General features: G+C 43.0%; 1 protein-coding gene across 4 annotated transcripts; it reads left to right on the top strand.

Moving 5' to 3' along the window:
- The first annotated feature begins 48,282 nt into the window (after nt 1-48,282).
- On the top strand, nt 48,283-130,642 carry LOC124486747 (EGF-like repeat and discoidin I-like domain-containing protein 3). 4 transcript variants are annotated; one of them, XM_047048537.1, is made up of 11 exons: nt 48,283-48,744; nt 61,940-62,014; nt 68,358-68,387; nt 75,365-75,493; nt 94,212-94,325; nt 101,230-101,411; nt 106,252-106,407; nt 107,580-107,724; nt 107,852-108,036; nt 120,910-121,065; nt 128,104-130,642. In XM_047048537.1, the coding sequence occupies exons 1-11, from the start codon at nt 48,681-48,683 to the stop codon at nt 128,251-128,253; spliced, it is 1,386 nt and encodes a 461-aa protein (XP_046904493.1). In that variant the 5' UTR covers nt 48,283-48,680; the 3' UTR covers nt 128,254-130,642. The 4 variants fall into 4 exon arrangements, with proteins under 4 accessions (XP_046904493.1, XP_046904495.1, XP_046904494.1 ...); XM_047048539.1 differs by lacking the exon at nt 61,940-62,014 and having other exon boundaries at nt 48,284-48,744; nt 68,361-68,387; XM_047048538.1 differs by lacking the exon at nt 61,940-62,014 and having other exon boundaries at nt 48,285-48,744.
- Nucleotides 130,643-144,179: the final 13,537 nt, after the last annotated feature.

Here is a 144,179-nt window from a genome sequence, read left to right as displayed (position 1 = left end):
ACTCTTTCCCCTTCCTCATTCCAATAACTTAAACATAACAAAGCAAGCGACCAGAAAACCTCTCCAAAACCTTGTACCATTCCATTCCCATAATATTCGTTGTGTCACTTGTGAATAACACATTGTGTCATTTCACTTTTGATATTGTTTATGTCGCTTTTTAAATTATTTTTAACTGCCATATGTCTGGCATGCAATAAATAAACACGGGTCTTGTTAGCATACTATATCTTAAAGCTCCCACTGGAAGCTATATCACAGGAGTTCTGCTTTAGCAAGTCTGCCAACATGTTAAATGCCAAGAAAACTATCTTGTCTAAGTGTCTTCTGGAAAGAACTCACACAGGAATGCCGGCATTATTTCCTTTTGTCTTGTGTCTAATGCAACAGTAGCACATCTTCTCCTCCTTGCTTTCAGTCAGAGCCAGGGTCTTATCAGCAGCAGCCAAGTACATTTGGATAATAATTCTCTTGTGAGAAGAAAAAAACGATGGCTTTGGATGACAGGACAAAACATCTCAAGCACATCATGCCACGCTGCCTGATGAAACCGTGTTCATTTAGATTTTCACTTCTGCTAAGCTCTCATTTGCTGCTTTCAAATGTACCAAATGTTTTACGTAAACTGCTTAATCTACGCTCAAGCGAAAACAAAAGAGCATTTGATGGGGGTGCAACGGCTGCAAGCCTGTACCGATATAGGCCAGTGAGAGGACATCCACTATAGTGAGGATCATGTTGCTATTCCCGTGTGGGTTTGGTCCAAATCCATCTGGAACTATCGTCCTGTCTTGTTTCTGTATTTTAAGCAGGTGCCCTCAAGTGTGTGGTCTTTATATCCATACAGTGTGTTTCCCTCGTGAGCCTGTGGTGGATATCCTGTCTCATTTGCACATCAGTGTCTGTTTGATCTGCTCCAGCCATGCAACTTGAAAGTGGCTGCCTTGTTTGGGTCTAAGCAAGAGGAATGTATAAGCACATTAGACCATGTATCATTATCCTGTCCCCTCCTTGGAATTAGTTAATTGGAAAGACATCTGTTGAACATGAATGTCACATTTGTGTTCCCTGGAGTTTCCGAAGCTGTGTCAAATGCTTGTAGACTCTTTTGAGCAATTAGCGTCAGTCTTAGTTTGCCATGGCCTTCTTCTTCTGTGTTTGTAGTGCACTTTCTTAGTCGCTAATGACAACCTCGTCCGGGTTATAGTATTCCTGCCAAACAAGAAGACATTGGGTATTTGTTGAAAAGAGACAGCTAGTGAATCGTGACATTGAGAATTCATAAGGCTTCGGTACATTCAGTGTGCCCAAACATCTTGGCAGGATCCAATATCAAAAATAGGCTTTTACTTTCCTCTGCCCATATTGGGACATTTCGTTCCTCCAACCCCTGCTCAGGTTTTAACACCTCAAAGTATATCATATAGATTTTGTCATGAGCTCCAATCAATACCACCGGTGTGATTTGTGGTTCCTGTTTAAACCCAGCCCAGGCTCAGCCAAAGGCCAGAACATGCGCTAAGGCAGCGAATATATCTGATGTATGAATAATCTCTATTTAACTTACATCCTGCAGCAGAGGTGGTTGGCCTGTAAGTTACCCCAGAGGAAAACAAAGATACTTCAACTGGAGGAGGGCTGACTGAACACAGAGATCACTTCAAAGTTCTTGACAAACACACAATGGGAATATTCTCTTTCCTGCGTGTGTACGTGTATACACTTCCCTTGGGTATGGCTTTTATGTCTGGAAATGACATAATTACTTACAACCATTCACAATTCCACAGACCTGGTGGACTTGGCATGCATGGCCATCCGGTGGTTTTGAAGTTCTCTCTTCTTTCAGTTTGGACCTCTGCCAGGAACATTCAGTCTCCACCGTAGAGCAGGGACAGCAACAGTGTTTAGCAGCAGGAATTTCACTCTGGGACGAAGTGACACCCTTATTACCCCCTGGCAGCATCTGGACCAGCTCCTGCGAGGTGTCCTTGGGTTGTGACACTGCCTTTTAGCTCCCCTCCAGATTTACTAGAATCAGTGTGGCTGCTGAGCAGGACACTTTATAAATACATCTCCTCTCAATTACGCCGTCCGGTGGCCCTGAGCAGCCGAGCGGAGCCGGGATGGCTTCATCCCCAGGGGGACCCGACGCCATAGATCAGCCCCCGCCCCCGCCCGCCCCCCACTCCACATGATGTCCACAGTTTGGAAGTGGACTCCCGGTGCAGTCCCGTTGGGTTGGAGGGTAGGCTGTGATTGCGGACAGATTCACGTTTGACCGCACGGACACGTCATTTCGAATCATCCCAATCAAGATTAAGGAATCCTACGATTGCATGAAATGTCTTATAAACAATGTGAGTTTTGCCTTTTCGCTCAAGGTGTATGAATCGGTTTCTGTACATAAAGACTTCCAGTGCAGGTATCTTGTATGATCGCATGTGCAGGAAACCTGCAGTACATTATCACAACATGATGTCAATGCTATGTTATGACCCAGAAGACCAACACATTACAAGGAATATTTCATAAACCTCTGAGCTTCTTTTACTTTCCACAAAACAGGTTATATATTGAGTATGGTAACCTTGGTTAGAGTCGTACAGTCGTTTGATGCTTGTAAATAGCAATGTAATGAATACTCTATCACAACCATACAAAGGACCCATAGGAATTCACCCATATTAAAGTATGATATTGAGTTGTATATAGTCCCCAGAACTTGATCCTCGTACATGGACCAGCCTGAGCACCAAAGGATTTGTCCAGATTACGAGGGGATGATTGCAAACGCAACCACCAGGCTTCTGCTGCTAGTTGGCTGATACATTATTTACATTGCCAACTCTCAATATTCACATGATTAGCCCTGGTTTAAAGCCCCAATTAGCCACAAGGTTATTTACGTTTATTCCAGGAAAAGGATCATTCTGTCAGCATGCTCTTGGCTTTAAAGTGGCACAAGAAGATTGTCTTGCATTTCCCACACTAGATCCTTTTCGGGATTAAACCATTTACCTTTAATAGTTTGGGCCTCTCTGGACTTATCATAATTGCTTTTCTTCATTTTGCTTTGCCGAGTTCACTGGTGCGACTCTTTGGTCTGTGAAGTTGGTTAGTCTTTGTGGCTTCCTGTCCTTTCACAGGGCTGTCATTTGTTTGAGTTACAACATTGTTTCCATTTCAAAAAGCTTCCAATCAAGTTAATTAACGCGTAGGAGAACTTGGGCATGTGCTGTATTTCTTCTCTGAATTACAGAAAAGGTTATGTAGCACCCATATTCGCATACTAGATTGGAGTGAAAAGCCAGTGTTTTGAACCCTGCCAAATCAACAGGAGCAATTCTCTGATTGCAAAAAAAAAGAAAAAAGGTGTCTCTTTAGAATAAACTAGATTAGCTATTTTGTGTGGGATTCTTTGTGTCAGGATTTTCTAACTGTCGAGTCCTTCATATCATCTGTTGGCAACTCACTTAATACAAGGAACACAATCCTGAGATTACACATGAACACAAATGAACTGGGGAGAGACAAAACAATTTACACAGTTTTGTGCATAGGCTACCAGAACCCCAGCAACATTGCTTGAGATTCAGAAGGGAACAGTGTCGAGGTTTGATGGTAAATCTAAATGCATAAAAAGGTTTCCATACCAACGCTTTGCATCATGTGAGAAAAAAAGAAAGAATAGGTCTCTAGTGGCTACAACAATTGTGGCATGGCAGACAGAATAGGTTGCCATGGTTTCTGGATGGTTCTGTGCAGTGTTATGAATCCAGGGCATAGTGGACAAAACGGCCTCAACAGCCATTTGCGTTGCCTGGCCAGTGATCTAGAAGGCCTTCAAATTGTGGGGTAACAATATTACCCAACATTAATAATGTGAATATGAACAACATTAATATTACCCAACCTAATGTGCTTGTTGAGTCTCACGTCCAGTTCTCCTGCCCTAGTGCGTCCCTGTGTTCTGTGGTTGTTAGGTTAACCTGTGTCTTGTTGATTGCCTGTCAGTGGTCTCAGTACTGTTGTTGCGTTCACCTATCTCGTTTGGTTTGGTATTTAAGTCCCTGTCATTTGTTCAGTCAAGGTCAGTCGTTGTTTGACGTTTCATATTTTTTGTGGCATGTTTCTTGGTTCATGTTGTTATTAATACTAATGATTATAGAATAATCATGGATTAGAATAAAACTACTAAAGGGTTACCTTGTCCCCCAAAAAGCAAGAAAGCTCCTTATCATTCAAAATGTCATCAAGGTTATACTTTGACATCGAGCACAATCCCCTTAGATTTTTGGGATAACCAGCACAATGCCTCCAAGACTAGAGTTCCATGCACCCATGTAGCTAACCTACATGAATAGAATGTCCTGGTGTGATGTCAGCGTTCCCCTCTCCGAGGCCACAGCACGTTGACACAATCACATTCACATATGGCAGGGAAGAGGATGTCTTTCTGGAAAATCCATGAGGCCATTTCGACCATCTTCGAATCTTCCTAGCCTGGCTTCCAGCCCAACTTAGCCCCGCCAACCAAAAAATGTGGTCGGGAAGTTGGCTCTGGAGGGGCTCGTATTGGGGACAAACTATGTAAAACCAGGATCTGGGCGGACCAATGAAATGGTCAGGGCGGGCTTTATACGATGATGGACAGATGATCAACATTAACGTAATCACCCACGTCACGAAAGAGCGCTTGGGTTGAAATCGTTTTCAACAAACAACATATTACCTTGCTCTGATTGGTTGTAGGTCTATCCAATTGAGCGAAGAGGCATTTGTTTTACGAGTTCGGTTGAAACACGCCCCATGGTCACAGCCCAACAGAGAGTTATCAGACTCATATTCTGACTAGAATTATGAGTATGACAACATCAGGCTAGAATCCTCCTGCTTTAAGGTACAAACACAACAAATAATGAGAGACGATTAATACAAGTTGTGTTTCCTAAATGTCTGGAATATTAAAGGAATATTACGAGCTGACAAGATGATAACCAGACATCCTCTTGATCATATCAGACTGCCTCAACACAATATTTTCTATCTGGGTAGAGAAGCAACTGCGGGAGAAAATCATGCCTCAGGGTCAAATCCAAACTATGGGAGTCCTTACTGTAGGTGACAAACTCACTTAATACTCACAAACACACACCATCCAAAACACACCGTCTCTCACATCTGTATACCTGTACTCTCGCTCGCTCGCTCTCCCTCACACACACACATGCACAATAACCACCAGCTGTGCTAGTTGAAAGTTGAACCGCGCTGAACCCTGTCGCTGTCGTTTTACCCATTCACCCGAGGGCTATTTTGATGGAACAATTATGCCGTCACCTGCTGAGTTAATAATATGTTTAAACAATGAGACACTGCTACACGATCCAGGCCATGCTGCTTGCAGAACAGTTGGACCAACTAGCAAGTCATTTTTCCTTTGTGGATCCCACAAGGTCTATTCAGCAGTTGAAAGGGGCTCCATTGACGAGGCACAGGAGATGTACACACAGTGTGCTATGTTTACGTCTGCTTCGGAGAGATCATGAGCTGAATGACGTGCCCTAGACTTGCTTTTTGGTCAAAATAATGGTTATGACTCAGTGGTTACAGTACTTGCCTACAGATCAAGAGGTTTGCACATTCTAATCAGCCCTGTATACTGTTTGTCACTTTGGATATACGAGTCTCCGAAATAAGCATGTTTTTATCATTAAATTATGTCACTATTAAAGGCTGATACATGCCTTATACTTGTTTTGGGGGTTTTCACATTCATCATCATATTTATTCCAGAGTAATCAAATGCCCACCCCTATCTAGATATACAGAAAGATGAGACAAGTAAATCAATGTTTAATTATGTTTAATTGTACTATGTAGAACACTTAATTATGGTGCACATACTAATTGCTGCACAGATGTAGGATCATCTGAAATAGTAGCCTAAACACTATAATTACATGTCACAATTTCACAATGTTTCACAATGAGGCTGACTAGCAAAACCAAGCGCACAACACATCACGGGACACAAACTAAAAATAAATGGAGTTAGGCTTGAATGGGTTAACTAAAGCTCGGGAGGAAGGGGGCACACCAAGACTCCTCCTTCTCCAATCAAACGAATACGCATCAGCCCAGTAAAGCACAGAAGAACGCATCCAAACTCCCCTTGGTCAATTAAGAGTTCTGTATAAAGTATCTTCCATTCCGGCTGACCCTCCCTCGGCCCTTCACACTATTCCGCACATTCATTCAGGATCGGCACAGCCTCCTCTGCTTCCAGCCAGGGCGTTGCCGACCACACCATCCAGCTCCTGGGTCGCTGGTCCTCCCCAGGCATACCACGCATAGGTCAGGACCAACATCCCCGACCTTTACCACAGTCAGACTTGCATCAGCCTCGCTGCAGCCTCTAGGTGAGTCTGATCCTTTTGGGGAGCTACTTGAGCTGCTGCTCGGCCGTGACCCATTAGGACTCTCCCCCACCCCCCCGAGTCCATGCCCGGACACCAGGCCCGGCTCTGCGACCAGCCCCCACCAACCGCTCCAGGCTCTGCTCTGCTACCAGCCTCCTTCACCATTGGGCTTGGCTCTGCTACGAGCTCTGCTTCAATAAAAGCTATCTATTCAATCTATGGGGTGAAAGGGGCATTAAATGAAGGATTGAAGGCAGTGGGCCAGTGGGCAAGTAAGGAGGAGTGGGTGGTCTAGTCGGGCAGGCAGGCAACCCAGCTAGGCAGGGCAGAAAGGTAGGGCAGGTAGGCCTGGCAGACCAGCAGGCAGACAGAACCTGTACCTCTTTTTCGACAAACGGAAGAGAAAATAGTTGGCGACGGTGAACCAGTCTTTGTTCCATTTGTGAACATGCACTGCAAAGCGGCCGGGAACTAGACTGATGTGGTTACACAACAATCTGCCGGTGAGTGAGTGGAGAACTTGGGAGATGTACTGTTGAGTTGATGAACCACAGGTGTGTCGACAGAACAGGTGGGGTGGAAGACATGGTCTGGAAGACTGGAGCCTGCAGCCTCGTCTACACACACACACACACACACACACACACACAGACACACACATGCACACAGACAGGCACACACACAGGCACACACACAGACAGACACACAGACAGACAGGGAAGAGAGCAAGTCACGGATTAGGGGGAAGAGGATGATATGACAAATTGGAGTGTCTAATTACAATTACACACAGAAAACGATTATAACATATTACGTAAACATAAAACCAAACTCATTTTGATGTGAGCCTCGGGTGTGAACCTACGCAAACTCAGATGTGATCTAAACCAGTGTCTTTCACATAGTCTGTCCAAACGGTCAGTACTTTGTGTCTATCTCACTTGGAACAGCCTGAGAACAAAAACATAGAAAGAGAATAACCCGAGTCATTCATTTCACCCAAAATGTTCAAACAACCTACAACAGCAATAGTAGTATTTGTGCTTTTCAGTATGTGACCCAGATGGGAGATGATGATGAGCCCTGAGCTGGCCACTGGCAAAGCTATGAGTCATTCACAATTAATCATTACCCAATGTGGCTGTTCTGGAGTTCAAATCAACGATCAACAATCGCTTTTGTGTTTTGTGAGTAAAGACACATTCCTTAAAGACTGGGGGGGAAGGGGGGGGGGGGGGTTATGGATGAAATGCCAATATGTATAGGTATGATTTAGGTATTTTTTCCTTTTTGTGACAGAATTGTTTCCTTAACGTTCCTCCTTCAGTGCATCTATCCCTTGGTGGCCTGTTGTTGGAAAATGTTTGTTTAAAGCGAGAGTATCTATCTTCTCTATCTGTAGATTGTCCCATTGCCCTGGGGATGAGCGATGAACAGGTTTTTAAAGTCCTTCAAAGGGTGTGGGAGGGGGGGGGGTTGTGTCATCATTTGTCTGTATGACACAAACATCCTCACAGTCATCCAAGAGGACAGAGAAAGCCAAAATCATACCCTCCCAATGGAATCTATTTACAGACCTACTTCTTCTGCAGTTTTGTCAACCGTCAGGTAGGAAATATGCCATTGAACTACATCTGACGCAACTCAAATACGACATATATTCAGACATAGTCCCCAAATTGACAGCACTGTTTTATAACACCTTGTTTTCCTTTCCTACGTTGTAGGAAGCAAGGCCATAGTGATGTGTCGTTCGTGAACGATTCGTTCATTTTGAACGAATCCTTATAAGGACTCGGGAGTAACGAGTCCTCTCAACGAGTGATTCGTTCATTTCCCGACTCCGTCTTTCTACGAGTCTTTGGATCATTTTTCACGTGACCTGTACAGGCTGTAGCAAGAGGAAACGAACGATTCGTTCCTTTCCCGACTCGGTCTTTCTACGAGTCTTTGGATCATTTTTCACGTGACCTGCATAGGCTCTGTAGCTAGAGGAAACGAATGATTAGTTCCTTCCCCGACTCGGTCTTTCTACGAGTCTTTGGATCCTTTTTTCACGTGACCCGCATTGTATTTTTTAGTAGAGGAAACAGTTTCCTTATTCCCTTTCGCGTGGCCGCTGTTTTAGTAAGACGTGAATGAATGATATTCGCTCAAGTCATCATACTGACTGGTTTTGTTATTTTCACTTTACATTTACACTTACAGTTTAGTGCAGTGTAATTGTTTGACGTGATAATTAAATGCTAGTGTGATAATACATGACCAAATCATACAAACTCATGATACCTACAGAAATAGTATTTGCTGGTGCACATGTCATGCACTAACCTACAGTGGACGTATAGGGGCTATACGTCCTTTGCAGTGGACGTATAGCCCCCAACCCCCCCCCCCCCCCCCCCCCCCCCCCCCCCCCTGAAATGAACAAATGACTCGAAAAAAGATTCGTTCATTTTACTGAACGAGATTCAAAGAACCGAATCAGTAAAAAGAACCGAACTTCCCATCACTACAAGGCCATAGTCTTCCACTGGCAAGGTCCATATTAAGGAAAAAGGTGGCCCTTCTGCGAAAAAGAGACATTTTCATTAATCCCATACCTCAGCTCCTTTCAAATCAAGTGTCATTGATTTTCCTCTTTCGCCGCGTTGATGTGGCCTCACGTCGTTATTCTCGTCCCAGCGCAGACACGCTGAGATTGACAAAGACTTTAAGATGGCAGCGGAGCAGCCAAAAACAGGGAACCGAATACATCTAAAGAACAACACCCTAACATCACATTATATTACACGCGAAAGAAGACGAAAGTGAGAGGCTTCAAGAGACGGTTGTAAACAACCGAGCCCCGTTAAATCTTTGACAGCTAACCTGGTAGGTGCTGGAGGCCCACAACCCATTCAATAACCTGGACAGGAACACTTCCAGTTGTTTGTCTTTTACCGGGAATCCATTAAAAGTTGCCTCTCCTCAGGTTTACAATGCATTCCGCTTGTACCCAATAAATCATTCTCTGCCCAGGCTCTATTCCTGGGGTGTTCTCCCATGTGTACTGCTTAAACACAAGGATACCTGCAACAATGGCATTGAGTGTATAGTCATTTGGTGTATTATCGCTTGTGATAAATGTTAAGTCTTTCTATGCCAACTCGTAAAATGGGACTTATGCAGTACAAAGGGAAATGAGAAACCACTGTGCATCAATGCGCATCCTTCAATCCTAGGTTGAATGATCTCCAAAGCATGTGCAGTATTTTGATCACTACTAACACATCTTTTGTTTTTGTACTCTTGGATTCTGTCATTAAAAGCATTCCTGCAAGTAACCAGAGTTAACGAGTAAACATTTGAGTCTCGATAATAAAATAATTACAACAGTGGAAATTAGGTCATTTATGGAACAAGACGTTCACGTTCAAAAATTCCTCCAAATTCTCATAGATGACATTCTTACTGAACGATTCCATCCTTTTATTCAGAACATAACTTTTATCATACTTAAACCAGAACAGCACATTGGTTAAAATAAGCTTCATAGAAGGCCATTGTATCTTGATAAATTAACGAAGTAAATGAAATAAAACTGAAATCAAAGAAGTCATGTGACCTTATCTCCTTTGTACTGGGGTATTGGCAACCTTTAACTAATTAGGAAAATACATTATCTTTACAATATCGTAAAAGATAATGGGATGGTTTCTCTCTTTTCTCCCCAAATCTTTTAAGTTTGAAAACATGTCATAAAAACTGTGAATCAAAGCAGATGAAAGATCCTGTTTCATTAAAACTTTTAAATTAACAGCTCTCTGTTTGAAATGTTCCCCCATGTGTTAACAAGTGCGTGTTCTCTAATATGTGAGTGACATCTTAGTGATGTGAGTATTGTTGTATGTAGGTGTAAATAATTGCACGTCAATCAATACAGAAATGCACTGTCCAGTTCAAGAAGACTAATGGAGGGAGCAATATAGCCTTCTCTATGAATAGTGTCCCAGTCATCCCATGCTGAAATGGCTGCGCCAAAATTGAACGACTTCTAATCCCTCTTAGCACACCTGTGAGATCTTTAACATGGTTCTTGTTTGTCGACAGACGGCAGATTTCACCTCCCCACTCCCCACACGGAATGCAGAATCAAAACTTTTGCATGAGCCCAGGTCAAACTCGATCTCTTTTAAAGTAGAGATCAAGCTCACTCATAACCTCTCCGTCTTTTTCAGGTTCCTCGACTCCAGCAGCTTGTTGGAAACATTTAGAAGCTCTTTGCCGATTGACACGAGAGCGTCAGGAATCCGGAAAGGCGATTAATTACAGCTCAAGCTGACGCTACCTCAGGGATGTTGGAATGGGCTGTGGAGGATGTGCTCGATTTGAGCTCTCGCAGCACTTTATCCATGGTGCCCGAGGGGAAGGTCAATGCACAGGAGTCCATGGAAGAGAGGAGAGAGCAAGCGAATCAAGGCGCTAACGCTAGATGATGGATGCGCCTGGCAATTCCACCACAGCCCCTCAAGGAGAGAAGACCTGGGCTCAGAGGTAAATGAAAACGTGTAAATACACATGGCTAGTCAGCAGAGCATTTATCAAGGCCTCAAATTCAAACTTATCTGCCATGTAAAAAAAGCTCTACTTTTAAAAGTAAAATAATATATATTAAACAAAAAAAATAATAATATATATATATATATACAAAGTTAATTATGTCAATAGGCCTATTGCATTATATTTCAAACAACCTACGTTATTACAAATCTTCAGGCATGTCGCATCCTCTTCAGTACCACCACAGACAACATTGAGCTCTGTTGTTTCCTGGGTGAACCGCAAGTCGGAGTTGAATTTCTAAGAGCAGGAGGACGGTTAACTCCCGAGCTTCAGAGGAGAAGCCCTGGTGGATACTCTCCCGCTGCGAGGAGACACTGTATTATGTACCTTGATAAGAAATGATTTATTTGGATGCATAAGTAACCAACACTTTTCAAATAGCCTATGAGAAGATAAGATAGCAAAGTCTGCATTGGTTAGGTGTCGCGTTGCACTGCTAATTCATCATTGTTTTGACACGAATGCTTTAAAGGCTAAACAACAAGCTTATGATACCTTGAGCAAAAGGGTTGTGTGGTTTAAATGAAAGGATATTGATGCTCTATTGGTCGCAGTTTAGGGTTGTTTAACTTTGTGGATTACAAACATTGTGGTTGGGAGGCAGTCCATACTATTGGATCCTTTAGGCACCTGTTTAACCTATGGTCTGTGCAGCACTTAGTATCATTTCATGTTTTTATGTCATTTCGATTTGGAATTGTTTTCATTTGGAAGCAGCCAAACGAAATGTCAAGCAGAAAACAGGAAAGAAAAGAGCTTTCAAATATATCACCCCTGCTTTTGTTCGTAGTGCTGTATTCTTTTTTGAGTGGGGAATTAGTCTGCTTATTACCTTGTGATTGCATCAGGAGGGAATGTTGTTCACCCCATTGAATCTTACCAGTGCTTTAATGGGAAATTCTCATTGAAAAATTGCACAGCTGGTTTGAGTGACTTTTATTAATAAATTATAGTGTTCTGCTTAGCTTCAGACCCCTGAAGTGAATGGATTTCCTCAGCATGGCATACCATGCATTCTTTGATAAAGCAGATAAAACATTTGGATCATGCCACACCAAAAAAGTAAATGGAGTGAATCAACGAACACCCAAATGTCCCCAGAGCATAAACCCTTATTTTGAAAAAAAAGCGTGCTGTAGTTTTCAGTGTAGCAGAACCACAGAAAGACATCATCATGCTGAAGCTTAGCTTTGTTTGTGTGTGGAATGAACAAGAACCAATAGCCAGTCATTATCCCGGAACAAAGGTCATTAGATGGATGATTGGTGCTTTGTGTACATATTGGGCTTAGGAAAGACAGAGAATCTTTTGTATAACAATTTCATTAAGATCTTATCTGGGATTAAGCCGCTCGTTCACTCGGTCTGTGAGTTTGCTCAGCCACCCACAGCTGTCATCACTGGCTGACGAGAGAGAGAGAGAGAGAGAGACAGAGAGAGAGAGAGAGAGAGAGAGAGAGAGACAGAGAGAGAGAGAGACAGAGAGAGAGACAGACAGAGAGAGAGAGAGAGAGAGAGAGAGAGAGAGAGAGAGAGAGAGAGAGAGAGACAGACAGACAGAGAGAGAGAGACAGAGAGAGAGAGAGAGAGAGAGAGAGAGAGAGAGAGACAGACAGACAGACAGAGAGGAGAGAGAGAGAGAGAGAGAGAGAGAGAGAGAGAGAGAGAGAGAGAGAGAGAGAGAGAGAGAGAGAGAGAGAGAGAGACCACTTTAGATGCAGACTCACAGTTGGCACCATTTATCATTCAAGAAGAGTTATTCACAGACTTTGAGGCAGACGGGCTTGGTTTGTTTACATCACAATATCCTGCCTTTGCTGCCTCTGTGCAAACACCTGGGGGAGAAGCCTATCTGCTGCTTCCCACAAAGTCAAGAGGAGTGAGAGATAAAGTCAGCCCACTAGCTTCTCCATCTGGAGTGGCTGTCCCTGGAGCCGGGCTGTGGCATGCTGGATGGCCCAGAGGCATAACGGGCAGCACGGAAAGGGCCTGAACAGCCAGGTGACCACCCCCCTGTAGAGCATCTCATCTGGGATGGAGAGGGGGGATGGGTGAGGATGATGAGGATCCCGGATTGGCCAGACTGGAAACATATGCAGTGGATTTTTTTTGTTGCTGCCTCTTCTGATTGGTTTCCATGCCGTGTGTGCACAGAGCATTTAAAACAACATTTCAAGTGTTTGGGTTTGTTGGATTCTTTTCGAGCCGCTCTGTTTGTTTATCTTTATTGCCGGTGGAGGGGCTGTGTTTCTCTACAGTGTGGGCTGCTAAATTACATTTGTAACGTACCAGAAGTGAATCTGGTGCAGTCTGAGAACACAGTGGTGTGAGATCCCTTTGAAGTCTATCTCTGTGGGTGTTCAGTGTTATTGCTTTGGTTAATACTGCCCACTGAGATGTAACATTTTATGTTAAAGCTAACAATGTCAAACAAACAAACAAACAAACAAACAAACAAACAAACAAACTCACAAATATAACCATTACAGCTTCATAGCATGCTTGGTCCCCCTCATGCAATAGCCGTTCCAAATGAATGATGTTATCAAGCAGAAATTCATTAAAAAAAAGAAAACACGGCTAAATAAAGAACTAGCACAGCTTGCTTTGTATTAATAAAGACTCACAAATGTAACTGAATTGACATTAATTAAAGTTATTCCTGGAATTTTCAATCAGCAAAAGATTGTTCACAGACACACAAATGAGTCAAAATTCCCAATGACAGTTAATCTCTGTAAAGATTTTTCGCCATTTCTTTCAAACACTGCTCTAAAGAACCTGCAAGTCTTTTCAAGTTCAGATTGAATTATTCACAATCTTAGCCAGATAGGATTTTCATAAAGGTTAAGCTTGTAGAAAACAGCTTGTACACAACCTCCTTGGGGGGAGTAGGATGTAAATGAATGTTGAAGGAACAACATTGTCTCATTTACCAGAGTTAACATTCCTACAGAGCAGAGCCATTAGATTTAGTGTCACAATACACAAGACCATTTAGATGGACTAATCTGGCAGGCTTCTTGCCCAAAACACCTCTACCGTTAACTCAATAGAAAAGCAATTAGGTGTTGGAAGGAGCTATTGTGGTACGGTTACCGCTGTCATTGAATATTGCATGGCCTTGTGGTGAAGTCATGACACTGTTAGGTCATTCCAAGTAGTACATTATGTCCAACAAATCATAGAATGTTCTAAGGATCTTCTAATATAGGAGTCAGATCTGCCTGAGGTAGGTTCAAGTTCCTAACCCCACCTCTACCCCTCTCAATTTGCAGTTTTTTCATTTCATGCTTTTACTTGGACATCTACTGTCGGTTCCAATAAAATAATAAACTTCAAAGCAGCCCACCAATTTAAAGCGGGAGCCATATGTACAAACAAGCAGCGCCAACAGGGAAAGGAGGACCGAAAATAGCAGCAGTCATCCGTCTCCTAGGAGAACAGGCACGTATCTCCGCAGCTTCTCGAAAAGTCTGTCTTCTCCTTCCCGTTCCCGAGGGGTGACCTGGGAACAATTCGTCAAGCTATTTTTCCGCGTCGCAGCCTCCAAGAGCTATAATTTGCCTCGACACACAAGCAGCGCCTTGTCGGCTCGGTATATCCGCGCGTCGGGTCGGTATACGGACGATCAGTGGTGAAATGCTTGGCCAACCCATGCACGGGGTATTAGGCCTTGAGAAATTGGCCGGTAAATTCCACCCCACGCTCCAGCGCTAGACCAAGGGGAGTAATAGGAGAAGACTTTTAAAAACTCCTCACCTACTCTGCCAATGTCAGGCTAGACCTCCTCTGTTGTATCCAACCACCCCTGGCCTAACCCAAGGCAAGGCCACAATCTTCTCTTCAATAAGTTAACAAAAACTGAAAAAAGTTATTGGCCAGTGCAATTTGAACATTATTTAAACCGTAGCATATTAGTTGCTGTACTGTTCTCAATGGAGTTTAACATTAATACAACTCCTGTTGTCAAGGTACTCAATAATCATCCGTTCACTGATGGGAACGAAGCTAGATGATAGAATTTCAGTGCATGATTTACTCCCAAGATTTTGTTTTTCCATCACCTGAACACCACGCCAAAAAGTATTCAGCCTGTCTCATTGGAATCAAAGAGAAATATGCATTCATGAAACAGAAAATTTGTTTCAGAAGTCAAAGTTTCAGAGAGGAAAAAAGACAATTCGCCAAAAGCGGATTCCTCAGCCGTAAAGGAAACTGTTAGCTCTCCGATCTCTTTTGATGGATTATGAGCTTTGCCTTATCAGTAGATTAGAACACCTGGAGCTGCAGAATTCTAATCAGTGTGTGTGTGTGTGTGTGTGTGTGTGTGTCAGTGCTTAGTATTGAGTGTATAGTGAAATACATAGATAGAAAGAGAGAGTGAGTCAGAGAGACAGTAGGAGAAAAAGAGACTAAGAAAGAGAGAGGAGGCTTTGGAAGCTGAAGGTCCCACACTTGCGGCCATATCAGTCAGGCTTAACTCTCGCAGATACACTGAATGCTCGAAGGCACCCTGAACACTTGGAGTGGCATGCTTAACCCTGGAGTTATTTTGGAGGTTATGGCTATCTAGAACTTCTCTAATCTCACTGACTGAGAGAACTTGTTTTGAAATTCTTATTTCAATGCTCGACTTTTACACAAGATAACTCGGCAGTTCTAAAAGAGAGCTTGAACAATCAAACGTGCAAGGCACACTGCGGGGGCCTCCACTCTGCATTGCACCATGTCTCAAAGATGGCGGCGTGCCATAACCGTCAGCGTATTTGACACGTACAAAGGTGAAGCCCTGACTCCGCTCTCTCTCCCCCCCCGCCCCCCATTTCTGTTTAACATTTCAAAAGGAGCGGTCCCAGGTCACCACAAGGGGGGCGTGCCTGCCAGCCGAGAGCAGGACCCCGAGCCGGGCTTGAGCAATGACTGACGCTCCGGAGCTCACCGCTGCACTGTACCAACTCAGCCTTCAGCAGATCGATGAAGCCTCTTGCTGCAATGCTGGCGTGCCAAGTTTACAAATGCATGTAAAGGGAGATGGACACCTAACACCGTGCACACTATTTCAGTGATAAATGTATCGTTCTTTCTTTTGAAACTTGTTATTTATTTAAGTTTGGCTGCCTCACCTAAAGATGAGGCCATGTTTGAAGGTAGAAGTTGAATATACAGGAAGGCTGCTCCAAGATAGGCAGTGCCGGTCCGAGCACATTTGGCGCCCTAGGCAAGGTTTGTCTCTACCCTCTCTCTCTCTCTCTCTCTCTCTCTCTCTCTCTCTCTCTCTCTCTCTCTCTCTCTCTCTCTCTCTCTCTCTCTCTCTCTCTCTCTCTACCCCCCCAGCCCTCCCCGGGGCGCCAATCGAGGCCCCCCCCCCCTCCCCCCGCTAGCTTGCACGCCCTCTCGCACGCTAAAAAAGGGTTGTCTCAAAGCTGGGCTACTTTGATAGAAAGCACAACACTTTGTTGGTTATAGAAAGACTTCTGGAACACAGGCTAACTGCTCCACACAAGAGGGACCACAGAAGAATTTAACCGGTGAGGAATCAAATACTGAAATGAGTCATAAAGAAAATGCACTGCAGATGAAAATAATGTTTCTACTAAAACCACAATGGACCATGTCAAGAAGAAAGTGTTTGTTCTTTCAATTCTAAAACGGTTTCCTTCACAATACACTAGATCTTCAAACCATGTTGTGATCCCAGAGCTGTACTGTAGACTTTGAAAGATCAGAAGATCAGAAGTCGATAACTACGGTAAAAGCTCTAAAATTGCAAAGGGAGAGAAAAAACTGTGTTACATAAACCGAACAAACTGGATATTGTTTTCATGATGTTATCTTCAACAACTCAAATGATGATCCCATTTCAAAAGGTGCAGGTGTTCTGCATTCATAGACATAGATGCAGCGTTCACCTGGATGAACTTCCGACAAATATGGATTCCAGCCCATCAGTCCACTGTCTTCTCCTCGAAGACCCCGACGACAGTTGACAGACTGTGAAAAATATATGGACTCCAAAGAGGACTCGGGCCTATCAATCACGGAAACGATATCTCACACTGGGTCTCCCGGACTCTCCTTCAGAGGGTGTCCTTTAAATCCCGATGACATCATTGTGAAGTCCGAGCACATCCCGACAGCGTCCCAGGCCTAGTCCGCAAAATCGGACACTTGAGACGCCACACGGGCAGCCACGAACGAGGTGATGTTGGCCGTGCCGTCTGTTACTTCCAGTCACATCAAAAATGACGATGTGCTAAAAGTCGAATGAGATGTATATAAAACATGAACGTCGTTCCTGGCCATTTCAAACCTCAGCGGGAAGGACTCAAAAGGCCCATGGTGTTGAAAGGGAGCTGTAATGTAGGGGCGGGAAATACAGCAGGAGGCTAATACAGCGTGACCCCTGATGATGTCCTTCTTCAGTGGGGGCATTCAACCACCTGGCCAAACCATCCTCATCCTCCCTTTGATTTAGCGGTGGAGCACCACGACGCACGCTAAGGAAGATACAGCAGACTTCCTTGCACACCTGCAGCTTACAAGGTCAAAGTGTCAGAAGCATTCAACAGTGTCCGATCGATATTATCTTTCCCAGGGACGGGAGTGGGGGAGCCTTGCAGCCCCACACACACCGGAGATGAGTAATTATGATCTTATTGTGTTTCAATGGAGATGGAATAAAATCGAAAACCTGGGTTTGTAAGTTGTAACCAGAGATAATAGTACATTACTGTTTTTATCGATCCAAATAGGAATGATGCCGAGAAGCCCTAAGATCAAACTTTCAAAAAATGACTGAACCTAAGAAAAGAATGCCTAAAGCCTACTGCACAGAATAAACAGACAATGTTAAAATAACTTTGTTTGGAAAAATTTGTTGAGACTGTTGGGCTTTTTGAAAAGCTTTTTTATTATTTCCATGGCAAGCAGAAATATTAAATTGATGATGATTTCATACAACTGACAAACTCTGCCTTTAAACATATATAAGCATCCACCAGAGTAAAACAAAACAAAACATGTAAACCCTTGGGCTGCCAGTCATGCATAAACAAGCCTGTAATAAATGATTTACTATTCATGAATAATTAAACCAAAACTTAATTGAAGGTGAGGGCAAAGCGAGTGTTCTAAAAATAAGAGGCAATAAAATATTCAGTCTTGGCCAAGTTGGCAATGCCAAAGCTAACCTGAATTAACCTTTATGAGCTCACAGATCATTCCTTGCTTTGCCAAAGCCAGTGTTTTGCATGGTTCAAGCAAGGTACAAAATCATCTCAATATTTGCCCTCTTGAGAAACAAACAATATGTGTAAGTGTGCCTTCCACACATGGAAAACAAATCACTTTACAGCCCAAGGCTGAAAATCTTTGAGAATGCAACACTTAATTGGGAGGATGAATCCAATTAGCTGGTGCCTAGAATTAAGAAACACCACTCACACAACAAACAAAAAGGATCTACAGTGCTGATGAAAAATATATTTTTTGCCTTTCAATCTTTTGCTTTTGGAAAGTTTGAAAAAAGTACCTACCATGAAACTATATAACATTGCAGTGCCAACAGCAACAATATTTGAGATACAAAGGAAGTACTGTGAGGCTACACAACATAATATCATAGTGGCTTATTATAGTAATTATAGTAAGTTATTACACAAGTGCTAACACTAACTTTAACTTTTCCTTTACAACATTCACTTACCACTTACACCCCTTCCACTTACTGTGCCTTATACTTTTGCATTTACCTAAACTATAACTTAACACTATTACATAACATGTACCTGGTATGTTATGTATAGTAATACAGCAATCATTTATAATAATACAGAATTTGCTGCGTAGTACATATAATTTCATGTTACTTTTGTGTAAGTCCTTTCCTTGCACCAGCACCGTAGAACAAACTCAAACTCATCTCCTCAAATTTCAAACTGATCAGAGAACCACATACTGTATGCAAATGCAATCACTGGTCATTCAAGGGGTTGACAGTGCTAACGGAAAGGGAACACGAAAGTGCACTGGGCCAGAGCTATGATAAGATATACTCTTAAAACTCTTAAAACCTGCATTAAAACATCGTACTTGGCCTGCAGCCTTCATTTGAGGTGTTTGGTAAATATGATAAGATGAGGGAAACATTTAGTTTAGAGCAGAGAATATTCTAGTGTTGGGACGACAGCCAATGAGAAGAGAAGAAAAGCTGAGTGGTAAAATGACTCTAGAATAGTCTGTGTGATGGATAGAGAGTCAGTTGCACTTTGCTCACCTACTTTCTAATGGTTCCATTTAGAGAGCGAGGGCTCATTGTGATGATACACATCTGTACGGTGAGAGTGAATTTTTTCAGAGGGAAAAAAAACAAAATAATTACAGGTTGTCACTCTTCTCCCGATCCATCCCAGTGAAGGGTGTAATTTCTTGGGAGAGGATCCAGGATGTAAAGGACTGGTAGTGAGCTTGGTACCTTATGGTTTTCTGCTGGAGGGAAGAGCCTTTAGACAGATTAGGGTAAATGTATGCACTTGATGCAAAACCTATTTATACATTTGATAGAGAGCCAACTACACATTGCACATGAGTGGTGTCTTTACTCACATGCATGGCATCTTTAACCAGGGCTACTTTATAACACTTTTTCCCAAACCTAAAATCCAAACCTTATTATTCACCTTTCTTGTAGGCTTCACATTTCACTTGTTCCTCATGGCACACAATTGTACCTATTATAAATGATATATTCATACAATTGTCACACCTTTAAATCATCAATTAACAACCACACTGACAGACCTCCATGCACTTTAAGCTAATACATGTGAAGTTAACAGAAGGCAAAAAATAGCCTGACATTAACAATACACTTTAAGATAACAATCTCATTAATTTATGATTAAGTTATTCATTGAATGATTATTATATAGAATAGTGATGAAGTGATAGTAGCTCAGGAAGGTAGTTACATTTACTGGTAGGGAGGAGGTGGCAGCTCGTGTCAAACAATCACAAACCACATGGAAAGGTATGTTTTATCTAAACCTGTTATGACAAAACCTCTGAGAGGTCCATTACATACTGAATCAGTGGAACTATAGATAGGATGTCTCACCAAAGTTGTTGATCTTCTGTTGAAGCAGGCCACAGTGATAGTTGTTGACTGGGTTTAACTTAACATTAAATTATAGATTCACAATGCAATGGAAAATACATTATCTCCTTAAGATCATTTTATTACCTTTATTTTTTTACCTCGTCATTTCATGCATCTCCACATGAGCAGAGATAAGCAAAATATGGAGGGGAAATGAAATGATAAAATGAAACATTTTATGCAAATAAGGTAAGATGAACTATGACTTTCTTCTTTGTGATATAGATTAAATATAATTAAGCTATGTGAATCAAAGAGAGACCGAAAAATATTGCAAATGTGTGTGGGTGTGTTTATACATACGTGTGTGTGTGTGCATTCATGTGTGCATGCACATATCTGTGTTTCTGACCTTCAAAGAGAGACCATTGAGCCTAGTATTAGGCAAGCTATCACCAGAACTTAACCAAAAATGTAGTGGCCAAATAGCCATAAGCAAAAGAAGGAATTAATTTCTGTTGAATGCATCGACAACGACAACTCACCGACGATAACCACTCTCGTGAGCCGTCCAGCTCTCTAAATGACCTTGCTTTGATGGGATTTTGCCACGGCAATGTTTACCCCTTGTGAGAGGCACACTTGAGTCATGATACCTGATCCCTCACTCTGCTTTCCTCTCTCTCTCTCTCTCTCTCTCTCTCTCTCTCTCTCTCTCTCTCTCTCTCTCTCTCTCTCTCTCTCTCTCTCTCTCTCTCTCTCTCCCTCTCTCTCTCTCTTCCCCTCTCGCTCTCCTCTTAAGCAAGAGTGCCAATCAGGGTGTCTGAAAGCTTTTCAGCAGATGCTGGACGTGGAGGGCGTGTGTGAAGACGGATAACCCTGCAGGACAGTGGCACGCAGATGGCGCCCCTGTGGCCTCTGGTGATGGACTAGCCAATCTCCCCCTCTGGTTATCCCTCTGGTTATCCCTGTGTGCGTGATAAGCTGCAATGGTCCATGTCAGGAGACTTGGAAATGTCACTCTGGGCAGTGATGGATGCAGAGGGCTAGAGAAGCCTGTTAGCATATTGGGAAGTGAGAGAGGAGAGGCAAATATGGGAGGAGTTTGTAACCTCACGGTGCACCTAATCATGTGTTGTGACCAGCGAGAAGGAGAGAACGTGAGTTGTTGTAACGCGCTGTTGAGGCGCGCACATTTAACCTAATCATCTGATAAATGTAGACTGACGTTGTAATCTCGGGTTTCAATAATTGTTCTGTTGGAATGCATCGCTTGCAAGACCAGATTGGACGAGAAGATTTGCCTGCTGTCCTGTAGAACAAGAAAACATTATGTTAATACTATATATATATATATTGTTTCATAAGCTTGCTTCTGAAACAGTTAGACATTCACAATAACAGTCTTGGTAATAGAAAACTTCATATCATATTGAATGTATGGCTTAGGATTTTCGATAGGGACCTATTGATTGTAGACTGACACATTTATCATTGGTATTCATGCTTAAGCTATTGATGAAGCTTCCTCTCTACTCCCCAGGTGATTTGCATTTAAAATCCCATTTTTACGAAGGTCAGGAACATTTATTTCCAGCAGGATACTCAGTCTTTTATGTATATGCTTAATGGAATATGAATCACTTTCCAACTGAGAAATGAATAGAATTGCCAGTGACATTTCCAAGATCTGTTTTAGTCGAAATTATGTGATTTGGCTTTGATAAATAGCCCTGGGTTTAAATAGACTAAAAATAAGGTCAGGAACAGCGAACGCATCATTAACTGTTCTCACTGTTTAATTGCCACATATGGTTTGCACTTGATAAATGATTGAATGTCATATAGTGGTTAGAGACTGTTCACTAAGGGAAAAGATTGAGACCATTCAGATTGTACACCTTTTGCTTGCTATGATATAATGTCCAAATATATATATTGTTTTACTATTGTTTACAACCAAAAAATATCATTTTTATTTTGGGGAAGTGTATACTTTGTAGTTGTAATGGCCGGGTTTCCCAGATTCGTTAAGAAGCTCTTAAAGATAAGAGCGTCTTAACAACGTTCCAAGGACGCTCTCGAACGCTCTTAGAACGTTCTTAAGAAGATCTTAGCGTTAAGAGCTTCGTAACGAATCTGGGAAACCCGGCCAATAACGTTAGGGATATCAAACCATAAAGTGCATCAAATAATTGGTGAATGACCCCCTTCTTTACAACCCATTGTATACACACATATACACACAGTTTCGAACTAGAAGGTAAATACGGTTGTTCAGTACAGTAGTGAGCATGACTGAAGTTTGTAAAAAGGTTTAGAAGTTTCAAAGGGATAATTTTTCTAATGCACATTAAGGATTTTAATCATTGTGGCTATAGCTTCGATTTGTTTTCTAATTTCCATTCCATGTACAGCTTGGGTTATTTCACTGCCTCAGACAATACTGTGATAGAATGTACCATTCTGAGACAATGCGCAGATGAGGCGTGGAGAAATTAGCCAAAGGTGATTGGTAGAACACTGATTGGTGATTGGTAGAAAAAAACCTCCAGTGTTATCAGGGAAGGACCTGGATCCCTTCATAAAGACAGTTGAGATGTAAGTAACTGTCATAAAGTTATTTGAATATAAGTAACACATCTAATACATCTGCTTTAATGGTTTTGTCTGAAAGACCCATCCGAAAGGTAAAAAGATGGTAAAGAAAGGTAAATATTGATTTAATTGCTAACAAACAGTTTATGATTTAAACATATATCTCCTAATTCAGAACATCATCTCTGCAATTGCCAAACAACTGTACAAACATGGATACTGGCCTGTACATGTTTACTATATCTAGAAAAAAAGCTCCAGAGATGGACAGTACAATTTCCTTATAGTGCCCAAAGGTTTTTGATAACATTTAAAGATCTAAAGTACCATCACATTTAACATGCAATGTGGTGCAAATTAAACCTGAACCCATGTGATCAACTTTACTGTCTTTAGGGAAGACAATTACATTGGAAATTGAATAATCCATGAGCCAATGGATTTAAATTGGATTGCTGGGGATTATATTGGGGAAAAGAAGGGAATAAAATGCATCATGGGCAGATTACAGTAAACCCCATAATCTTTCCTAAATGAGCTTTTTTTTAAGAGGAAACCTCCATCCGTCTGTCCCTACAGGAGCACTGCTTTAATGTTTCGATCGTGTCTACATCTGTTTTCCTGTGTTTGGAGACTGAGTAACTTCCTTAAGCATCGTCTAATACTGTAGTTTCCTGGTATTATACAGTAGATTTAGTCTACTACTCATTATTTTATCCTGGACTGAAAAAAATGAGAAAAAAAGAAAACAGCATGGTGTAGGAATCAGACAGGCTCCATATTCACCCGTGTCAGCATCAAAATGCAGTGGAATGAACAATGAAAACATGCCAACTGGATAAATGTCCAAGCCACAATCAATACATTCCTGGACGAAGTGTACCCTGTTTGGAGGCTAACCAAATGAGCTCAGCTATGAACAACATCAACAAACCAAGCAGAGTGATTGGTTGTCACCTGCAGCCCTGTGCAGCTGTGGTTCAATGGCATGAAGGATGTAATCACCCGACTTTGGTAATCAGTCTAAAAATCCATTTACAAGCTCATAAAGAGTCATTCACGAGAACCCGAAATAACCATGGGCCCAAATCAGACCCATAATCCTTCACTGCCCATTCCCATCCATGCACATTTGAATTATGTATTACAACGAAAGGTTTCTCGCTCTCTGCAGCGTCAGACAATCCCGAGTATGTTCACAGTGGGTTGTAACAGTGTTACAGATAGCTTTTGAACTTTGACATTCTATCGTGTGTTTTTGAACCTCTCCCGCGCTGATACAGTCGACGTTTGAGACAGTATCAACGTGTGCTTGTAGATAGATATGTCCGGGGAAACTACATCAAGTATTTGCAGCTCTTCAGCAGGGTTGCGGGTTCGAGGCACTGGGAAGGAGCCCCAACAAGACGATGGGTAATCTAACATAACAATGATATCGAGAATAGTACGCTTGGCACTTTCCCCCCACCAACTCTGCTCCCCTCAGCCAATGCTAGATACACTACAAGACAAAGATTGTCCTTTTTGTGTATTTCCATTCAAGCAAGCATCAATGTAACTCCACCTAGATAGAGAAGGAGCAGTCGAAATACAGAGAGAGAATTACAGTAGGAGGAGGAATAGGAAATCCTTTTGACTCGGTGAAGCTACAAGCTTTCAGTCAGCACTTAACGCATTACTTTACTTAAATGCACTTACAATAACATGTTATTTGTTACTTTCCTATTGCTGCTGTTATAAGTTGTATGAAATGTGCTTCAAGAATCGTGATAAGAAAGGAATGAATACGGATAGAAGATTTAAACGACTCCTGTCAATCAATCTTGTGCGTCAGAATACAAGCCAAAGATATTCTATCAAAGCAACTGATGAGACTGTTTTTACTGAACTCCCTCGTCCTGTATAGATCTGCGTTACATGCAAGAACAATCAAGATAAGAGACAAGAGTCATTCTGCCACCATTGCTATTTTGAAAGAGATTGTTGGATTGTTTTTCAAATACAACTAGAAATTGCATATTCACGCAAGACAGGCCATCTTTGTTGGAGTCAGTTTTGGTATGCTGTGGACATACACTTGTACGCAAAGCAGGATCTCAAACCAGAGTAGACAAAATGATGAGGAAGAGTGAAACTCCCTTGTCTTGTTTTAAGATTAATGCAGTGATATAAGGAGAGGAAGATCACTCATTTAAATAACCTTGCTTAAAATAGTGGAGTGCTTCATTTATCTTCATGTCACTTTCAAGGATAAATCGGAGAAGTAATTAGAGCTAATGGGAATTCCATTTTTTTTTCTCCCACTTATTCTTCACAGTGTGTTGATGATAATAAAGGATTGCAAAGAAATACTCTAATACTGTTACCTGGGAGATAATGGATATATTGCTGCTCATGAACAGGTTCCTGTGGAGTCATTTGGTTCCTGTTGTGTTTCAAAGTGTAAACTGACGACAAATTAGATCCTTGTTCGGGACTGTATCTTGTAACTGAGAAACGTGCGGGACAAGAACAGATAAGAATCAAACATTTTAAAAGGTTTCCAATTGCTACATTGGTTAATTAGGGTTTTCAATAAGATGGCATGACCCCAAATAGTAACAGAAAAAGGAGATACATTTAAGAAGACATGCAAAAAACTATTAAGGGCCCCTATCTCAAATGTTGGACATCCTGTTGAAGGAGGTCAGCATTGACAAGATGACGTAGCTCATTTAGAAAATATAAAAACATTTATTTGTGTACAGAGTGTGATTAGTTTGAGGTGCCTGACAAACATGTTGATGTTGAAAATGAATCAGCAGCATTTTTCTTCTGTGTTCTCTTCTGGACATTACTACTGACAACAATAATGTGAGCACATCTGCGATTGATATTAGGCAAAATTTCACTTTTATATTGCTTCTATAATTCTTTTTCTGCAATGCCTGTTTATTTGAAGGGATTTGTTGGCTTCAATTCAACAATATTACCCTGCCTTTACAATGCACACTGACTAAACATGTTTAGAATATATACTTACAGACAGGCTCATCACACGTTTCTGTTTTAGTGAGAAAGCAAGACCATGTTGCACTTATCAACTAATCAATCTTGGCATTGATGCAACTATATAGCAACTGTAATTGGGTTATGTAACATGGGGGATCTTACTGTAACAGTACATGTTTCACACATTTGTTCACAAAGAAATGTGTTAACATGTGTTTTAAACAGGGCTTGTCAGGCGTGATGTATCAAGGGGACTTAACACAACATGTTGAAGAGGGATGAGTAAAATGGGACCGGAGAAAATATGCACTGATGAAGTATCCCTGAGAAATTAGACTTCAAAAAGAGTGATGACATTTAGGCCAAATGGTTGACTTGAGCGAACACAATCAAAAACAGAAGCACCAGTATGGACTCGGGAAATAGTGTTAGCGAAACTCAACATGAACACGTTGCATACAGTGTAAAACTGCATGAACACGTTGTGAATTACAACAACAAACTCTGGGTCATTTTTCATGCTTGTTGGCTAGAATTGTGATTCCTAAGACATGATAACTCCCTTTGCGCTCTAGCTTAACTGTGGGGGGCCCCAAAGCCTATCCATCACTTGGATAGAAATGATGATTTACAAGGTCTCCATAAGGCCTCTAGAGCCTTAGCAGTGATACATTAAGTGGAAAAAGCGTCACTCCATTGCCTCACATGGGATACGGATTCCACTGTTAATGCACTTATTCCAGGGATCTAGTGATTTGTCAATTGTTTTATTGCAACGTTAAAAGAACAAAATGTATTTTCATTAGTATAATACTAGCAGGCTTTCCATCACAGGAATCACCTATTTTATAGACTAAAGAGACAGTCATACTGAAATGCTGAAAATCCTTCACTGAGTTCAAAGTTTTTTATATCATGGGATTACGAACAATATGGGCCTGGTGGTTTGGAATAAATGTCTTGCCTGAGAGGATTGACAAATGGGACTGCTGTTAGACTTTTATGGTGTGGTTTGAGGCATGTTTAATGGTGCACTACCATTGACACAAACTTTTGTGACAATGGTACCAGATTATTTTTTGTAAAAATTGCGTAAAACTTTGTCCACAGCCACATTCCTGCCACTTTCCATGTAATCATGCTGCATTCTATATTTTCAATGCTAGGTACTGCAACCTTAACAGTATCCTCTTGGTTTCGTTCTATCTATATGGTTTTCAGTCCAGAGCATACAATTAAAAAGGGTTTTGCGGAACTATCGCGGAGCCGTAATAGTCAAATAAAAACCTGACTTTTGGGGTTGATAGACTGCAATATTGTAGAACGGAGGAACGCTTAGCTTAGAGTTAACTGCCACTGAGGTATTTGTGCTAATCCTTTCTCCCTGCTGACACCACCGTATCCCTCCTCATATTATCTCGACGTATTTCGCACACTGTACCTCAAACGTGCATGAGCTGCTTTGAAGTGTTCCTGGGAGCTGCAGCTGCCGCAGCAGAAACATCTGAGCAGTTAGAGGGGAGCAAAAAAATGAGCGAGAGAGAAGAGGGGTGGGGGAGAGTTTGGGAGGATGAACCCTCTGAGACAATGACAGACCCTCATCCAAAGATTTGTGGTTAAGTGGAAAGTACATTCAGACACAGAAATCCATCCAAGGAAACCAGAGGAAAAACTTGATGCGAATGTCAAAATGGTATTCCCCCTTCTTTAAAAGCATCCTGTTGGCAAAAAGTAAACAGAATATTGCATCAAATAGCATGATTCGGTATTGGCGTGTACAAAATGGAAATATTTATGCAGAGCACCTTTCCTTTTGTAGCAGTAAGATGTCCTGCCATGCAGTGAATGCATTTGACACCACTTAGGCTACTACCTGATCTCAGATTGTCATGGTAACCATTTTATAATCCCTGCGGTGCTCCAATTAGGTTAAGGTTTGGCTTCTTTTTTTTTTTGCATTAAAAGCAGATTTTTCACAAATGAAAACCAGAAATTACAGTTCAATGTCTGTTTTAGGGTTAAAGCAACGAATAGAAAAGGAAAAATTAAACACAATCCTGTGATAACCACATAAATCAAGGAGGGGTTTATAGTCTAGAAAGTACAACGTGTTCCGTCTGTCTAGATGTACATTTAAGCTTGATATGGTCATTTTCAGAAGCACGGTCTCTTTATGGTTTTGGAGAAAAAAAGCAAGCACATCTAACTGCATAGACAATTATGTGCTTTTGTAAGTGCAAATTCCCCTTTGACAGTTTGTGTGGGAAAGATGCTTTGTGTCTATTGTGTGTTTGCCGCCTAGGTGATGTGAGTAGCTAGACAGTTTCATAGTTGATGAGGTTCTCTTTTGCACAGTAAGCAGTATGGTGATGCTGCCTTTCCACCCTGCCCCCATACAAGCACTGCACATGGAGATTACCCTCTGCCGCTGACTCGGAAGTTCTGGGTGAACATGATTTTAAAGGGGTCAGCCTTGTTTTACTGGGAAATGTACGCAAAGCGAGGGGAAACCGGTTAGGGAAATTCAAGTCATGATAATAACTGCACTGATGACTTGCTGTTTTACTTTTGAGTTAGACTAGCATGTGCAGTGTATCAGGGAGAGGATTTTTCTGTATGTTGTTGTTGAATGCTTTCATGCAAGTGAGACATCAAGGTGTTTCAATTAATCAACCATACTCCATATACTTAATTCAAAAAAATATATATACTTACGCTTGTTAATTTCTTTTCCACATACACCAGTTGAGACAGTGGGCCTACAAGTATAACATACCATGATTAAAATCACGGACATTACTGTAAAGCGTGAGAACATCATTGAAACCCCTCTGTGGTTTATCTCCCCTCATGAACACAAATTCAAAGTTTGATTATCAGCATAATCACAGGGGGTCATGGCACTTTGATGACACCTTTTTTGCTCAATAATATCCATGTTGATACAAGTAAATTACAATAAAAATCCTGAGATATAGCACCGCAGATTATCACTCTCATGGTAGGTGCTGTCATTTGCTGTGCATATATTTACATGCCACGTGGAGGAAACCAGGATCAATGTTGTAACTTCCTGTTCAGTACTGTGCTGTAGGAGTTCTTTTGAAATTGAATGTTTTTTTTCTTTTTTTCTTTACAGTGTAGTGGGATTTTATGCAAATATGGTCTGTGTGTTACAGTTAACGACTTAATTTAAATAAAAAATTAAGATTTAAAACTTGTTGTCTGGCAGGTGTTTCAGAGGTTGATGCTACACAAAACAACACATTATGTGAAATGCATTGTGGGTTCACGTTGTTTCTTTATCTGTACACATTAAGGGAGAAGGACCACTTATTTGTAAAAATGTAAAAAAAAAAAAAGAACTGTAACCATATCTAAAATAAACACGGATCCAAAACATTACTTTTTGAGAATTATGATGACTACCACCCACAAAATCATCACAGCGATTGGTTGTGGATTTGTTTTATTTATACAACACTGACACTGCCCTGACTAATTAAATCCACCCTCTGGCAGTTGACTTTGGACACCTGTGTGTATTTTTCCTCCGACACTGTAATGTTTGACAGAGTTAACCACAGCATACTATATACAGTACTATACTGCTGGTCCCAGGGGACTCAAGGTGACACCAACGCAGCAGTTTGGATAATATCTATGGTCTGGAACACTCCCACCACTGCTGCTGTTCTATATGGTGTTCCCCAGGGCCCAGTGTATGGTTCTCACTTGTACTTGTTCTGTAGCTCCCTCTAAGCCAGGCTATTTAGTGTAATGGGCCAATTAACCACTTCTTTGGACATTGCACAAAAATCGATATAATCAGTCTGTTTTATTGATACCCAAAATAAAACGTTTTTGCTTAAACCATATGGAAGACGCTGAACACTCTAATGTGGAAAAACCCTGAAAACAGCATGAATTACTGTATATGAAAATTTCTCCTTACAGCATGACCTAATTCTTTGTACCTGAGGGATAGAACTGCATTTGAAACCCTCCATTTTGCATTCCTTAATGCATGCAGAGGAGAAGTTTATGAATGCAGAGAACATTCATAAACCGGGTGGGTGGCTGAGCGGTTAGGGAGTCGGGCTATTAATCAGAAGGTTGTTGGTTCGATTTCCGGCTGTGCAAAAGAACGTTGTGTCCTTGGGCAAGGCACTTCACCCTATTTGCCTCGGGGAGAATGTTCCTGTACTTACTGTGAGTCGCTCTGGATAAGAGTGTCTGCTAAATGACTAAATGTAAACATAAAATATACCTTTTAGATGCGTGATCCTAGCCAGGTTAGAAAAAGGACAGCTCCATACTTTTACATTTTAAGACAGGGGTTTATTTTACACTTTCTGACCTCAACTGAACCCATTCTCGCACCATTTCCCTTATTGTGCACATTTCACCAAACAAGGTCACACTTTAAACTTCTGTGACCTTCATTTTAATGTCTTTGTAATGATTATCCTTGGACGTTTTTGGTCTTTTTTATTTAATTGAGTGTAATTTGCCTTTCATCATCATTAGCCTGGTCATTAACCATCGAAATGGGTGGGGCTTGTTGTCGCCAGTCCCTTTGTACTGGCGGATTGCTGTCTCGTTTCTGTCTCCAGTAAATGAAGATGCATGGGATGCTCCTTTCACGGTATCGCAGGACGCAGCGGAAGGCTCCGCTTCCTCTGCTTTTAAGACGCATTAGGACTAGCAAGGCTCCGTCTCAATTTCCCTATAAGGCATTACTGTAGGGTTGGATTTCACGTGCATTATTTTCAGTCATGGATATTCCTTGTCTGCACTGTGTAATACCGTAGAGACCTTATTATGTTTTTAAAATATAGTAATGAAGAGACTTTTGATATTAGAGTAGATATTTTACATAATTTTTTTTATCTTTGTTTATCCCAGCTGTGTCTGTATTTTAAAAGTGTATGTACATGCTTTCGGGCCTTTATATTGCTATTAGGCCAGTGAAGCGTGAATGTTTATGAGGAAGAGTTTATTTATTGTAATGTTGTGCTTCGTGTTTAAACTAAAAACTCTTTTCCTCAGAACGATTCCAAAACTTCAAACCAAGCTGCAGGGTGTATGGACCCGGAGTTTGATATGCAAACAAGCATAGCGAGGCAACAGTAAGCAATAAACATGCTAATTTGGAGAGTGTAACAGGCACTTATCGAAAGCCAAAAGAAAAGAAATATTCTCACATCAAAAAGAGCTTTGCATTCTGTAAAGCTCAGGAGAAGATTCAGGAGTTAGCAGGCATGGTGTACGGTGGAGAATGAAACTGGCTGATGGGATTGTTTTTCTGATTTCTCTACATGTGTTATAAATTATTGCAAGTGTGTTTTGATTGGAATAAAGGGCACATCCCTGCTGGCATATAAAGTGTATGCTTTTAATAGAATAAGAACCATTTCATGAAAGGGTAGCACTCTCTACCTTCATTTTATGTGTGTGTGTGTGTGTTTATGTACCTTTAAGACCATCTGTAAGAAACCATGAACACTGTTTAAACATGATCGGTACAAACCTTTTAAATGCTATCCAATACAAACCTTTGCTGTTGGGGTGTACTGTTGTACTAAACATTAAAACAACTATATCTTTGAGCCTCGATACTGGCCCCTTTCCGTACATTAAAACATCAACACAGACCAGAAAGAAAATCTATTCACAGCAGGGAATGAAACAACAGTCTGCCACACCATTTGACTTGCACACACTGTAGCTCGCGCGCTTTCACAGAAACTAACTGATCACATTGCAATGAATCAATGCCCAAGACTGAAGCTTTGGCACTAAAGGTGCATTAATATTGCATGTTCCACCTTTACAACTGCCCATTTGTCATGTGTCAGAGAACTGCACACATGAACTCACATTTACAATGTGTCTAATGCTGCCGTGGTAGGCAGACAGGCAGGGAGTCAGACCCCCTTGCCTGTGGTGGTTCCACATTTCAGTCTCCAATATCATGACAGGATCACAGCCCATTGCCTCGTTCCAATGCATCTTCCCAAGTCTGACATGATCAGGGGGACGTAAGGTCGTCTGGTATCTGTTATTCTGTTCAGGTGTCTACAGCATGGAAAAATCAACCTTGTTCCGTTGTAGTGGTTTGAACACTGTGTTATCCATCTTTCTACCTCAGGGGGCTACTGTAGACACGTCTCTGGTGGCCTTCCTCTCACTTTGACCACAGGGGCTCGAATGAAAATCATTGGATTCTATTTGAGGGTCATAAACCTATGAGACAATCATAATAAAACAGTTGCAGAGATACCCAACATTAGATTAGAACCCATTCCTATTTATTGCAGAACGTCCAAAAACTTGAAATAGATATTGAATTCAACATTCAACATTCAACCCCCCCCCCCCCACCTCAAATCAAATAGGTTCTTGCTGGCAGCCGCCACGGAAATTAAGTTAGAAATTACCTCACATATTCCCTCTGAAAGGAAGATGGGGATCAAGTAAAGTAGAGGGGGGAAGACAGAAGAAGTGGATGAGAAGGAAAGCGAGAGAGAGAGAGAGAGAGAGAGAGAGAGAGAGAGAGAGAGAGGGGGACAGAGAGAGAGTGAGAGAGAGAGAGAGAGAGAGACGGAGCAAACAACTGGATGAGGTCATGGTGAGGTGATGGTGGATACTCCAGCGATTCTAGGTTGGCGGTAAGAACGTAAGAGGCTGAAATGAACCCTCTCACATCCTTTCGCTGCGAGCTCAACGACCAGCTGTATCCTCCTGAGTGTGATGGGGTTTCAAACATATTCCCTTTCATATGTATACTACTGGGACCAATTCCTCTTCACTCCCAGCTCTGAAACTTCCTCTGAGCCACTGAGCGAAATGGTGTGAAAATGTTAAATAATCACGAGAGATAGAGAGCCATTTTATGTTTGTAATTTTTCTTTGCTGTAAGGAACATGCACTATCTACCTTCCAAACAAATCTGATTTGATCATCTGTGGGGTGTCTCTTATATAAAATAAAGGATCCATTCAAATGCCTAGCACATGGAAGAGGCAAAAAAGGTGGATGAGAGTGAACCCATGTATTGGCAATTATCCCTCAATTTGTCAACTTTATGCTTTTAGTAGTGCATTGATTACAGGTGAAGACTACTCAGAGGCTTTCTAAACATCCCATTCACTCCATTAACCAGCAAGTGGTGGTATTCAACCACTGGGGGTCATTTTCCAAAGCCAGCTAGATGGCAGCGCATTAAGTGCATTTTCACTGCATCCACATGTTGCTTCTGCATTTAGAACCCATTGATAAATGAACGTGTTTACAAACTGTAAATTACTAATCCTTTAGAACCTGCAGAACACACGGAATTAGGATGTAATCAAATATTATGATGTGATAATTGTGTTCACGTTAAGGTTTCCTTTGAGCTTTGTTCAAAAATCAAAAGCATGTTTACAAGAGAATGTTTGCAAAGCAATTGATGGCCCACATGTTTTTCTTTCAGCCTTCTATCATCAGCCTTGACTAATTCATCATCTAAATGTCTTTAATATCATGGGATTTGTGTCAAAACAATGAACATGGTAGTTCAGCCTTTAATAGAGATTATCCAACACTAAAGACGACATACACATGTTGTTTTTGCGTGGGATGGTTGGGTTTTTATGAAAAACAAATGAATGGTAATGTAATATTGTGGTAGCACAGCAATCAAAATGACCACGCGTATCATTCTCTTCGCGGCTCTTTCGATCGTCTATACTCAGGCCAGACACACGGAATCCCACTTCTTGAGAGGGTGTGTGTGCATTTCCAGGAACACGTGAAAATATGCGAGGCGAGACACCGATTATTCTTAAAAGCTAAATGGAGCAAGATCACACGTGTTTTGACTCAGCTGTTTGTCTGTGAAAAGGAAGACTACCGTACAGATAGCACCCATCCTAAACTCTGACCGGGCTTTCTGAGAGCAAGGGAAGCCACAAAATTAATGACGATCCATCTTCTTTGAAGCTAATTGACATCACTTTTAGTTCACGTGGAGGTTTTTCCTTTCAGAGGTGAATGCCTTGGATGAGCACAAACACAGGGATTTTGAGCCACTCAGTGGGCCGTCTATACTAATGTACGCACACATGAGCACCAGTTGAGATATGAAACTTTCCCAAAGGAAAAGTTGGATAGTTCAGGTGCATCTCCATTCGGTGGGGAAGTTGGGAGTTTGGGGTTTATCCCCCTATCTCACTGACTGAGACATTGCCTCAGCACCTGCCTGGAGTTCCAGCCAAAGCAAAACGCCCTTGGCATGTCAAGCCCAGGAATGTGTATGAATAAGTCATGTACGAACAAACAGACACGCATCATCGAAGGCTTCCACTTCCGCAGGGCTGAAGCTTGTATGGCTGCTCTCTCCTTCATCCTCCACTGGTACGTCTTCGAACCCCCTGCTCCGGTGGAGTCTATTTGGGCTCTGTTTTGTCGTCTCTCTGCTCCAGGAAGAGAAAAAAGTTTCCTCTGTATTTCCAAGCAGCACTGCAGATGCTCTCCGGTATAGGATTCTCCAGGCGGGCAGAGAGCAGACATCAACATGATCAATCTGTTATCATCTGGATGGGAGGGAGTCAAGCAATCTGCTCTGTCTGGGGATTACCCAGAAGGAAAAGTCCGGGTCGAACAAACCATTTCACAGCCTTCTACACTGTAAAGCCTTGTTTGATGCTCACAATGGGGAAATGAGAGAAAACCTTCTCCCACGTGCTCTTGTGAGACGTCACCGGGGAAGAAGACGACTCCTGAGAGCAAAGCTGAGATATGATAATCCAAATTGAAATGCGATACTTTATTTATTAGTATAGAGTATTGGCGTGGACAACAAAAATACATACATTTCCAGAATGGGTCTTGTTTAAGATATCCAATCCCCTTCCAAATACCCAGGTCCTAGACCTGGATGTTCAATAAAATACGTTAAATTACCCTTCACCATAACCTTATTCATTTGTATGGCCTCCTCCCCATATCCCCATAAAGTAAATCAACGACTTGGTTTCGCTGGTCCGACATAGACCCATAAATTCAACCCTTCTACCCATGCCTCCTCCTGGTTAACTGGGGTGGACAATAAATATCAAGAAACACACGTTAAGGAATCGACAGCTCCATGGCTTTCCTTCTGCTCATGTGAGGGTTTTGAGATCTCGTATGTTTGGGGGGAGGGAGGCGATGCTGTTGGGGTCAATGCCTCCCAGGCGTCAGGTCGACCTGGAAACATGCCTAGCCTCCTTTGTTGGTTGATGGGCCAGTGTTCCCAGGATTACTCGGGGCCGGTTATCGATATCCAATATGTTCTTGACAGTGATTACAGCCAAACAGAACTGCCGATAATGGACCGTGGATGTGAATCTGGTCTGTTTTATAGACCACAAGGTAAAGGTCCGCTTTTTATAGAGGTGTTTATCCGCACCATGTTGTTTGGTTTATTCAGCTTGATACAGAACATCAACATGTGAGAATGTGGTTTTGTCCAAACAGGATGGCCTTGTAAGTCTTCGCCATAATGATCACACGCAGTGCAGGCTTTGTGGAGATGTTACAGATGCTTGTTTCACACGTTGATTCAGTTACAGTATGCAATATTCCAAATATGGATTATATTGGAATTAGCCAGGGAAATCAGGCACACTGTCTGCTGATCAACATGTCTGTACTGGAATACTAATTATGTATACTATCCTTGTATCATAAGAAAATATACAGTCTGAAGAAATAGCTCATCTACTTTGTTATGGCCGTCTCTCCAGTTGTTCAAGTGCCCTTTTTTGACCCTTTTACCAAACTGCTGCAAAGACTTGCCCCTCTCCAAAACAGTCCTGAATCGAGAGGAAAAGGGACATCGTTGTCAGACGAAGGCAAATGACTCCCATTTAGGACAGCGTGACGCCTCACCGCCTCCTACATATGTTCTAAAAGCACCGAGTTCGCTTTGCATCTCGCTTTGATAGAACCACCAGCTGTAGTGATTGGAGGTGTAATTCCCATGCTTGCACGGCCTGAAAACTCACCAGGGTCTCCTTCACATCGTTCCCCACCCCCTTTTCATCTGTAATAGAGATTCTCCACTTCGGGGACCGTCACACCGTGGAACCTACACATTTACATATCCCCAACGTCGTCGTTACGTCGCCCCCATTCATCATTGAAGACAACTCAATGCATCGGCTTTCTCTTTAAGGTTTGGTTGTATTAATCAAAAGCAAATCAGATATGAAAGGGGAACATGAAACACATGTAAATATCTTGGGGGAATGAGCTTCTTGTCTGAGCAGAGAGAGCCCATGTCCTGAGTACATATTGCGTTCTGATAAAGTGTAGAAGTAAGCAGAAAGGAGAGGAGAGTGTGCCCAGTTTGCGTCGAGGAGGTTTCCCCCGCTCAGCACTTTGGATTCGGTGTGATATGCTAGATCATACAGAACACTAGTGTTTTGGGGTTGACACAGAGAAATGTAACAGGCTAGGTTTCTGGTACATGAGCGATTATTCAGACACTATTTATTTATCCGACAGTATGCTAAGTTATTATTTGTAGCATTACTCTAGTATCTATCCCACCCGAAAAATAAACAACCACTTCGATTTCATTTCCACAACGGCACAGCTTCTATGTAGTGTCAGGGAGAAAGCTGTTGCTGTTGCATTGCTGCACTAAGGGATCGTTGAAAACAATACCCCTTTGGGCCATTAACTGGACTGAGATGAAATACCCCGGAGCTAGACCAACTGCTGTGGAGATGACTCTTCTGAACTAATGTCCTCAGGGCTGAAGTGAGGATTTCATAAGGACCCCAGGCACATGTAGAGTCCTTGGAGACTGTTTTTAAGAACTACAGCTCCCAAATCACTGCAGCAAATCACATTTCCTTGTTTATTTTCCTGTTGCCTCCAGATGTTTTGAAAATATTTAAACTGTTATTATTAAAAGCTGTGACAAGGACACACATTCAAACAAACACACACAAAGACACACACCCATACACGCATATCCATAACGGTAACTCACACAGGTACACACACACACAGAAACACAACACAAAGTTGGAAAGATAAGTCTCCATACAAAACACTTAAAGTATACAACGTTAACTTGGCCGATGTGGAATCTGTGAGCATACCCAACTCCAAAATGAACGACTTGTTAATACATTCTTAATCATACCTAATGGATTGTTGTTGTTTTTTAACTTGCTTTTTACAATTCTTTACTATTGCTAATGGAAGAAATGTTTCTTTCTACTGCAGCAAATTGTACCATCGGAACATTTGGGAATTATACTCGCACACACAACACACACACTCACACAACACAGACACAACACACACACACTCAGCAGAGCCCTCTTGGCACTCACCGCTGGCGTTCACGTGTTTTCCCAGAAGCGGGAGAGGAGAGGGAGTGGAGAACAAAGACAAAATACAGCAATCCGAGCGGGAAGGGTTACTCTATGCTGTAGAATTGGATTTGTTACGTGGATTGTGCATGCGTCGTGAAGGGCTGTGTTCTGGTTTACAGTACCAGGGGGTTTTGATTCCGACAGTTTGATGGTGTCTACTCACTGAGTTCAACTCTGACATCAAGGCGTAACCGTGATGAGATGTTTGCATTGTGGCCCATGCAGTGTACTTGATTTGAAAACATGGGCAACTTCTGTCTTTTTAATATTGATATAACCCAGGCGTTATACACAGGGTGAATCACAGAGCACTGGCCCTGGTGACGGAATCCATCAGTTAGTTCAAAGGCCTGTATTGCTGAAGGGTTCAGTTAGTTTAGTTGTGATTGTCAATACAGGGATGGCTGGGGGGTCTTTCACATCCATACATTCTCCTCTGGAAGGAAAGGTCATGAATATACACTGCTTGGCCAGTCTGGAAAGGCACCTGACTGACATTGAGTTCACTTGTAGTGGGGCATATGAGACGCAATGATGGTATAGGAAACAAAGAAATAAGCATGGTGGATCTGCAGAAAAGGAGAGGGAATTTAATGCACATGCCTCTTCGGCTCATATAAAATAACAGTAAATACATGACATATCCTATTCTGTCTCTGTCTCTCTCTCTCTGTCTCTCTCTCTCTCTCTCTCTCTCTCTCTCTCTCTCTGTCTTTATGTACAAATAATTGTAGTTCGTTTAGTACTCCACGAATAAGCAGATAGAGTTAAGCATTTTTCAGCATTTGTTTCATTTGTTGCATTTGTATCCACCATGATAATATGTCTGTCCCATCAGAGTTGATCTTTGTACAATAATGAATTCCCCGCTGGAGAAATACCCATTAAATGTACTGTATTCTCTATTTCCTTGAATGAAATGAAGTACAGTATACCCTTGATGAGTGGAGGTCATATATAAAATTGCAATTATCCACAAGTCAAAGTAATTGTGTTGAAATGCCACTGTGAAAAAGGCAAAGCAATTGAACCACATCAACTGATTTAGGATAGTACGTTCGCAAACTGCTTATTATCAAAATAGGCTATGACAGTTCTATGACAAAACACAAAAGTCACCCAGTGGCAGGTCTCCCATTGGGAGAACCCATTTAATATGCGTATAAACCCAAAGACACAAGAACCAGGGACTAGCTTTTCGTCTACCCATTAATCACGCCTTCATGTTAACCTCTCTTCCAAACAAGAAGGTTGTTTGGAATTTCAAAGTCCGCACATTGACAGCAGAACGGTGCGTGACACAAATCGTCCTTCAAGCCGCTGTCAGTCTGGGATGTTTACGTTCACTCAGTCTCACGTCAGAGACAAGGACAGTTCTCCTGGGTGGCAACACTTAGGAACAATGAGGAACGCTCCGGAAGCAAAACTCACTCAGCGGAAAGCGTCAAGAAAACCCCCTGTCCCTTCGGTGTCCGGGGGCACGATAGATGTCTGCGGGGAGATAAAGAAAGGAGGTTGGGGAGGGAGGGAGGGAGATAAGGGAGGGAGGGAGGGAGCAGGAAAGAAAGAGAGAGAAAGAGAGGGAGAGAGACAGAAAGGGAAGGAGAAAGTGTGAGTGGGGGAAGTGAAGAGGGAGAGATAGAATGAGAGAGAGACAATGATGGAAAAGAGGAAGAACAAAAGGAGAGAGAAAGTGATGAGGTAACGGTTTAGGGGCAGTCACAAACAATATAAGCACGCCACAGTAAAGCAGGTCGGAACACAGGGGCAATCACAAGTCACAGGTCAAGGGGGCAGTACATTGGACGAGCAGTAGGACTCAATGTATTTTCATTCAGAATGAAACAATAATAGTCATGATATACATAAGGCATAACAGTAAAACTTCTTTGATGGAACCAATCAAGTTTGACCTCTGACCCACTGGATTGTTACTGTTTGCTCCAAATGGTTATCAAAGTAAATATCATATGATGTCATTACTTTGTGTACTGAGTTTGTCGGACCTTATGAACTTGACAAACACCTCATTCAAGCAAGCCCTTTGAAGTCTATTTGTGGCCATGAATACATTGAATCAACAAAAATAACAGTAAAAATCCATTAGAGTTTTACTTCTACAATTGGTACCACAGGGTATGTATGTTTTTTGTGTTATCTCTCTCTCTCTCTTTCTCTTTCTCTTTCTCTCTTTCTCTCTGTCTTTCTCTCTCCCTTTTCTAGCTATGCTCAACTGTGGTTAAATTGAAAACGTATGGCACTTTAGGTAAAGACAGTAATAACGCCCAAGGCAAGCTTCCATAGAATACCTCAATATTCTCATTTTTCAAACATGAGACATTTTTCACAGACATGTTACCATATATAGTTATTGTACATACAGACAAAAATCAATTTTGAGTTGAAGCATCCGTTTACCATTCGCGTGAAGGTCGGGAGAAGCTGTCGAACAAGTGGCTGATATTATTTGATGACTGACTACTTCTTCAGTAGTTTCACTGAGAAACCTAAACCCAATTCGTGTTTGGCAGACTATTACTGTAAGATAAGATCCATATCAATTCATTCTACAGATACCCCTGCATGCCTAATCAATGAAGCATTTTGTTTCTAAAGTACCAACATCATTTAAACACAAAAGCATTTGTGGGGTATTAGCATGTGCCTGTGTACCTGATTGTGTCTTTCATAAATGACTTCACTGCATCTCATTTAGCATGTAAATATATGAAGCATAAATAGAAACCATATGGAGGATTAAGAAGCACAAATGTGCAATTAACTGGCAAAGATGCAGAGCAATCTGCGTTTGTTTGTCTGTTTACTTCATTCCCTTCCCCGCCACCCTCCACACCCCCACACACACCTCATCCCCAAGGTTGCTGGTTGCTATGGGGATGATGTGGGTGGTGCGTGGTGAGAGATAACTCTTACCTGCTCAGGTTTGCGGGGACGTGCAGTTAGGCCGGCAGACTGTAGCCTCAGTGAACGATGACTTGTACAAAAGTGTGAATATTGACTTGCGCGCGTTTCATGGATATTGACAACGACCGAGCAGATTGTGACCGGAGAGGTCTTTCTTTCTTTCTGCCTGCCACTTGGGGCATCCTGGTGTACTGTAACCTCATCTCAAACACTAAACACAGCATCTGCATGGTGTGGGAGGTAGAAGCGTCGCCACTTCATTCCACTTGGATGGGACATGTGCTGCTTTTCCACCAAATTGAATTTAATTAAGTGTGCTGTGACTTTTGTAATTGATTTGTGCATTAAGCATTCTTTTTTTGTACTGTTTCAGGGATTTGTAATTATTGTTTGTCATGACAATAATTAATACGACGCTTCCATCGGCAATAAGTGGAGATTTGGGGACAGAAGGGATAGAGAGGGTGATATTGTCATTTGTGCACCCCAGGTTCAAAATAATTAAATGCAAAAGGTCCTCAGACAGGGATTGGATTTGTGCATTTGATGATAAGTCACTGTGATTTGTAAACCTTCTAATGAGACAGGTTTTTTCAGGTTGCATGGTATTTGCAGGCTCAATCTGCATCCCATTGTTTTTGTAATACAGCCTAGATACCAATTTGACATTAGACAATTTTTCCTTGAATCAGAATCCAAAATTGGCCTCTCTCTGTTCAACAACACTCCATGAGTTGTTGTCATAACTTTGTTGGACAATTTGTTATTGAAAAAATATATAAAAAGTCCAGTAGTAGACGAAAAGGGAAAATAAGTTACACTTTTAGGGACCTATTTGAGAATACTCTTGGCATCATATAACTAAGAACAGTTCATCCCCTTGTCTCATTGAGGAGGGCTGAACCCAACTGAACTGCAAACGAATCTATTCTAAGTAAGTGGTCCTTACATAGAATAGTGGAGTTTTGCATTCTGGAAAGCTTCAAAACGGCCTTAAATCTTCTTATCGATAAAGGGAACGGATTTCTACAGCTCCATCTTCTGTTCCACAAGCAAAGGCACTAATTACTCTGCAGTCTCTATCATGCTGCTGCTGTTTCTCGAATCAATGAGGGGAAGAAAATAAAATGAAGGGAAAAAAAAGGGAGATTTTCTGAGGCTTACACTGCTCAAACACGTCCTTTAAATTGGAATGGAAAAATGTCAAGTGTAGTGCTTTGCAAAGAAGCAATGGGAAATTGAAAATCCTCTCGTTGCCCATTGCTGACAGACTTTCTCATTGCCAGAGATGTCCTCAACCAAAACAATCGCCTGCAAAACCGCTGAATTATTTACATATTACACTTGGGTGCATAAACATCAATGTTTTATGCCTGGATGGGCAAGAATGGGCGCAAACATTCCATGACAGCTATCATATTACACTGCGGTATGGCTATGGATCCCTGCAAGGGAGTGCAGGGAACGATGGCAAGTTAGTACTAGAACCTGGACAGCACCCACAAGGGAGGTCAATAAATTGATCCACACCCAGAGGCCAATGAGTCTGCCACGTCAGCATTCATTTGAACTCAGCTTCATTTATTGATGATATAATAGTTTTGCCAAGTAAAGTCAATGTTGATGCAATGATATATCTCCAGCATTCACTTTCTTTTGTACTTATTTTACCCTGGGGGTGAAGGAGAAGAGAGCAAAGTAATCCAAGTAGAGAGATTGGCAGTATTGTTGTGTGCCAACGTTAAAGCATCAATACTCTTAATGTCGTGAGTTTGTATAAAACACTGTTTTCTGGTGAATGCAGGTTCAAGCAATATATCTGCAGTTAACTGAGACATGGTGGTATTGAGTTGTCTAACACAACAAGATGCTTGAAAAAGTCCTCTGGTCTGTCACAATGGGAATCACAAGGCCTTTTTTTCCACGGAAACTTTAAAAAACAGAGAGATTTCAGAGGTATTTTTCACATCAGTAAATTGTTGAGCTCATCAGACACAATCAAACTATTTCAATTGTTTGACATATCTATCTTCTGACTGTAAAACCTCATTTAACTTCATCCATTTCTTACCTCTATCCTTCTGCTTCCACTCATCTCTTTTCCAGTAACCTGTTTGTCATTTATGTCTGGTTGGGCATCACATGCTTCATTATGGGCTGCCTCTGGAAATTGTGCTGTGCGGGCACTTGCCGACACAAAGACGTTTACTCACACAAGCCGGCACAAGTCTGGGAGATCATTGTAGATTAATGTCTCCTTTTAGTTCCACATGAACCAAGCTCAGGTAATCCCTTCATTTGCTTCAAAATAGAGCTTTAGGGGCATTACCTCTAAAGCTACACTTTGGGAAAATATATATATGTTTTTGAATAAGAAAGGTTCAAACACTCTGTGACTAACAGTGAAAGCAGTCGAGATATGAAGATTGCAGATTGATATGTAAACATGGGCCCCCCGAATGAAAACCACAGCTTTACATGATTTAATCTGACGTGTAAACACACACACACACATACTCTTGCACGCATAGTGACCCACGCACACCCACAAACAAACTCAACAACAACACGCACAGTTTTTTTCTTCAAAGATAGTTCTACCTCAATGCCAATCACTTTGCCTTATAGATCAATAGCCTTCACAAACTTCAGAGTCAAATGATACTGTATCTATTTTTTGGGGGGGCTGCGTTGTGATGCACGCAATTGTAAACATTAGAATTTGGAGTTTCATACACAACACAACATAATGGCTGTCACTTTACCATCACAAGAAGAATGCTTGAGCTTGCTTGGGCAGGGATGGCCTGGATTCATTGTCAGCACTCCACATAATGAGAAAACAGTGAGTTACATGAACGCAACCTGTGCCTCAAACAGATGTTGAAACAATGAGGAAATACCAAATCAGTGGCTAATGTCTGACTCCAGTACTTCTCAGTGTGCTTTTGGCACCGCTTTTATTTTGAAAGGCTTGTCTAGAAGAAGGTGGTTCTAAAAGTGCTAATTTGAATCTTCTGTTTGGTGGTACTATGGTGGGTAGGGTTCTAACCAAACTCTATGTCATATCACATTAATAACTAAGTGTCTAAATGTCATTATTCCGGAACCTGGCTTTGACTGTACTTTCAGGCTTTCTATAAACATTTCCATTAAAAGCTGTCTAGATTCAGATTGTTGCAATAGATATGACGAATAGACGCCTAATTAGAGCATATTTGAGGATAGTAAGTACTGTAATGAAGAATTGAATGGCCACATAATAGTCAGAGACATTAAGGAAAGGGAACTTGCATTAGTTAGTTTGACTCTTCATCCTATTTGACAGTTTTGAGTCGCGGCTCCTCACCAGTCGTTTTCCTCGTCCCTGATCGCAGTCGATACCTTCCACTTTGATGTTTGTTGATTTACTTATTCATGTGAAATATATGAAGAGTGGGATTGGAGCACCCGGTTTGTGATGTCAGGCGGATCAATCAGACTCTCTACTGAAAGAAACAGGCCCACTCCCCGCATTGTTTCGAATCCCAATCATTCGGGCCCACACTGTACATGACAATGGTGGCATTTTGCTTGCAGTGAGGCTGAATTGATGACCTTGTCTGAAGATGGCGGATCTTGTTCCCCCTCACGTCATTGATGATCATCAGAGTGGTAGAGGAGGGGGAGGAGGGGGGATGTGTTTATAACTCACCGAGTTGTGCTGTAAATCTTGCTGTCTCATGCGGGTGCACGGCATATTGATCTTTGTGCTAAGAAAAATATAGTCCTCCTCACCCATTCCCCGCTGTTGATATATGGTCTTGTGATGTAGACAATAAGTTGCAGAGGCCTTCAAAAAGATGCAGGGCTAGGACCAGGTTACGTCAAGGCCTGAGCCTTTGGCTTTCTGAACCACACGCCATTGTGACCACAGAAAAAAAACAGTTAAATAGAGAAATCAAAACAAGGAAAACCCAAATGGATCCTCTGGATGTAAAACATGAACAAAACATCAATAAATGAGCAACAACAGACCAAATTGTAAACAAAGCTGTCGGAGGTTTGGCGGGCCACTCCAACAGCAGATCTTCACAGAGAGACCTCTGGGTTTGAGAGAACTGGAGGCATGCCGAGCCTCAGACCTAAATAATAAAAACAACTTTTGTTGATATTCTTGGTTGATGCCCGTCTCTTACATTTACATTTAGTCATTTAGCAGACGCTCTTATCCAGAGCGACTTACAGCAAGTACAGGGACATTCCCCCCAAGGCAAGTAGGGTGAAGTGCCTTGCCCAAGGACGCAATATCTTTGCGCATGCTGGAAATCGAACCGGCAACCTTCTTATTACTAGCCCTATTCCCTAACCGCTCAGCCACCTGACTCTTATTAGTTTGTAACGCTTGGGGAAAATGCTTTAGCTTAAAGTATTGACACAATTGCATGGGGTTTATGCCTAGCTGCTGTAAGAAAAATGCCATATTCTAAAGACAACCTAAAACTAGCAGAAAGGGGAATTGTTTTCGAATCAGCAACCATTGTGAGGAGAAGGTTTTTGTGTACATAATGATAATGTAGAACAAACTCTTCTCATAGAAGAGATTTCTTCTCATGAGTACATTATGCTCTCAAGCCAAATTCCACATTAGGACACTTTCACTACTGGTGGAAACCACATTGGATGTAATGTCAATGTTTCTCTTCTTTTTTGTGGATGGAATACCACAAGATTGCTTCAGTATCATTTTCCAGAAGTTAGAGTTTTCAGGCAATCCATTATTTAATATTTGGGGTATTGTAAATATTATTGCACAATGAATACAAAAATACAATCACAACTTGATTCACTGTACAGTATAGTCCAGGACTAGGGAAATTACATTTGTCAAGAAAGTATTTATATTGCTGTAAACTAATAATGTGATAATTATGTGATAATATGTATCTTATGGTGCAAATTAAATGCACAGACGAGTCCCCCTCGGTTATGCAATCATCCAAACCGACGAAAACCTTCAATGCTGCCCTCAACCAAACTTAACCACAGTTGAGTCAGCCAATTCAGACAGAAACCCTTTCAAACCACATTTTCCGTTTGAGGATCAATGAAGGACCTTATATTACTAAGTACTGTACCTATGACTATTTGAAATTGTAAATAGGGGTTTTAGGGTTCTGGTCAGGCAGGCTGTGGGTTAACAGAGGCCGCCAGCTCTCTCTCTGTCTCTCTCTCTCTTTCTCTCTCTCTTTCTCTCTCTCTCTCTCTCTCTCTCTCTCTCTCTCTCTGTCTCTCTCTCTCTCTTGGCTGTGGGCACAGTGGAAACAGATGGGCAATGGTGCTCCGTGGCAGACTGCCCCCATTCCCCGTCACACAGTGGTAAGGTACGGAAAATGTTCCTCACAGCAACACGTATAGCAGGAGTCCCCGCAGTTCACACAGGGATCGCTCCTCAGGCTATTCATTCATCCGATATAAAGGCCTCTTTCAGTGTCCATATCCTGAACTACGGGGACCTGCTGCACAGTTGACTGAAGATAACTTGCCTGCACCTTGTCTCTTTCATTTCAGCTGTAAAGTACATTCAGCTGCATTTACTTTCACCAGATATACCATACACTCCCAGCGCTATCTTTGGGATCTCTCTTAGCTAGCGTTCATAGTCAGTTAGAGTTTGTGCAATAATGCGCAAGCAAAATAAAAATACATTCTGGACTTGATTTGAAGCCAGGAGAGTCTGGGACTACTGGCAGAGAGAATGGAGCGACAGGGACACTAGACTTAGGAAAAGAAACCTGCTCTGTTCGTCCTAGCATGGGGGGAGGAGAGAAATGAAGACACAATGCAATAATCTCTTTCGAATTAATTCACTGTCTGAGCTCTGAGAGTCCTTAATTTGGTCCTGCACATGTCACCTCCTCCCTCAATCTCTCACTTGCTCCAACCCTCTCTCTATCTCTCTTCATCCCACTCCTTCTCTCTCTCTCTGCTCTTCCTTCATGGCCTGTTCTCTTACTTTAACACCTATTCTGTTTCTTTCCCTCTTCTTTCACTCTGCCTAAGGTCTTTGTTAGGCAGTCTTTTGTGGTGAATGTGGGGAAGGGAGAATGGGGCGCTGGGAAGAAGTGGAGGCCTGATTGGTAAGGAGAGCGTAGGACCCGGAGCCACGGGAGATGAAATGAGTGTATTTTACAACCATTTTCGCAATCGAGCGAGAGAGAGAGAGAGAGAGAGAGAGAGAGAGAGAGAGAGAGAGAGAGAGAGAGAGAGAGAGAGAGAGAGAGAGAGAGAGAGAGAGAGAGAGAGAGAGAGAGAGAGAGAGAGAGAGAGAGAGAGAGAGGTGGAAGAGGACCATGGATACTCGACCCCATCCTTAATTCATATGGAGAAGTTAACCTTTCTGCATTTGGGTATTCTGAGAGAAAGCTGGGGGCATTTCAAAGAATCCTTCTGTAACCTACATCTGCAGTCCAAATTCATATCCTTGACCTCATTTAACTTCCAACGGAGTCAGAATACTCCGTTCCGCAAGTATTCCTGTCACAACTGGCACTAAATTGACATGGTAAAAACGTGTGTAGATTCCTCCCCCCCCAATTTTTTTTTATTGTGAGTGCGATACAATCACCGATGCTCTGGACAACCCAAGGAAGGTCACTCTGTTTTCCAGCTGGTTGCTCATCCTAAATTGGTCTTGGTTGTCCTAATGAGAATAGATGGTGAGCTGAGGGAGGACTCAGTGGTCAGAGCTGAACCTCTCTTCTGCTCCAGAGAACAGAAAGGTCACAGGAGAGAGAACGAGCCATGCTCACTCTTCCTTCATCCGTCTCATACAACCAGGTCCAATCCACAACAAAGTCATGTCCGGCACATCAAGGAACGACTCAGATGAAAACAAGATATAATCGCGTAAACTTTTTTGCGCATCCTCCTGTAACCATCCAAGTTTGCAGGGCAATGAGTTGAGTTGAGAGAGAGAGAAAACAAAGGTAGAATGGACTGGTAAGAGCTGAAAGCCCTGAACAATAGACAGAAGTGTGGTCTTTAATAATACAGAGGTATGGCTCTCTGGATGGGGCGAGCAGGTAGAAAGGGTCTGGGTGATTTATTGTTTGTCTTGAACAAGTGCATTCAGTAGGTCTGTATCAGCTCTGGGCCTTAAGATACCGGCTCACTTCCAAAACCGATCAAGGTCACCAGAGACCTACGGTATCTCTCCTCAACGATGACATCAGCTTATATTTTTTGCCGTGCATTCTGTCATTTTGTGGTTGTCTTTTTGTTGTTTTTACATACTAGAGGGTGTGCTTCTGGATGAAAAGATCTGCAAAGAGAATGATCAGTGTACCGTACATGGCCGCTTGTTAAGTAGCCTAACTGTATGTGTTTTTCCGTATTTTGTATAGCCCATTTCACAAGCAATGTCACAAAGGACTTCACCTATGCCCATTGAACTACATCTAAACCAACATTAACCCTCAAAGAAAACAAGGTACAACTCAGTGGAAAACTGAAAAATGGAAGAAACTTTGGGAGGAGCAATTCAATGAGTGACCCTTTCCTCCAGAGACGGTTGGTGATACAGAGAGGTTATGACCATGGGCTGAATACAATCATGCAAGAAGAATAGAGATGAAGATACAAAAATGTGCAAGTTAATGATGGCTGAAACGTACCATTTATTCAGAGTTATTAGTACACTGGGCAGTGGTCAGCTACATGTGAGATGAATATACAGTGCAGAAAATCCACATGTCTCCTAGGACACAAGACAATGTACAAACAAGCTTCACAATTATATTCAGATGCATGTGGGCTTCTAACAATTTTTTTTTTTTTTTACCAACTTCAAGGTCATGTGCACCTGATAGGAAACAACTACACTTACAGGTCTAGCAAGTACGGTCACAGGAGCAAAACCTGTCATATCCATCATTGAAGTAGAGGTCAGCTGAAATGCCATAGGGATCAACTTTTGGTGATGAGATTTAGGAACTGTCAATGGATGATGCATTTGATTAGTGGTGCCAAATCACCCTGCCCAGGACTCAAGGAGGCCAGAAGAAGGAAATCACAGCCAAGGTGGAGAAAAGACTCTGATAATATTCCCTCTGGATTTCGTGATACTTGTGTTGGCAGTAGCAACACGTGCAGGGAGGAGCATGGTTTTATCTATCGGTGAAGCAGCGCCCCATTCTTTTCACTCGCCACTGTTTGTACACATACACTCACACTCCCTCTCTCTCCCGCCCCCTCTATCGTTCTCTCTATCTCCCTCTCTCTCTCTGACACACGCGCACACTCGGTGAGACCGTCTGCCTGGGACCAGCACGCACGCACATTCTCTCTCCGCTCTTGCCTCGCGCACCACTGCGGTAAGAGGGCGAAACAGCGGCGGGGACTGACACTGGCACTTGTTTCAACACAAGGCATCACAGGTATAGCCGGACCGTTTAATACTTTCTCACTGGAAAATAAGAGGACTTCACTGACGCCATTCAAGGAGGAGATAACAGCATCTCCGAGATACTTGCCTGCAGCTCAGTGAGAGAAGAAGGGGAAAACTAGAATTTTTTTGCTTCGTGATATCACACATTTAATAACCTTGGAAGTGAGACCTGGTATTTGAGAGAGGATGGGACCTTTACTCTGTTCCATCGTCCTCTGTCTGGGTGCCGCTGTCCCGCAGTTTGTGAAAGGTGAGTGGAAAAGCAGTTAACTGTAGGGATATTAAGAGCCTATGCTTTATCTATACAATTCTTGTTTTCCTTCACGACACAATTTCCCCAAGTAGATAATAATGTAACATGCCGACTTCCAAGTCACGTAATCTGGTAATAGCCTTCTTTATGGTGTCTGCAGCTAGTCCAGCATTTAATTCATTGAAAGTCTGAAGTGAATGTTATTATAAAGAAGCAGTCACAATCGAATCAATAATGTATACAGCAGCCTGCGAGTTTATTCATGGCTCATTTTGCGTTTCTGAAATAAAGACCTAAAATCAAAGGCGCCCTATGCTTGCCGGACTTCAAGCTGTTACTATCTACAGTAGCCTACACTAGTCGACTGTTTCTATAGAAATCATGTTATAGGCGCGCGTAATGTCTCTCATGTAGGCTACTGTAGATTTTGTGAGGCGCGCATCTGAGCAACATGCGAGCGCCATAAAGAATTCCACTATTGTTTAGACAATAATTGCTAAACATAGTTGTCAAATGAAAGCTGTATCTTAAATAAATAAATAAATGCGGTCTAGCTTGTCTAGTTGTTGTCTCAGATTAATCTAGACAAATCGTTTGTTGTTACAACCTGTCCATCATTTATAATCTCTATCCCATGTCGTAGACGGCACTTCAGAATGTCGCTGTCTGGGTCACACAGGCTATAGCACTTTGTTACAGTATGATAAAGAAAATATATGTAGGCCTGCACCGGACGCTGTGTGAACAAGACAAATGAGATTTAAACATTTTATCCTCCTTGGAAATGTCCTCCAGTCGTGTTTTTTGGGATATTTATATATATTTTTATAAATCAGGATCCATGATTTATTATATCACAAATCCTGGACTCTAAAACAGATAGGTTTCCTCTGATATATCTGAAACCTTTCATAGACTGTTAATTGGTCACTGAGATTATACAATGCAACCTACTCCAAATTAAATCCCAGGTTACAGTTGTTTTGTCCCATTCGTTTTAGCTGCTTGGTTGTGCTGTTTTCTTTTTTTCGGCACTCGACTCCATTAAGCCTATGTAAATATGATCGTTGGATTGGAAGAACGCATACAGGTCATGTGATTCTTCCTGTCTTTACTCATTTGGCCCCACGGTAGCCCTTGGTGTCAGCGTTGCCAGCCAGACAGGTTCACTCCCTCCCGAGTGACTGTGCCTGAAGCAGAGATTGTAAGGCTGCCGGGCTCCTGAGCTCGCCCGTGTCAGCTCTCAGCGTCTGCGCTTACAAGACATAATACTCCCTACTTGGCCAGAATAATGAACGCAGAACTGGGGTGCGCTTGTTTTAATGCTCAGCGGGCTACGGGAAAAATAAAATACACCCACTATGACTTGTTTAATTAATAGGCTATCCCATTTAGATTTCTGCGTAGAATACATTGGGATTTTACCCATCTGTTTAATGGCTTGGCTCATCCATTGAGGTACATACTTGCTGAATGTTGTGGTGTTAGAGAAACGTTAATATGGTCTATGAATTATATCTTTCTTCACTTGCTCTCACCAGAGATACAACTCTATCTTTCTTTTGTTGTTTCATGTGATATAATATGGTCAGTTAGATGGGATTATAAACAATGAATCAAGTCTATTGGTGCCTCCAAACGGTATATATATATATATATATATATATATATATATATATATATATATATACAGAGAGAGAGAAGCAGTTGGCTAAATCCATATTTTTGCCAGCAACAAAAGAAAAGCACTCAAGGGCTTAGTAGAGAAACTGTGTCACAGCACAACCCACAAATCAATGTATCCCATGGTGTGTATATTCTCAGCTTCAAGTTTGCAAGTTAGATCCTGTAGTAACCTTGATCGGCACACATTGGAACTGGAAAACATTTTGGGTTTGTGTGGAAAAAAAAGGAAAACGCTATATCAAATCCTTTTTTACAATTCCATTTCTCAGTTAACCCTCTGCATTGTCCAAGACAGCAGGTGTCTTTGGAAACAGCCACAAACAAACACCATTCAGAGCTTCTCAGGGTAGCAGCTCTGTCCACTGAAACATAATCAATGGTCCTGAAACATCTACCTCCAGGTAAAGCTGGCTGCACTGTTCCGTGTCACTGTGCAATACATCACTTCCTCTGTTTGGTTCCTGAGGTGGATTGTCACCCATTGTTTGTGTTCCAGCCTGCCGGACACAGGGCAAACGACTTCAGAGTTCCGCAACCGCCTTCTTCTGTAGACGTAAACATTGTAATCATTAGGATGTGAACGACCTATTTGGGTATTTGTGCTACTCTACACGTCTCACAGTGAGCTTGTTAAAATCTTGATCATCTGGGTTGCAACGTTGTCGATGTCACAATTGCAAAGTACGCGTGACTCTGCCATGTAGACTAGGAATAATGAACCCCCATAAAAGTGAATCATAGTGGACTTTGTTTACAACTGGATTGTATTATTTATGTAATGTATTTTGCTAAATGGCTTGCCTGAGGGCAGACATATTCTCTGGATAGAAATAGTGCTAAGTGAGATGTACAGAATTGTGTTCTTCTGAAGGTTCTAGTTAAGATCTGATCGGCCGAGCAATCTACATGTACATCATCAGAGGCTTATCGCACTTGGGAACTATTCATGATCATGGTAAAGATCAAGGAGACTGGAATGTTGAGCACTGAATCTCCTTATTCATTTCTAATGGCACCATTGCCCTTATCTACAGCATCTTTATGATACTTATCATGGAACCCATCATGAACGCGAAAAGAAATTCAGAATTACAAGATGGGAAAGTCTGTGAGACAGATTCTAGGAATATTAACTTGTGGATTTTTGTCCCTGTCTCTTTTAATAATGAATCCAAGCTGAATTGACCTTGGATGACATTGAAGATGATTATTTGAAGTAAAATTATGCTTATTCTCATAAAGGAAATATTAATCTTCCCCACACTAAGGAAATGAGGGCTTGCATAATCATCAAATAAAACATATTAGCACAACCTGTGGCATAATACATGCTGATGATCCATCCATCTGGAAAGCCCATTAGATTTACCAATCTCTCTGTGAAGGTTGTGTTTGGGTCACTTTTAATAACCTAGTCTTGCAATTTACCTCAATGCCCTTCACCCTTCCTTTCAAATGGCATGGTCTTCAATCAATGGGCAGAGGTCAAACTCCTCAGTGATCATCAGCCAAGATAACAACCAAATCCTGCACAGGCTGGGCTCTGATTGGACAAACTCCCACGTGTATGCAAATAACACTTTGAAACAGGAACAAAAATTAATTAATATTTGCACACTGCCCTCTCTCCTTGATGAAGTGACATTGGCTGTGCCCCTTGTTCTTTCCTAACTCACGTTGGCTGGGTTTGATTGCATAAGTCATTGTCATTACAGATGCTGTTCAGGGCATTTGTCTCATGCTCTGACAGTCTAATGGCTGTGTGTACATGCTGCTGGTGTCCACCCTAACTTTCAGGTCTGACTTATTGCTCCGCATCACGGATGACTCTAATAATACTTGCCTGTTTAAGTCATGTTTGTGATGTCCAAACAGATTAGTCTGTTGACGTACAATTAGGAGTGTATGCATTGAGGACAATGAAGCCTCTGGAAAATGCTCTCTGATAGTCTGAAACAGTCCAGGATTGATTCCCACTGGCAGCGTTGTGTGGTGCTCAGGTGGAATGTTTCTGGTGTCTGTATGTGCAGAGTTTGCACGTTCTCTCCAGGCATACAAGGGTATCCTCCAGATAAATCCTCCAGATAAAAACTTGCACACCAGATCTCTTTTCTGTCCCTGGCCGTGGACAAGGTGAACAGTTGGACTTTGTCCCCCCTGTCACCTTGATATGACAGATCACTGCTCCTAGCTGACCTCAGAAGAAGAGCCACACAATGGGAAATGGCAGGGGAAAATTTTCCTGGGATTGGGTGTGTTGGTATAGCTGTTCCCTGCACATGTGTGTGTGCGTTACGAAGCATGATGAATGAAGATGTATTGATTTACTTCAGTATCATCAGCTTTTAGGCATCTATGATTCAGTAACCTGTGTGTTACGAAACCCACACCAAAGCAGTCTTTTTTGTTGTAGTACTCTCTCTGTATCTCCCAAGGTGGGAATCCCAGCCATTCCTATTTCATAGAACACTTCTTATTTAAAATTAATTTCTTCTGCTTGAATGAGTGCCTTTTTTGACTCATCTCCCTTTTTTGACTCATCTCACGTGACTCAAAACGTCTAATGTTTGATTGGTACTGCCGATGCTGACTGTAAGTGCTCGGGATTTCTCAGTAGGTCCATCACTGAGAAAAATATATCAGTTATTGATTTGTTTACTGGAATGAATCCTATTTCCACTCAGTCAATAGCTTAATTCGGACTATGACTCCACAAAACAGAAATTGGTAACACTTTAGATCCAGGTGCTTGTAATAACATTAATAAACAGGTAACAAGGCCATAGCTAGCACAGTATCAATATCATCATTACAATCATTAACACATATTAATGTTAATCAGCATTTTATGAGGGCCTTATTACTAGTGGGCGAGATTCTGCCCTCAGTCTTGTCTAACGCAGCTGTCAAGTGGGTAATGCTCCGTGCTTTTGATATTTTTCATGTCGCCTGAGGTGCACTTGCGTAAATTCCGCAAAGTTTGCCACGGAGTAGGTGTCGCTACGTTACATGACTGCCTGGAGGTATTGGGAGGAGTAGCGAAGCATTAGAGCAGTGGTGCTTCTCCCAAATAGCCTCATTTCTTACAGCAATTATTTCAAAAATCACATCTGAATAAAGACCATAAATCAGTCAATCAAGCAAATGTATTTATGGAGCAATGTCACATGTACATTTTAAGGGTTTCCATTGTCTAGATGTTTAAGTTGTTTGAGACGTGATATCAGACATCCCAACCTGCAGAGACTCATGTCCGGTGGTTGGTTCCCCCCCCCCCCCCGGGGCGCAGTCCGCACGCATGATGTACCCCCTCAACCAGCACGTACCACCCCCCCCCCCCCCCCCCCCCCCCCCGGGACACAATCAGGACGCGTGATATGCACCTGTTTCGACCATGAATGGCCATTGCACACACGTCTCGCGCTCCCTCTAAATACAAAATCCCTGTGGTAATTTGGTAACAAACCAGATCAGTGATTATCCACACTATGCTGTACACGGTCCCCTTCAAGACTGCACATTCAATCAATGCTGTGAATGTTGTTGATATGGAAGCACTACTACAAAACAGTCATCAAAAATATAGTGGAATGTTGTGTTTTGCACAATGTTGCCCATGTGTATTAAATGCCACTTGGACATTAGAAAGGAGACACTGCAGGGCTGTTTGCAATGTGAAGGACAGCTGAATCAGCCAGTGGTAACTGCCAGGGCATTGTACCCACAGCACGGGCAAACAGAGACCATTTGGCTGTACTTTCTTACTTGGTAATGCCTGTCATACCATACTGTCATCGTAGTCATAGCCGGAAAAGCACAAAGACAACATTTATTAACATAATAAAAAGATATAATGCAAAGTAAAGTCGTTATCCGTCATGAGGAATCTGAGATTGCGGTGACACAGGAAAAAATGCTTGCCAGTACAAATTTGTCCTGGGCAACTGAACCTAGAGATTTGGACTGTTGCACCTACGGGACACGACAATAATAAATGTTTCATTTGATTTGAAGTGTATTAATTGTTTTGGCAGATGAATTACATAAATTAAATCAGATGAAGACTTTGGATTACACCAGTGCATTAGCTGGAACCAGGAGCTTTTGCGGTTCCAATTTATTGGCTAGTATGTGTGAAGTAGTCCAAAATTTTCAGCAGAACGAATGCAAACGACATAGTCCACCATAAGAATAATTTAGAACTCGACCACTGAAAGAACTCGTGTGGTTTTCTGAGCTTGTCTTCCTATTGTGTCCTGCATTCTACTCCCTCCATTGAGGTGATGGGTCGGATATCAATCAATCACATTTATTTACATAGCACGTGTCAACCAAAGTGCTAGATATTAATAAATATAGAAATATAGATATTTCCTACAGTAAATTAAAAACCATAAACAACTGACCACGATATGAACAGATGTGCAGTCATGTTCAAAGCCAGTTGAGGTTTTTAGCAAAAAGCGCATTTTGGGTACACTACAAACAAGGCCTCGGAAATGTTTGTGATCTTAAAGTAATTTTAAGGAGATTATGGAGCAAAGACAGTGGAATGACGTTCAAGGTTGTGATATTTTATCTATTCACGAGTAACCATTGCCATATTCATTTGTGTGTTTTTTATCGGCAGTTCCAGAGACAATACAGTGAGTTTTCATTTCTTTTATGTCACAATACTAACAGGTTAAAATATAGTCAAAGTTAACTTTTCCACTACTGGCTATTTCATATAACTGATCCGAAAGTAAGGCTGGACCATTTCTTGAGTTCCATTGTTCATAACAATTCAAGAGGATCTATATAAAAACACTCCTCATGTTAATTGAACAGTTTGACATTTCCTGTGTAAGAAGGCACAACATAGGTGTAGGGTTTTAATTTCACGAACGATAAATTTGTTCTAAGCTCTTAAGCTCATGGCATAATTGATGTACAGCACACATATTTGTCAGGATCTACACCATACTTATGCTTGCCTTAGTCAAGGCATTATTGCAATTGCAAAAATAGCTTTTTGTCCTTTCATGAAATCTCCCCACGAGGGCATAGAACACTTTATTTTCAATAAGCTGAATCATTTTATCACCAATCAGATGCGCAAAGGTGGCTTAAGATCGTTCCGTGGACACGCACAGAGGGATCAACAAGTACATTTAAGATCTAGTAGAGATGCATGTACGAGGAACGCTTTCTCCAGGATGCATGCGTGCTAGATCCAGTAGTGAGGTTACGTCCCTCAGCACTCTGTTCCTCTTCTTTGCCTCATTCCACGCCCCTGTTCCCTACCCCCCCACCCCCACTCCCTGTTACCATCTCCCCTCTCTTCTTTAGCTGACTCTCACAGCATGATGCTGTTAGGCCCGTTAGCTACATTAGGCACAGGCAATATCACAGATTTTGTCTGTGCATTTCATCTCATTCCCGGCCTCATCAGCTCTCCTGGAGTTCACAGCATATTCCATGCTCTGTTAACTTTTATTTAATTTGATTTGCCAGGGCTTGTGACTGTACAGTATGACAGTATGTGATTGTGTGTGTGCGTGTACACGCATGAGTGTGTGCGTGGCTGTATTTGTCTCTATGGGTGCCATGCGGAAGTTTTGCCATATCAAAAGCTTTGAGAGGTAACCCAGAAATGTCACACGTACAAAGTTATTCTGGATCTAGGCTAAGACGTTGCTTTAGATTTGAAGCTTCACTCATTTTCCTGATAAACAGCATATGAGCTCTCAAATGACTTACCAAAACCTCCTAATTTATTCATGTTTTTCCATTTTTAAGAATATCCATAATTACTTAAGCTGTGCTGAACGTGAATGACGCCTTATAGTGGTATGTGAATGTATGTGTGAATGTGTGAATGTGCATGGTGTACGTGCATGGTGTACGTGCATGGTGTATGTACGGTATCAGTATCTCAGAGGGGTTATTTGGTTTATAAAACTTGAGAAGAAATAAAACGAAAGCTATCTCTACTGAAGATTGAGGTGTGATTCGCTAAGCCAAATATCTCCAGTCCAGCTGTGCTCAATTACCCAAGGGAGCAGAGCCAAGAGAACAACTTAGATAGAGACTATGTGGAATGCCTCCACTGAGCATGTGTTTGGGGCAATATTTGGATACAGAATATTTTAGCTTCAAAGTAACCATTAAATAACATTCGAGGTTCAAATTGTTGAAGACATGGGAAAGATTACAGAATGTGTGGACGCAGTACTGAAGAAGGCATTGCACACTTTTAGATAATGGTTGGGGTTTGAGTCAGAGGTACCAGCATAGTTCCCAGCCAGAAGGAAGTTCAGCTGCCCTGACTTGGTCCATGAGCATGGTGTTTCTTTGGAGTAGTGGGACAATCGGTTGCAATCTCTTGCACCAGAATGGTGATGAAGAAAAGTGTTACAATCCTAAAAGGAGTTTGGGCTTGGGGATTGAAAGGGTTAGGGTTAAAAAAGAAATCCTACATTTTTCCTTTGAAGCGTCATTTTCAAGGCACCTGCTCGTCCTCTTGGGCATCGTCTCTCTCTCTCTCTCTCTCTCTCTCTCTCTCTCTCTCTCTCTCTCTCTCTCTCTCTCTCTCTCTATCTCTCTCTCTCTCTCTCTCCCTCTCCCTCTCCCTCTCCCTCTCCCTCTCCCTCTCCCTCTCCCTCTCCCTCTCCCTCTCCCTCTCCCTCTCCCTCACCCTCTCCCTCTCCCTCTCTCTCTTTCATTCTCTCACTCCCCCTCTTCCCCTCTCCCATGAGTTGGAAGGTTTAGAAGACGCCTGCTTCAAAGGTCATATTATTCTTTTGCTCTCCAACTCCATACATTTAGTTTTATGTCTGCTTGTCAGTTGCTATGTGATTTTGATATATCACGAGGCAGCGGTGTGTTCTGTCCAGACATTAGTTTAGCGCTACACCACTTCATAAAATAGATCTCAAATGGTAAAGGCATGAGGTAGTGTAACTTTTTCAGTTCTCTGCTGCTTCTTCTCCATTGCAAGTAATAATAATAGTAATAATACAACATTTGGGTGTGGGTGTGATGTGGTCATCAGGATCCTTGCTGCACTGTTTTGAACATACTGCAATCTCTGCAGGCTCTTGTTAGGGATCCCAATGAGAAGTGCGTTACAGTAACCCAGTCTGGAGGAGACAAAGTCATAATAGGTCTTGTTCATCACAACGGGTGGTGTGGAGGTTCCATCAGTTTCCTCTGAGAAAGGAAGAATTGTTAGTAGTCAGAGATATCTAGATAGAGATATCCAGAGGTTCTCTTCTACCTCAGCTGTGTAAACACAATGAATAGAAGATCCTTGTTTAATTTTGCTGCGTAATGCCACTGTGATAAGCTATCAAGCACATAATCATCCCAAAAAGAATAAAATGAAGAATTGTGTCTGAATGTAGCATTCCTGTATAGATCATTTTGCTCCTTTCATTTTTCTAAAAGGATTACATTTGCCAAGCCAGGTGGCCCCAGAGCCTAACCTGCCCTCTGTATTATTTAGTGTTTGCCGAGGATGAAATATTCACTAGCATGTTCTTTAATCTCGCCCAGATGCAGTAGGTAGGCCTGACACACCTAAGTATTCTTTTCACACAGTCTTAGGCCTTGGAGGCTAAGACTGATCACACGTGTTCACAGAGAGCTCTAATTATATCACATCACCTCCTAATGTATTCCTTGGCAAGCTGCTGCTGTTTGCCTCCTGATCTAGTTTGATGTCAGGAACAAACACTGTGATAGGTTAGTCACTACACTGCATGATTTGCGTACACAAGTTTGTGTCGTGCATATGCTAAGGTTTTGGCCGTCCTGCATTTTCGAAGGCTTTGTTTAACCTGAGTGGTTTGATTCCCCGATACCTTCAGCAACACTTCTTAAACACACTTGAACACACACACACGTAAACACACAAAACTGCAGAAGAAACTTCACTAAGAGTCTTGCCAAGTGGAGGGTGTTGGATGGCGTGTTAGACTTTGGCAGGCATACCACAATCGTGACAATGATGACACTTCATCTTTCATATCACGATGACGTGTTACAATTGTTTGGTGGATCTTTGGGAGGAGATATAAGACAGTGTTTCACAAACAGTCCCATGAGGATAATGGGTACAAAATAGTTTCTTAGTTACGATGGCTGCGGTCTGTCATCGGAGTCGTGCAACAAAAGTGAGACATCTGCCTTTAGTTCCTAAATCTGTCATTCATAGTTTATGTCTTTGGGCAGAAACTAGTTAGAAAATTGGACAACTTTTGAAGCATTGGGTTGTTGTGATTTATTTCGTTCTGTGACACAGCAGACTTTGAGATGTTGCAAGACTCCATTACTTGATCAAATTATTCTTGAAAATGTTTTGGTCGGGAGGAGTCATTTCGTATTCATTCAAAAAGCATTGAGTAACTACACCACAAAAACAAGAAAGTTTAATGAGTCAACCGTTTATGAAACAGGTCACGATAATGCCTAACATACCAATAAATATTCATCCGTCTCTCATCTCTCTAATATTCTGCTACATCATGCGGTGCTCTGTTACGCCTTTAACTACCCATGCTACCCCAAATCCCTTCTCACCATCACCGAGTACTCAAATCAGAGTCTCATCTCACCACATGTTTTATGGATAATATCATCACTACAACTAAGGCACGAGGGGGAATCTGGTAGTTCTTGTTCTGGAAAGATAGAAGTACAAAAGATTGGCTCAAGCCTGAAGCAGGGCATCTGTTAATGTGAGAGTGGAGGAGGAAGGTGACAGAATGTTTTGTTTAAATTGGTCAGCTTCAGAAATTCAAAAGCAAAGTGACCTAAATGACTATGACACGTATCGGTAACTGAGAGGACTTTGCCATTTCAAAGCTAATATTTAAAGCTAAGGCATTTAGTGTGGTACATCATCATCAATTCCAATCACTGGACTGATCCAACGTTTACTCATGAGGACAGTTCGAATGGATCCTAGTTAAATGGGAACAATCACCTGCCTAACAATACCTGACAAACTGAATCAGAAGCAGAGAAGGAGAATGACAGCAACTTGCACTTACACTTCATAAAACGTTTGGACGTTGGCCGTTTGGCAGTGCTCGAACAGGACCTTGGGAATCTAGAGTGACCAAACATGTTTTTAAGAGCTTAAACAGTACGTTTAGAAGCCAGGGTTTACCTTCATGATATTTGACTGAACGCTACCTGTCAGCTGAAGTGTGAAAGAAGACCTGTCAGTAACTGTATGCAATATACATTTTCTAGAATTTAGCAAGGTTAAGTGGACTGTGGAAAAAATAAAACGTTATATAGCTGTGAAGAGTTCGTTTTGGATTTCAGCTTTTACAACCTATTACACAACGTTTTAAATTCTTGACACTGGCAGATGTCCCAAATTATAGTCACTCAGTAATACATTCTTCCACTCTTGCTTTACGTGCTGAGAAAGTGTCTGAAATCTTTATTAACAGTTTTTTTTAACCTCCATATTCACATTTAAAGAGTTTCTCTTGAAATTCCTGGAACTTTATGATTTACTGAGCTATAGAGTAGGTTCACCATCCAGGAGCCTAGTTGTCCATGTTCTAGACGACTTACTAAGCCCTGGAACCTGGCAAGGCCCTGAGCAGAGTGCATAATCGCTGGCCCCAGACCATGATGAGGTGAAGTATTGATCTCTTCCACAGACGAAAGCCCTCTGTGTACCTCTGAAGGGCTTAGAGCAGGCTGAGGAGAAGACCAGGCATTGCGCCCGTAATGAGGGCTACTGAGGTTAGAACAGGGACCAGCTTAGTCTTAACAAGGAAAGAGACCTTTACCCTCACAGGGGAAAGAAGCTAGCTGGACAAATTTCATTCCGGCCACCTCCTCCACTCCCCCGTTCTGATTGTCATTGTTTGAACTAACCCTAACCCTAACCACACGGATCGGGGCCAAGATGGCTTTTGAGAAATGCAGGGCTCCTCAATGGTTTCCCCCACACCGCAAATAGTTGGGGAAGCAATTTTGATTAAAATCTTGGTTTTATGGAAGGAAAGTAGTGGAGGTGGTCTCAAGTGTATGGGAGCACTTATCAGACAAAGTGGTCCATGTGGATAAGCTGACTCGGAATGGTCCATCCATGGTTTGGATGGAGACATCGAGATGTCTGGGACCACTGATTTGGTCTTCAGACATGGAACCCAAGCAACAGGAAGAGTATGTGTGTGTCTGTGTTTGTAGTTCAAGTGATAATTATATTCAGGGAAGCCACCTACCTCACAGTGACCGAAGGACAACCACACCACGGTGATTATAGGGTTTGGGTTCAGTCCCAAACCACACTGTACTACATCCATGACCACAGCGGTTTGAGTTTCAAAATGCTAAGCGCTGACATCATGGTGACTGGTGAGGACCCGAGTAGGAAACAGTAGCAGAGAGGAGACATCGTTTTGTCGTAGTTCCAATGTCAGATCAACCATTCAAAGAGGAATATGAATATCGTGTGTCATTGTGATCTCTGGGCTATTGCCACATATGAGTCACGTCAGCCTTTGAGATTTGTTTTCCTGTTTGAAATGAAGAAATTAAGACCTCTTCGCCTGAACTCCCGTGTGGTCTCGGACGTCACGGACACTTGCCAGATGCATTTAACCCAGACGAGGGGGCAAGTTTAAAGGAGGGCCGTCAGCGATTCCGTCTTCACAGCACCTTCACAGGAACCTCTCATCTTCAAACCCCTCGCAGCGAGGCACAGCAGATTTATCTCTCTGGACTGTGGCCCTCCCAAAAGCAGCAGAGCCTGCTCCCTGTCATTGAAACATGCTATGGCTGTCATAGCTTGAAATGCATCACTCACTCTCTCTCTCTCTCTCTCTCTCTCTCTCTCTCTCTCTCTCTCTCTCTCTCTCTCTCTCTCTCTCTCTTTCTCCATGCATTGTTTTGCGGCTTCCTTTGAGAACAGACTCTCGCCGTGATGTCTTGGTAGGACCACGGCGTCTGTCTTCCTGTTTGCTTGCGGTGCCAAAGGCCTTTCGTTATTTTCTCAATATCTTCCTCTCCTCGTTCTGTTGCCTGTGGCCTACACCAAACGTGTTCCTTCCAGCCATTATACCCAATTAGCAGGATAGAAGTGCCCCCGCCCCCCCACACCCGCTACCACAGTATGTGGAATACAGAAGTGAGATGAATCAGGCGCTTTTATTCTTTTGATGAGAACAATGTCCTATTCACAAAGCCTTTTGTGTTCTATCATGGTTGGTCGTAACTGGGTCTCTGTATGTGAACCATAGAATGAGAAGAATGTATAGAATAGGCACCATAATAGGTCTGTTTTGGAGATATTCCGTCAGCCATTTAGCCCAGAAAGCAAGCTTCTGTTAGGGTTGTCCTAATGTCGAAAAGGCTTATTAATGGTTGACTGGAAAGCCAAGGGATCCTAGGCTTCCACAGCCTTTTAGGGTGAGTGTGTGTGAACGAAACAGTCCGACATAAGTGTCCTAACCCCAAGGCTCTCTCCCTGTGTTTGTCTCCCCGTCTTCTGTAGGGGAAGTGTGTGAACCCAGTCCTGGTGCGAACGGGGCTACCTGTCTGAATTCTCAGACATACGAGTTCTTCTCATGTGAGTCGCAAGGGGGTTTCTCGGTGCGCCGGTATAGTGCAGAGTTCAGTAAGAGAGAACCACAGAATCTCCCCCCCGTGAAATAACACATGTTTCATCTTTCGTCGCGTCTGCAAGGACACAGTTAGTCAAAGCCATAGATGGCTGGGGCTGGTGGTAAAGCGAGGCAGGGCGTGAGCATCTGTCAGTGCGGTATCGGTGGTGTCATATGTAACCGCTCACAGGTGGCGAGGTGTGTTCCCCTTTTTTGCATTGTTAAAATGGCAGCCCATCTGCTGTGTGACAGCTTGGCTTCCCCCTGCTCATGCCACGCTCCCCTGCCTCCCTTCCTTTCCTCCAAGGCAACGCTCTGTCGAAACGCAGTCGAATCCTTGATCCCCCGTAAACAATCCACGTACAGTGTGACGTTCGAACCGATATTCATATCCGCACACTTCTTTTTTTTCAATCCACCTCCTCCCTCTCTCTCTTTTTGCCCCAATTCCCCTATAATCCATCGTTCTTTATTTCTGGCCATTCCGTCCGACGATCCCCTATCCTTAATCATTCATTCACTCACACACGCAAACAAACACGAGAGCTTGTCCCTGTCTCACTTTTCACCTCTGTGTGCTGGCTGTCATGTTTTATTTACACGTACGGCCGGAAAGTCATGAAAAAGTAAAACGAGCGAAGGCAAGGATTTTGACCCAGCCCACAGCTTCACCAGAAAGTAGCAAATGGGACTTTTCGAAAGAGAAGCGGGCGGCAAATAAGTAGCATTCTAATATCGTAACCGTTCTCTTTGGCAATGTGTTTTTACTGCAATGAAGCACTACGCGCCAGGCGTGGGTTCTCTTTTCAGTGTGTATTTTACTTTCCACCAAGTGCATGTGGAAAATACAACATGATTAAATGCAGAAAGGCGTTTTAAAAAAAGTACTTGCGAATAAAACAATAGCTACTGTGTAACAGTCAGCGGCTTTGTCCTAGGCTCAGGGGATGTTCTTGGCTTTCTGACAGATCACAGCTCTGCCAGGGAAACAAATGTAGGCTTTTAAACCTTGACATGACATCTACATACAATGGATAGGGGGGTTAAGACCGAAACACATTCAATGTAAGAGAAAAAGAGTTCAAGAAATCTGACAGTGATCTTCCTATACAAGATTGAAGATATCAAACCTTGAATCTGTCACTGACTGAATGTTTACTGCTTCCCTTGCCAGTCTTGCAATCTGACACAGATTTGGGAAACAAATTGATGAACAGTGCACAACAATGATCGCCCCGTTCTAGGGAAAGGTTGTGTGTCAAAACGTTGCCTTAGTCTTTCAGAGAGTTGATGTAGATGAAGTGTGTTTGTTCAACTTTATCTCGGGCGTGAAATATCAATTTAATTGCAATTCCATGTTTTTATTTCTTTTTTTCCTACTCAAAAACAAGTACTCAAAACAATGGCTGTAAATGTGCTGTGTTATTATAACTTGATCACAAAACACTTGTTAATACGAAACCAAGCCAGAAAGAATAACATTACATACTGTGTACTATTCTTACATTCAATGGATTATTGTCTAGTTTCAAAGAGTTTAAATACATGTCTAATGGAAGCCAGATGAGTAGCAAGGGAGACTCCCTGTTCATTTCTTCTTTGTACGGATTCTCTCTCTCTCCCCCCCCCCTTTTATCTCTCTCTCCCCCCCTTGATCTCTCTCTCTCTCTTTCTCTCTCTCTCTCTCTCGTCTGTCTACCAAAAGCCACATGTCAACATCGCAGCCAGTGGTTTGTGGAGGACTTTACCCATTACTTCTGTAGGGGCTGACAAGCCTGGAAACATGGGGATGGATGGTTTTTTACATTTTCCTCGCGAGGAAGCCATTTGTTTCTAGTTAAGGGGCTGTGCACAAATGTTGGAATCCCTTAGAAGGCACTCTGGGATAATGAGTGGCACCAAGACATGATCGCCAGTTCTCTAAAGTGCGTTAGCTAAATGGTGACACACTGTAACAAAGGACGACTCACCCAGCAGATTTTCTGAACGGGTGTCATTTCACAGTCTCAGCGAGGACTGAGATGTGCTCTCACCTCTTCACTTCTTTCATCTGTTTTCAGCAGCTGATCTGCATGACTCATTTTACAGCATTTCCATTACACTCAGTCAAAGCCACCTTGATTGCATTATTAAAGTCTTGTTGTGGAACAAATAACCTAATGTGGATGAGATAAAGGTGAAATTCAGTGTTGCACCACATATTTAAATGGAAACAGGAAAAATAAAGAACAAAAGAAGGCATTCACAGCTAGAAGACTTTACTACCATCTTCTTTAATCGTCGTTATTTCTGCCAAATCAATGGTTCAATCTTCAAAGAGTCTTTCATGGGAGTAATCCCTTTGGCTGCATGTAAAGTGCAAAGAACCAAGGAAATCTTGAGGTGTTGAAGTAAAGTAATCTAGAAGTTTGCAGCAGTTGAGTTCATGTTTCACTCTGTTTGAATCCTCCAAAAGCGTCCTTTAATAACGTTTCACTCCACCAGTCTATTCTTCATCCTCGATGAATGCACTCACGTGTAAACCCACAACTTCTGAGTCTTGATCGCACATTTTGAATCGTTTTGATCTGGTCAGATGTCGAAAGACATTTCCTGCTATTGGTGGATTCATATGAATCCATTTTACCCACAGCAGCAAGCAAACCTTTCAAAAAAAGTACTCAAAGCTGCTTTCTATTCAACATGCACAAGCAAGATTGCACTTGTAAGTTCCAGTGCTTCAGATTTATCACCAGACCACTTGACAGACACAAACAGGATTTGTCAACCACAGAGGGGTGTCTCAGCTGCCAGCATTAGCAGTGACAGTGCTGTCATTCCTGATACCACACTGCTAAATGGAGATAAGATCCATTACCCAGATTGGTTTTGACCTTGTCGTGGACTGGGGGCCGAGGGCCATAGAGCACGAGTGATATGCATTTCTCTGCCGTCGCATTAGGTCCTTTTCGTCAGCACCATTCAGCATTATCCAGGCGTCACTGTCGCGGTTTCACAGCTCAAGGATTTGATAAGTCATTAGATAGCACATTATATATTCATTGAGGTCATTGCTGCCATCGATTTCTTTTGACTATCAGTCCATTGTTGAATATAGAACTGAAATGGACACTGAAAAGACTGAACCATATTTGAGCCAAAGCAGGCCAGTTTTTACGATGTGAATTTTGAGAAATATTTTGGGACAAAACGTTTTTGGAGGCTGTGACTCATTTTCTGGAGTCACTATGTTGCTGGTGCAAAGCAATGAAAAAGTAACCAGACAGTACTACTGTAAAGCAGAGGGTACATCACTTCACGAAAACTCTGAAAACTGATACGACCAAATGGTGGACATTTACATAAAGCGAGTATTAATTTGCGAATCAAGAACATAATCTCTTAGACGAATAGTAAAATGACTCAAATGTAATTATTCTGGCTAGATCAAACCCTGGATATATCCTGTAGCATAGAGAAATAAGAATATATATATATATATATATATATATATATATACTGCCCATTGCTTTGGACAATACTCAAACTCGCTTATATTTATATTGTTGTCAAGTATATTCAATAACTCAGCAGAATATCAATGCAAACAGATTACAGTTCATACTAAAACATTTTTGAATGTTACCGATCTGTTCGTACCAGATATGTATTTTGTTAACTGCGTACTGTATTTTTGGTATGATACCTTTCGTCTCGTTTACCGCTCTGGCTCCACCGTTGGGCAAACGGATCCAGCGATTACTCTGACGCAAGCGACCAAAGACGACTATAAGCTTTCGTTAATGTGTAATGCATGGTTTCCTCTATCTCCTCTCAACACCTTGAGGTCATAACAGCTCCCTGGTCGGACGGCCCGTCTGGTTACTGTTTAGATTATGGAGGGTTATTACTTCCTGGTGGTTGTCACCGATATGATAGAACCCATATGTCCTAGGGCATGCTCTTATCACGCTATTCACGAGACCTTCACAGAGCAAGAGGATGGGTCCATTAGACAGTCATCACTAGTGTATTCAGCCCTCACTTGTTTGAACAACACCTGGGCCATACTAAGGATAATGTAATAACAAGTTATGAAATTGGTTTTGTTGTTGTGGTACAGCAGTTTGTCTAGGTGTGTGTCATTTTCCTTCTGAAGAGGATCAAATACAGTATGCGTTTGTTTTTTAAAAGCTGTATGTTCTATCAGTGTTGTTCAGTACATCCGGACAGTGGGCCTAGAGATGTTGTAATTACAAGGCTCCTGAAAAATACATGGCTAAATTAGCCCTTGCCCAAACAGGTAGGGAGGGTGGAAGTGTGCAAAACACCATCATCCACATTCACTCTCCAATGAAAGTATTTCACTAACTGTATTTGACCTCGCCGGCCGTAGGCTAATCCCTGCAGACTGTTTCCCTGTGCAATCACTTTGACTGAGAGTTAACTTCATTACGATTGTTTCGCTCTGACTGATATGTTGGCCTTGAACAATTCTACATTATTGGCAAGAGAAGTCTTTGGGTTACAATTTTGTGATGGAAGCACTTTTTACACATCGCTGGGGCAGGCCTCCACTCAAATTACATCTCGATATGGCCACAACTAATTGCAGACATGGGAACATCAGAAACATATGTTGATGTCCAGCACCTTTGTTGAGCACCAGTCAGCAATATTTTACTATTTTACTAGACTAACAAAATATATATCACAAGGTTTACACCTTGTTTTTTCAAGGTTAAAAACTCTAAACCCATAAACTTATTTTATACGTAGGCAAGTCTGTTTTATATGGATGTAGATTTATGGAACTGAACATTGTGCACCAAATGTTCTTAAAGACGCCCCCCTCAGTGTTGTGCATGAGTTTGTCCTTCATCAAAGGAAGTGACATAAAGAGTCCCACAAGTGAGTTCTAGAATGTGTCTGGTCTTGGCATTAGAATGGTCTTCTGCTTTAGGTTTCGTGGAAGTGGTTTTGTTTACTGTCAGATAGGAAATAGCTTTGGACTGTTCAAGGCCATGTTCTTGCTTGCAGTTCAAAGTTGTCTCTGAACATGTAGCCATTTTTCATATGTGCATGTGTACTGCTTTCATAACACATTCAAAGAGTGAAGTAACAATGTAATTGTTAAACCCTGTCTGAATGATGGGGAGTCCTGGTTTCGATGTAATTTCAAGTCAATATTATAGTCATATTTAAAGTCATATTTGGTTAGATCAAATGTAATCCAAACTGTACAGTGATCCGATAAAACATAGCACTTACTCTGAATTAGCTTGGCATTAAAAAAGATATCCAGACATTTGGAGAACATTTTTTCAGTCAAGCTTATTTTTAGGTCTCGTCATTTCAGGGAACATTGGCCGAGACTGTGTTGATGTTTGGTTTTGGAAGCAGTGCTGAGTGTATTCCATGCATGTTTCCTTCCCTTGTGTTGTGATTGGAAAAGCGGGACTTGGCTCTGGCGTGTGCACAAGAGGATTTAAAGACCAGGCTGCAGCCAGAACAGTTAGCATCTCCTCGCTGCCCTACTCTTGCTGGATCCGAGTGTTATTCACCCTTTCCATATGCTAATCTCAAATGAGTATGCGGCAGTATTTTGAAAGTACGAATCAATTGTACTGTAATTACAAAGCCCTCATTAGAAGCACACATCATTGAAGGATGATCGTTTCAGTTGTGTTTCGTCCCATGATATGGGTTGTAAAATCTATTGCTAGCAGTGCAACTATGGAAAAAAACATCCCAAAGTTACTGGTATTGTTCCTAGTAAGTGAGAATGAGCTCCTAGCTCTGTTTCACTCTATATTCATTCATGCTCTAATGAGAGCATATGTGATGGGGATGGGTAGAGATCATAAAGACAACCTATAGCTCACCAGCCAGCCAGCCAGCCAGCCAGCCTGTAAGCCTGTAAGCCTGCCATCGTAGACCTTAACTTTGCCACTCAGCCATGGCATTACACTAGGATCAGGAAGCGGGATACAGGCATATATGCCTCATGGAGTAATCCCACACTGGTCCAGAATGATGAACTCGCATTAGTTAGAGGCCACTGACCCAGGGTTTAGGGGCTACTGGGCCATTAGGGGATGGGGTTTGGCCAAGGGCTGGCTAAAAGGGCTAAACTAGCTTACTTCTGAGGCGGTCTGTCGTATTGTTTCAAGTGATTTTCACCTATATATCCTTGGACACCCTGTATGTAAGCTGTTGTGGAGTAAATATATATCGTTGTTATAGAATTTTGTTCTAACATTGTTTTACCTCACAAAAATTTACACTGAGCCCGCTGTAATTACATGATCTTTCTCTTTCTATCAACAGCAGCAGAAGGTGAGGACCCAACTTCAGCAGGTGGGTTTTCTACATTTGATAAATTTGTGTGCATGTGTGTGTGTGTTTCTGTGAATGTGTGTGTGTGTAACTGTAAGTGTACCCCCCATCATTGTGTTTATCTGGTCCTCCAGTTCACAAATTCTCCTCACTGGCACGAAGAGACAGAGAGGAATAAAAAGAGAAAACCAGGCCCTCCTATTCCCCCATTGACTCTGCTGTAGTTCTTTTATTGATTGATTGATCATGCCTGGTCAGCACTCGCTTTGTTTGACTGATCTCCAAGTGTCTCTGCAGACTCCCGATTCTTTGAAATTGTCTTTTTTTAACTTTTTACCACTCTCCTCCCTTCATGTGCTTACACCATCACTAAAGTCTTCTCTCTCTCCCTCTTCAACCTTGCATGACCCCTGTGCTGAATGACTCATCTAAGCCATTCAACCAAATCAGAGCTTTTGTTGTTTAACGTTATTCTTTGTATTCTGCATGACAAATTATGCTTAATTGTCAACAACAACAACCACAACCTTTATTTATAAAGCACATTTAACACAATATATATTATTCCAAAGTGCTGTACATAATGCACAGCAGAAATACGCTATAAAACAACAATTACAAGTTTCCAAAAGGTAAAGAATAAAAATGTGTTTTTAGAGTAGATTTAAAATATCCAATGAAGGAGCGGACCTCACATGATAAGGGAGAGCATTCCAGAGCTTTGGAATGAAAAGCCTGATCATCCTTTAAATTGTAGCGACATCGTGACACATTTAAAAGCAAGTCATTTGAAGATCTGAGTGCCCTAGCAGGACATTATGGCACAATGAGATCACAAATATACCTTGGTGTACCTAATTGTGCTTAGTTGTCACATATGGCTCTTGAAGTCTTTAATTAGGGACAGTGCTGTAAAGCAATTTAACCACCATAACTAAATATGTATCAAACATTCTGATCAGCAGCCATTTACCATCATTGTACATGAAATAGTCATCAGGCCATAATCTCCAAATGTGTATTAGTTATGTAAAAGCATTTATTTTTCCATGTTGGCATATTGCATAGTGCAATACAATTCATCGTAAATAGAGACATACAGTAAGTACTTGTTTATTATTATTATAATATAATATTTTCCCAGTCTTCCCTTATGAGTGGGTTATTTTAATGCTCCATCTTTCCATTTCCAGTACAGTATTGTTATGCTGCCTGGTACAAATTAATGCTATTACCATAAAAACTGTACCACAAACATGTATTTGTAAAATGGCTGTATGCATTTGATACAAATTGAGTTCCAGGTTATTTTTGTTGTTGTTAGAAAATAGTTGTTAAGTTAAAAATGTGTTTCCCCTAATGATATGTCTGTTTTGGAGCTCTCTCAAATACACTTTAGCTTGTTTAAAGTGTTGCCATTATAAATGTGACCTGTGTGGAAAAATAGCACAAACTTTTGTCAATAGCCTGCAGACTGCATGCGACTCCTGAGACCTTCCCAAGTTATTTCCATCTTATTTTTCTTCTCTTTCTCTTATTTGAGGCCAAAAGAGTTGAAACAAATCACGTTTTGTTTGAATCAGCACCACACTATATGAAAAAATGTTTTTTTTTCTCCAGTAAACCACAACGCTTAGCATAATCTGTAACTTTTGGTTTATTTGTCATTTTATATTTTTAGGAACAAAGCCTTGTCCATCATAACATCATTATATAACATAACATAAGTATTGAACAAATCAGATGCCATTTAAGCATAAGTAAACAAATTTCACAGCAATTACTTTAACAATAATACATGTTGATACCCAGTACCGGTCCCAGCATTTGGCGCCCTAGGCAAGTGTGGGAGGGTTAATTAATGGATGCACTTTGGAAAATGCCGCCCCTCCTGCCCTAGGCGGCTGCCTATATCGCCTATAGGAAGGACCGGACCTGTTGATACCAATTGGAAAGAGGCCACTTGCAAACTTGATTTTTGATTGATTTCTTACCCCAAAATACCAGGGGCAGAAAAACAGTTCTTAACCAAACTTTTCCAGTTACATTTAATTGTAATAAGAAAATATGATTAAGATGATGAAGGGAGACATGAATGCCACCCCATAAAATAACAATATAACTATAATATACATAAGAATTTAATTTGCTGTTTTGTAATGAAGTTTTATAGTTTTTTTGTTGGATCACTACCCCTTGCTCATTTCAAACTTTAATTAATGAAATTCTGTGAATTTTGATTATGAGGTAAGGTACCATTCTTGAGATTCTTTAACACAATTTTTGATTTGTTTTTTATGTAGGTTGGTTTTTGAATATTTGACTGTGCCTTTAACAAAAGGCTGGTTTCTGATTAAAGTAGCACTTAGATATTGGGGATGCAGAATATCTTTGTTCAGCATTAACTCTCAGCCCCTACTCCACTCAGACTGTGACATGCTAAAAGCTCTCCAGCACTTTTTAGTACAGGGTTTTCCACTGACTGAACTGTCTGGATAATGGTGCTGCTAAAGTAGCCAATTATTTTCTCATTTATTGTGCACTGAATGTTTGAGAAGCATGCAGCCATCTTTCCTAAAAGGGTTCTATGAAAGAAAAAAGTATTCCCCAACCATTTTAAGTATCTGATCCTCTTATTTTAAGTAAAATCACTGTCTCCTCTTGCTAGTACTTTTTTGTCCACATTTCCAACTGTCATGATCAGTGTTCAAATGTAATTCAAGTGTTATTTGTCTTTGAACAAATATATAGACGTAGTTCTACTGTCATACAATGTGTGAAACGTGGTTAAATGTGAATCTCTTGTCTTTATTTCAAATCAACCATGCAAAAGAAATAGCGGGGTTCATTTCATATGGATTGTGTCAAATTGAGTTGAAACTCTTCATGGTTGACTTTGTATGAGGCTGAAAGTGGTTGACTCAGACTCTTAGACTTTAAATTGAATGAAATGGACACATCTTGACCTTTTTAAATGTTACTAAGCGTCTCTCTGTTGTGGCTGCTCCCCGCATTTTTGAAAGGGGGATGAAAATGTGTTTGACAGACTCCCATGGAGTCATGTGAGTTTGGGCGGTTTCCAGAAACTCCTTGCATAACCGTTAATCGTTTCCCTTCAGGATCTGGGATACAAACACAATTCCAGCAACCGACTGTTGACGAGGAGAGCAGATCATTGAATGCCGAACTTGTCTTTTGGAGATGCCCACCAAGATACCGGTGTCCCTGGTAGTCCGTCTGGAGCCAGACCGCGTCTGATTGGCTATTAGGTTAGCTACGTTAGCCCGGCCTTTCTCATGCCACGCTCCTGACATTTCCTTGGCATTTCACTTCGGATTCACCCTTCCAGAACTCCTCCATACTGTCAACGTCTTTTCAAAGTGTACATGAACTCAAGTTTCACCCCCACCAAGGGGATGCATTTGGCTCGCCCCAGTCACAGATGGCTCTGCGTTTTACCGGCCTTGATTATCCTTTTGTGCTTTTTCGACGCCTAAGTGCATTCAACTGGCATTGTCGAATGGCAATACATTTAAATCAATTTCAGTCATGGCAGGGTGCACGGCCATGCTAACAGCATCAAGGGAATAGATCTTGCCGAGATGATTGCGTCGTTTGCTGGTGCCATGCCAGTTGCTGTCATAGTGTGCTGGGGAAAGGTATGTTCACTGACCATGAATATGGGAGCCCAAAAAACCCCACCACAAGCTGAGGCACTGTAGGAAGGCTTCTGTAAGTAAAGGGAAGTGACATAATCAGGCCGAGTTTCAGCCCCTGACCCTCTTACTGAAGAGACGTTCACGACTGAGAGCCTCACTTGGGCATTCTTAGTTAACCACCCATGAACGGATGCGACTAAACTGCGCAATGCGTTCGACTCGGTTTCCATTGTATGAATGATTATAGAAATGTGCTGTTGGAATTGTCACAGTACTATGATGGCTTTTTCAGGCCTGGGCAGAGGGGGCTTGGAATTGAATGGAGGGTTGAACTGTCTCATTAGCTATGCTTCGGTGATGAGCTTCCATGGACGACTGTGGTCGATGTATATCCCTTTGAGTTAATCCGATTGGCGGTGTTGTCTGATGAGCAGTTTAGTTTGCATATCAACTGGCCTGCTTGTTTCTGGCTAAACTGGGTGATGACCGCTTGATTCTATGGGGGTTGTGGCTACAGTAACTGGGCATGGGGGAGGGGGGTCATCGGTATGGGATGTTATCTCCCAGCCCCACATTCTTGACCTATTTCTTGGGATCACTCCAAATCTCCATCAAGGATTATGCCATTTAGATGGGTACCAACATATAAAGGGACGTTTGACACTGGAATGAACCCAAAGAGAGGTTAAAAGAAAATTGTTCTCTTGATATCTGGTCCACAACAATGACACAAATATGTTCTTTTGTCGAGTGAGATAAACAAAAAGGAGTAGCATTCAGCTGAAAACCATGCAGAATCCCTTGTGACACATTTATTTTCCGTTGGGCTGAAACAGTGTTCAGGTAAATTTTGTAAACAGCATGGACTGAAGATATAGAAGGCAATCACATCATGCAATGCATTATTCCCCTTCCTAATGAAGTTCATGCTGGTAACCATTCACCCTTCACCGGGATGAGGCAATGTCCGTGAAGGCTGCCAAGTAGGATTTAGGTGCTGGTGTGTAGCTGACACATTGAAAACGTCAGGCTTTGGTGATGGATCTGAAGGGAAACAGGACGCTTTTCCCTGTTTAACCACTGGTCAGGTTTCCAGTTCTGATTGATTGGGCTCTCTTCGCACCCCGAAAAGAAAAAAAAGGAGGACTCGCCGAGACTGTTCCAGCCCACATCAATCACAACCCAAGGGCTAGCTCATACAAAAGTACAGCAGCTGACATTCCCACAGCAAAGCCCCCGGCCCGTCCTCATTGAACATTCACACATACACACAGTGACACACACGTACACACGCACACAAACACGACAACACACCCAGGGAGAACAACTGCACAGGACAAAGCCTGTTTCAGCAGGGTGAAGCCTCAGAGGACACTGTGGTGATATAGACCACTGCTTCTCTCTCTCTCTCTCTCTCTCTCTCTCTCTCTCTCTCTCTCTCTCTCTCTCTCTCTCTCTCTCTCTCTCTCTCTCTCTCTCTCTCTCTCTGTCTGTCCCTCTCCACTGTGACTGTGCTTTGTGCTAGGATGCGTTCTCCATTAGAGAGGCTGTCAGTAAGCCTTTGTGCCATTATAGATTGTCACGTCAAAACAGCCCTGACGCCTGTCACCCCTCTTTCCCCTCAGAGAACGAGGCCTCTGTGAAGGCCATTATGCTTTCCTCTGTTCAACTAATTAGCCACCAGTCTTATTATTACTGAGACGGGACCGGGCAGAAATGGCTTGACTTTGATAGGGTTACCTCGTTTGCATTTCATATCCAAAGGGCCAAGGCTGACTACATCCGGTAATAGGATAGCTGGTTGTGTGTGTGTGTTTTTGTGTGTTGAAAGCTCATTTTAGAAGCTTTGTAGCGCCCTCCTAGTTTGATACTGTAGGGAGGCTTGGTGGACCCAAACTCTTTCATTACTGCTGACTCATGTCTGAAGGATCATGGCAGAGTGTCTACTGTGTTTGTTGACTGAACACAATCAATAGTGCTGATATTGCTTTTCATTTGTCCACCACGCAGGTAATACCTCTGTTTCTTACCCACCACACTCTCAGTGTTGTTATTATACAGCATACTATTTATTTGTATCATTTCTTCTATCTTTAGACATAAAAATATTGCTTGAATTCTTCCAACATTCGGGTAGGATCGATTTTGGAGCCGAGTAACCAAAGTTGTATTCACGTATTATGGTCATAGTATATTCAGTAAACTGTTAATGCTTTGGAACAAACCTATTCGCTACAGTCTCTAAGGTTATTTAATAAATCAATATAAAACAATGTGTTGTTGTCATAGCAATACGATACACGTGAAAACAGTCATCGACCACAATCATACTGCACATCCACACACTGCAATCACAGGGTCAGCAATCTGTCATAGTAAACTCTGGCTTCCTCCAGGGGTATTTGCATTAATGTCTTTGGTGTGAGAGATTACAAAAGTTTTGCAATCAGAATCCATCTGTGAAGTTTTGACAGCAACAACCCGATGTATAAAACATGAGAGAATTAATGGCAGGACTGTGAGTTATGAAGCCAATAAGCCTTCATCGAGGCCTTGTCATTTACATTTGGTCCACGCCGTAGGTGCTCTGAGTTAGTCGGGAGCCCTGTTAGATGGCAGTGTCGAGGGAGAATGTTGTAGGTCCTGTCACTGAGGTAAAATATTGCTGTGTCATTAGCGTTTGGTTGAAATAACTTTGACTCAAAGCTTTTCGCTGTCATCATTGTTCCCGTGGAGATAACATAACAGCGAAAGTTAAATGGAAAAACGCGAGCGACTCTGGGAAGAAGCAAGTGTGTTAACTAACTTATTAATCATCAGTCATGACAGAACAGGCTTTGCTGTGATTTTTTAAGAGCATTTCATTTATTTTTTCACACAGAGATTTCTGTCGCCTATTCCGTTTGTTAGTGTTAGTGTGTGGGTGTAGCTGGCAGTGTACACTCATTGCAGCAAAGCTGGCTTACTGTAGCTACAACCTGTGTTCACGCTGTGCAAAAATACTGCCTTCCTGAAGGGAACATGTTCAGGTGTCATTAGAGACTTTGTGCTTCAGGGCAGCCTGGATGACAGATACTCGTCCAGCATATCCCTCTCTTTCACTCTTCATCCATTTTCACCCAATTTCCTTTGTCAGTCAGACTCATATCATCTCTTTTGGCCCAGTCCACTCCAACTTATTTATTGTGTTTTTTTTTTGGTCTTTGAATCTTAGAGAAGGGAAAGACTGAAGCACAGTGGTATCGATATATTGTCTCTCTCCCAAGTCCTAACAGTGACATAATGGGGTTGCTTCACCGATGTTGACCCCAATCTGTGTTTTATTCTGTTCCCCCACAGGACCTTGCCACCCAAACCCATGCCACAACAGAGGAATATGTGAAGTCAGTGAAACCTACAGGGGTGACACATTCATCGGTTACGTCTGCAAGTGTCAACCAGGCTTCAATGGTATCCACTGCCAGCACAGTAAGTTGGATTATTGGTTTGACCTTCTTTGCCATGGGTAACTGGGATTCTCCCAACAATATCCTGCACATTGCCATTTCCTGCACACACTTGACTAAATATATCATAGGCTATTTTTGATTATGCAAGAGTCATTTTCACCTATGGTAACAATACACTTCGTGATTTTTTTTTTTAAACCTTTCATTGTAAAATGAATAAATGTACAAATTAAATTACCTTGTAATTATAGGGCAAACTTTCCCAATATTTAATTCCCCCTTTAATAATTAGTGCCAGCCCAACCATAAACGCAACACTATGAGTCTAGCAATGCTGTTTCTCCACATATGCCTTGGTAAAGAGATGCCAACCTTGTGAGGAAATGCTGTTTAACTTGGAGAAACAACAAACAACAGCAAAAAACCCACAAAGGTCAGCAAGGAGATAAGGTTAAGCGAGTTACAGGCAAGATGAAGTGCTAAACACGCTCCCCTTTGTTGAGTGTGCACTTGAAAAGGTTAGTGTCGAGGAATATGTGTCGCTACACCGAATGAAACAATAACCTTTGTGAAATTAGGCAGTACCTTGCTGTTTATTGCCTTTTTGTGTGTGCATGTCGACGTGTGTCTGTGAGTTTATCTAATCATCGCCAGGAGTAGTGAGGGAATAAAGTCCTGAGATTCCTAGGTAGTGTAAATCATACTATCGACCAGTGTTGTACAACACAACGCTGTATTGATAAATGCTGGTATCTTTCTTGTTGAGAAAGTGGGCAATGTACAGGGAACAATGAAACAAATGATAAACCGCTGTCTGTTCCTTGGTGCAGACGTTCAAGGTCGCAGTTTACAGCAACTAAATCCAACATCGTCATCGCTTCACATTTTTTCACGAGAAGCAGACACACCGCAAAAAACAACAAAACATTTCTCTCACGAGATCTACAGATAACTGCGCAATCCACCCGCGATGATCAGGCGTCGTCTTCGTACGGACGCGTCACCTGTCCAAACCCGCCGGTTGGATTTGTGGGCAGTGTTTAGGCCTTGTTTGTGAGCGCTAAATGTCCCTAAGACCTGCAGGATGATATGTAGGCCAACTCCCGCGGCTCCTTTCCCCTCCCGCATCTACTTGGCTGAACGCTGCATTAGCCCGCTCCAACACAGCCCGCTCTCTGTTCACAGGTGTGTCTGTAAATAATGGAGAAAAGGCTTGAATGTATTCCGGTGACGTCTGGGCGGGATGGATAATAGCTTTGAGGAATGGATGGAGAGAGAGAGAGAGATCGAGTGAAGGGGTAGGATTTTTGGGGGTGTGGATGCTATGAGGACAGCGAATGCTTAACCAGATGCATCTGGCTCGCAGCTCCGTCTCAGTATTTTCCCACTCACATCAAGGTTAAACAAGACCCAGAAGATAAACAGAGAAGTTCTGGAGAAGAGCGATTTGCTCTTTTTCACTGCAGTGATAAGATAATGAGAAGAAAAAAAGGGCCAGGGGCAAATTACTTGGAGTCACGCCTGTATGAAGTGAGATGAGGCAAAGTGTCTCATCCATGTATTCATTTATTTTTTTATTGTAGCTTTCACTTCACAGAATTACACTTCATGAGCTGCCATGAAGAAACATTTGTCTTTCCAAAAACTTTAAGCACCATCATTTCTTGTCTTTACCACATTTCAGCACTTATACACATGGATACACACCTTCTAAATCATTGGAATCTGTTTCACAGACATCAGGTGTTGGAAATGAACACAAAAAGCGGTAGTTTAGCATGATTAACTGAATGTGAGTAAAGTGGATTGAGTAAGTGACATGTTTTTTTTCGTCACTGCTATGCCACTGGGGCACTGTAGGGTGACCCAGGGTGGGATTCCACTTTCCATTTAGCATGCCCGTTGTAATTTAGCTTCCCATAAGCCCTGCGGGGAAGAAACCGATTTGATATGGCCTGAATATGTGCATAACACCTGCCAATTCTCTTTCCAATCATTAGAGCCAAATGCCAAACAAGAGCTGGAGGATTGGGCTTTTCAGGGAGGGGAAAGGAGGGGTGGCAAATCTGTATCTGAAGACATTAATAAACAAAATCTAGCGTCTGGATAATTTCTGCAATTAAATGATAAAGGCGAGTCGATGATTGTTCCCTCAGAATGACAGCTTAGCAGGCTTTGAGGTTGTGCGGGTAGGCCTTCAATGGCTGATGAGCCTAATGGAAAAGATAAAATTGAGTCAGTCGGATTGTATCACGAGGAACAAACCCCTGTTGAATGACTGCCCGTGCCTTCATTACAAATGGGGGCGGAAAAATACTTGGCTTGAAAAACTTGTGGGGTTTTGACAGAATGGATAATGGGTTTACTTCTTCAGGTCTTGCTGAGACTAAAATGTTGAGTTGTGACAGCTTTTTGTTTTCAAAAATCTCAAAGAAAGGATGTCTTTGGGATGCCCCTACACTGTTTTCAACATTCACTGAAGTTTACATACAGTGCCCTCCAAAAGTATTGGAACAGTGAGGCCAATTCCTTTATTTTTGCTGTAGACTGAAAACATTTGGGCTTGACATCAAACGATGAATGTGAAACCAGAGATCAACGTTTCAGCTTTCATTTCCAGGTATTTACATCAGGATCTGATGCACAAATTAGAAAATATCACCTTTTTGTTCGAACCCACCCATTTGTCACGTGAGCAAAAGTATTGGAACATGTGACTGACAGGTGTGTTTTGTTGCCCAGGTGTGTCCTATTACATACATTATTCAATCAATAAATACCACTGAATGTCCACACTCAGGTTCAGATTGGGTAAGATAGGTTTTGTCTATGCAGACTGTATTCAGAGGTGAAAACAACATGAAAACCAGAGCGCTGTCTTTGGGTGAAAAACAAGCAATTGTGAGTCTTAGAGAAGATGGAAAATCAATCAGAGCCATTGCAGAAACATTGGCCATAGCCAGTACAACCATTTGGAATGTCCTGAAGAAGAAGAAAACTACTGGTGTACTAAGTAACAGACGTCGAACAGGTAGACCAAGGAAAACATCAGCAGTTGATGACAGAAACATTGTGAGAGCTGTAAAGAAAGACCCTAAAACAACTGTTAGTGAGATCAGCAACAACCTCCAGATGGCAGGAGTGAAGGTATCACTATCTACTGTTCGCAGAAGACTTCATGAACAAAAGTACAAGGGCTACACCAGAAGATGCAAACCACTCATTAGCAAGAAGAATAGGAAGGCCAGGCTGGAATTTGCCAAACAGTACAGAGATGAACCTCAAAAATTCTGGGACAAAGTTTTATGGACTGATGAGACAAAGATTAACTTTTACCAAAGTGATGGAAAGGTTAAAGTTTGGAGAAAGAAAGGAACTGCTCATGATCCCAAACACACAAGCTCATCTGTGAAACACGGTGGAGGTAATGTCATGGCTTGGGCTTGCATGGCTTCTTCTGGGACGGGCTCATTAATCTTCATTGAGGATGTAACACATGATGGCAGCAGCAAAATGAACTCGGAAGTCTACAGAAACATTTTGTCTGCCAATTTAAGGAAAGATGCAACCAAACTGATTGGCAGAGCCTTCATCATGCAGCAAGATAACGACCCAAAACACACTGCCAAAACAACAAAGGAGTTCATCAGGGGCAAGAAATGGAAGGTATTAGACTGGCCAAGTCAATCTCCAGACTTAAACCCTATAGATCATGCATTTTACCTGCTTAAGAGGAGACTGAAGGGAGGAACCCCACAAAACAAACAACAACTGAAAGAGGCTGCAGTGAAAGCCTGGGAAAGCATCAAAAAGGAAGAATGCAAAAGTTTGGTGACGTCAATGGGTCACAGACTTGCTGCAGTTATTGAAAGCAAAGGATTTGCAACTAAATATTAAGTCTTATTCACTTAAATATGTTTTAAGTATATCTGTTCCAATACTTTTGATCACATGACAAATGGGTGGATTCAAACAAAATGTGATATTTTCTTAGTTGTGCATCAGATCCTGATGTAAATACCTGGAAATAAAAGCTGAAACGTTGATCTCTGGTCTCACGTTCATTATTTGATGTCAAGCCCAAATGTTTTCAGTCTACAGCAAAAATAAAGGAATTCGCCTCACTGTTCCAATACTTTTGGAGGGCACTGTATATTGTGACAGATCCTTTACACCTCTCCTCTGGCATGAATGTGTTCTGCCTCAACCCATGCTCTTACCTGCTTACTCTGTCAGACCCAAATCCAATTTCACACTCTGTAGCGTAATCCTAATCACAGACAGTTTAACCTACCATGCCTTTTTCGCAGGCCCAAGTTTGAAACACAGCTGTTACAAAAAATAAATACATGAAAACTTTTTTATGAAACAGCTTTGGATATGCAGACTGCCTTGTTAGACGGCTGCGATGGACAGGGCTGTAGCTTAACCTTCTCTCTGCACTCCATCGTTGAGGAGACGTATCGAGGCGTTGAGAATTCAGATGCAGTGGCAGTACACCTCTGTCATCCCCTGTTAGAATCACCAGCAGTTTTCCTGTCTTCCCCAGGTCTTCTGCGCATATTTCCAGGGCTATCTCGGAGGATTACCATGCCAGAGTGGCTGACGTTTGCACCTCACGTTTGAATCCTTCGGATCACCATCAATTCCCCCAGAGACAGACCTTGTCTAGTTGGATGTAGAGTTGCATGACGTGATTTCTATTTGAATACAAATGTTTTATTTGAACATTCTCCTGACGGACTGTTGTTCGGTTGTTTAGTGTGCGAAAGATATAAGACGGAACATCTTTGAAAGAAAGTCACGCAAGAAGCTGCAGTGTTACGTAAAGAACGGTGCTTGGATGGGAGTTTGTCAGTTGAAAACCATTGCACCCTTTTGCCATGCAGCCTACCGTTCCTAGCTTTGTTGTGGCCTCTTTTATCCAAACGGTTTTGTTTTTTCTGTCTGCGACCTTCTAACGCTCTGTGAAAGGCACAACAGTTGGCTCTCCGGTGGCTGTGGCCATTACCATCGCAGTTATTATCACAGTCTTTATTTGGAGAAAGTGCCGCTGCCTTGTCATTACTCAGCTGATGCGCTGTCATGTTCCCGTAGAGACAGGAGGCAGACTGGCAGGCCAGAGTAGTGGGAAAATGGCCAATTATTGTAATGAAGTGTCTTATAGACGATTGGGTAGCAATCGCCCCATGTGGGCGTCAGGTTTCAGACTTTTTGGTTTATGGTGGGCGTGTGCTCCATTTTCAAGGGCAGATATGGAAATATCTGTCTGTTTTTTGTGATTTCCAGATTTTTCAAGCATGGTCTTCGGGGGCTCCTGGTGTTCGCCTCATGTCGATGGAGGGTTAATGTTGCATGGCAAAACCAGTTGTCATTATCCTGAATCCTCAACCCAAAATGTGGTACTCGACATCTGCCATTCTTCTCTTTGTTTAATGTGTATGTATGGGAGAGAGAGGAGGGGGGTAGATGATGCAACTCCCTCATTAGAACATGGACAGCCATGCGCTTTGCTCTCATTTGTGTCTCTCGCAAGTCCATCTACGTTCTGTTTCTGAGAAGCCCAGGATAAAAGCTTGGATATTGAGCGCTAGCAAACTGCAAAGCTGCTTGAAGTACAGCCTAATGATGTCTTCAGCCCTCTTCCTGAAAATAGGACAACGTGGGCAGAGGGCAGAAGATACATGTCAGGGTAGGCATAGCGGGGATCCACTCAACGTTGGAAGCCTACATCACAAACAGAATTATAAACAAAAACGAGGTTAAATGTTAGATCTTTCTTTTTTTTTTGTACTGCGAGTGGGTTGCAGGGCTGTGCTTGAACTCCATCTCTTTATCCCTGGGCCCGAAGTCTTTGAACAGATTCCATCTCCCACTTTGATCAATAAGCAGTCGCGGGACTCCCTTTTCAAACAAGCCGGTGGGGCAGGATTGATCGGGGCTAAACGCAGGATGCGTGGGGTTTTTAAGGAGCGCCAGCATATATTTGATCACGTATTGACAGGTTATGACGCGGCCTGTTAGCTCCCGCCGCCTCTTCAGCTCCTAGCCGGAGGATAATCAGGGAAGGTTTCTGTCTGGGTGTTAATGCCAGCCGTAAGGGGCCATTACGCTAAGTCAATACACCTGGGCGTCATTGGAGCGTTCTTTTATCTACTCAGAGGAGGAGCACATCTGGGCATCTCCTCTGGGGGCCACAGTTAGGGCTGTGGAAGAGGGTGTCTTTCCTCAAGTCCCCTAGCCTTCCGGTTTCCTTTCGTGTCTGTGAGTGTAGGTAGCATGAACTCACAGTTCCTGTGTGTGTGTGTGTGTTTGTGTGTTTCAACGTGAGGGCAGCGGGTTGGTGGATTGGGGGGTGAGGTTTGGTTGGGGCACGGAGGCTTTCTCCACCCATACGGAGGGGCTCGCTGGTGTGTTGTTCCCACCGATATTTGCTTCACTGGGTTCCATCTCCTGCACAGGCTCTGAGCGAGCCGTGGTCCAGCCCTCCACCGTTTGCACCGCTCTCTCTGGGCTGCTCAAGAGGGGAAGCCAATCTTCAGAACACAGCAGCAGCACATGCACTGCTGGGAAGAAGAAAGGTGGTGTGTGTGGGTGTGTGTGTGTGCGTGTGTGCGTACTTGGCTCATGTGTGCACTTTTTGTGCGCCCCGTCAGTGCGCTTTAAAGAACGGTGTTGAGTGGTCCTCCCCACTCTATAATCTGGAGCGTAAGGTTGTAAATTCAGAAGGTTGCTCCTCCCTTTGCTCGGGGGGCTCTGCATGTGTGAAGAGGGCCTTCTGACAGAGCTGTCTCCTGCCGCAGTCCCCCTCCCCCCCCCCCCCATCCCCCTCCCCCCCCCCCCCATCCCCCTCCCCCATACCCCTAAACCCCGCCACCCTGCCTCCCTCCCTCCCTCCCTCTGCCGTCACTTACCCTTGACGGACGAGTTCACCCCAGACTGGTTAGCGCCACCTATCCAAGCGAGAGAAAAAAAGGACTTGCCCTTCTCTAACAAGCAAGTGAGTCTGTCACTGCCTCGCAGGGGGTGACATTGTACAGAGAGATGGAGGTGGAGTGATGGCAGAGGAGCACTCGTAAGCCATTCTCTCTCTCCCCCTCTCTCTCTCTCTCTCTCTCTCTCTCTCTCTCTCTCTCTCTCTCTCTTTCCACTTCCAGCGAGACCACCAAGGGGATACTGGGCTTTGGTTTCTCCTTTTCTCTCCCTCTCTCTCTCTTCCTCTCTCTCTCTCCCTCCCTCCCTCTCCCTCCCTCTCTCTCTCTCTTTCTTTCTCTCTCTCTCTCTCTCTCTCTCTCTCTCTCTCTCTCTCTCTCTGTCTCTCTCTCTCTGTCAGTCTGTCAATCTCCTTGTTTGTTTCTCACTCTATCTTCTCTAGCCCTCTCTCTTTCTCTCTCTCCTTTGTCTTGTCTCTCATTCTCTCTTTTTGAAAAAAAATCAATGTATAATGTTAGTCTCACTGGAAAATCTCTGCTGGTTAGCAATATACTCAGGTTCTATTCTTGGGGGAGGGAATATCGCACTGATTTTCAACAATAGTTTTTCCAGCAGTTCATGCAACACAGCTTGGAGTGGAGACATCTAACCGTGAGCTCATACCCAGGGTATATTGCGTTTTCGAAGTTTGACAGTTTCCAGATTTCCATGCTATGTGACACGGCAGGTGGGCGGTGCGTACAGACTCTTCTTTAATTCTGAAATGGAAAGTCTTGGTTAGTCATAGTGCCTCGGGTGTGTTCTTGTAGGTGTAAGAATACGGCTCTTCCTGAATAATAGCCTGGTCGGTATAGGACCTTTCTCTCTTTTTTCTCTTTTTTTAAAGTCTAGCATGAATTATGGAAATCTGACTACAACTGTAAATTTGCATGCATATCATTTTTACCTCAATAGAATGGCAGCTTGTGATATCATTAGGCCATATGAATCACGTCCTTTCGAAGCTGTAGGGCTTGGGTAGCCTACTTATAATCCATTTGGTGAGACAGGGGGCAGCAGAGCTGTGGTTGTTCCTTTTGGGCATTCCCGTTTGACATTGAACAAGCACCCGTGTTGAGCTAGGTGCCTTATGGTTGTTTTTTTTATAAAGGATTGTGGCAGTGCAGCTCACGTTTTTTTTTTTCTTTCACCTTTATTTAGCCACGTTATGCAAGTGTTGGTGGGAAACGATCACGCGGGAATCCATTCACGAAGGAAAAAGACATGGCTGAAATGTGCGAAAAGAGGAAGGAAGAAGCTCACCATCACAGGCTGAGGCCGTTCTCAGTCGAAACCCGACAGAGGCTCTGAAGAGAGTGGAACACTTGTGCCAATCGAGGGCACGTAATCCCCACCCACAGAGCCGCAGGACACCCACTGGTCACGGTGAGGGCCCATGGAGCTCTGCTTCCAGCCACTAGAGAGACCCTTGAAGGTCCGTCTGAGCGGCCTGTCATCCCTCAGAGAGGGAAACAAACCCTCCCTCCCCCCCAGGGCAGAGGAACGAAACACAACCCACGGCATCCACACATCAGACAGACTGTGTCTCTCAACTCCGTCCTCGTGGCCCACAAAGGGTCTGGGAAGGTTGTTCAAAGGGTCACGTCTCATGTGGGATATCTGTACGTTTGTACACCTCTGCCTCAAGCATCGAACATCCTGCTCGCCACGATCCCATGGGGGGATTTTTCTATTCGTTCCGTCAAATGTGTGCACGCTGTTACATGCAGCACACATGGTTCACTGTGCATCGTGAGCTGGAGAGGGATTGAGGGCTTTCCACAGAAAACGCTCTGAAAACGGTCTGCCCAGGACCCAGTGCCCGCCCAAGAGGCACCCCGGTCGGATACCCCCCGGACCCCGAGAGGCCTGGAGGTCCAAAAGTTCAGATTCGCCTCTGATGGATATAATACAGCATGTGTCGGTGTGACATACGCTGTGGACGAACCTTTGTTGTTAAACTGAAGCGACTGATGGGTTTCGACCTCTTCGATTGAATACTTGAAGCCCATTTTGTTGTTTGCTTTTCAAAGTTTGATAGCGGAGCACAGACGTTTATTTATACGGAAGTTTCTTTCATTACGTTCCTTTGGTTGGAGGCCATCCATCGCAGCAACACATTTTACATTTTATAATGAGGTGAGCCTGTTAATGAAGGCGTTTCTGATTGGGTGTAGGGCACTGTAGCTAGGAGCTAAGGTGTAATAGGGTTCGGTTGTATGTGGTCCGAGACTTCAATTCCAAATAACGCTCCCCAAGCAATGGCTATGAATAATTCAAAATTAGGTTAGGGGAATTTCCATTGAAAAGGGCTATGAAAACAAAAACACTGGCAGGCTATAGGGCTTGTGGAGAGCTTGGTTGTTTGTGCACTTCCATTCCTAAATGAAATTATATTTTCTGCCGTTTCTATTACTGTGAAAGACGCGTTCAATTATTCATCATCAAATGACATAAGTGGGTTTTAGAATGATTGTTTTGGCATACTGTGTACTTTTATGCATGTAGAGTACAGTCACTACATAATATAAGTGTGTTTGTGTGTGATGGTTTGCCGCATCCGTGTGTGATGGATGGATCGTAGGCGAGAGATGAACATTGCTTGTTCGATGTCAATATACCACTGGTTTCCTTCAAGCTATTTATTTGGTCCAGGAGTGAAAGGCCCCTTCTCTGTTTTGTCAGAGGGTTTCTTGGCTAAGGAGCCGGGGAAACAAGCCGGAATCTAGGTGCTAAGGGGGGCATCTTGTCCTGTCTCAGATCTGGATGTCTTGTTCAGTCTGTCAGGTCGAGGCCGCCTGCCTCCCAGATTAGAAGTGAATGTTCCATCTCTGGGTGGGGCTGTCCAATGAGTGACCCCACGGGCCTTGAGACGCGGTGCTCAGGAGACACTGAGCTCACCTGTCACTCTCACAGCTCTGTCCATTCCAGGTGACAGAGAGAGTTTGATGACGAGAGGAAGACGAAAGAGAGATAAATAAGGGAAAGAGAACAATTGAGAGAGAGAGAGAACAAGTGACAGAGAGAGAGAGAGAGAGAGAGAGAGAGAGAGAGTGAGAGTGAGAGTGAGTGAGAGAGAGAGAGAGAGAGAGAGAGAGAGAGAGAGAGAGAGAGAGAGACAGAGAGAGAGAGAGAGAGAGAGAGAGAGAGAGAGAGAGAGAGAGAGAGAGAGAGAGAAAGAAAGAAGAAGATATTTTTTTTTAAGAGAGAGGAAGCATGAGAGTGTGTTGGCGTGATAAATTAAATGTATGGGTGTTAGATCTGTGATTGCTAGTTTGATCTCTGTCATGTGCTGTCCCTTCACTGTGGGCTTTGGCAAGATTGTTTAATTTTCACATTCAAGACAGTTTCAAGACATTTTTGTTAGAAACTGAAATTAATTGGGTATGAGATAAACAAAGACTATGGAAAATTGAGACAGAGATAGAAGAGAGCGAAAGAGAGGAGGGGGAGGAAGAAGAACAAGAGAGAGATATCTTAAAACCAATCAGAGAGTTGGTTGAAAAGCACACATTGGACCTATTTGTTTTAGTGATAGTCCTGGAGAACTGTAAATGCCCTTCCGACCAGAGTTGCCTGGAACGAACTGTCATCGAGTCCCATTGTGGTACATGGCCTCTGTGACTCTGGGCTCTGCTGTCCCCTCCAGCCGGCTTGCATGAGGTCTGCTGAGAGGTCTTTTGGCCCACCACCAACAGGCACAAATAGAGATGCTTTCCTAAATCCCAGGTGGGAGTCAAAGCAGCACCTACCCTGGGGCGCTGAGCTGGTGCCCACAGCCAAAACACAACATCATGATCACCAGTCTGACCCATGTAAACCCAGGTAGAACAGGAATATGTTGATAGATATTCACTCCTAGCACTTTACAAGTCTTAACGCAAAGAGCTTCTTAACGAATCTGGGAAACACGGCCATTATTAGTAGTAAGTATCATTCACTTATGAATTATTATAATAGTTGAGTAATATCAACTGAGTATATACAGTGCAGGTATAGCAAATAATATGCTTGAAAGTATTGTCCAGGTTTTTGTGAAGTCGTAATGAATGCTAATTGCGACTGAAACCTATGAAAATGAGTGCAACCAGTTCAAGCCACCACTTTCCGAGGTCTGATGGTTTTGTTTGTTTTTATATTTCTTTTCCATCAGTTGAATATTTCCATGTGTTCATTAGACCCTGAAAGAAAAAGCTCAGAAAAGGGCTCAGGCCAGAGACGACTAATTAAATTAGCTTGGAATAGGTTCCCCAGAGCTCCTGTATCACAGGACCATTGCATAAACATGGCCTATTTGTTGCATTATAATCGGAATAGCTTCCAAACCTTTCAGAGAAACTTTCTTTTTTTTTAACTCAAATCGAATAAGCACCTTTTCCATTTTATGACACCCTTTCAAATCTAGGGTCTACCTGCAGTATTCCCCAGGTCTACTCCATATTCCTAACCTCACAACCCGTCTCCTCCCAACTACAAAAGGTTTCTCCCCAGCGGTGGCCTTCTTTGAAGAAAGCTTTTCTGGCAGTATACCTCCGTGAAGTGAGGCTAGTGGAAGCCAGATCACGTTCCCCTCGTTCTGAGGCGCATCAGTATTCCTCTCACTGGTCCCAGGCCGCGATCATCCCAGGAACCCCACGTGATAGTCTCTGGGCTCTCTCCTCGTCAAGCCTTTTCTCCCCGAGTCAAGGGCCCTTTACATTCCCCAAATCACGGGCGCGGTCCGCCATTCCTTGCCTCTCGTACGAACTACTTTCCCTTTAATGCATGACTGTAACCGCGCGTCCAACATTTCGACAGATTCCTTTGACCCACCCTTGCACGGGCCGCCTCTGAATAGCTCCTCCGTGTCCTAATCCCACTTCAAAAGGTGCGTCCTCTCGAATACGTCCTTTTTAATCCCTCGTTCACTTCGAAATGCAACATCACGTCCGCCCCTGCTTGAATCGTGCACACGCCCGGCACAATGAGTGCCAAAGGAGAACAACGTAAGCCGGCTATGAGATGTGGCCTAAGCTGTTTCTCTGTAGGAGATCATTCAGAGTAAACAGACAGGCTGTTGGATGTAGAAGGAGCCATTGTGACTGAGAACGACCAAAGCCAGGATGAATGAGCGCCTGGAAGGCGTTTCAAGGACTTGGTGCAGAGACAGCCTACAGATGAGGCGCCGTTTCCTCGCCAGTGCGACGATATCAAGCCTCGATGCCGTCGACTCGAATGCCGTCGAATATTTCAAGCCTCGGGACCTTGGTCAGTCAGTGGCTGACAGATTCAGATTGACAGCAGTCAGAGGAGACAGCAGCTCTATCTTCCCTGTGATAGTCCTGGGTGACAGGAGCTGTGGCTCGGCCTTGTGTCAGTTGGGACACATGCACTGGACACGTTTCACCTCCCAGCCATCAGCACTCCGACCTGAGAGTTTCCCCCGGAGAACAACGTGGCTTCTTTGATGCTGCGCTGTCTCATTTGAATGAATGCAGACCCCATCTCCAGACCTGCCATTCACACAGTCCATTGGGGAGCCACTGACGAGCCGAGCAATTAATTTGAGGTGAAAAGACGCAATGCATTGTGGGAAACTCATTTCTGTGTGTTGTCTGTGTGGGTGTGTGTGTGTGTGTGCGTGCGTGCGTGTGTTTAGAGAGAGACAGAGTTACTGCGTGATAGAGAGATGGAGAAAGAAAGACATGGGCCAGGTGGGAGGAGTTGGCGGGGGCTGAGCACATTGTATGAATTTGATTGAGTTTTCTTGTGTGGAGGTTACTGATAATAAGCCCTCACTCTCAACTCGCTGAGGTATCCTATCTTTCCCTGAGAGATGAGAGGAGGAATTTGCTTTCATTTGTGCCTCCTTTTGAACGACTGCTGCGTAACATGAAAATGGCAGAGTACTAGCGAAAATCACTCACAAAGGAAACAAATAAAAGAGGTGTTTGGAAGCTGTGGAGACGATGCGACTACAGAAGACGCTGAAAGGTCTATATCAGTCATTCCCTGTCTGCACTCCCATCGGCCCCAAATCTCATGTGACGTAAGCCGCCAAGTGTCATTATCATTAAAACGGTATATATTACATGTAGTTACTGTAGGATGTTACATAGGCAAGAGAAGGGAGACCCTTCTATCAACACGCAATGGATGGGGAGTCAAAGCTTTACAAATAAGATTAGAGGCATGGGAAACCACCATAATAGTCACTCCAGCAGGGACTCAAGAAACCAGCCAACATCCATAGTAAGCTTCCTCAGTAAGGACACCAATATATGCACGACTGTTATTTACAGTTGCCAATGACAGCAATCTTCCCTCAAACCAAAGCACTAAGTACAAAAGAAGTGTAATTTATATCCAGTATGAATCACAAGTATGTGATATCAACACTTAGGCTGTTTTGATGCAGCTATACATAGTATATATACATATATATATATACACGTATATATATTTTTTTTTTTTACATTGAAAAAAATATATCTGTTCTGTGACGGATTTGTCTCCGTCATCTTTGTATCGGATATTTCAACTCCAAATCAAAACAAGCTTGAGGCACCACTATGAATCACAGGGCTCTGGCTGTGCCCTTGGGAAGACCCACCTCCACCCCCCACCCCCACCACCCCTACCCCCCCCACTCCCACCTTGGTGGAACAATGATTACTACCAAGGAAGAGAGGAAGTGGCCCTGGGTGATGTTAGGTCAAAGGTCGGCAGAGTGGCAGGGGCAGAACAGCGTTCTGCCTACTCCTCTCCTGTCAATCTTCAGCCAGCAGGGCAAAGTCTTCTCGGGGTCAAACCCCACTTGTTACGAGATGGAAAGGTCAGGGTCACCCCACATGCTTCACGCTCTCCGTGGAAAAATAAGAGGCTGTCCCCTCCTTAAAACCGAACGTTCCTTTAGGACTGTTCTAGATGATGATGATTTATCGAAGGCACTGGTGGTGATATGTGGGCAGAACAGTGGGACGATTAACTTCCATTCTGTTAATTAAGTTTACAAATGTGACAGGACCACCAGGCTATTAGCAGCAATTTATTTTAATAAGGGTCACTCCTTATTGCTTTTCCTACACTCTGTTGAATATGCATGCGCCACGGTCTTCCCTATATCCTCAGGGAAACCTGAATATTATAAAAGTGCTCAGACAGATTGCTCCTCTACAGAAGCCTACCTTTAAGTACTGTGTTTCCTTACCTTTACATGTTACGTTTTGAGCTGCCACAGCTTATCTGACTGTAAAGTAACATCACAAGAGTTTACATTATCAGGAGTGTACAGTATCAGTAACAGGAGTGTACAGTAACAGGAGTGTACAGGAATAGGAGTGTACATGAGTGTACAGTATCAGGAGTGTACAGTATCAGGAGTGTACAGTATCAGGAGTGTACAGTAACAGAAGTGTACAGCATCAGGATTGTACAGTAACAGGAGTGTACAGTATCAGGAGTGTACAGTAACAGGAGTGTACAGTATCAGGAGTGTACAGTATCATGAGTGTACAGTAACAGGAGTGTAGAGCATCAGGAGTGTACAGTATCAGGAGTGTACAGTAACAGGAGTGTACTGTATCAGGAGTGTACAGTAACAAAAGTAGGAGTAGGTGTAGTCTCTGTAGAGAGGGCCACTCTGACCCCTCCCCCCTCACTGCAGGCCTGTTCCTGGTCCCTGGACACGCTGCAGCCAATTTGCTGTTCCCCGCCAGCGTCCCTTCCTGCCACAGAGAGCTATTCATCGCTCTCATTATCGCCCTACTGAGACGCGCTTTGTGGAGAGCAAGAGGGGGTGGAGGCATGGAGCGAGTCATTCGACAGGAGCAGTCAGAGCGGCGGTCCCTGATCTAACTATAGACGGAGGTGTTGTTGGGGGGGGGCGGAGGGTGTGAGGGAGGGGGGAGTTAGGAAGGGGTGTTATGCTTATTAAAGGCTCCCAGGAAGGTACCCCGTAGCTTTAATTCAATTGTGTTCTCCGATGGAACATGCGTACAGATGTGGTTAAAAAGGCTTTGCGTCTGAGGAACGTGAAGATGCAGAGGCCTCAGGGAAAGTCTGCAGGCTGAAGTGGCCCATTCCGAAGGTTTTTGGGAACGAGGTGTTCTGCGTCGGCGAAAGGAAATATGGAAAGAGAAAGGCCGAACCCTGTGACTCAAACACTCGCTCCCTGTCCACCGTCCTCGCCCCTCCTTTCTTGCTGTTGACAGCGTGAAAACAGGCTGATGTGCTCAGAACACCAAATCAGATTAGGCCTCGGCTGTCTCACCATGACAAGAACTCCTCATACGCCCTTACCAGACGACCATCTCGGGAGCACCTCATCTCTCTCTCTCTCTCTCTCTCTCTCTCTCTCTCTCTCTCTCTCTCTCTCTTACTCTCTCTGTCTCTCTCTCTGTCTCTCTCTCTGTCTCTCTCTCTGTCTCTCTCTCTGTCTCTCTCTCTGTCTCTCTCTCTGTCTCTCTCTCTGTCTCTCTCTCTGTCTCTCTCCCTCTCCCTCTCCCTCTCCCTCTCCCTCTCCCTCTCCCTCTCTCTCTCTCTCTCTCTCTCTCGCTCTCGCTCTCACACATACATTCAATCTCCCACTCCTTTTCACACTGTCAGCTTTCATCACTTGGGCTTGTGGGAAACATGCATGTTTTGTAAACTAAAACAAGTTTTGACAGCATGTGGTTATATTGTGGTTTCTATGCGTCTCTGTGTTGACACGTTAGAAAGCCATTATTTGTAGTGTTTCTGAATAGAGGATAGCAAAAAAAACAATCAGACCAAAATATCCCACCTCCTCCCTTCAAAGGCACTCCCACAAAACTACAGTAACGCACATAACAGAGTGGAGGGGCAGAGTGCACGCAGGTAGGTAGGTAGACAGACAGGTAGCCGTCCAATCGATAGTCAGGGTAGCCCTTAATGATTGGTCGTGTTTATTACAGTATTGCGACGCCCAGCAGATGTCGGAATGATTTCATATTACCGTCAAAACTTTAGATATATTGGTTGCTATCAAGACATGAAGTTACTTTCGGCAAATATGACAAAGTGCTTCTCAGCAACATTGCCTACCCTGACTTTAAGGATAGAGAATCATACATGTGTAACTCTATCCAGTCTTGCGTAACGGTGATTGCCAAGCTAGAACATAATCATACTCATCAAATGATCTTAGCAGCAAACCCCTTTGAAAGTGTGCAGTGGGTAACAAGCTTATTAAACGATAATGATGAAATTAAATGCAAAGAGGGTTCTTGGACCCATCCCAGGGCTTAAGTCCTAAAACCTGTTCCTAGCGATGTGTCTTTACTACAAATGGAACGGGTTATTTACCAGACCCTGTGGACTATCCCTTTTTCCCTCTGTTTCTCTTGCTGGGTCGGATTAGCGTCCTTCTCCAAAGTAATCCGGTCACTCTCACCTGATTGAGGAGAGACACGCTACTTTAAAGTCTCACTGTTCCACTGCAGAGCTCCCAGGGGCAGAGGGCGGATCACAAAGGAAGGAATCAGGAGGCTGGCTGACTGTCTCCATGTGGTGTGGACCGCATCGGGCAATCCGATTGGTTTAACATTTGGAAATTGGTGGTCCTGAGTTTGACAAAGAGTTTTCGGTTGCTCAGGTGCTTGGAGTCAACGTAGGGGAAAGGACCCGATTAGAGAGTGAGAGGAGGTCGCTGTTTGTGAAAACGTGGTCGGGGAGATGTCGTGAATTGGGCTTTGAATGTGCAGATTACCAAGATTAATTATTTCGCAGCTTGATTATCATCTAACTGTTTTTCACCCACTAACAAAACGCGGACCCACATAAATCACAGACACTATGTGCTTGAAGACTGAAGTATTAATTTAAGTTAAAGTGGGCCATTAAGTGCAATAAAAAAAAATCCAAATAAAAATTGGACAGATTACTTATGATTGCCCATTGTTGTCGTCAATAATGTATAGTCTAGTTTGGCTTTGTCACGTTAATAGTTCTTAACGAGATCGTTAGGCCCCTCTAGCTGGAAATAATTAAAACATAATCCCCCCATGATTGCAACAACCTCCCGCTATCAAGATGGCGTCCCTCTGACAAGTGCTTGTTTGTTCATTTCTTCCCTAATCATGTGTTTGTCAGTGGGGGAGACGTCCTCAAACCGAGAGTTCTCATTGCAGTCATCCTGCCCTTTGCATGGAAAGATAATTACCTCTGATTGTCCTGTGGCACTACCACGAAGCCCCGACGCTCGGTCACAGCCAAGGTCTCCCCCTAGACGTACAGGAAACTGTGATAAACAAGATCAGCCTTCTCATCGGGCTAGCATGCAGTTTAGAGGCCGCCTGATGGCGTTCAGATTTGGCGTTTTCTTTAACTGCACCGCCCCCCCCCCCCACACACACACACACACACTCCCCACCACCAGGGGTTGGTGTGTTGCGGCGGAGGGTATGTTTTGATTTGGACTGTGTGCGAGTCATGGCCACTGTGACAGGATGCGAGAGCACAGCGGGAGTCATCTCTCTATCTTCCAAGCCAAAGTCGAGGCGCTCAGTGGAGCTGGTGTCATGGTACAAAGCCTGTGGCATGCAGTCTATCTACTCAGGCTCGTCATTGAGATGAGGGGTTTTACTGCACTGATATACAACGTCTGTTCATAGGCTCGTCATCTCCAGACAATTCAGAGCATTCGGAACCCTGAATCAAAGTATGTAACACGCATGCTGATTGCAAACACTTAAACTGCCAAAAGGCATCGAGGTTCATTATCTCTGTGGAACGTCACACATGGACAAGCTTCCATTACGTAAACATACAAACGCAAGTGTCCATTTTACTATTTCAAGTGAGATCTAACACAAAAATTATTGTTGGTTTTTCCAACTTTTTCATAGGGGTAGCTGAAAAGCTTAATTTATTCTCAGATAATATTAAACCGCTCATGTGGATGAATTCTATACTTAGATCATTTAGATACAATCTTTGAGAGATGAAGCACATAACAGGCTTACTTGAATTATTTTTGCATAAGCTTCAGAACTTTCGAGTCTTGTTTCATATTCATGATGTCAAAAATTCGACCCATGACCTGGCTGCGTTACTGAAGACCAGGGGCATTTTTAAAAGAAGGATTAAGTTTCTCAGTGCTCACTTTTCTGCAGGGAAATGACTCAGTTGCTTATGAGTTTGTACCCCATTACACTCACAACTCTTGTCCAAGTTAAGACATAATCAAGTCAAATAAAAACTTTATAAGACACATGATCTCTTAACATTTTACACGGGATCTCTTAAGTCATTCTATTTGAATCAACCATAGCCCAGAAAAACACAAGCTAGCCAAAATCAGGTCCATAACCAACAATGGAGAACCACCAATATTAATTACAACAATAAACATCATTATTCATATTCATAAAATAACTTTTCAATTAGAATAGTTTAACAAAATTTGCCAGACAGTTTAACGCCTCCATTATGAAACATTGTTGCCATGTAGTTAGTCAGATTCTACACAGAACGTGTTGCAGTTGTAGTTGAACAATACTAAACTAACTAAAGTTTGGTATTGGTGTACAACAACAACGTTGAATCCCAAGGAACAGTTTGATTTATTAGTTTCCAAAACCAGGCCCTTCTGCCTTAGTGAAAGTGTCTTGGGGAAGGCAGAATCAAGTAACAAACGGTGCAAATTCAATAAATACTCGCTACCAATGAATGCAAATGAGAATGAAGTCTAGCTAATTGCCAACATAACTGCTTCAAAGAAGTGAACGTGCCTCTTTTCTGTTTCCCTGGCTCTTCCTTGACAGATGTTAATGAATGTGAAAGAGACCCGTGTAAGAATGGAGGCATCTGCACTGATCGGGTTGCCAACTACTCCTGTGAATGTCCTGGGGAGTACATGGGAAGGAACTGCCAATACAGTAAGTCCTTTGTTCTTTTTTTTACAGTTTCTGTTTCCAGACTTCATTGTGTGACTATATTCCCATGGTTTTATTTTCTACGTGTCTAACCATGTATGTAGAGGCTGCCTGGCAAAGAGGGCAAGAATGTTTTTTTTATTTTATTAGAATGTCTCCATCTTTTGTTATATCTCTGTCCACCTTTCTATAGTTAGATCATATCTCATTGATGTGTGGACATTGGAAAGAATTTGTATTACTTCCAAAATATAATTTACAAAGGCTCCACCTTGACTGTAGACAGTGAATGACGCAATGATCACGCAATTAAATAGTTACCCAAAATCAATCGTGCATGTTAAAGCCCAATTATCATATCTAATATATGCACGGTGTGTATAAACCTCCTTTGTCAAATTCCTGTTCTAAATTGCACCAAACGCTTGCCCTACTCCTATCAGATATTTAGTGGCCGAGGTCGAGATGCTTACAAAATGTCTGTTATACTTACAGCTGCATGTTCTAGTTTTAAGTAGTCCTCTGAGACCTGAACTGAATATTCTACATACACATAACACATCATGCCTTGGAGCATATTTTGTAACCACAGATTCCGTATTGTACAATGGAGAAAACAAGAGGTTGCTACAGCCACTGCTCTGCCAGTAAAACAAATGGGTTTTAATTTGATATTCAAGCTGTGCATTATGCTATCATGTCAAACATAACATCAGAATTCTAGATGATCTGTCAAGACATATAGTAGGGCTGAGTAAAGAAAAAAAACTTTTCTGTTTGTCAGAAGATTGGTGCTTTAGGCAACCTAGAACGTACACCGTGAAACAAGAAAAATAGACAAATGATAGCTTCTCTCACATTTGTTCCAAAGTTGGGTGTGAAGAATTTCAGTTCATGACATCCTTGTCTTGGTATTTGAGACATTATTTCTTTGTGCGCATAGTGACTGTCAGGGTATCCTAACATTTGCAAGTGAGGTATTGAAACTGTATTTCCTGTGTACTGCAAGCTTATTAGTTTGAGTAATGAGACAAATGTATGCGATATGACAGAAAATGAATCACACAATTTGATTCTGGCCATTCTAGACAGTTACAGTCTCCAACATTTCCCCAATTTCCTATCAGCTCTTCTCCGCTGAAGCTGAAACGTTTAAACTAAACTAAAAGTTGTAAATTGATGATTTACAAGCCCTCTTAAGTCCAACATAAGATACAAGGGGCATCTTTCAATTGACCAATTTGTCAACAATAAACTTCACAATTACAATAATCAATATGACTTAATTGCAATAAATGCAGTATGCACACTTCCACAATGCCCATTATGTTCACACATTTGTGAAGGACCAAATGGAAGATTGTATGATCTCTTCTGTTATAAAACCGGTTTTGGCTGGATGTTTTATTTGGTATTATCTGTGTCAAAACCATTTTTATTGTGCTGCACGCATATCAAGCTGTAAGAAAATATATATATTTTTTTTTATTGAATAGTTGATTGACGTAACAGACAAATAGCTATTCCATTTGGTTCGACGACTTGGCCGAAAGAAACCCTTGGAGTCTAGACAGCTTCATGTGGCCTCCATGTTTTTTGTGGCGTGAGTTGTGTTACATGACTTCACATCACTTCAAATGTGAAGGTATTCAGTGTTCCGCTTGGAGTAAGAAACACACTTACTTCCTCTTAATCACCACCTCTGAACAATGGGATCCATCTCCTGAGTGCTTTACCCACCATCTAGAGTGCCATGTTTTTGACTCAACGTGTGAGTCTGTCAGCTGTCTGAGACATTGTTCTCTCATTAAGCTGTTGAGGGGGACAGTCTGTCTCCACTCAGAAATCACCAGTTTCACAGTTTAACCCCCGGACGGAGTTTCACCAAGCGAATGCCAGTCCAAACACATCGTCTTTGAGCCTAGACTATTGTTACACTACCCAAGTAGTGGTGTAATACTGAAATATATATATTTTCATTGTGTACATACCTACCTACATACACACATACATACATACATACATACATACATACATACATACATACATACATACATACATACATACATATATACATACATACATACATACATACATACATACATACATACATACATACATACATACATACATACATACATACATACATACATACACATTCATTCGTTCACATAAATTCAACTTGTACAGACGTTAGTGTGTGTCTTCTCTTGGCCGGCTCGACACTTCCCACATATATGTGTGCACTCATCAGTATTGGCGTGGCGGCGCTAATTCCAGCGCGGCTCTCATTTGTTCAGGCTGCAGGTAGGGCTTACTGGAGATGGATTCAGCTGTCACGCAGTGGCATTAGTGATGCGTGCTGTCGGAGGGGCAGGCTGGAGTGGGAGGCTGGAAGAGGAGATGGGGCGAGGGGGTGGGGGGGATATATGCACAGGGGGCATCAGGGTGAGGCCCAGGGGGGCGGCCAGGCACAGCTGGCGTGACGGAAGGGCCTCCGACAGCTCGTTAGAGGTGGCCTTTCTTGGCTACCAGGTGAGTGGTCGCTTCATTACTGCATCTTTAGGACTGCTGTTGCTTGGCCAGGGGGCAGTTTTCCTACGCTTACACAATAACTTTTGTGTTTTGATTGGGTAAAAAAAAAAACACTTTGGCTGCCAGCGTCAGCAGCCACACTGAGGATGAACTTTCCTTTTCATCCTCGACACCGACCATCAAAAACACGTTTAAAATACACGTCTTGTATATGGACTTATTTGTCAAGTCATAATATTAGCTCAGAACGTCCCTGCATGGAATTGTTTGCAAATTGTTATAAAGCTACTAACCAGCTCTTACTTTAGTATTACAAATGTGCTGAAATTGAAGCAAAATGTCAGTTTCTCTGTAACATAATGTTAGTGAGAAAGTGAGAACTGTGAAATCGATAGATTAGACATTGCTTTTGTTTATGCATTACATGTAAATGCTACAACTATGCAGTGATCACAATAGCTGTGAATTATTACTAGTGGAATTCAAGCAAACCTACTGCTTTGAGTCATACATTGAAGGGGAAATAAGAACAGGATGTGTCAGAAAAAATAAAAACAATGAAATAAATATTCCTTAGAAGATAGATTCTTTTGTAGAGAGGATTAAAATAGTCAATACAAGAGGTGGCAATGGACAGGAGGGAGAAAAAAATCTGAAACAAAGATGTATTATATTCTGATGTTATTGAACTCTGAATCACAAACACAGTACAAGAAAGAAAGAAAAAAAATCCCTCTGGAAACTCGTCCTGAATAAAGGTGCCATAAGTTTATCCTGTGATGTGTTTTTCTTTGATTTTGTCGTTTGATTGAGGGATGAAAGGATGAACGAAAACAGAATTGTGTTCTATACCCTGCAGCCATATAACAAGATGGAGATGGCGCCTGGCGTGTAGGGGTGTCAGCCTATGTAAACATTAGTATTCATGGCTTTGGAAGGTGGCAGGGGGGATTTACCCCCAGATTGTCAACCTGCAAATGGAACTAGGATTATATCTCAACACAATGGCGTATGGGAATTTCTTAGCCATCACTTTAACACTAATCTCTGATAAGATGGGTTGCCTCCACAGAGCGATTTGCTGACTGAAAACCCCCCCCCACCAAAAAACATTTGATCAGATTTACTGATCGCATGTTCCAGAAAGGTTTGTATAGAAAACAAAGCCATTGTGAAATGGCTTTTCTTTGCCATTATTGACCTTACACGGCTGGGTGCACACATAAAAAAAAAGAAAATCACATTGTTTACACACCTTTGTAAACAAGGTGACCATGTGACTCAATGAAAACCGGTTGGCCACTGTATACGCTCAGACAAACCCACTAGCGAACATTGTCCACTCTCATGTCTCATTTCACTCCGCCCTCTCAGGACCCTCGCTCTAGGACTTGACTTAGTCTGTCATATTTTTCTAGGGTCACTTTCCCTGTCTCTCCTTGTCTCTCCTTGTTTCTCTGTCTTTAAGGGTTACCATGAGGTGGGTGTGATCTCTTTGTTGTCGTGGCTAACTTGGGTAGCAGTGCTCCCAGGGGAGTTTTGCTAAGAGGGTGAAGGTTGCATTTCCGATTATTGATGACCATAGCTGCAGGCATTCCTGCAGGCCAGCGCTTCCTGACACTTCCTTTTGGCAAGGGAACACAATGCCTCCGGCTGTAATAGGGTGGATGCATTTGAACCTGTCTATCAAAATGACCGAAGTTTGAACAACATTCCAGACAAAGCATCTGAAATATGTGTATAAGTGTGGCCTAGGTGTGTCCACAGTGATTGTTTTTCTAGACCATTTGAGAATTCAAAAACATAAATCATATACAATTCATCTGTTGTTACAGATGATAAAACAAGATTTCCCAACACTGTCATTATAGCCAAGTCCACCAATCAAAATGTTGTCCATAGATAAGACAGCATGGTGCTTTATGTGTTTGGGCATGTTTTCGGTACATACTGTAAAGCAGTAACTTGATTTGACTCACATTGCGTTTGTCAATCTCAGAGGGAGAGGGAGAGGGAGAGGGAGAGGGAGAGGGAGAGGGAGAGGGAGAGGGAGAGGGAGAGGGAGAGGGAGAGGGAGAGAGAGAGAGAGAGAGAGAGAGAGAGAGAGAGAGAGAGAGAGAGAGAGAGAGAGAGAGAGAGAGAGAGAGAGAGCAAGAGAGAGATAGGGCGTGTGCGTGCGTGCTATGACTGCTCCCAAAGCGTTGTTGCACAGCGTGGCAGCACTCCCCTAATATTTACCAGACTTGCCTCGCTGTGAGGATGCTATTGAAGCAGACCTAAAAGGCACTCCGCCCTGCAGTGTCATAGCAACCTGTTAATGCACCACTGAGCAAAACACTCTAACTGCATTAAACCCAGAGTCGTGTAGGATGCACCAACGGCAGGGGGATAGGAATGTTGCAGTGGCGAGCAGTACATACACTGGAACGCCCCTTCACCTGGCATGCAAGAATGTTGGCATGAACCGGAGGTTTATTCACTGTTGATTGGTCAGCTCCTGTTTCCTGTCTTGCAAAGTTTGAGATTCATAGTGAAATTGCGGAATGTGAATGTCCTTCCCTTTTCCTCGATTAAACAGGTTGTGAGGTCCAGTTGTCTGTAGGTATAAGAGAATGTTCCGTGATGGATTCAGTTGATGAACAGTAATGTTCCTCCATAGCCATATTGCTTTTAATCACCCCCCATCAAAGTGCTACCACAGGTTACTTTGGTTCCATGGTTAAATCACTCGGTCCTCATGCATATCGCATATCGCCCTAATTGAATCCAGCCTGAGAGGGAATCTAACAAAACGATGCGTGTGTGCTCTGAGAGCGAGCCAGATGTTGTTTCACATTGGCAGGCAATCGAAATTACCGTTCTCCACTGGTGGAGTGCTTCTGAAACACCTGCCAGTCGAGTGCCATTCCATGTTCTTGTTAAAGTGTGGATGAGTGCTGTATATGTTTTCTCTTGAAAACTCCCAGGTTTACGTGAAGGCATTCAGTATCACTATTCTGTATTTTACAGAAAAACATGGCATTTTATAGTCAACCAATACACAGTGTGTACCTATAGACTCGTCTTTGATTTCTACTGTAATTAATCACCGTCAGTTCATTTTCCGGGACTTTCTCAAGGCGTTCTGTCATGGGCCCAGCTAGGTAACTTTGTTCTGCTAATGAGCTTCACCATTGAAGAAGTACACAAATAACACTATAGCAGAGAAATACCCTCAAGTTCACAACAAGAAACCTTTGTTTGTGAAACATTTCTTGGCAGAGATTCTGCTCCATGTATTCATCTCTGTAGGAGTCCCTGTTTCCCCTGAAGATGTTTCATAGAATTTCTCGGAAGCAAAAAAATTATAATAAAAGGACACACAGTTAACAGCTGTTCGGTTAATCTGAAGGATTCCAACACTTTGAGTTATGTCATTAGCCGCATTTCGGTGTCATGCCTCTCCACTTTAACGCTCTGGGTTATACGGTATTTAAACCGGCTGCAGAGTGTTGACTATGGTGATAATGCTGTCAAGACAGAACAGTCATAGTTCCCTGGGAGCCAGTATCAGGGCCCTCTTCCTGGTGGAGGACCTGGACAAAAGGCCCACAGGCCCCCTGAACCCAGGCAGGGTGAAGCCCCCCCAGAAGAATCCCCTGACTGGGACCTGTGTCGAACGTGGGCTGATTTGGCAAGGCGGAAGCATCGAGGACGTCCTAAAGTCGAATGAGGGTAACGAGAAGGGTTTGATGGATACGAGTCGAGGTGACCTCTTTCTCGGGGACGCAGGCAACAGAAACAGCGTATCCGTCAGTGAAGGCCAAGACACGGCGTCCACAAGCGAGACCCTTCCTGATGTCTCGGAGGGGGACACAATCAGAGATCGAATCCCAGAACCCGAAGCACATGAGGACAGTTTCTGTGAGGGCGGAACGGTCGAGACCAGCATGGTAGATGACGAGGGACATGAAATCATTCCCCTCAAGAGAGAATGCTGCCCGTTCGGTACCTTTCCGTGTCTAGCTGAAGGCTTTTTTTCCCGTTGATATGTTGTGATTCATCATTGATCAAAACGCCACTCACGTCTCACTCTCTGTTCTCACTCTGTCTTGCCCTCCCCCTTCTTTCCTCCTCTCACCTGTCTCTTCTCTCTCTCTCTCTCTCTCTCTCTCTCTCTCTCTCTCTCTCTCTCTCTCTCTCTCTCTCTCTCTCTCTCTCTCTCTCTCACTCTCTGTCTCTGTCTCTGTCTCTGTCTCTCTCCCCCCCCTCTCTCTCTCTCTCTCTCTCTCTCTCTCTCTCTCTCTCTCTCTCTGTCACGTCCTCTCTCTCTCTCTCTCTCTTGATTTATCTCGCTATCTTTCTCTATCTCTCTCTACCCCTCTCTCTTCAGAGTGTTCGGGCCCACTCGGAATGGAGGGGGGGATCATCTCCAACCAACAGATTACGGCTTCCTCCACCCATCGTGCTCTGTTTGGCCTGCAAAAGTGGTATCCCTACTTTGCCCGGCTCAACAAGAAGGGTCTGGTCAATGCCTGGACCGCTGCCGAGAACGACAGATGGCCCTGGATTCAGGTAAGACCACGTACTTAGCCACAAACCAGTGGAAACCTGTTCTGTCCTGTTATTAGACACAGTTCAATGTTGCACCCCCCGCCAAAAAAAAAAGAAAAACACAATAAAAATGTATCTGAGAATCTGAATCACCATGCTGGATCTGCAATGTTTGAATCACCCACACACTTTGAGCTACAATGTGAAATACATGCTTGAACACAATATTTAGGTTTCCTTTATTTAATGTATACATGCAATTCTGCTTACTGTTCATGCTTGCTGTATCTACGAAATGAAGTTAGTCCATACGTGACTTGTTCCATACCTTGCTTTGCATGTGGGAAATATTACTGTAAGGAGGATACATTAGGTTTAGCTCAGTGGTTATCAAGAGGTTACCTAGTCCTAACCGTTCTGTCTGTTGCTTTGGATTCAAGTGTCAGCTAAATCACGACACATTTTGAATGACTCTGATTGCTTTGCAGCATGACTTTCATGTGTGTGCAATGTGTTTGAATCTGTCCGTTGAATCGTGTTGATGCTTCGTTTCTGCAATGAAAACCGAACTTGTCTCTGGGTGGCACAGATGGGTTTGACTTATTGTGTTCATGTGTCCTGTCAAAGGGAAGCACTAAAACGGAATTTTGCAACAAATAGAAACAGTTTGCAACCGTGCAGTATCCCTTAGGCTCAAAACGCCTGTGTAAATCTCCCAGGGAGACGGTGACAAGCCCATAAAACGACCCTGGGGAGGGGGAGATGAAATCGAGTACGGCGCACAGTATAGTAAACTGTATTGTAAATTGCTACAGTATACAGGAAAACACTGTTTTCTTTAAGGTTAGCTTTAACAAGTTAACCTTTTTTATAAACACTGTCAGGTGCATTCACTAGCCGCAGGACTAGACAGTCAGATAGATAGGGAGAGGGAGAGAGAGAGAGAGAGAGAGAGAGATAGGGAGAAAGAGAGAGAGAGAGAGGGAGGGAGAGCGGGAGAGCGAGAGAGATGAATGAAATAAATTACTGTATGAATGTCAAAGTGAGAGAGCGAAAGACTGGGAGTATAGGATCCAAATCCATCAACTGAGGAGCGAGACAGAGCGAGAGAAGACAGATCGAGGGAGGTACATGTGTTTGGAAGGAAAGGCGAAGGGAACGCCAGAGAGCCAGAAGAAGGAGCCCCTGCAAAGAGCATGAAACATTCAGGCGGTTTGTTTGGCTTTAATGACGCCACGCGGGAAGGCGGAGGGGAATGCCGGGAACGTTTCTGGAGAGGGGCTGCTGGGTAATTGGGATGTGAGAGTATATAGAGAGGTGTCTAGTTCTCTCCTCGCTTTTGACTGGGGGGGGGAGGGTCCAAGTGTGGGCCTGAATTTAGGTCTGTGTGTGTACAGTATGTGAATGAGGATGTAAGAGAGAGAAAGACCGTGGGGGCGGGGGGGGAGGGCTGGTGGTGTAGAAAAGAGACAGAAGACAGAAAAGGTACTCATACTTTTTGGTGTGTATAGGCGTCAGACCCAGGCACTACGGGCAAGAAATTGCTGTGTGCAGCTCCAGGGAAATATGCTCTGTTTGTGTAGGTCCAGCATTGGCAATATCTCTTGTGGTTTGGGATGAATAGTGACAGTGTGATGCTTTGGCTGAAACAAACAAAAGCCTTTGTGAATGCTAAAGGGGGTATACATAATTATCTAGACTATGGACTGTTCTGGTGTTATTAATCACTTCACGGCGACTGCGACAGCTCTTCTCGGAAATCTCGAATGATTTCATGAGGCAGGTTCTCACAAAGAGACATTACTGCCTGGATGGAGAAGAAAATGGTTTCAAAAGACCTTTTCTCACTACTTTACGAGCTGTCACGGTCTTTAACAGGCATTCCTCATTTCACATTACTGGCACATGTCACAGTTATAATATCCTCTCTGCATCCTGACTGGAAGTCTTTCCAAATGGCCCGTTATACTTTCCCTAACATCATTGTAATTTGACTACGCCTGTCTTTAGCATGTATAGTCTGAGTCTTGCAGCTCTGGGGTGACCTACTTCAAGTATTATTTCTCCCTCACAGCTGAACGACAGGAATAGTGAGTAGACTTGTCACTCACCTTACTGCTGTATGCACTGAAAATGACCTGTGCTCCAGGCTATGAAGGTGGCAACAGGCACATTTTTTGACAAAAATGAACGGGTTGAGAGTGAAAAATAGGCCTAAGAAGTAAATGTATTTCTTTCTTTATTATCATTACAAGGACACAGGCCGGATTACGGTCTTAGTTCTAGTCATCCTCAGCAATTATGGTCTCCTGTTTGGTACTGAGAGACATCGAAATACCTTTTGAGTCAAAGTGTTTTGGGTGCTTAGACTGGCTCATGTCTTTCTTCCATTACACCAGGGCTTACACAAGATGGCTCCATGTTGCCTTTAGCGCTACAGACATTATGATTCATGGTGATGCAATCCGGGCTTTTCTTTCTTTGCGAAGATTGAGTTTGCAACTAAAATTGTCTAAAAAATAGATGATGCAATAGTCGAATCAACATACATCATCATGAAGTTAAGATGAAGCCTTACAACCACTTGAATTAGGCAGTGGGACTACTCTAGGATAAATATATCAAGGTTGAGACTCTAAAGTGACTCTACTGTAAAGGGAAATTCAGATTTGATGGGACCAGTAACTTATCACCTATAAGCAACAGAAAAGAACATTTGGGAACTATCAGCAAGCCAAGTTATCACACAATTTGTTATAAAAAGAGTCTTTAATCGAGTTAAATTATACATGATGACACCAACTTTGTAGACATTAATCCATTTAGAGGCCAAATTCTGCCAACCACCTTAAGCCCTTCAGATAGCCACAGCTATCTGTGTAAATTTGAAATCCAGCAACGTACGCAAACGCTCACAGTCAACCAGTCGATGTGTCCCAACCTTCACATGGATCCTGGGGACTAGTGACTCTTTCGCCTTGGAAAGTTAGCGTTCTAAATGTGACCAAGGAACAGCCCAGACAGCCACTTCCGTCTTGCGCCTTGCGAAGCACGGAGGGGCGTTTTTACAGACTGGGAGAATGCCCTCAGGACAACTTGAGTGGCACAGTGTCAGCGTAAAGTCGAAAAGGATCAGCTCGACTCGACACTTCTGCCACATTAGGGGCTTAAAAGCACTCCCGACTTTCTTTAGGCTTCGTCACCCTCCCCTACTGTTTGAAAAGACCGCGGGGAAATAAAAGAAACGCTTGTCGAGGAGACCATTACCTTAACTAATTGACAATTTTCAAACAATTACTGTATTAAAGTCAGTGTGATTACAGGATGCAGTGAGGGGGGGATGGCTGGGGGGAGGGGCGGGGGGTGAGGACCAGCAGTTGGCTGGAACGGCAGAAATGAGCCTATGATCATAGCCTGTCTTCTCCCTGTCAGCATAGTTACTTGAGTCACTAGATTACACAGGAGGAGTCTCTGGGCTGGAAAAGCGGTTGGTGTGTTTATTTCAGTCCCTCTGAAGGCTCAAACCCTCTTCCCTGGCCCAGCCCCAGCAGACCGAAATGTCTGAAGCACACGTTTGACCTGGGAATTTTAAGTCTGGTTGTAAGACTGGGTTGGAATCTGTATGCAATCCCAAGGGCTGGTCCCTTGCCATGCCTGTTACACACTAAAAGGCTGATTTTTAGAGCACAGTTTCTGCATTGCTCAAACCATAACCAGATTCTTGAAGGAAGACTTGACCATCCAATTTGAGACATCAACATTGCAGCGATTTCCCCCTGGATAAGCTTCGCATCTCACACAGTGTACAGCTTCTCTTCGATGCTTGCCAGGAAGGGATTGAGATCATGATTGGTAAAATGATCCACATTTGACGGCGTGTCGAATTGATGTACGACCGAGGGAATCACGGGCGTTTTCATGTCAGCCTCTCTTACTGAATCAATTTCCTGCAAAGCTGACAAACGGCTGTAAGCAGGTCCGCTGCAGATGTTCCAAGCAGGGCCCTGCGCGCGCACACACACACACATATGGCAGCATGGATGCATCACTATCAGCTGAAGGGACTCGGGTTTGTGAGCGCGTGAGTGGTCATTAACGCCGAGAAGGATCACGGCAATTACCTGATGAGTGGCCCTTTTAGCTGTCGCGAGCCTAATTAGTGAGAAGTGCACCGTCGCTGGTGTCATTTGGGAATTGAGGAACGAGGGAGGAATGAGAGCTGTGTGATTTCTATCCAGTCTATCGCAGGTCTTCAAGTGCGTAAATGTATGTTTGCCAGTTTAAGATTGTTCTCAGAGCAAGAACAAGGGGAGTATTTGTTTATGTTTGCATAATCCCCCTATTTGATGATCACTCTTTATGTGTGTGTGTGCTGTGCTCGTGGGTGTGTGTGCCTGTGTGTGTGCTTCTCCGTGCACGGCATAACTCCATGCTCACAACGCGCTTCTCTCTATCCCGAGTGCTGTAAGTGATCTCTCATCACGACGGAGCAATTAAACGTAATGGCTGAATACGCACACACTCTCGCACGTTCGTCTACGCCTCGGCTGGGGACTCTTGCTTCGGCTACAGTCTGCATGTTCAAGCCTGGGTCCGTGTGCCGTTAAAGCCTTCAGTTAGAGTACGGCAGGACATCGACAGGCCACATGTGGTTGACAGACTGGATCTCGTGCGTGAGGATGGATTAATGTGCCGTTCCCTCGCAGGCTTTTCTGAATGAGATGAATGACCCTGATCTTACAAATTGACAGGGTGCGCTGAGTCTCGTTACAGCGCAACACTCGCACGGACTTCGACACTGGCCTCGTCTCTGGTGAGGCTCATATTGTATGCTCTGTTTTTCTTTCTTTCTCTCCCACAGATTAACCTACAGAGGAGAATGCGGGTCACAGGTTTAATTACCCAGGGTGCAAAGCGCATCGGCAGCGCGGAGTACGTCAAGTCTTACAAAGTGGCCTCCAGCGATGATGGCAAGGCCTGGAGGACGTATAAAGTCAAGGGCACGGATGAAGACATGGTGAGAAGCACATAGACACACACAGGGTTTTTTATTTTTTTATTTGGGGGGGGGGGGGTTATCTCCATCTCTCTCACACACACACAAAGAAAAACACATACACACGCACGCAGGCACCGGAGACCGCACACCAAGTCAAGGGCACAGTCGAGGACATGATGAGATGGCTTTTTAATTAGGCAGTTCACACCATGCTCATCTTCCTGCCTCTTACCCCCCTCCAATTTTACGACTTTTAGATTGAATTTGTTATACTATTTGGGGATACGAGCCACCAAATAGTCGTCCTGGCATTCCATCATTTTGGATGGAACTCTACATGTCCTCGAACCTCCCTCCTTTGACCCCAGACCCCAGACCCCTGGCCAAATGTATGTTCTGATTAAGTTAGAACCGTTTAGCCCGCAAGTGCTCCCTTTTGTTATTTCTTCAGGCTCTATTTTTTTGCCACTTTTTTGCAACTTTTCTTTTCGTTTTGTCTGGAAAGAATCCGAACAAATTAATGGGGCTTGCAAAACAGAGAACCACACACTTTGTATGTGTTTACGGCTGTTCTTGGTTAGTTTCGGCGTGTTCTCGGAGAATGTCTGACTGTGAGAGTGTGTTGGCCAGGGAGAGTTAGGTTGTTCTGTGCAGATTTAGTGATGCTCTGACCCGCTGGGACCACCCTGTTCGTATGCTGCTGTGCACTGCAGACCTCAACTCACCCACAGTGTGTGTGTGTGTTTTATGGCTATGGAGTTGGTAGGAGTTTTCTCTGGGTGAGTTTAGGTTTATATATATGTGGAAAAATTATACGGATTCTGTGTACTTATAGAGAAATACGGTATACTGAAACACACACAGAAAAACTGCACACACTAAAACAGACTCTCCCTGTTACATCAGAAGGCCCAGTCAAAGATTATTGTGGTTTATTGAGGCATACTAAAACACTCGAGAAGGTACGACGACGTAATTGCGCTGCTAATTCAAAACACACCCGTCTGCTGATAAATGACGAGCTGAAATGGTGCGCAAAAATCGCCTATTTTCCTAGAAACTCGAGCTCGTTGACCTTGAATGGCAGCAATTTGTTGAATGCAAAGTAGACCCTGGAGACGAGATAAGAGAGGAGATCCACTCCGCCTCCACTTGAGTACTCCTGCTCACATCTCCCTGTCCTCCTCCAGATTTTCCGTGGAAACGTGGACAACAACGCCCCCTCCGCCAACTCCTTCACCCCTCCCATCGAGGGGCAATACGTGCGCATCTACCCCCAGGTCTGTAGACGACACTGCACCCTGCGCATGGAGCTACTGGGCTGTGAACTCACAGGTGACTAGTTTACACAACCCCACAGCGGCAGAAACCCCCTGGGCCGCTCCAAACCTGAGCGATCCCGGGGCTGAGCGTTATCGGTTTTGTAGACGGGGTGCGTTGCGCTGTTTGTGTCTGTCTCCAGGTTGCTCCGAGCCCATGGGGATGAAGTCGGGTCACATCCAAGACTATCAGATCACGGCGTCCAGCATCTTCAGAACGCTCAACATGGACATGTTCACCTGGGAGCCTGGCAAGGCTAGGCTGGACAAACAGGGCAAGGTCAACGCCTGGACGTCTGGACACAGCGACCAGTCTCAGTGGCTTCAGGTAGGAGCTTCCCTTCACCTCTCTCCTCCTCAGACAGAAAGTGGGGACAGCCTTTGGGTACCTATCTATCCCCCTGCTACTTGTGTAGTGTGGCTGGCTCACTTCATATACTTTATGAGATACGGTAAATCAGAGGGTTATATGGCCATGTAGTGTCTGGCCCACTTAGTTCGATAGGTTGAGTAGTTCACATCCACTTTAAGTCCATAACTCTTGTCAGGCGAGTAGAAACCCCTCGCGATACTGACATGGCCGTTTCAAAAAGCAACGCTCACCACTCATCTATTTAGCCCGTGGTGCTGAAACCATTCCTGTTATTGTTGGCCGCAGCCTAGAGCTGTCGGCCCATAGCATGCATCAACCCTTCGTGTTCGTTACACAAACTTCAAGCCACCCCAGGGGTTGAAGTTGGAAGACCATGTTCAGTAACACTGTGTGCTTTCTTGTCCTTGAAGCAGTAAGAGGTGAGTCCTAAAGGGAGAAAAAATAGAAAGTTCCTGGAAAGAATGACAATCCCAACTGTCAACGACACCACAAATGTTTAGTTATCACTCATGGCAAAGCCAGATGTGGATAATTGGATTCCCCTCCAAAATGTTCAATTTTTGTTTACAAAGGTGTTCATATTTTACTTTATGAGTTGAGCGTTCAAGGGCAAGAGTTATACAACACAATCCCAATAGACCACAATGGATCCAACATTTTGAGTTATGGCTTTTCCAGGGGGACCAGTTTGTTGAATCTTATTTTTATTTTATTCTTTTTATGTTTTACAAAATATGACTCGTACTACAGGCAGCAGTAAGCAACAATGTATTTTTCTGAAGCAGTGGGAAGGGACATATATCATCGGATGAACTCATAGAGGGGGAGGACCACCCTGTCTCCATGCCCCTCCCCTCCGACTGTGCGTTTGCCATGACACATGTACTGCTGGCCACGTCGCGACTGTTTGTCTAGACCTAATTCGATTAGCTCAGCCCTAGAGTCAGACATGTTTCTTATCACAGTTGAAAGCCTTTTAAGGACGGAGCTAGCTGTGCTCTGGATAAGACGGATATTTAGGACGGGCCAGCCGAGCCGTGGAACATGGCTAGAATTGATTGTTGTGGATAGAGGAAACTTTTGGTCTCATCGTACACGCTGCGCTGAGAGGAGGAGACGGGGGCCAGGGAAACAGCCGTGAAATTGATGGTTTTCCTTCGACAAATAGAGATTTGTGGCATTGCTCGTTTCTCTACACCTATCAGATCTCCTGCAAGAAGAGAGAAAATAATTAGGCTTTTCTTTGATGAATGCAGACGTTTTCCCAAGGAGTTATTGATGTTTGTTTAAGTATTCTGTTACATGCAAATGTGTACATTTGTGGGCGCCCAGGGTACATGTGCACATATGTAAATGCCCGTACTTACAGTTCAATCCCTTCTATGCGCCAGTTGCCATGGCGAATAATTGATTCCCAGTGACATTACAGAATGACTTTAAACTTGATAGATTAATGGAATTAATCAGACCTAATGACAAATTAAGTATTCCAATTAATCAAGACAACTGCAGTGCAGCGGTGGGGAAACACTCCAGAGTGCAAACATATCAGAGAACGCTCTGCCCTGCGGACGACTGAAGCAGGTCGCGTGAAACCATGAGGTCATGGAGCACATGGGATCCTGTTGACAGTTGGCTCCCGAGTAGTTTTCAATGCGGTCAACTATGCACCATTTGTATTCTGTGGTCCAGTAAAAATCTATTGACTTAATCTAATTTAACTGTCAATTTCAATGTCAAGGGCCTGTCTGATCTATATCCCATTCGTATGGAGGTTCATAAAATGATCGGTTCATTGCAGCAGTAAATCCCCCAAAGTTTCAACGATATTCGATTTTTATTCAGAGCATTCTCGGAGTACCACTGACTGCTTATAATTCCCATCATGTGCATGCATGCTTACCCCTAGAACTTCCTGCTGAAGTAATCACGTCTGATTGTGAGGTTGATAATTATACTGGAGCCTTCGGTTTCACTAATGATGTGCTCTCCTCGAAACATTTAAAGAGAGCTTTGACAAGCTTTCACAGATCATGGATTCTCTGCGTTCTTCTCGGACGCCATCGGAGGGCTGTCCTCAAATTCCCCTCAGAGTTTATCTCTGCACACCCACCACGAACAACTCTGAAAGGCAGCTCTGATTCTGGAAGACGACAGACAGTAGTCACAGCACAGCACGCCAGAGAGAAACCGTGGATGTTCCCCTCGTCCTTCTTCGCCTATCTCGCCCGTCTCACTGTCTTGCTTCCAAAATCCATCCTCCTAGCCGTTGCCATAATTAAGAATCTTAATTGACTTGACTGAAGTTTCCCTCTGCTTTTTCGCTTTTGTCTGCAAAACCAGTTTGGGTTTCGCGCTGAAGATGCTTTGTACGGTCAGTTAGTCAATTAAATCTATTTCGGTGTCAGCTCATTTATTTGTCTCTTTCCTTATTCGGCGTTGCATTTTTCAAAGGCAGATGTGAAGCCTAGGGTCAATTTGAAACCTGTAATCGCATTCTTATGCTTTACGCACCTTTTAAACTATTCAGTTTGCATAACCACCTGTAACTCTTTTGGTCGTTGCCCTGGCTGAATCTAGTCATGCCTAGTGGGAGATGACGTTACACGCAGGGAGAAGGAACCAGAATCTTTCAAGATGTTTTCAAGAAGAGAGCCAAGTGTTCCAGCTGACATAAGATGATTAGTTAATTATGCACATTAACATCCACATAGCAGAGAAGATGCCAGCGCCTGCGCTTTTCAAGTTTCACAATGTCCCTGTTAGTGCAGAGTGAGCGCACGGGACTCCTGGCAAGTTCCAACTGCTCTAGCGCTTCGTTTACCTGATTATGTAAAGCTGCCGACCGACGGAAAATGAACAAAGATGGAACAGAATTCAGTATACTTCTTCGACGTCAATAAGTTGTGTCTCATCGTAGCGTTCATATTTCAGCAGTAGCTTCTGTGTGTCAGTATTCAGACCCCGTCATTTTTTTTACTGTGAAGCACCATTAACTAATTTCACCTTGAGTTGCTTCTGGGACATAATAAAGCTAGGGTGACTGGGTCTTTGAATCAAGCTGCTTTGGAAGCATTTGAAGTCAACATAGCTATGTGATGGGAGTTTGTTTCTGTTCTGCACTTATTCTTTATCCCATGGCATTATATTTCTTCTCATATCCACCTAAAGCCGCCTCACCCCTTACCCCCTCCCTTTTCTTCAAAAGATCCTTTCACTTGAGACCCAGCAGTGAGCAAAATGTCATCATCACTGTTATGATATACTGATTAAGAGAGTAAGCATGAGAGCTCTTTATCGTCGAGAACATTTTTCTCATCTCCAGGAGATGTTTACCCTGGCCGTGAGTGGATTTAAACAATAGCGGTGAGAAAGCAGAAACAAGGAAACTGAAACAACACGTTCTTCGGAGACACGTTTAAAGTGTTTGTGTCTGTGAATGATGAAGAGCAGCTTCATCAACGCCACTGTGTGGAGTTAATAACCCTCAACTCCGACAAACCTCCAATGTGGTGTGACTCGATCGATCGCAGCTCGTGCAGTGGAGTTATGCCAGTGGACTTATCGGGTTTGGAAACTTAATGTTGTACGTCCCAAGAATCCCATTAAGAAAGGGTTTCCCGCCAGTGGCTCATGCAGAGTCTGTAATGGAGGGTACACTTTATTTTATCTATTTTTTACTCTCGATCTTAAGATAGGTTCTCTTATTTGTATGTTTCTCTGTGATATGTTAAGTGCAGAAGAACCTGTCATGCGTCTTTTCACTCTTCATTAGCTCAGCATTACTGCAGCTCACATGGCAGGCCACGGCTGGCCCTACACGGAATGGGTCTGTCCCTGACCCGAATAAATCTTCAAATTTCCATGCCCTATTGCACACCGGTTCAGTCTTGGTGTCATTAAGTTTACCGGAGTAGGCCTATAACAGAGAACACAATCGGCAACTCTAATCCATATCCTATATTTTACTGTTGTTCTGGGAAATGCCTCTTGACTTTGTAAACAGACCTGGTTAAACAGACAGCGGCAGCTTTTGGATCGATGGAAGTTCTTTTTCTTCTAAGTGAGCACCTGGAGGAGAGTAAACAAACTGCTCACTTCTCAGACCAGGTTTAAGCCCTTCCTTCCAGACCCTTCCAGACCCTTATGAGCTTACACATCACTGGCAGAGGGCCAGGGATGAAATAAGCTCTCTCTTGAGTTTGTGCGGACATTATTTCGCTCCACGAGAAAGATTCAAAACCCCTTCTAGTTCCTCTTGGAGAGACAGTGGTGTGGTGGAGTGGTTTTCCTCCCTTAACTTGTTTTGGTGCTACTGCAGGCCAGTACCTTAAAATCCCATGCACGCGAACCCTGCTGTGGGCTTGCTGCTCAGAATGTGGGGAGTGAGGCATTGAAGTATTGATTAGAAGAAGTGGTGGTGAAGGAAAGTGCTAGGATGACATGTTAAAAGACAACGGGGGGTCCACGAAATCTCGGTTTTACGCCAAGTCTGAACGGTCGCTAGGGCACATTTTCATGTCTCTCCTTTGAAGTAGATCAAAACACAGTTTGCTTCAGTTTGACTAAAATGAGTCCCGTGTAATTTATTTTTACATTTGTTGGAGCTTAACACACTTTGTATGCACTAGATGTAAAGTAGGAAATGTCCTAGCCTACTCCTGTGCATCTGAAGTGGTTCAATTTGGATGTAAAAGAGCCTCAACAGGCAAAACCAAACACCCTGCTTCTGTGTAATAAGGACACATCTGATCCACTCATCACTCTCAGCCACCTGGACAGAGTTCTGGTCGTCATGCTACTTCAGTCTAACAATGTGTCTGTTTATTTTGGGCCTCAACAACCTGCTGAGGTCACAAACGAGCTATAAAAGAAATCCTATTCCGGGCGCTCATTTGTCATCCACAGGCCCCTTGGTTTTCACAGCCAATTATCTCCCGTATGGTGATAAATATGTGTGGTGTATCTGTGGCATCTTGATAATTACACACAAGCTCAGATGATTGGGGTGAGGGTGGGGAAGGCAGTGGGGAGAGAAAAGTTCTGTGTGGTAACTTTGAGAGAACGAGTCCTCTTTAATTGGCCCATTTGTTAATATTGTACTGCTCAGTGCAGCATTGTGACTTATTCGCACGTCGGTGGCGGATGTGCCATCCCGACAACAATGGGCAATCCCAGCTCAGGTCCTCCCTCCGGGGGTTACTTTCATCCGAGTAATGGGACCCATCATGGACTGGGACACTTGGATCCTTGGCGGGCTAGGTCGTTTTCCAAGAGCAAAAGGATGTCGTCTATGGGGGCAATAGAACTGAATTCAAACTTGGAGAAGAATGGATTTCGGTTGGTCACCCTGAGAATAGCTTAGCTTTTACCGTTTCGCATTCAATGTCAAATAGTGTTGTTATTGTGTAAACAGTACGGCCATGAGAATAAATAACCCATCCAAGGGAATCTGCCAAACTAGCTGGCAATCGTCCATGACACACCACTAAATATTGACAAACCGCATGGTGTGTTTGCACATGTTGAGGAGGTGCGTAAGGCCAATAATTAAACATAATACCCGATTGATTCCTGCTCCGTGGATGTTAATGTGCTTTTATAGTAATCAAGAAGGCTATTATGATCAGTCTGATTTTTTTCCACTTGCTAATGAAATTGCAGCCCTGACAAAAAAGTCAATTTGTTTAATCAATAGAATGACTCCAATGATTGCTTCCTCTGCTCTGAAGAACGACTTTAATTCCGCCTATTGAAACTCCCATCGCCTCTTCAATGTTTATGGGCTTCAAAGATAAAACACGGCTGCTCCCTGAAGCCAGAAAAGCATCCCTTAAGAAAAGTTTGTGTATGAGATAATAAAAAAGAGAGAAAGCGTTCTGTTGTGAAAAAAAAGGCTTTGAGATGGACTTTGATTGTCTTGGAGGGTAAAAATCACGGCATTCTAAAGGGAAAGAATGAGAGCTTGGTGGTGGAGATTGGAACGTGTTTTCTCAATTCAAGGGTCAGCTCTCCGCCTCGTCCCCCTGGCTCAAGCCCTCATTGGCCGTCTGGAGGCTGGTGGCGGTCACGTGTAGGAGGCGGGAAAGCCTATCATTGGCTCCGCTTCAGCTGCTGTCCGGTATTGATCCACCCCAAACTATTCATCATGGCAGTTTGTCCCAGCAGACATGGAAACCAGGAACGTTTAAAAAATTCGAATCGGTTTAAATGCCTTCTTTATTCGCCGCGCTGCCCAGCGCTTTATCATTATTTGTCTTATTACTTCAGAAGCATAAGGGAATCAATAGAAACACCACCTGCAGCCAAGTTGTCTTGCTGAACTAATTGAAGAAACTGTGTTACACAGGTGGTTTCCAATGCAATCAGAGAGACGAACACAAGCATTTAGCCACAGCTGTGATATCCGATGAAGGTGGCAAATAATGAAATATAGTCACACTCTTTATGCCCACAGACAAACAGTTGGTGTGTGTGTATGTGTGTGTGGGTGTGTGTATGTGTGTGTGTGTGTGCCGTATTTGCCAATCGGAGTGGCATAATGTAGGCTTCCTCCAAGATGTTTTGGTTCATACAGGGATAATATGAATATCAATGTATAACAACATTTAGATACAATATAGAAAACATGTTGACTGGTTGCTATGGTAAAAAAAAAAGAAGAAATTATATATTCCGGCAAAAAGTTGACACTGGTTTGAATGATCATGTTAATTCAAGTCCAGGAACAATCTCGGAAGTAACATGAACTAATTAGAAAAAAAACACGCCTGATGCAAATTTCATTAAGTAATTATCATTGGAGTCTCATTTTAATCCAGGCCAATATGGCCCTTACTTTGCTCTATTTTATTCAATTTCCCCCCAGCTAGTGCACTAATTCAATTAGCTTCCAAACAAAGTTACCGTGGGGACACTAGATCCATCTGCCGCTCTGATTCAATCGGGTGCTTTTTAGTGTCCCCCCCTTCCCACCACACGTTGAACTGCACAGCTCTGCTTTTGTGCGTTCAACCTGGCTAATGTTACACCTTTCCTTTCATTATCTCATGAGCCGTCTTATCTTCTGGCACGCGTCTGCTCAATCCCCTCACGCTGCTGCTTATTTCTCCCCCCCCCCCCCCCTCTCTCTCTCTCTCTCTCTCTCTCTCTCTCTCTCTCTCTCTCTCTCTCTCTCTCTCTCTCTGCCTTTCTCTCCCTACTCTCTCTCTCTCTCTCTCTCTCTGCCTTACTCTCCCTACACTCTCTCTCTCTCTCCGAGCTGTCGCGAGGCGCATGTATCTGTTTTATCATGGAATGATTGATTCAGGAGTCTCCGGCAGAGCGAGCCGTAATCTGGGGGATCTGCGAGGGAACGCTGGGATGGATAGCTGCCTCGCATCCAATCAGCTCTGGTTGAGATGGCCTGCATGCGGATCTCACATGTGTCTGAACCTCATGGATGTCAGTGAATCTGAGCGGGCGCTCTATTGGATAGCGCGCGCACACACACGAGGGCATGCTAACGTGGTCAGTGACATGGCGATAATCAAATTTGTTTTTGAACCGGCCTTATAGCTGAGCACCAACAGCATGTGAATTCATGTGAATTCGCCATGGCACAGTACAGAAGCGAAAGGCTTCTTTGTCGGTCTTCGCAAAGTACTCTTGCCCTTGGTATCAAAGCATCCAGTAAACCAGTAAACAACTGCAGGCCATAGAACTGTGCATCTGGAGAACGACCACAGACCACGCATGGATCAGAGCTCTCTCTACACTCCACCTCTCCTACACAAAACACAAAGCCCATCAATGCCTTGTACCGTGTAATACCGCTAAACGATTCCATATGAGCACCGTGGTCCATTCCGCTGCTCACTGCCCTTCACCCATTTGAGTTAACTAGACCCATTCGGTTTCTCTGTGTCTCCCTAAGTACATCTGAGGTATTTGGTTGTGAAATGTTTTCGTAAGTGGGAGCAGTTGATATACCAGCTTGAATAATATTTAAGTTCAACGCTTCCTTGTGGTTTGGTAAGGTTAGGGGTTATAGGGTTAGGTGAATACCCAGTGAACAAAATGTTTTCTTTATTTCTGTCCTTCTTTCTTTCTTTGTGTATGCGTGTGCCATTGTTTCAACACTTTTCTTTTATACTCTTCACACAAGTGACTGATAACACACATGTGTCATGTATGTGTCATGTTGGAATTGGATGTAAACGGCATGCAGGTGGTGATAAATGGAGGGAAGGAGGAAAGGAGAGAGCGAGGGAAAGAAGGACGAGGGGATGAGACGCATACTGATACAAAGGCCGTGTGAAACTAATTGGCCCATCACTCGACCTGCATAACGTTAATCTCCTTTAATTCACAGTGTATTTCAAAGAGCTGTGTAGTGTATGTATACATACTGGATATAAATATAGAAACTGGATATACTGCTGTGACTTACAGCTCACTGTCATTTGGCCATAAACAACTGGCCAACATTTGACACCTATCCATAACTAACAGAGGCCCTGCCAAACGACCCCCCATTTACTGTCTGAGGAATGCTGGAATCACCACACACTCGATTCTCATAAGCACAGTAACTGTAAGACCACCAAGGTCAGGCTGGCAACATTTAGCACCTTTAAAAGCATTTCACACTGATCGATGTTAGTGGCAGAGGAAAGATCTGTGTTTGCGTGTCCGGTACTTAGCACATGCCGGCTAGTCTCACGCTGGTCCTCAGAGCTTCGAGTCTTGGCGGCATGACAGTTTACCACAGCCGAGTTCAGCCTTGAGGTGTCTCCACTTTCGACACTCGACAGAGCTCCTTTCTCGCCGTGTCAATGCTCGGCAGACGCCTGATAGGACTTGACATCCCGTCACCCCATGCGGACACAGTTGGTCGTGAAAGGCGTTACAGTTGTGAAGGAGTGTGTGTGTGTGTGTGTGCGTGTGTGTGGGTGTTACCTTGTAGCTTTTTCTTTTTCTTGTAGCTTTTTCTCTGAGGGGACCCTGGAAAAACGTACAGTCTGTGAACAGGCCACATCCTCGAAACATTGGACTGTAACCAGCTAATGTTGTTTTCATCTGCCATCTGCTTTTCAACGCATTCAAATAAAATTCTTGAAATTAGCCTATTACATTTACATTTAGTCATTTAGCAGACGCTCTTATCCAGAGCGACTTACAGTAAGTACAGGGACATTCTCCCCGAGGCAAGTAGGGTGAAGTGCCTTGCCCAAGGACACAACATCATTTGACCCGGCGGGGAATCGATCCGGTAACCTTCTGATTACTAGCCCGACTCCCTCACCGCTCAGCCATCTGACTCCCTATTACAGGCAGACCCATTTTAGAATTGTGAAGACAATTGGATGCAGTCTCCACGCAATGGAAAACCAGAGAAATGCACCGACAGCCCAGTTTTACACTCTTACCTCTGTTTTAAGTTTGCTGGCCGCCCCATGGTGGAGTTGATGGACTGTGGTTCATCTTGTAAAATCCACATGCCTGTGTGAACTGTACGTACACTACCCTGGCTCCTGTGGATACCCCACACACACGCGCACACACACACACACACACACTTCCCGCAGGCTATAAACTGGGTCAGGGTATACGAGCGGTGTAGATTAAGTGAGTCTTCAACACACACAATTAAATTAGCACAGCTGGAGGGAGCTGCTAGCTGGGTGCTGCGGATGCACAGCGCACCGTGAAGCAGTCGAATCCCGTGCCTTGTGAAGCAGCCATTTGCTCTTTTCATCCTCCTCCGACGTCCCCACTTCAAATACAGACACGGGGTTTACACGCCAGCTCTCATCTTAATGAGCAGACTGGGAGGGTTGGGGGGGGTTGCCTCTTGTCTTTTCCCTTACTTACTCTCCAGTTGTCTGTTTGTGTGACACATGGCGTCTCTGCCCCGCCGTGTGGCGCTGGCCGCCCCCCTTCAATCCGAGGTAGTGTATACGCAATGCTAATTAATTATCACGTCGTTTTCTGTGAATAGACTGTTTGTTTTTTTGGTTTAGTTTTTTTTTCCGCTGCTGGGGAAACAGACGGCATTGCTTGAATTGTCTCTAACACTTCTGAGAAGAAGAGGAAAATAATTCCAGGGTTTATTTTTTCCCCTCAGCATCCCTCCGCCACAAGCATCCAGAGGTTGCAGCACAGACTTCAAAAGCCCTCGGTTCTCCTGGGTTAAGAGTGTTCGAAGGGGAATTGGCGGTAGGGAGGGGAGAAAGCCTAGCTCTAACAAGCTTATCTTGGCCTCTAATTTGGTTTGGACCATCAAAGTGTTTGGAGCCGGGAGCTCTGGGGGCGGTCGTCTATTTTGACCGCTACCTGTGACAGCAATTACAGGTTCCCCTTCAAGCGCGCCTTTGTTTTGGTGGCAGACTCGAATGGTTGGCCAGAATGAGATTACCTCTGCGCTCTGCGTCTGGAGGGTAATCAAAGCCGCACAATGCAGAGTGTCGCTCCGCTCTCAATGAAGGAATTCACCCTCCAGGAGCCTCTGTCTCAGTTTCTTCAGGGTCCTGTTATTTCTTCACAAAGCCACCGCCATTATTGCAATTATGAAAGAAATGCGGTTGTTTAGATCTGTTTAAATGCACCACGTGCACACACCCTACCCTTCTTAGACACAGAGGGATGCTTGTTCGAAGAAGGAAGAGACAAGGGTCTCAGTTGTTCTCACTTTGAAGAAGGAGGCTCGTGGATAGTAAATTCACAGCAAAACGGGGTCAACTCATGGGTGCTTGGTCTCCAGGCGACGTCTAAGAGGTAAATACGAGGCGGAACTGCTGCAGCTCTGCGCTCTGCCGTAGTCCTGAACTGGCACGGTTCCAGTAAGACCCAGGAAGAGCTTTCCAGTTCTTCATACTCCGCACTCATCTCATTTCAGTTTGTGGGAGCTGAGAAAGAAAATGCCCAAGCAGAGATGGAAGCGTCTCGCACCTCTCAGCCTCCTGTACAAGTCAAGGCCTCGTGCCTGTGCCTGCCTACCTGCCTGCACAGCGGGCCCTCTCCAAGGAACCAGACCCCTGGGGTTCCCGAGGAGAGCCTCTTGTTTCAGTCTCAAGCTCAGAGACAGAGACACACACTGAGACACACGGCTGCAATGTGTGGCTTCTCCTGAGAGGACCACGCCTGAGTAGCTAGCTCATTTTGATCTCGTATAGTGTTTTCCAACACTGTGGGGACAGGGTATTAGTGGGTGTATCACATTAGGGTGCGTGGTGTTGTTTCATATCTGTGGAAATGGATTGCAATGTGTCAAGTCTTTATTGAGTCGCTTTGAGAGACAGTACTGTTTGCTGGAGAAAGATATTTGTTTGTCTATTTGGGCCTCATTCTATCTTTAATGCCTGTTTTTTGTTGTGTCAGAGCAGGGTGACACCTTACCACATCTACAGTTTGCTTTCTGTCCAAGTAATTAGTTTGATATATAGGCCCTGGATGCTGTGGATACAATGCAGGAAATTGCATTTTTCTTCTGGCTCTGTCCTACTTTCTTTCGCTCTGCGTAATCAGTTTAATTCATTTTCATGTGAAAGCAGATCATACCTCTGTCCTTCAACTTGTACTGTGCTTTGTCCGGCATGTTGCTCTGCTGTAGTTCACATTTGTGTGGATCGCACATAGGCGCCGGTCTGTGCCACAACGTTATTCAGACTGTTAGCTATTGAGCCTCTGCCACTTAATGTTGGGCAACGCTTGTTCGAGTTCCCTGAGGCTATTCGAGGTCCATAATCCTATCTCGTGTGAGGCCAGAGTTTTATGGATATGGATATTGTTCATAAGTGCATGTCATCACCCACCCTTTGACTCAGAGAAACATTTTCTTCAGTACAATATAATCCAGTCAGTGTTTTTCTATTTTGAAGGTTTTGCTTTTGGTGACCTGCTTGTTAAAGATTTTGCGCTGCAATTTTCCTGATTTTTTGGGGGCAAGGCATTACAGTAATACCTGCAATTACACAGTTACCTTATTCCACCCTTAATCTTCCCTGGGAGACAGTCTTTGTTTGCTATATACCACAGACAAAACAGTTGTTCTCATCTGAAGCAAAGCATTTTTGATTCACCCAGTCGTGAATGATGAACTTGACACTCCCAGAGTCCTTCGCTTAAGATGATTCCGTCCATATCCAGTTTTGTGTTAGTCCAATTCACAGAGCTAGCGACCCAGGTACTTTCACAGTAGGTTCAACCGAGTTGTTATTTTCAAGCATTTTGGACATGCATTGTTTATTGAACATGATCAGCAATGTAGTAATATTGGGACTCAGGCAAACCATTGACTTAATTGTCTATAATTGCACTACACCTTTACCTTTGTAGTAGTTGAGTCAGCAAGACAGGGGGCCATCAGCTTGTTTGTGCTGGTCCAGGCTTGACTCCCATCACAAACAACACTAGTTTAGTGCAGCTCTAAATAATGAACCATAATTGAACTACAAAAAGTCAATAAAGCTAACAGCTATGTGTTTACGGCCCAGTGTTGCACTATAAAGAGTATGCAGCAAATGAGAGCGTATAAAAAATTAACCCAAATAGCGCTGCCGGGGTCTTAGAAGCTGCTGCGGCCTGCGATTTCTGTTTTGCTGAGGCGAGGTTGTAGGCTCAGCCTGGTTGTTCAATATTCTGTGAATAATTGAAGCTGACTCCTTGCACCCAAATGTACAATGTCTTCATAAATCTTCTCAGGAGATTAGACAGAAAGATGCTTACTTGTCACAGAAAATGTATTTGTGCATTTCACTATTCACTGCTTGAGTTTGTGAGGGAAAAATATGTTTCAAATGTCTTCCCCTCCCTCTCTCTCTGTCTTTCTCTTTCTCTCTCTATTAGATGGACATGCTCATTCCCACCAAGGTCACCGGCATCATCACCCAGGGAGCTAAAGACTTTGGCCATGTCCAGTTTGTTGGCTCCTACAAAGTGGCGTACAGCAACAACGGAGAAAGGTGGCTCGTATATCAAGATGAAAAGCAGAGAAAGGACAAGGTGAGACATCAACTCTCCACAAAAACACACATAAATATAATCCATATATTATGCAGTTAGAATGAGGTGACGCAGTCTACAATAGCCTGACGTGACAAATGCTAACAAATAAGACCCAGCATGAATGGAAAACTGCAGGAAGAAACAAAAGAAACGGACACATACAAAAACTCCACAAAACAGCAATTGAAAGAATGAACGAAATAATTCAAGCTATTGTACCAGCATGCGTATACCCCGGCACTGTCTCTTCCAAACTCTGTCAGCGCAGCGCCTCCTTATCAGCAACACCAGCCCAGCCTAGCGAAGGCCTAGCTCTCTCTACCTCTCCCCGACCAGGATCAGATAAGCCAGCGTTGTTGAGCAGTTCTGGCCGGCGCCGCGGCAGGGATCTTGTTTGCGGCCCTTCAGAGGAGCACACGTGTCAGTCTCTGGCATTGGGGGCCCGCGCAGACGGATAGGGTGCCTTGTCAGCTTAGCGTGTCGCTATCAGGAGAATGGCACTGGGACGAGCGCTGGAGCCTGTTGGTGCGTTTTTGGCGGGGAATGTGCCCTGTTTAGCTCTCTTACCCTGTTTGTAAAAAAGCTTCCCTCATCCCTTCTCATAATTAGCTCAGGGGACCTGTGTGCACACGCTCATGCACGTGTGCTAAGCAGATTGGGTCGACTGACCAAACCCAGTGCATTATAATTAGCAAAGGGTAAATGTCAGATATCTTGGTGTTCCTAAGGCCTGGAGAAAACACTGCATGTGTCATCGGGTTAACAAGCAATGGTCTACAATCCCAAAAGTGTCTACGGAAAACAGTTAACAAATCACCAAATTAGCAATTTGTTTTTTTAATGCGTTTTTTGTTACGCTAGCTTCCACTTTGAGGTAAATCAGAGACAGAGCTGAAAAGGAGATTTCTTGAACAGAAGTACGATAGCGACTTGCTACGACATACCCTCCAAGGAACACACGTCAGTTTATACCCTCATCTGCCAATAGATGGCCAGTTTAGCAGCCCGTGACCAAAAACATTTCTCTGTCCCCACTGCTCAAATGCCTCGCTCGAGGAGTTTATAATTTCAACACCCAGGATGATCTTTGGATGTGGGCCACTGCTTACTGAGTGTGATTTTCAGCCACACAATCTCAATTCTGAGCCCTGGATGACTTCCAAACGTTTGGCAATCCTCCCACGGAAGACGAAGGGAAAAAAAAGAAGAAAAGAAAACGAAAAGAGAGAAAAGATTAAAGGGGGCTTCATGAAAAACAGTCTCTCCTCAGGATCGGAGATTATACATTGTGTATACAGATATCGAGGCTGTAATAACACGTTCAAGTCAAGTTGTGTAAAACGTCACCGTACGGTAACATTGCTGTCGTATCAGAGCAGAACCAAGGATACAGACTCCATTAGAGCCTCTCTATATTAGGAGCTGGGCGGCTTTAGTTTCGGCCTCCAGGAACGGTAATCAGCATTTCCCTGGATGGGGCTGTGAGGAGCTTGCAACTGTTCAAGGTGTTGTCCCTTTTCAATCAAGTGGAGCAGCCCATTAATGCTGGAGGACACGTTGGACGGCTGGGCTCCAGAGGCTCTCCCTGTCACACTACAGACTGTGTGTGCGAGAGAGAGAGAGAGAGAGAGAGAGAGACAGGGAGAGAGAGGGAGAGAGAGAGAGAGAGAGAGAGAGAGAGAGAGAGAGAGAGAGAGAGAGAGGAGAGAGAGAGAGAGAGAGAGAGAGAGAGAGAGAGAGAGAGAGAGAGAGAGGTGGGGAGACTTGATTTCTACTTTTGGGTAAGCAGCAGGAGATTAGGTATTCTCCTCAGCTCTCCCACTCCTGTGCCCCTGGGTGGCAGAGGCTGTAGGCAGTCAGATCTAGATAGAGAGAGGAGGAGAATCTGTCAGCATACAGAAACCAACAGACATTCCTCCACCATTACCTCTGCTTGTGTATGTATCTACTGTGTATACATTTGCACTGAAATCTCACCCTAGGACAGCTGGGCTGAAATGTCTAGACATTCAAAAGACAATAGATTACTTAAGAAGTGTTGCACCTGAAAACAATTAAAATAATGGTAAAAACGTGATTCCCTTGACAGAGAATTGATTCAATGTCACCCTTGCTTTGGTGTCACAATTCTGCACACTCACAGGGACCTAATTCCGTTTGCTACGGTTACTCCTTGTCAATATGAACACACCATGCTAGGGGAAATTAAGCACAAACGTAATTGATTCCTGCTTAATGGTGCTCCACTTGGGTGCCAGGGGGTTAATTAGCTTGTGGAACTAGCTATTCCCTTTAGGTCAGAGGGTAACCCCATGTTAGATGGTAGTAAATACAATCGTAGTTTCGGATTAGCCACTAATAGCCTTGGCTTCCTCCTTCTCCGGAGGGTCTTGGCTGCACTCTGTATGCTACTGCATCCGAACCTCGTGCTCACGGGTCAAAATTAACTTTGATTGGGTCTTATTGCCTTCTGCCGGAGGAAGTGGTTGGCTTGAGAACGTTGATTGGATTGAGCCAAACAGGCCCTCCTCTGGTGGTCATCTACTGGCTTTCCCGTGAAGGCCGGATAGAGCTGAGATTGCCTTGTAGCGCCCCAACTGTCTGCGCTAACTACGTAGCTGGAAGTGAAAAGGACAGAGAGGCCTGCACTCTTGGCTCTCGTGGCAGGATCAAATAATGGCATGTGGCCAGGATTGGACCTCGAGAGCCCCCCATGAGCTCCACCAGCAAGGTATATCCTTGACGGAGCTCAGCCAGGAAAATCAATGTCAGTGAGCCACGCAGGCTCCAGGGTCAAAACGAAAGCATGGTGCAGAACAGACGACGGGCCGTTCGGTACCCAGCCACCAGCCAGTGGATGGCAGCGGAGGGAGAGAGGGAGGGCCAGTGACCCAGGAAAGGACAGGACGGCAATATGCATTCACAGCAAGCCCTGCAGGAAGCGCACAGTGTTAGCGTAGCATAGCGTCGCAGTCATCCTTGACGAGTCGGCGAGAGCAAACGGATTGATGCGTTTGTTTACGGATGTCGGAGGCTTGGTTTCTACTCTGGGAGGACAGAGGGACTGCACTCTGAGGACATGAACCCAGGCTGTTTGTAAGCTTCCAAAGCCGGCTGCTCCACCCAGACTATTTCATGACTTGTCTTTTGATATATCTTCAAGACATTCTTGAGATTAAAAAGTATTGCACCTTGGCTGGTAATAGAATTGCACAAGGTCTGTTTTCAAAAGATTTTACTCGATCCATGTAGGGTACTGTTTCAGAAGTTAAACTGACATTGACAAGTCAAGAAATATCATCCTCTATTCCTTTCTCTCTCTCTCTCTCTCTCTCTCTCCTCTCTCTCTCTCTCTCTCTCTCTCTCTCTCTCTCTCTCTCTCTCTCTCTCTCCTCTCTCTCTCTCTCTCTCTCTCTCTCCCTCTCTCTCTCTCTCTCTCTCTCTCTCTCCCCTCTCCCTCTCTCTTATTCGTGACTGCAAATTGCTCTTTACTTTTGTTTAGTTTTTTTTGTGATTTTCTGGCTCATTTCATGTTCAACACAATTATATATATATAGGCTGGCAGTGTAGAAGAGACCCAAATCATCAATCACTCAACTTTTGTTTTTATGGGCTTCCTGGCTTGTGTTTTTATATTCCTCTAATGTGTATTATTTCTGCCACATGAATGTTTTTGGTAATACTTTAGTGATTGATTCACCTTTTATTGTGTCTGAGTTCCAGAGACTGTCATTGAACTGTACTATATATCAAACACACACAAAATGTGTTCAGTATAAAAAATAAATAAAAACAACAATTTGATTGAAGACCTCTTTTGAAATAGTTTTGCACCTCAACTTCATTCCTCCACAATAAAATATGCCTTGATAGTTCGTGGGCGTAATAAATATATTCTGTGAGTAGCCTTCCTCCACAGAGAGTGATTTCTGACGGTTATTTGACTACTCTGTCTTGAAGGATTTGACTACTCTGTCTCATCCAACCGGTTCTTTTGCTCCGATCATGACTCTTCAGGTGGAAGGGGAAAATGAGTTTCGAAATCCATTAGCAAGCTCTGTCTATAAAGAAAGACCTTGACTAAAATGTTTCATTGCAGAAGCATAATCTGTTGCTAAATCAGCGGTATCTCATCAATTCATTTCCATGACACAACCAAAGGTTTTATCCTCTTTTACCCATCTGAAAATAGCAACTGCTTAATCAGACTTGCTGGTGACGGTGGAATTCCAGCTGTACTTCCCATTGTAGGCTTCTGGTTTATCCTGACGAGGGACCAGTTGACCTTCCAAGCGCAGAACCGGATGTTGAGGCTTACATCTACCATACGCACCTCAGCTCCACACTCTGGAGTTGAATTAGCATCTACACAATAAACACAGGGAGGTCATTAATTACATGCAGGAACTGTTACTATTTCGGAATTTTCCGGCTGCCCCGGAGACTCGTTCAGTCAGCGACTTAGCAAGAACACAGGCGTCAAAGTGGAGACGGAATAAAAGTAGGTAGGGTGAGGAAAGGTTGAATATTTCATGCTTTTTTTTCTATTCAGTTGCTCAACTGTTTTAAGTTCAGAAATCGAGTATTCAGCGTAAGTCTGGCGAGGCAGAAAAGGAGAGGAGGTAAGACGAGGGTGCTGAGCTCTGATGTTTGTGTTTGTCTACAGAAGTTAAGATGACAACAAAAACAAACTCAGATCTGAACTTCAACGTAGGTGAAAAGGAGACAACTAGTGATGGCATGAGAGAAGTCTTGGGAGGAAAAAGAATGGAGTATAAGAGCAAGTTTGTCCTTGACTGTACTCTTCAGGATGTTATATCCATAGACATAAATATAGCTTTGTACCACTTGCAGTCTGGAAAAACACACTCAGAGAAGAGCGCAGAAAGGCAAGAGGGTTGTATAATCCCTGGATTTGAGTTTTGGTTACGTGCATATGTGTGCATGTGTGTGCGTGTGTCTGTGAGTCTATGTACATAGTGTCCACGTGTATCCGAGAAGGTTTGTGTGCGCGCAGTCTTCGTTGGTCTGGAGGAGATTTGTCAGTCTCCACACGTGTTCACTCTCCAGCCAAGGTCTAGGAGCTTGTTACAATCCTTGCATGCTGATGAGGAACAATTACACCTTATAGCCAGGGGAAGTCCCCTCATGCTCCTCCTGACTGATGGTGTACCACCAGCATGACCTCACATTCCTCCCTGGCTATGGTCTATAACACAATCATGCTTCTCTCAAAAAACCTTCGCCAAGGAGTATGTCAGAATGAACGCTGGAGCTCACACGCCAATTGTACACGCAATCTGTAAATTGATGTTGCTCACGATACGCGATGTTTCGATCCCAACCACTTCCACTGCATAGACTTGAATGCCAATGGAATGGCATTGTTTCTCTTACATTACATTTAGTCATTTAGCAGACGCTCTTATCCAGAGCGAGTTACAGTAAGTGCAGGGACATTCTCCCGAGGCAAGTAGGGTGAAGTGCCCTGCCCAAGGACACAACGACATTTGGCAAGGCCGGGAATCGAACCAACAGCCTTCTGATGAATAGTCCGACTCCCTAACTGCTCAGCCATCTGACACCCCCCTTACATTGCGTATGTTAAGTCTTTGACGGTCCCTCCCACTTCACAGGTTCTTACTGGGGTGGTGTTCACACATTTTCAGTGACTGCTGTTTTAATTGGAGTGCTGAAAGATCCTCTTAGGCTACGGATGAAGAGCACCGATATAGACTGGCATTCTGCAGTCATGCGTCTCGCTCATGTCACAATAACAAAGTTGCAAATAGAAGCAAGATTGGTTCATTCGGAAAATCCAAGAGTTGATGCACCAGGTCGGGTAGGGTTCTTGTAAATAACGTGATCCGGCGCATCCTTTATCCTTTGTGAAACTGCAGTAATGGCGTTGCTCTCACAGAGAACAACGTTAAGTTTCCACGGAGTCCATGTTGCGATGAGGACATAAGATGAGGACTTTTCATAGTCACACTCAGGGCCGTTGCGAGAACATACTCCCTGGAGAGAGAATTAACTTGATTTTAGAGGTTTCTGGAATAGTTTGAGAACCAAAGTGGCCATGAAGTGGCCTGCGGCGAGAGGATAATACAGGGATCCTCCTGCTCTCCTCTAGCAGGAAGGAGTGGGCTTATTTTGCGTGAAAAATAACCACTTTTTCAAGGGCTGAATGTTTTCCGCCCAAATCCTCTTCAGGTCGGGCAGCAACAAACACATTTCAAATAACAAACTGCACATTACTCGTTGTGATGCATTCATGTCTAAACACATGCGGGACACACAATGAGGAAAGTGCCCGAAGATTCATCAGGTGTGTTCATGGCGTTGTAAAGTACCCTTATCCTGTGATGGATGTCGACGCTGGTAATGCACGTGTTGGGCTGGTCATTTGGTAAGGTTCACAGTCTTCTGAAGTCAACCTCTCCGGATGTTTCCAATACCTGCTGGGGGGTTTTTTTCTGTTTTTTTCATTTCACATAATGAGGAGTCCCATTACATTCCAATTAGAGTCATAATCACGCTTGTTTAATTGAAATGATCACAGCCTACAATGACGCTGTCCCCATAGGTGTATCTATCCCACATTATACTTTGTTCTACTGTCGATTAACAATACCGCAGACACAAGGCTTCTAATTATCAGCAGCAGAGGGTGCATTCCTATCTACCCATTAGGCTTGTTTGTGTTGTTGTTGTTCTTGCTCCAGTTGCTATGAATCAACATAGAAACTGCAGATTTTCTTCTGATATGTTGTCGAATTTCCTGTCTAAAAGATATTTTCGGTTGCGAACGGTTGACTTGGAACTCAGACCATCGACGCATTCCGACCGTTCGTCAAATCGAGAGAGCAGTGCATCGAGTTGTGTCATATGTGTACAGTGGCTTTCAATGTGACGGTCTTTGACTTGGTGTGGGCTCTCTCTCACCTTTGTGATCTCTCTGTTTCCATCTGGTTCACTGGTCCAATGGTGTGTGCTTGCAGCATGATCTGGTAATCCTGTTGTTGTCGTTCACAGGTCTTCCAAGGAAACTTTGACAATGACACACACAGAAAGAACGTGATAGACCCTCCCATCTATGCCCGATTCATCCGGATCCTTCCCTGGTCGTGGTATGGCAGGATCACTATGCGTGCAGAGTTACTTGGATGCACAGAGGAAGATTAAACACCTTCTGTCCTCATATCTCCCTCTCCCCTTCCCCCTCCTTTCCCCTTTGTATACTGGAGCGTCCATCCCAGATCCAGTATGTCAATAGAAACTGTGCAACCTGTAAAAAGAAATCAATTTCCAATGGATTTTTCAAGAATAAGCATTTGGGTTTTGGTGGGTTGCAGTTGTTTTTTTTTGTACAATGATTTAGACCTGCCCTTGTCCCACTTCCGTCTTTTACTTTCCTCTTTTTTTGTGGTCAATGTCTTTATATTGCTCTCAAGATTTTTTCCATCATGTTTGGAATTAACTTGTGCAAGATATATGCGGGGAGGGGTGGGTGGGTGGGGGGGGGGGGGGTGATGGAAGGGTGACCTCACTGTGGTTTAAACTAATTACAATGGAAGCTACTGTACAGTGTCACTTTTTAACAAAGACATGAAACTTGTCCAATATGCATCATTAGACATGATTAACCCACTGAAACTCATTGCAGAGATATCCAGCAAATCGTTAAAAGATCACAACTAAATATTGCAGTATCAAATATATTTTTACTTTTGATTAAAGACACTTCTTCGAGACGTGCTATGACCATTACTGACGTTGACATTAAACCATGTATCAAAACAATAGCGATGCTTTTTGTATTATATGTAAAACACAAAATAACTGCATGGTCCATTAATTATGATACTTAATGTATACTATGACTAATCATTTAATTAAAACTCCTTCCCTAAGAACAATATCTTCAACCAGGGGATCTATTTTTACGTGTATTTTTAATGGTTCTGATACACACTGCAAAGTCTTATAGAGTGGCTAATCTGCTGGATGACATGCAATTGGTGTTGCCGGAAGTCATACAACAGTATTGACACTGAGGTTTGTGAGCTGTCTTTAGTTTAAGTTTCCTAATGCTTTGTCATTTTCCATATGTAATTTATTTGAGTGTATTTAGTGTTTAAAGTTCTTGTTTGCAAGATATGTGCTTGGGAATTAAATCACACTTTTGTAATTTTATACTTTATTTTTCATGGGTTTGTCCGTTTCTATAATTGTGTCTTATTTGTCATTTATTTTATTTGCCATTGAGATCGAATTTCAATTGAAAAGCTCAGGACAGATGTCATCCTCGCATAGCCTATTATAATTTTTATGTTTGAGTCACAACCTCTTGTAAACATATCTAAAATAGATGTAGTCTTTCTTATAGGCAAAACTAAAAAATTAAAGATTAAACAAACAATCATGTTGCACTCAGACATCAAGGCTTTCTATTTTCTTTAACGACATATATATTATGACGGTATAGTTTATATTCATGCCTTTCCAAAAAAGAAAAAAAAGCATACACAGAGTTTTTAATTGTATAAATATCTTGTTTTTATTTTAAATAATAATACCATTGATATATCACTGTATTTCACTTTTGCATTTAAAAGTTAGAAATGGCATACATAAGGTGATTTGTTTTGTTTGATAAACTAAATAAAATTAATGAATATAAAGGTCAAAACAGTCAGTGAATTGCCATTGTACAAATTTTTACTAAATATTTGGGAATACAGCCACTTGACTGTAAAAATGTTTGTGCGATGCCATTTAGAAAAGAAAACCCAGATACGTATACACAGTGCAGTTTGAGACTTTCTCTACCAAACATACCCCAACTCATGTTGATAATCCCAAACCCTATTCACCCTGATGTAAAGGTTTTGTGACTACATCTATGGACATGTGAAGTGGTTATCGGTGTTAATCAGAGTCTGTCAATTTGTAGATACATCGACACAGCTAAGCATCATGTAACTAACATGTTTTTTCTATTGGACGTAATTGGCTAGGCATCATGTTATTTTTTATATATATAAATATAATGGCTTTTGTCGAGCTGTTTACAAGAAACTCTTGTATGGCTTTTCTTTTGTCTGAGGCTCTCAGCTTGATTGATCTCAGTAGACTGCTGCCTGTGTGCACTTTTCACAGAATAGGATTTACAAAGACCATTGGAGTTGTCTGCATGACATATGACGAACAAGAAAGGATGCAGTATCAAAAATGTCCACAGGCACATTTGATGAAAAAAAATATATATATTGGAACGGGTGTAGAATACTTTACACACATCGTGTGGTGTGCTTCGAAAAACATTCTGTTTCAAGTTAAGGGGAAGCAAAAGATCCGATTCATCCTCAGTTTTGTACCTCTATGTGTATTTCCACGTTATTGTTTTATCTCCTCCGTCTGAGTATCAAGTGCTATCTAGCAAACGTACCAATTATATCCTGGCAAGCCCGCAGAGGAGAGAGTGAAAAATCTATGACCGTGTACAGTATTAAAAAAAAAGATGTTGCTTCAAGCGAGAGCTCCTTCAGTTTGACCAATAAAAGATGTCTGTGAATCCATCTGCTTCCATGTTGTTTTTGAACATACATCAGAAAGATGTTGCCCACATTCTTATGAGGCATTAATATTGTCATTTGACAATGCGGTGCATGGTATGGAGCGGCTTTGCTACAGTACGTATCCTTTATTGATCTGCTTTGAGCTTACCATACTGAGTGACTATGGCTCTTCATGCTTAACCATCTGGGCAGTGATGGCGGATTTAAACGTGAGTTGAATGCCAAACATCAAGCCGCACTGTCCACTAATGATTCCATTATCTGAGTGCCAGTGTGTCGAGATAATTGCCTCGTAACTCAGGTGAGTGAAGTTGCATGGCAATTAAAACCTGATTAGAAAACAATCTGTTTAGCCTGCTTGTCTCATCCATTAAGGCATGATTGGTTAAACAAAAGATCGGGACGCTGAGTGAGGGTGTGGTTTAACAGGTGCTTCAGCCACAGCTGCTGGTGGTTGAACACTTCCTCTGTGGTATTTCAACCGGAAACAGATCAATACAGGGCTAAGAGTGTCCTAACATGCACAACACTGTGATCCTATTCCAGACTCTACCTCCAAGTATTCTACGCTAAGTGGCACAGCAAAAAATATATCAGCGTGATATATTTAATTTAATGCCTCATTTGTGGTCCCAGTACAAACCGACACAGCCACGCGTAATGTAAGTACGGTAGGCATTTTGCAAAGTATAGTCACAAATAAACTCAATGGTTGCTGCAGGTTCACTGTCCATAACAAACAAAAAAGACTGTCAGCACTTTGCTAACTGACAGACAGAAAAAGGAATTCATGCGTGGTCATCTGTTTCCAATACACCTGGCAGTCAGAACTTTATCTTCTAATAGTATTTCTTTCTCTCAGAAAACAAACACGTCAGACCATGACCTTGAATTTCACCCATACACATTTTTATATCAAAGTGACTAAGAAACTCGTGTCCCCTCTGTATCCAACAGATCCTAACAATTTCCTGAGTTTTACAGAACAGTAGTTTGAGAAGTGAAGAAAGATCATCTCAGCTCAGACAGTTACTAATACAGACACACTACGCTAACACATACATGTCTCACCCTTCTGACTATATTGCTTCAAACAGCATTCACTTCCCTTTTTCAACCAACACACGTGACCATTCCGAGCTCAAGCATGTGGGAATGCCTCTAATTCCAGTTTTATGTGCACTGCCAAGGCAATAGCTCAACTTCTAATTAAATTCCTCTAAATGCTCAACCTGCTCACAGCTCAGTTTGGCAGCATTGCCATAATTGAGAGCTCTTTTCAGGCGAAAATGGTTGAAGGGAAAATAGATTTTGTGGCATCTAGTAAAACTTTCCACACTCAACTACTCCAGTAATCACGGCAATGGGAATTGGGAAATAATTATGATAGCCAGGTACTCCAAAAAAACGACAGTTTAATACTTCAGAGGAATGATCTTTCAATAGGTTTTGTTCTTTCACAATACTGTAGGTAAAAAATAGAACCAACTATACCTTAAAGAGGTCCTCTGAAAGGCGGGCCAGAATGAAATCGTTTTCCGTGGGTGGAATGTCATTTGGAATTGTGTCTGTGTGGAACGCTATATGCAGAAACACGTTGAGATTGGAGGTCTTGTTCTCATCTGGAGTGTGTACACACCTACACTTACTGTGAAGAAGTCTATTATCAAGTGAACAGACATGACAGGGCAACCACTGTCATGCTGTTCCTGTGTGTGCTGACAAGTGGAGTTTATAGGATTCCGGCTTCAGGATTGATTACAAAGTCTAATGATGAACAAGGGTTGCATGAGGGCAGGATGGTTTACATTGTAAGAGGGAATTGTTTGTGATACGTTACAACGTCAGATACTGAAAGATCATTTATTGATTGATTATTTGTGAAGATGAATATACTCAGTATTGTTAGGGTTGGTTTTAGTTTACCTTGTGTGCCTATGTCATTGTGTATTCCATAGGGTAGCACAAGTGAATTTGTGGTAACTATAAATAAACGTAAAGCATGAATAATATACTTTCATGTAATGGTGTGGGTCACCAATGTTGGTTTAATGAAATGTACAATGACAGCTAGCATATTCCCACATTACACACCAACAACCAGTTCCACAGTTCAAGGGATTCTTCTTGTTCCAACCTGGTTATAAAATGTACAAAGTTTTGCTATTATTTTTAATAAAGAAAAGCTACATTTACATCCAAACCTCTGTCACACAAGCAATAATATTCAATTGGATTATCCTGCTGTATTGTTATTAGTAACATATGATGTTTTTTGAGGTTTATTGTGAATAGTTGACCTTTTCTCAAGCACACACACTCCTAGGTTTAAAAGCTAGCCTAAAAAACATTTGTGAGGAATCAAGGAGGACAACATAGCTTTTTCTGAGAGAGCTCTAATTTGGAAACCAATGCAAGCTAAGAATAGCCGTTTTGGCGCCACCACTTACCTTATTTGTCTGCGAGGCTTTCAGTTTGTCAAAATTGCCATTGAGGGCGCTTGGGCTTCACGTAACATCAGAGAAATCTCTCGTTATCTTGTTTGTGTAGTCTCTGGGGAGTGCTTGGCAGAACTGGGCCAGCTTTGCGCACAGCATTCACCTCTCTAATGAAATTGCTGCTAATGTTATCTGGGATTCAGTTACCTATGGAACAGTTAAGTGGGTCAGAAATGCCACCAAACTGTAACAGAGGCTTCAAACAGACGCAACCTTTATCTTATTTGGGTCAGCTCCATTCCAAGATGTTTGAGACTATGTGTATGAGGCACAAGATGTTTGACACTGTGTATGAGACACACGATGTTTGATACTGTATGTGTATGAGACACAAGACGTTTGATACTGTATATGTATGAGACACAAGATCTATAGGAACTCTAAAGTGCAGCCATGATTGATTAGGGAACACACTACCATCCCTATGTTTGTTAAACACGAAGAACAGCAAGCCTAGCCTAATAAGTTTTCCAAGGTCATCCCAGAGGCACTTTGTGAAGGATCCTGGTTCCCAGTTGTGTGAATGTCTGCATGACTGTACTGTAGAGTACAATGACCTTTCCTGCGAGACCAACGCTCGCGCAAGCCAATTTGAAGCCAAGAACCTAGCTAACATCCCAATAAGTCATCATGTCAAAGTGTCTGCATGCCTTTCTTGTTTACGAGTAGGGGTTCCGTGTGGATCTATGCTGGGAAAGGATAGATGCTTCAGACAGACTAAGGACATTTCTTCTGAATATTGATGGAGCAACAGAAAAAATAATAACATCAAAATACATGATTTTTAATCAAAAGGAAATAAGGGTTTGCTAGGAAAAACATTACATGAAATTGAATTTTTTTAATTCAAGAACATTGGATACTCGCATTAATCCAGCCAATGTTCTACGAGAGATAACAATTTGTGGACTGAACTAGTTTGTGGACATGTGTGTTTTTCTTGGTACAGTCCATTCATTTCTTCTAAAATGAAATTCACTAAGCATATAGACTGCAGGAAATTGAGTCTACAAACTAATTAGGGGCAATCATATGATATAATAGCAATTAGAAGAGTACCGATATTGATGTGGAATGAGCTTCACCTTTGTCATCTTCTACAAATACATTCATACCAGGTATCTGGACCCACATGATGCTATTTGTTGGCATGTCTTAATCAAGAGATTACCAGCTGGGAAATGTGTTAGATGGTAATTATGAGAAGTCAAAGTTGTAATTGAACCTCATGACCATCATGGAATGAACAGAGTCAGAGTTCACATGAATTTGAATGATGGCCCATGCATTGTTGTCTGCACAACTCCTTTGAGAAACTGGAAGATGGAAAAAAATGAAGTGTAAAAGGATGGAAATGTTGATGGGGAAAGTACATGAACATAAGATTTAGTACAAAAAGTACTGGTGAATTTAATGTCTGGACAAGTGGATAAGATGCTTGTAGTTCATGGAAAATACTATTTACAGTAGCCATTTGGCCCTTTTCTGCCTTTACTGTATCTCATGAGACGATTAGAAGTGAGTATACCAATGTGTTTTCAACATGGTGTACAACATAGAGTCAAAAGTAATTACTCTTTATTGTTAGACAGACAGAGTCAAATATGTACCACTGTACTTCAAGACATGAGTTCGACCACGTCGACCCATTTAAAGATCGTACAGAGGCAATATCCTTGCAGCACCAAAAACACATTTAGTGCTTGGGCCTGTCACTATCAGACGGGAAATCCATCTGCATCCATGTGAACCTTCTGTCGAGGTAGCAGTGACTTCAGAGCCAACACGTATGTAAATGACCCATGTCAATGTCTTATATACATCTTGTCTCACCTGACAAGTGGCAGGTGGCACCACGGAGTTTAAGAAGAATACCACACGGAGCAAATCTGACAGCTGTGTGTGTGTGTGATGTGTAATGCAAAACCACACATCATCTGGATTGATTGCCAAAAGATTCGAGGAAACAATGTGACTTGGCAGAACAAGAAGGTGTTGATTAGCCAGTGTGTGTCGTTTCGGATTCATCTAACACTCTTGACATGACATGGCGCACTGAACCAATCGGCAGGTGTACACAATGCATGCCCTGAGTGACAGAGAAACAAGCGCAGGGAAATGACTCGAGGTAGATAATAACAACCGCAATGGCAGATTAACAGACACGACCCAAACAGTAATGTGGAGAGATGGTAGGATGACTAAATAAAGAGCTGGAGGCGGAGAAGGAGGAGGAGGAGAGAAGATTCCCTGTGTGGTGTTATTTTCTGTGGGCTGTGACAAGGGCCAGGCAGAGAGAGAGATGAAAGATGCATGAGCTGGGTTCGGGGTGCTGTGCCCGCCAGTCCGTGTCAGGATAAACGTGAGCTCTCCAGGCATGAGAGAGTCACCTCTCAGCTCCCAGTACAGTTCAAAAACGCAAGAAGAAGAACATGCACCAGTGTGTCAATGGCATTGTCCCGGTCAGCCTGTATTCTCTGTTTGAAAACTGAATATGCCCTGGGGCTGGCCTCCCCATGTCAGCAATTCAGTGACTTATCTCAAGTTTGTATTGCAAACTTTTAAGCCGTGGCCTCATTCAAACCTCATGCTGCAGACAATTGAGGGGTTCTGTGTGGAAGAATCTGGAAGAGGAGCCAGGCACAGCAACAGAGGACTTCCAGACTATTCCTTACCATATGATACAGGATTTTTTTTTATTTGCACTTTTGAGATATAAGTTTGAAATCATGGTCAGTTAGATAATATTTGATTTCTTGAAGGTTTGTGAGAAACATTCATGGTATGTTTTTACCACATACGCAGTGACAAGTCAGTAGGATTCTTGGTCAACGGAGACGATAATGATTACAACCGCACTGGACTTTTGGATCTTTATTCTTAATGTTTTAAAATGTATTTGACAGCTAGTTCTAATGGTTTTGCCTGTGTATTCTCATCCTTGGCTTTTGTTTAAAATATCAGATGAAATTAAACTGTCACTTTTCCTTAAAATCTAACAAAACAACCATACTTGTTTTCATCTCTCTCTCTCTCTCTCTCTTTCTCTCTCTCTCTCTCTCTCTCTCTCTCTCTCTCTCTCTCTCTCTCTCTAGCTCTCTCTCTCTCCCCTCTCTGAAGGAATTCGAAGTCTCATGCAAGATCTTTTTTCAAGCAAATGTCTTTTTCACAGAACTTTGTTGCTGTGCACAGCTCCAGAGGGGCCCTTTCCCTTTTAGCTCAGTTTTAATTATATAGAGGCAAAACGCTTCCAAGGGCACACACATTGATCTGCTGCTTTGTCATATTATGGCTACGAGATTTGAATAGGTTATGTAGGCTTTTATCTGTCTTTGGTCCTGTAGGCTTATGAAACAGCAAGTGGGTTCAAATGGCTTGTTTATCTCTGCTTTGACTGTGCATACTGATTTCCACTCACAATGGACCAAATTAAAATCACGTCATATAAATGACTCACAGGGTAACATTAGTGAAGTTGATACTGTATATGTGTAAATGTTTCAAATGATGGATTGTATTCAAGTGAATAAGTGGTGAGACGGGAAACACTTGGTTAGATTGGTTTCTAAAAGTTCGACCCATATGTGCCCTCAAAAGTAAATGTTTTATTGAACAAACATTGCATTATAATGACAATTTCTCCTACAACACAATAGGGTTCATAAAGTTTTCGGACATTGTGCTGACATCTAAACCATGCCAATGATATTACAACATTTTAGTGTGGATGTTCTGCCTGAAAACATGTTGTGATCCGGACATCATGCTGCTTTTCTAGCAGTTGTCCAGTAAAGCTGGGATGGAAATATGGGTTTGTTTGGCCCAGTGCAACTCTAGACGCCAAATCTCCTGGCAGGCCAATATAAACTTGGACAAGACAGGGGTTGACAAATGGTGGGAGAGCACACTAGCACGAGACACTTGACCACTACTCCATTTGAATAGCCTTGTCATGGCAAGTGTTTGTATGCCAAATGTGTCCTTTTAACCCTTAATGAAACCTAACTATTCAGCCAGATCACTTTTCATGCAATTTGTTTGGCAGAAAAAGTCATGGCAAAAGCCCTTTCTTCGACACGGCCATTGCTATGTTCGGGGACTCGATCATCTTTGACATTGATGCTATCTCTACTATGATCAGACCATCAGAGGTCATCTCAGATGGATAGAGATGGACTCCGAGGGTGAGTTTGATGTATGTAGACTTGTCCTCTTGATCAATTGTGGTTCTGAACCATCTCACCTTGCTCCTCACAGCTAATGTGTTATGCTTTGATCAGAGATAGCATGTGAGACACTGAAGGTTAACCTTTGAGAGTTTGCCCTCAATCGTATGGTAGTATGTTAGTATAAGGGACCAAGCAATGTGTAGTTGACATCACCTTGTGTTCTTTTTAGGAAGCATAATAATAATAATAATAATCAAAATAAATTACATTGATATTCAACTTCCAATGTTGTCTTCAATGGAAATAGGGGACACATTTGACCTCCTACGTGTTAGTAAGATGAATATTCTATATGCTATATTCACAGTAAATAAATGTATACATTTTGCCTTTGCTTTTTGGGTTTTAAATGACAAACACTGACTCAAAGTCCAGTGATTTAGACACATTAAATCGTTTTTTCATGAATTGTCAGTCATATCACACCACATATGGTGCAGCATGTCCTCCTATAAAAACAAACATTTCTCTTTACAAGGAGAATACTCACATATTTCATGCGTCTCTTAGCATTTATTTAAATGTTCCCTAACCCTGAATGTCTTCTACATGTGAAACTGCAAAGATCTGAACAAACTGACATCAAAGCCATGGCGAGCAGCATTCATGGTGAAAACAACATTTCAGTTCAGAGAACATTTCAAACTAACCGCTCTCTCATCTCCTCCAATGAAGTCTCCTTGTCATGAATGTTTAATGGAGAAACATTTGCAGGCTTCCAGTGTTTTCTGAAGAAAAAAAGATGAGGAGAAGAGGTGATGTGAGAGGGAAATTAAATCATACAAAAGCAATAAGCCCCAATACAATACCACACAGAATGCTCATTAAATAGTCATTGGTAAAACATTTACAACTTACAGTAAAATAAACCCAACAGTGATCTGGAGTCAATCTCAACAAAAAATAATTACATAAATGGTCAACAAATGTTTTTTATCAAGTGCGGTAAAGCAAGACGTAGTAATTCTAACTCAATAATTATTACATTTGAGTCGTTTTGATATTAGCATGGTACATTGCTGCATTTTAAATCATCATGAAGCTAAAAATAGTTTATTTTTGACACATAGAGAGAAGTACTTTTTTAGACTAGCTAAGTCTGTTGTGTTTCTCTCCGCTGTGTTTGTCCCCCACTGTGTTTGTCCCTCACCTCTAATCTTAAACTACTCAGGCCAAATTTCCAGCTTCATTGGTGGATGAGTTTGAACTCCTCTGGCTTGCCTCCCTCAGTTGGGAGAGTTCAACCGCTTGGCTGCTGACATGAATGCCATAAATCAGCCGCTTGTATCAGAGGCTGCAGTTTAAACCTCACCAGAGAGTTGGGCCGAACAGGGCGCAATCAGGGCCTCACAGCTAAGATGGCTGTCTGAGTCTAGAAGGGAAAGAGAGATACTGGGAAATATGCGAAGTCTGCAAATAGGAGGTGACTGAGGACTACAAATAGCTCTATTCTGAATCAAATTATTATTTGTCCAATCAGGTATGAAAGCCCACAGACGCTGTAATAAAAAGACCTGACCTAGAACATTTCTCTCTCAGTGCTCACTGGGGGGACAGTGACTGTAGCTCTCGTTTAAGGACAGAGGATTTTTGCACCACTCTTGTGACTGCATTCTCTTGTGCTACAGTATTACCATTGGTATGCATACAGAAAAAGAATAAGAAGCAAAGAAATATGTCCTTTTTCTGTTTGGAATCGAAGAAATACAGCGACCAGATATTTCAGCTTTGATGGCTGGATTAAATCGGAAGGTTTTGAGTCCAGGTCAAGTATGGAATGTTTATTCATTTGTGATTTCAGTGTTTTAAGTCCACAACTTCATTCCCCATATGTGAGGGGGGCAAATTCAAACAAGTTACTGAGATGCGAAAAGATCATCATTTATTCATGATAAAAGTTATTGAATGCAGTGGGAGCCTCATTAAGCATGTCTTTTATTCCCTCCGAGTCATAAAGCGACCAGATGAGGCCATCACTGGTTACTATGCCCCTGTGTACGGCGTACACAGAGTTTGCATCTGTTTATGTGTGTGTCTGTGTGTGTGTCTGCGTGTGTGGCTGTGCGTGCGCGTTTGCGCGTGTTTGCGTATGCATGAGTGCGTGTCTCTATGTGTGCATGAGAACGAGCGAGCCACAACAACAACTGGAAGAAGAGCAACGACACAAGAAGAGATGGCACGACGCAACTGCGGCGACAACCTTGTGAAACTACTCGAAGGAAGTGGCGGTCACGGCCGTTTTCCCTCCGGTGAAACTGGCGCCGAGGCAGAAAGGGTTTGCCTGTGCTATCTGGGCTCGAACACAGTCCGCTGTGTGCTGCACCCCTATCCTCTGCCATCGGAACGCTGCCTCAACGACCCCGACACAATAACACGGACGGTTAAAAACCTGCCACCGCTCTCCAAGTACAGCATCTGTCCCTAGCAGCTGTCCTCTCTCCTGGTCTCATCTGCGGGGGGTCAGGCCACCTACCACAACCCCGAGGCCAGCCAGGGGCCTTTCGCCATCGGGCTCGGAGCCGGCCCGTTCGCCCCAGCTATTCACCCCGACGGATGAGTTGTCTTGGCCGGGTACAGCTATCACTCAGCCGTTTGATCTATCTGCCCGCGTGTTGTGGGGATGACAAGCGCTCCTCGTGGCACCAGCCAGCTTTGTTTAACAGAAGGCCAGCTTTGCGATGGCACCGGGCAGAGCCTCTCAGGTGTGCTGCGGGGAGGTGGCAGCCAGGAAGAGGGCTGGATGGAGCTGGGCTGTTGCCTTCCAACGGTCGGCAGCTGGGACGCGGCAATATACAATGAAATGGAACACTGCATCCTGTCCTAATCAATTTGAATTATTAAAATGGATTCCCTCTCTCTTCTCTCTCTCTCTTTCTGGTCTCTCGACCCCTCTCTCTCTCTCTCTCTCTCTCTCTCTCTCTCTCTCCCTCACTCACTCTCTCTCTCTCTCTCTCTCTCTCTCTCTCTCTCTCTCTGTCTGTCTCTTTGTCTCGACCCTCAATTTCAGTCAGTGTCAAGTTTATTAGACTTATATATCACTCAGTACTAATTCCAGTAATATATAATAACCAGAGTGGTTGTTGAGTTGAGGTTTCCTGTCGCTCTCTTCTGTTGGCAGAATATTTACAGCAGCTGAGAAGAAGCAGTTGAATAGTGATCTACAGCAGGGTTATTAATCGTGCACATTGGCCTTCACAGTCAGGCTAGCCAGAGAGTATAGATGATTGGATTCGTTTGAAACCTTTATACTGTTCAAGGATACCAAATCCAAGCTTGGATTGACCATTATACTAGTTATATTTGTGAATAGAGCATAGCATATATTCTGCAACTTCAGTTTGTCAACTCTATTACTGGAAGTGCATGCTTTGTGCCTTTAGCATGTTTACACGTCTGATCATTGTCTATGTTCATTTCAGATTTGAAACTGTGCTTTAGCTTTGGACTGCCTCTCATCTATGCCTGTGAAATAGCATAGAAATTAAAACCATATCACTCAAATATTGCTGTCCTCAAATGGTGTGGGCAAAATGTGATATGTGACATGGCACTGGGCTTCCATTGCAATGTCTGTGTTTGAAATTACAGTGTGGAAATAGCTATTTTGACATATCTGGCAATGGTGAATGCAAATTATTTTACAATATCAAGATGAAAATGTCTGTCACCGCAGAACATTATCATGCTGTCACACTCGATATATTCATCTGAAACAGGGACACAGAAGTCACTGAGGAAATAGGCGTGTGCATTTTTGTGTGTGTGTGTGTGTGTGTGTGTATGTATGCATGTGTTTTCATATGTGTGTGTGTTTTGGAGGGTGTATGTGTAGTGTGTTTAATTGAAAATGTGTGAGAGAGAGGCATGTGTGTGTGTTTACGTGTGTGTGTGTGTGTGTGTGTGTGTGTGTGTGTGTGTGTGTGTGTGTGAGAGTGTGTGTGAGAGAGAGTGTGTGTGAGAGAGTGTGTGTGTGAGTGTGCGTGCGAGAGGTGGTAAGAGTGATAGGGTTTAGAAACCTCAGACCCACTAAATTAAATGACGATGAAACCTAATTTACTTTTTTTAATGGGATATTTGCAGGTGGCGACCATTTCCACAAATGAAACCCAATATTACGCAGATGAAATGTAATTGGGTAATTGTCAAAACGCCACGCAGTCTGTTGCAGGCAGACACATACATCCTATTATTGAGATGAGCTGATTGGAGTTTGTAAGCAGCGCGTGTCGGCCTTGTGCACATTCCGGCTTCATCGTCCTCTCTCCCGCACATTAAAAGGCCTGTCTGTCTGGCCAGATAAGAGCCTTGAAATTAATGACATTTTAATTACAGAGCTGTTCAGATTGTCTGCCTTTGTCTGAGAACAAGGGCAGGACAGTACCTTAGGCCATAGCAGCGCCATATCTTGGCAACCCAAGCTGTCCCGCGTATCGAAAACAATGGCGCTGTGATTGACAGTTCGTAAAAATGTCTTCATTCCATTGGAAAGCAAGACACCCTTGACTCGTCAGAGGAAATTCGAAATTCAGGTCAGTGTGTCAACATGTTTGGCTTTGTGACCACCACAAAGCCATCTCTTGGAACGCTCGTGTTCTACCTCTGAGGTGTAACACTTTGTTTCTGAGTCTCGCTGTTGTCTCTGATCTTTCCAGAGCCATCGCTTTCATGATTTTACACCTCATGACCCACCCGTTCACTCTATCAAAGTTGGGCTCCTCTCCCAAATTCACTCTTTTCGGCTGAAAGGTCACCTAGCAATTCACAAAGTAACTTTCATCTCGATTTGATCCAAGTGACACATGCCTTGGCTTATTCTGTCTATATCTGAGCTATAGATATCAATCATACTGACATATCTTAACACAAGTTCAGCTCTGTTTAGGATGATTCACAACGGTGTGTTACTTCTTTATGAGTTGTGTTCCTCACAAATTATTCATCAGGGATTTGCTGTAGGATAAAACAGAGAAAGAGTTGCAATTTTACTTGTGACCTGTTGTGATATGGGTGTGGGTGTGATATCTGTTCTTGAACACAATCTGTTCTTGAACACAATCCATTCTTGAACACAATCTGTTCTTGAACACAATCCGTTCTTGAACTCAATCTGTTCTTGAACACACTGTAGCTCAATCCGTCCTGTCACTCAATGGTATTCTGTCTAAGTGTGCTGTTTGAAAGGAATGACTGTTGATTGGTTGATTGGAATTCCAAGTCAAAACCTCCCGAAACACATTTCGTGGATTTCACATATGGTGGAGCCAACGGTGAGAGCGTATAAATGGCTCCTACAGGGAGTACAGTCCTCTCTCCTTCCTCCAATGAATTGTGTAAATGGACTTCCTGGCGAGTTATACTGCACTAAGTGCCTTTTAGACGTTTCAACGCTCCATAGTTCAATTTGGGTTCAGCATGGGTTTGGGTACACAATTGGTCTATTTTGAATGTATTATGCCAACATTGAGCCAAATGAGCAAGTGAGCATTCTACTCACCAAAACCTGAGGTAGAATTCTAATTGGGCAAGTATATTTGGAAGCAACATTGTGGAGGATTACTGCAGCGTTTGTTCATTGTTGAAATGTGCTGATTTGGGTAGACTACTTCATGGTACACTTCGATTCAAACTTTGTTGTCGCAGCTCCCCAAGGGTAGATAATGTGCCTACTCCACACTTTACATATTGTAACTCTCTCTCTCTCTAGCTTTCATACCTACCTCTTCTAAATTAAAGAATGGTAGGCCAGGTTACCCTATATTAAGACTGCCTGAAGTCAAATCTCGCAGGATTGAGTAAATGACTTCTCCGTTATGACGTTGACCTTAAAAAAATATTGGGATCTGGTTAAAAGCAGGTTGAAAGGCAGCGTTATCCAATGTACCTCGTCGATACAGCGCTCCTGAATGAGCTGCCATGACATCCAGGAGGATGGGAAGGTCGAGTGGCTCCGGATTATTTCCCCCGTGCGACAAAGCGAGCACCACAGGGGCCTCAAACATTTCATTAGGAGACGACGGGAGGAAATAAAAAACACATCTGCATGAAAATTACATTAGTGAAATTCCAATCAGATGGAAGCTAGACGGCGGAGGAGCGGCAATCCCCCGGAGACAAGACAGAGGCCCTGTCTTTAATTGAATAAAGAAAGGAGGAATCAACCATTTTGGAGAGAACCTCAGCCAAGCTTCATATTTCATATCTGTCCTGCTATTGCCATCCATGTTCTCCCTTATCCACTCAATTATTACTTATTTTTGACTTGTTTTTGCCCAAGATTGAGGTGTTTCTGCCACAGCAACAAATTGCTTATGCAATTATTTTGGGATTGAGACAAATGAATCAGGAGAAATGCATTAGAACTAGAACTGGATTCGAGGTGATTTAAAGCTATATTCAGTCCTGGTAGAACACAGTAGGTTGGTAAGGCTAAAAAGGAGGGAGAAAAGAGATAACGACTTGCCTTCAATGCTGTCAATCTGGTAAGGTGGTCAACAATCACTGAAGCCCATATCTTGGTAGCCTATAGGCTTCAAACGTGTTTGTGTTCAAAGTCTGTTCTCTTGGTTGAACATTGATTCTGGGTGTTGCGCTTTACGCACGCATTTTATATAATTATTTCATGCACTTCCCATGACAGCCTAAGTTCATAGAGAGTTAGGCCCTACATGTCTGTAGCGATCTGCTGCTTTCTTCTTGCACGATGAAAACAGAGTCTTCGTTCCCACTGTCACAGAATCACTGATCCCTATTAGGGCAGGTATCATTCGTCAGCTAAATGAGTCCAGGTTCATTTTGGTCTAACG

This window comes from Hypomesus transpacificus, chromosome 24, assembly GCF_021917145.1.
Source record: "Hypomesus transpacificus isolate Combined female chromosome 24, fHypTra1, whole genome shotgun sequence".
Classification (NCBI taxonomy): domain Eukaryota; kingdom Metazoa; phylum Chordata; class Actinopteri; order Osmeriformes; family Osmeridae; genus Hypomesus; species Hypomesus transpacificus.
Note: the sequence above shows the minus strand (reverse complement) of the source record. Positions and strands in the feature narration are given on the sequence as shown.

Bases quoted from the DNA above. Each gene is read 5' to 3' on its own strand.
- LOC124486747 (XM_047048536.1), top strand. From the start codon at position 100,364: ATGCTGTCAAGACAGAACAGTCATAGTTCCCTGGGAGCCAGTATCAGG. The intron at 107,725-107,851 runs GTGACTAGTTTA...GTCTGTCTCCAG, and splicing joins ACTGGGCTGTGAACTCACAG to GTTGCTCCGAGCCCATGGGG. The intron at 108,037-120,909 runs GTAGGAGCTTCC...TCTCTCTATTAG, and splicing joins ACCAGTCTCAGTGGCTTCAG to ATGGACATGCTCATTCCCAC.